This window comes from Carassius gibelio, chromosome A24 (genome assembly GCF_023724105.1).
Source record: "Carassius gibelio isolate Cgi1373 ecotype wild population from Czech Republic chromosome A24, carGib1.2-hapl.c, whole genome shotgun sequence".
Taxonomy (NCBI): Eukaryota; Metazoa; Chordata; class Actinopteri; order Cypriniformes; family Cyprinidae; genus Carassius; species Carassius gibelio.
Window position 1 is genome coordinate 19951364 of NC_068394.1, and position 110071 is coordinate 20061434.

Sequence of the window (110071 nt, forward strand, 5' to 3'; positions counted from 1 at the left end):
TTGCCGCTTGGAGTTATTACTGTGGTTTTGACCCTTTGCCTGGCTTCACATTTCTGATTGTTCGACTGTCCTCATTAAACATCTGCAAAATTAATTCTAATGTGCCTTCAGCCTTCTCATTACATCATGAGAAGTCTTATGTGGAGTTTGTCATGCAGATTCACTGTGGACCTGCTTATTTAGTATAAGACAACTGTTTTGTTTTAGTACTAAAAATGGCCATCTCTGTTATAGCTCAAATAATTTTTTGCAGAATGCAGTATAGAAAGTCTCACAATAAAGAGTAATTGAATAGTAAATAGTTCACAGCAAGGATTCAGTTTTTCCAGTCATTCTTGCCTCTCTTCCTCCCTCTGCATGAACAGGAAGTTGGACACAAATATGGAGGAAATCTGGAGCAACTACAACTGTAGGGCCTGGTGGATTCATTAAGTTCTTTGTCTTATGAGGCATTGCTTTCCCTTCCATGTACAAGAAATAAGAGATTGTTCCATGTTATTTAGCAATGTTTTGAGATTAACAATCAAATGTGTATTTGATGATGATTAATTCTAAGAGCTAATAGAAACACTGAGATGAGTTTATTCTCCCCAGATCTTTAATTGTCTGATTTAGGATGAACAGGGTTTTACAACAACAGAGACACATTTGACTCATTGTATAGTCCTCACTGAAATCTATGTTCATGCACAAACACTCTCTTCTGCATGTAAAATACTTGCACCACAGCAAAACAATAAACAGCAACAAATAAAACAGATAAAGTATTTTTTTTTATAATTTATTTCCATGTTGATATGTTTTACTGTTAAGCAAGACAGCCAAAGACAGTCCACCAAACATTAACACCTTTTATAGCTGCCTCAAGAGACTTATGATATCCACTGTTGTCTACTCAGTAACAGGATGTTAACCTTTATTCTGCAAAATGTTGTTGGTTTTTCTGACTAGCTACTTTTTATCAATGTGGGATCAAGGTTACATATTTTTTCAATTAAGTTTAACAAGATGATCCCTGAAACCATCTACTTCATCTGCCTCTTCAAAACAACACAAAAATAAAGGTTTGTGGAGAGAAACAATAGGTGCAGAATAACATCAGCAGAAAAAGCTGATGTTTACATTTTGATGTTTTTAGATGTAAATACAGGTTTCATGGTTTATCTGGGAATCAGAGAATTTAAAACCAAGACATTTTCATGTAATTTTGCTCTACTCTACAACAGCGGTTCTCAGCCACATTTCTGGACACCCAACACTGCAAATTTTACACGTGTCCTTAATCAATCACACCTGATTCATGCCATTATTTCATTAGTAGCGACTCCATGACCTGAAATGGGTGTGTCAGTAAAGGAGACTTTTGTCTTGAAAATGTACTCCAGGAATATGTTTGGGAACCACTGGTCAACAATATATTATTTGCTCAGGGGGGTCCAACCCTAGTCGTTTCTCAATGTCAAGGATACTTCCTTGGTAGGACTGATCCTTCCAAGTCACTTCCTTCAGAGGCTAGGCAAGACTCCTCTTTAGCATTCGGAGAACACGTAAATGGAACAGGCTAGCAAGTGCACGTAATTGCGTCATTGAATAACGCTGTGAATGGTATCATTAAATTACTTTGGAAAACTTAACTAGTTATTTATAAAAGAAATGCCGATGACGCAACCAAGTTAACAATTGTTGAATGACAGGTCCGGTTCAGTTAACCATTTGTATTTGTATAATTTACAATATCAATATGGTAGTAATTTGTACTGGCATTTAAACGTTAAACTTTACTTATATTTACTACAGTTCTAACAAATGTTTGGTAACGTAAATAAAAACGGTTAACACTCCGACTTGAATTTTTGAACAAGATAGCAAAGCAGTGCGCATAGGATTGTGGGTGATTTGAGAGCGCGAAGGATACACATATGCATCCTTTCCTGTGTATGGCATATTTTTCGAATGAAGGACTCAGTCCTTGGTTGAAATTCCGAGGATCCTCGACATTGGAACAGTCCTTCGACGGATGTCGATGACGTAGCATCCTCGAAATACTGGCTTCCGAGGATCCTTCCTTGACATTGAGAAACACCTCCTGTTTAGCTCCAACCCTAATTAAACACACCTGAACCAGCTAATCAAAGTCTTCAGGGTCACAAGAAAATTCCAACCTGTTGGAGTTGGGTGGAGCTACATTTTGCACAACACTGGCCATCCAGACACAGGAATGGACACTCCTGCATTAGTTGGATATCGCTCTTTAGGGCTTTTCACACTTGAAATAGTTAACCCTGGGTCATTCTAAATGCCAGGTAAATGGAATCCTGGGTTATCTTGTTCCATGTTTTAAACTGCTTATAATTTAGCCAAGGTTAGCAATTAATCAGATTAAGGCTGCTCTTGACTAGAAGAATTTGGCACAGTTCTAGCATGGCTCATCCTCATATTATATATTGTAGGGTACTTCAGTTCATATGTTTTGTATCATCAGTTGATATTATTTTCTCTCAAATGCTGAAATCACTGTTTATACAATGTGCAATGTTTCCATGACTGTCCAAAGTATGTGAATATGAAGCACGATTGGGTATCTGCAGCTAAGCATCTATCCATAATATTCTAATACAGCATTGTTTCACATTGCTCAAGTTTGCAAACGCAGTCTAGTGCTAACCTCGCTTTTAAATTAGTGTAAAACATACCTTTATCTGGGGTCAAAGTTTAGAATGCTGATAACCCAGGGTCAAGAGCAGTGTGGAAAGCCAGTTTTTGAGTGCAGTTTGTGTCATTATTTAAAATAATTAATTAAACTGTTCAATCTAGATTTACACTCCTTTACACATTTTTAACATTGCAACATCTATTACAGTTAACCCACTGTTTTGAAGGACTGTTTACATAAAGTGGGGTTATAAATCTGGCAGAAAGGCTTACAGAACACAGCACATCTCAAAAACACCCAATGTGCATAGGTTAGGGGTCACATCTTACAAACACATCACCAGACAGCACTGCTCCTGAAGGGGACAGGGTGAGACAGGATCCATGCAGGAGTGGGAATTGATGATATTTGAGAAAGCTGTAGTAGCTCATTCATCAAATCGACCCTCCAGAATACTCTCGAAGGAAAACGGGACAAACTTGAAGCCCTGTCCTACGTAGAACTTGTTCTGGAACTCCACCCTTAATGACAGGAAAGACAGGACAAAAGAATGCAATGTCAGAGCGGTGATGAGCGGGACGTTTAATATTAAAAACACATGTTGATTCCTGTTAACAACAATGGATTGGATCTTTGTTTACTTGGAGTATGTTGGGGTTACTTCCTCAAAAGCAAAAGTGTGTTGAGCCAGTGAAGAGTCTGTTATGTGTGGCAGTTATTAGTTGGCCAAATGACTCTCAAGTCCTCTTACAACACAACTACACTGTTGTTCAATTTTAAGATTACTGGCATCAGTCCATAACAGTTCTCACTTGACTGATTGACCGAACTGTTACATTTGCTTTCTATAAACTTCAATCCTATATAAACAATTTACAAATTATAGACCTACTGTATACACACAAAGCCCTAATTTCTCAGAATGATCTGTTCGAAGATCATACCGACTTGAAAATACTCTCTATATAAGAATAGCTGATAGGGAATACTGTAGTTGAACAGCTCAAACTATGCTTGTAAATTAGCCAAATGTCTGTCATTTTTTAATATATTGTTGCCTTTATTTCTGAAACGTTCATACCTTTAAGCTCTGTGGGTAAACTGTTATTTGAGCTATTTCTCCAACTTTGTCTATGAGCACTTTTTTTTCATTTCTCCAGGTTCCGTGCCAGGAGTGAAAAAAAAAGCCATAAGCACACATTCCGTCACTATCATTGGGTCATAGATAAGAGTGTTTAGATTTGCCGCTGAGAGAAAATATTTTTGAACTAAAGGTTGAGATTTTGAGTAAGGTAATGTCCAGACACAGATTTCTGAAATCAAATAGATTGGTAAATATGGTAAATATTTCAGTCAAGAGAGAAAAGACTTATATCTTTCTGCGCATTGAACAAATAAAACCATCAACCTCATTTTCCCTTCAACAAGTCTGCGTGTGCATAGGCCGTGGAAGGCATTTTGAGCAGGTTGAGCCGGGAATGACATCAAAATGCCACAATTAGTGCCTCATAAATTCGTTATCAGAACAAGTTATCCTTAAGAGGCATTGATATGTTTACCTTTCCTCTTCACATTCTTTCCCTCTGTAGAACATTTCAGAAGGATGACATAATCTACACATTATGATCTCAACAGAAAAGAGTGTCAAGGATAGAGTGATTGTAAAGTTTTAAAAGAGCAGCTTTATTCATTAATAGCTTTTTGCTAATATCCTTTCAACGACTCTGAATAGTTTAAGGATGTTAATGGATGTGACATATTTGAAGTATTTGGTCTTAGCAGACTAGATCTGCTACAAATGCTGCTGCAGAGCAAATATGACTTGCTGCTGCCAACAGATACACAGAGACGCTGCTGTGAGCATGTAAGATATGATGTTTCTGCTACATGAATCGGCATACATAAATACTCTAGCAGATGTAGACAGGTGGAGCTGGGGGAGGTGGTGGGTTTCAGAGAAACTCTGATAGCGTTCTGCAAGACCAGTGTAAAGTGAACACTAAACCAGACTATTTAAATATTGAGCAATGTGGTGTCAGCTTGTGCTGTGTAGTAAATGATGTGATTGCTAACAGACCGCATGGAAAAGACCTAGAGTTTCATGACTGAACTATATATAGCTCATCATGTCTATAAAATGTTAAAGATGATTTGTTTAAAATTTTAAAACAATTGAAAATTTACATTTAAATTAATTTTATTTATATGTATTTACACTGGCAAATTACGGCCCTGTGTGTTGATGTGTGGGTTTATCTCACCAATGTAAGCGCAGAGCATGCAGAAATGCAGACAGTCCCTCCATGATGAGTAGGATACACACTGTCAGTGTGGCAAAGGCAGCGAAAATGATCGATAAGCCAAAGAATCCACCGCCACTCCTCGAGGACAGTCCAAAATGCATCACCATTCCCCATAGAACCTCAGACAACTCTGACAGGCAGACACAGAAAGAGTGAGTTTCATTTTAACAAGCGTGTGGATGTGTTGTGGATGTTGTATGTGCGTGTTTGTGCGTATGAACTTACGAGCATGAGCCAAACTAAGGGCCCAGAGCCGCAGGTATGAGGCAGTGTTGGAGACGCAGCCCAGACAGTACTCTATAGTGTGAATGGCCTGATTAACTGCCACATCTCCAAAGTTAAACTACACACAAAAAAGTAAGAAGAAATATATATATATATATATATATACAGAAAAGGGTCAGTAATGATCCTTGAATGTAGGATGCAAAAAAAATTGTTGTCATTCAACAATAGACCAAGAACAAATTCATTGGTTCTCACGATAACGATTGTACTACTGTTTACCTTATTTGCTGTGATTTATGTTTTTAAGTTGATCAGATTTTATATGGAAATAAAAGACAATTAATTAGTATGCAAAATTAATTAATATATGCTATATAAACACTTATGATCGGCCAATATTCTAGTAATATACATGATAATAAGCAGTTCATTAATAGTAAATAACGCCCCCAAAACTGTTACCAATTAATTAAATTAATTATAAATACATAATAACCAGTTTTGTTTTAAAGATAATAACGTTTACCTCTTCTCCCTGCTTTAAAAATGCTATGTAGAAAACAACTGTTTGAACCCTTAAAACCCTTTTTTTCTAATACCTACTTATAATAGTCAGTATGCAGTATTTAAAAAGCAGTAAACTAGTATTATTTTAGGAACATAGCCACATTTCTGTATTTGGAAAATGCTTGTATCCAATGTGACTTACAGTACACTGATGGTATACTTTTTTTAAATGATTTGTTTTTAATCAGATGATCATACACCCACCTTTTTTGGTGAACATTTTACTGTTGTACCTTTACAGGAAGGTTCTTAAATTGATTTTTTTTTTTTTTTTTTTGTGAATGTGGCTAATGAAGTGTTATCTGATTCAGAAATGATAAAGGATCAGTAGAAAACAGTACTCTTCTATTAAGAAGCACTAGTTCTGTAATTCATTTTCACTTTCCATCATAAATATTTTCATATTGTGGAAGATGCACGGTGTCATTAGTGTGGAGAACAACAGAGCTAAGACGACTGTGATGTCATTGACCTTTTTTTTTCAGAGAGATTACAGTGGAACGAGAGCCATATTTCTTTTTTTCATTTTTAATCTAAAGATCATGAGCAATACATGCAGAAAAACACTGAAGTTTGCTTTATAATAAATCTAGAGTGCTGCAACAGACTGGCTAACCAGACCCTACATAGGACAAGTGGTTTGGAGAACCCCCACCTACAATTCCTGACAGCCCAAGACTCAAACTCACAACGTTTGGATTGCGAGTCCAACTCTCTAACCTTTAGGCCATGACTTTCCCTTGAGACCATCGACATGTCCAGAGTGCTTAGGTGGTCACAGGTTATGTTCAATAGAAAGAATTTTTACTCCACAAGAAAAATTATTAAAGAAGCATTGATGTCAGGTGTGTTTATCAAAAGGGAAAAGATAGGACTAATTCTTGTACTACTTGTAAAGTCTTGTAAAGTTTGGCTTGGCAGAGGCTCCCTTTTCCCTTTTCCACTTGACTCTTTTGTTGAGAGTTCTAAATGGCTTAAAAGCCATCATGGAAAACCTGACATAACACTCTCATTGTTCTCCAGCAGAGGTGTGTTACCAGGATATCATAGGAACCAGAAGGCCAAGGCTATCGAGTAAATGGTAAAAAATGGTAAAAAACATATATGAAGAGCATGCTCACAGATGAAAACAGAGAACAAAACAACATTTGATGAAGTGGATTAGAGCCCTGCATGGGCCTCAAATATAGGCCCCATCCAGTCTTTTTCCTCTTCTCCCTAAAAAGCTTTATCCTACTGTTAAAAACTATCTATTAAAATAGTTCAGTTTTGTATATAATGGAAAAACTATTATATATATATATATATATATATTTATATAGAGCATTTTTTGTTTTTTTAAAGTAACGACCAAGCGGCAGACAGTGAATGATTATTGACCCTATATGTTTGATCCATTTAGCCTTAACAAATCATCATGACTTGACTAAAATAAAATGTTTACCTAGATAAATGTGCACTGTTAGACGCATATCAATCGTTTGTGTGGAGAGTGGAAGCTGAAGCACGCTCTGCAGGACATGGAGGCAACAGTGGAAACAACTTAAAATACTTAAGTAATTTTTGCTCATAAAGGTAAGAGTAATACATCATTCTAAAGGGTCTAGTTTTATTTGTGTGCACTCACAATATCAACAAAATGTACTTTTATAAAATAAAGAAAACATACGCTTTCTGCCGTCTTGAGCAGGAGCGCTTCACGATGATGAACTGAAACTCAGCGAATTGCCTTACAGACACGATTAAAGTATATAGAAAGCTTTAAAACAAATAATTCAAATCGAAAATAGAAACTCTTTCATTATGTGATCTGTGCATTTTTCTCTAAAGGAACATCCAATGAGATGTCAAATCATGTTTTTCATCATCATAAATGATGGATGTCTAAAATATAAAAATAAGGAAAAGCATAAAACGGGCCCGATTATAATTTGTGTTCTATTTTATAATTCTGTATAATTAAAAAATTGCAATAGCGCATATGTAAAACTACTGTATAATTGTATAGCTGCTTATATTTTGTGATTTTTATGTTGCTTTGTTCTGAATACCTTAGATTTGCTGCAACGCAATTTTGTCTGATATGTGAATTATTTATTACCCTATTTATTATTATTTTTTCATGCAGCAGATGCTTTAGCAGATTTAAACTCCTTAAAAATTACTTCATTGTATTCCGGACACTTTTCAAGTACTTTGCAGTATACATTTTATGGGTAGAATTTGTTGTATTCCTATTTGTAAAAAAGGGAACAAATTCATTTTTGTATACTGGCCTGATATCTCATGAAAGTGCGTATAGAATGATTTTTTTTTACTTCCATTTGGCGTAATATTTATATTCAGAAATTGACTTTGGCATGCAAAAGGCTGATAAATTCATTATTAATGGCATGGCTGGTTCACTCGACAGAAATATGGGACATGCAGGGTTATTATAACTGCTGAAATGTTTGCGGGGCAAATCCCAGGTCCGTCTGAGAGCTCACAGTACGCACAGTGTGTACAGCCATACACTTGCAGGCGCCTCTGACCCAGAGTACATACAGATTACACTAGTGTGCAATAACTCAACAACAAAATATCAAGGATATTACATAACTCTAACAATCATGTCTAAAAATAACTGACTTACTAAGAAACTGCAGTGTGTCACGAATGAAATATACAATAAAACCATGTGAACTATGAAAAATGGGTTTGATGGATCATGGAAGGTTATTTCTTCCCAAAAATAATATATACAAACTAACATATTCTATACTTCACAGATGGCAGAACATCCTGCTGGTTTTCCCTTTTTGTACAGTGAAAATGTAGAGTAATTTAATTGTACGTTTCACTAAGACCTGATATTTCATATTTCATAACTGTGAAATCAATATAACTTAGCTTGCAAACATTTATTGTATAAAGCATAATATTGTTTGTAAATGAGAAGTGGTTCTCAAACAGTTTACCGGGATAAATAAAGGAATAATAATAATATAATGGTACTTGAAAACCTTTTTTCATGACATCCACACAACATTTTTTTTTTTTTTTTTTGCATAAAGTGTTGCAGTTTGTGTTTGAATAAAATATGAATTATCAATTATTTTCATGAATAATTAATATATAAGAATGATTATGTGATTGCAAAAGTAACAGAACAATACACAAAATTCTCTTACCGGTTCTTCCTCTGAATGCTTGAGAAGTAGAGAACAGAGTTTTAGATAAACACATCAGAAAGAATTGCTTTTTAATTCACTTATTGTAAAATTAGCTTGATGAATAATGCATACCGATGAGAATAATAAGTAAGGCAGGTCAAAGGTCAGACAAAGAAAGCAATCTGCGATTTGTTTTTATGTGTATTATTATTTGTATAGTATTCTCTTTAACTCTGGCACACATGCACCAAGCACTTACACTGCACTAAGCACTCAGCCTATTATTATACAGTATTCTAATATGTGCATGCTGGATAATGTCCTTATTTTTGCACTTACAAAATGTTTCCATCTCAGTAGATGAGGATCTATGCAATCCTCTTTCACCATAAACAATTAATGCCATGTGTGGGTAATACCACAAACCCTCACCTCAGCCGTAACTCAACTTGTTACTCATAATAATAAATTACAGAAAGATTCAATTTGGATGGCCATAAATAATCACTGTTTCAAAATGCATTTCATAACTTCATCGCAAGCCAAAATTATTGAATCATCATATACTGTAGCTAACTTTCTGTTTCCATTGTGCCTTAAACAGACCAGTTTAGAGTTATTAAGTTTATGTCTTGTTTAATAAGTATGATTATATAAGTATTAAGATTAGTTTGCTTTGTGACTATCTTTTAAAAACAATTAAGCAAATTTCTTACTGCAGCTGTAATTAATCTGTTTTTCCCCTTTTAAAAAAAAGTAATTCCATTATTCTCAATGATGATTCTCATTCATTTCTGAACACTGCAGTAAGTGAAAGTGAAAGTGAAGTGAAATTCAGCCAAGTATGGTGACCCATACTCAGAATTTGTGCTCTGCATTTAACCCATCCGAAATGCACACACACAGAGCAGTGAACACACACACACTGTGAACACACACCCGGAGCAGTGGGCAGCCATTTATGCTGCAGCGCCCGGGAAGCAGTTGGGGGTTCGATGCCTTGCTCAAGGGCACCTAAGTCGTGGTATTGAAGGTGGAGAGAGAGCTGATCATGCACTCCCCCCACCCACAATTCCGTCCAGCCCGAGACTAGAACCCACAACCCTTCGATTGGGAGTCCAACCCTCTAACCATTAGGCCACGACTTCCCACAATGTAATACAGTGATTTTTATTTTAATCAGGTACTAAAAAACAAAAAAACAAAAAAAAAAACATCATGAAATATAAACACTTCCCAATTAAAAATTTATTTATTTTGCATTAGAGTAATAAGGACTTAGAGTAAAATACTCTAGCAAAAACTAGAGCAATTTCTCTTAATACAAAATGAAATTGCATGCATTTTTTTGCCCCTTTACTTTCGTGAATATATATTAGCGGGAAATATTCATGACAGGTTTCATGAGATACATTATGCTAGCAAGAAAGCAGACTTTGATTCGTTCAAGCATATTTTCATTATTTGTTGTTTTTATCCGCTCAGCACATGATGGAACAGACCGTTCAGGACAATGTCAAAAGATAAAACACGGAGGAAAATATTTTGCACATTCCACTGTGGGTATGTTTGGAGCGGGTGAGTCAGACTGCCCACAGAGTCTTGCTGAGCATTTACTCTTCTGTTTACATTTCTCAAATAACTGTAAGATGGAAGTCCTTTAATGATACTTAATCATATTTTGACTAAGCAGATACACTTAAAACATTGGTATACTATAGTTTCTTTTCCATTAAACATGATCTCGCTGCAGCCAAACTAAAACATCACACAAGAAAACATCCCTCTAGCAATGTTTCTCTGTGTGCCATCAAAATGTCCCGCAGCTGTTGTGATTACATTGTATTTTTATGTATATGTAATGAGGAATATGCACCAATAAATATCAGAAAATATAAATAATCCCATATGTCATGTAGCACAGGCTGACATCACAGACTCCACCCACCTCGTCTCCTTCCTCTGAGTGCTGCGAGAGCTGGTCGTGGTCAATGATCTCCGCCTCGTCTTCTGTAGGCCCGTTTCCCACCCGGATGCCACCGAACTTCTGCGTGCCCTGTTGGGTGAGTCCGGTGGGTGAGCTGGTGCCTTTCTGCTCTAAAGTTTCTAGATTCTCTGCAGGTCTTGCCTCCCTCATCTGGGACTAAATACAAACAAGGTCTGTGTGGCTATCAGCATGCCATGGGTCGCCTGAGTGTGTTCTGTGTTTGGTATGGTTGCTTGGGGCACCTACCAAAACACAATGGAGCTTTACCTCTTAATCAAAAAGCAGCTGGAACAGTATCCTAAATTATCTATTTTTGTTAATCAAGAGATAATTTGTGCCTCCTGTAATAGATTTTCAAAAAAAAAAAAAAAAAAAAAAAAAAAAATATATATATATATATATATATATATATATATATATATATATATATATATATATATATATATATATATATATATGAACTATGAAGTATTCCTTTAACACATAACTCAAGAAATTTGCATCAGTGGCCCCCATACTTTAAATCTCTGAGGCATAATTGCCACTTTCAAGATCCTGCTGAATTCTACAGAATTGTCCTGATTTGAACAAGACACTAGTTCTGACACTAGTTCAACATTATGATGAATTTAAGGGTTATTAACTATTGTAGTATTTTATCATTTTAAGATCATCAGTATTTTCAACACTAAAACTGTCCTGTGAGTGAAACACAAGTTATATTTTACCTTACTAATCTAAACATTCTTTAACCTGCTGTAAAAGCTTCCAGCATGGTAGGTGCCCCATTGGGCCAAATCAGAGTTGTCTCCTCCTCTCATGTGATGCTACCTACATAGATGAAAAAGTATGCACAATCTAGTCTATAAAACAGACATTTATGCACAGTATGGGTGGAATGGTTCGAGGAAAAAAACTGAACCGTACAGTTCTCCACGCACTAGGACTGCGGTTCCTCTTCAATCTTACAACGCATCTGTAAAATGGTTTGCTATAAATATCATGTTTAAACTAAACTCATGAAGCTATGCCAGTTTAAACATTTAAGAGCATTTAAGACACAAACTCATCCGAAGCGCGCAAACCAGGGTTGGCAGGTTTTCACATTAAAACCCACCCAATTGCTACTCGGTTAGCCCAAAACTAGCCCAATCACGTTTTGAAGGGGATCCCCAGGTAAAAATTGCATTACGGTGGGGTAAAATCAAGCGGCAACCTTCCAGTCTCTCTCATGAAACCAAAAACAAGTGACTTAAACTGTAATTCATCAATTGGTCGCTAGAGGCTGCCTGCTATGGAGTCAATCCTATAGATTTCCATGTTAAAATGGCCAAATTTACTACAGAAAAAAAAAAGAAAGATATATATATATAATTCATCCAGTTAAATTATATTAAGCCTTGAAGTTCAGTATAATTTAGGGGCGTGGTCACTTGAGTGGCAGGTGGATTGCCGCTGCTGTCACCACTGTCGAGCTAGGTGGGTGTGGTTTCAGCAACCAGCTCCTGTCTCTTTGCCCATTTCTGATTATCCAGGGAAGACATGCTGCCAAGGCAACGGGTGGCTCCGCCCACTTTGTGCTTCAAAAATGCTCTTTAGCTCTTTAGGTGACATCACCGACACTACGTCCATGCTTTTTTTTAACAACAATTTTTTTTTTTAAATAACAAATTTTGGTAGGGTTCCCCTGGTAAAATAAGCATTTTAAGGGCTAAATATCATGTTATTGGGGTCGCTTAAACCCGCGGACATGAAAAACAACCCACGGCAACAGTGTTAAGGTAACCCAATTCAACTTGGCAATAGTGGCGCAAACCCGCACCTCAGAACGCACGCAAATATTAAGCTGTCTCCAAAGTATTGTGTTTAAATGGACAAATTCACACAAAAATGACCGTATTTTTCAGACTATAAGTCGCACCTGAGTATAAGTCGCATTTATTTAGAAGCAAGCACCAAGAGAAAACATTACCGTTTATGTCTATGCTGCTCAGTGGTAGGCTACAGGAGCGCTGAGCAGCATAGAGCGCCCTCTCGCGGCTGTAGATGGTAATGTTTTCTCTTGGTTCATTTCTCTCGATTCATGTCAAATTAATTTTGATAAATAAGTCGCACCTGACTATAAGTTGCAGGACCAGCCAAACTATGAAAAAAAGTGTGACTTATAGTCCGGAAAATACGGTATGTCAAAATGTTAAGTATCCTATAGCAGACATTGCCGCCTGAATGTACTGGATCAGTGCATTCTCTTAAAGTGACAGCACTTTGTTATCTAATATGAATCAAACAGCAACAACAAAGAAATCACTCACTGCTCTTGAATGGATAGCTTTTGTAACTTTACTAAAGATTCATCTTTCATTTATACAGTCAAATATGCAATGCTATTTTACATTTAATTACTTTGTTCAGTTTCTGTACCTAAAAACTAATATTAAACCTACCTAAAAAAATCTGAAAATCACTGTTTGTTTTATTTGCATCTTTACTATTTATTTGTTCTTTTGCTTGTATTTGGATAGTTTATTCTTATTTTCTTTATTTTTATTTGACGGTGTAGTTTTTCCCCAAACATACTGAACCATACCGAAACCGTGACTCTGAAACCGTGATACAAAACGAACTGTGAATAAGCGCAACCGTTCCACCCCTAATGCACACAGACATACATCTGTGAAGAAGTTCAGTAAAGGTGTTGTACTTGGTTTTGTCCCATGGCATGCTGTTTAAAACATCTGAGGAAACATAATGGTCATAGTCTGTAACTCCCAGCGTACCAATATCAGAGGTCATTTCTATTAATATTTGTGTAGTTTGCAATTGTCATGGACAATGAAACAAAACAAATGCTTTCAATATTCAATTTCAATATCATGCTCTTTAATTTAATGACATAAAATGAAAAAGAAAGATGAAGTTTGGCTGGTTTTGATTAGAGTAAATAAGCATACCAGGTGCTTCTTCCACAGGTACTGACGGCGCAGGACCATAGTCTTCACCACCAGCATACACGGCACACACGCCAGAGCTATCACCACCAACAGAGACTGAATCCCCAGCTATGCACACAAATAAAGAGATCCTCCAATCATCCAATCAGAATTCTATCTGATCCTAACCAAAATTCTGTGCATCTTTTAAATGTGTGTATTACCTGTCCTCTGTACAATGGTTTGTTGGTAGGATCGTTGTAGTTGAAAAGACACATGTTGATGAAAGCAATCAGTAGACTGGGAGCATCTTTAGATGTCACTGCATCATAAGCCGTCCACTTGTAGAAGATGAGCAGGATCAGATAACCAAACAGACTGCACATGAACACAATCTCAGGAATGAAACCAAAGAAAATGTTCAAAGGCTTCTTGAAGTACCTGCGAGACACATGGAAAGAAATGCAGTTCGAGCACAACATGAAAGGACGATCCCCATGTCAGAACCTTTGTTTTGCAATGTGTTATTTTGGCCACTAGAGGTCCCCAATATGCACTCACGTCAACATTGTGCCTTTTGTAATCAGTGTAATTGTTTTCACATGTTTCTCATTCTGGGCTGTCTATTTAAGCTGATCACTTCCTTTGTATCTTTGCTTGGTTATTATTGTTCCTAAGCAAGTTGCTGCCGTAAGTCTGCTCTAGTTCCAAGATCTATTCTTTGAAAGTATTTTTTGAATTGTTTTCCTGTGAATAGTTTTGCAGTTTTTTCTCTGAGTTTTTGTTTTGGAGACTATTTTACTATTTTTGACCCGTTCTGGTCTGAGGATTTTCCTGTTTTATAACCTAACTCTATACAAAGGATATTTTGTTCCCTTTTGCTGTTTTTGTTAAATAAACTCTTCTGAGTTAAGTTTACAAGGCGTCTGACTATTGGGTTCAACTACCTCCTGTGGCTCAGCGGTAGAAATTAAGACTCTGGCATCAGAGACCCAAGTTCGAGCCCCGGTCCTGACAGAATAACCAAGCCACATTATGAACCCAGGGGCGCCAAATCCTCAAGAACTCCTTGCCACAGCTGCTCAGTATGAGTCCACAGTCCAACGCCATGAGTCAGCACTAGCTCAGCAGGAGGCTTTGATGGCTAGACACTCCCAGTTGTTGTCTGATCTCATGACTTCGGTCCGTCAGATCTTTGACCGGCTGCCCTCTACCTCAGTTACTGCTTCTCCTGCTGCCTCTGTACCCCTTCCAGATTCTCGAGTGCTCTCTCCTCTAAGTGAACCCCGCCTACCTCCACCACAACATTTCTCAGGTGACCCTAGTGCATGTGATGGGTTCCTGACTCAATGCTCTCTCACGTTTGAACTACAACCATCGTCCTTCCCCTCAGATCGAGCCAAGATCGCATACGTCATCACCCTCCTTTCTGGCAAAGCTCTTTCTTGGGCAACCGCGGTCTGGAAGGCACAAGCCCCCTTCTGTACAAGTTATTCCGCATTCGAAAAGGAGTTCAAGCGAGTCTTCGATCACCCCTTCAGTGGCCGACAAGCCTCAAAGAGACTTCTCACCCTCCGTCAAGGTAATGGCAGTGCAGCTGAGTATGCCATTCAGTTTCGGACCGTTGCAGCAGGGAGTGGTTGGAACAATGAGGCCCTCATGGTGTGTTTCCTGAATGGTCTGTCAGAGGCAATCAAGGATGATCTGGCTACCAGAGAACCTGCTGTTGATCTGGAAACTCTCATGGATCAAGCAATCCGACTGGATAATCGCCTGAGAGAGAGAAGCCGGAACCGCCCATCTGTTTCCTCATGGTCTGCCAGTCCAGCTCTTTCTCAAATGCCACCAGTGCCCCAATATTCTTCGGAACCCATGCAATTGGGTAGGGCTAGACTTTCCCCCTCGGAACGAGACCGTCGTATGAGAGAGCGCTGTTGTCTTTATTGTGGATTGTATGGTCATTTTCGCTCCACCTGCCCCGAGCTTTCGGGAAACGCCCAGTCCCGTACAGGCAAGGAAGGACTGTGACGGGAGTTACACGCACCACTTCACCTTCCAACTCTGGGCTGTTCCTTCCAATCACACTCACTTGGAGAGGACAAAAACACCAACTAGAGGCATTGATTGATTCTGGCGCTGCCGGGAATTTCATGGATGTTTCTCTTGCTAAGAGTCTTCAGATCTGTACTTATTCTCTTCCTGCACCCCTAACTGTGACAGCCTTGGATGGAAGACCATTGTCTCCCGGGAAAGTAACCCACCTCACCTCTCTCCTTGGTCTCGCCACTTACCAGCACCAGGAGAGAATGTGCTTTCACCTTATACAGTCTCCAGAGTTCCCTGTTATCCTTGGTCACCCATGGCTTCTCCAGCATAATCCACACGTTGACTGGTCGACTGGCACTGTTCTAGGTTGGGGTCCCACCTGTCAGACTAAATGCTTGGCCCAGAACCCCCCTGACCTTATTCTCGAGTCCCAAGAAACCATAGATCTGTCTCAAGTCCCTGCTCCATACCACCACCTCAAAGCAGTGTTCAGTAAAAGGAAGGCCACCTCCTTACCACCTCATCGGCCTTATGACTGCGCCATTGAGCTACTTCCGGGTACCTGTCCCCCCAGAGGTCGTATATTCTCTTTGTCTCCCCCTGAACGAACTGCTATGGACAGATACATTAATGAAGCTCTTGTGGCAGGCATCATCCAACCATCCACTTCCCCTGCTGGAGCTGGATTCTTTTTTGTTGGGAAAAAGGATGGCGGACTTCGACCATGTATTGATTACAGGGGCCTTAATAAGATAACCATTCGAAACCGTTATCCCTTGCCACTAATGACAACTGCATTTGAAATGCTGCAAGAAGCCTCCATCTTCACTAAGCTTGACTTGCGCAATGCCTACCATCTTGTTCGCATTAGGCAAGGAGATGAGTGGAAAACTGCCTTCAACACGCCCACTGGGCACTATGAATATTTAGTTATGCCCTTTGGCCTCACTAATGCTCCCGCAGTATTTCAAGCTCTCATCAATGATGTTCTCAGAGACATGTTAAACCAATTTGTTTTTGTCTACTTAGACGATATCCTCATCTTCTCGAGTTCCCTCCAAGAGCATGTAAAACACGTCAGTAAGGTTCTGAGGCGCCTTCTTGATAACCATCTTTATGTTAAACCTGAGAAATGTGAGTTTCATGTGACCAAGGTTCAGTTCCTGGGGTTCATCATCAAGCCTGGCCAAATACAAATGGATCCTCAAAAGGTTCAAGCTGTTGTGGATTGGCCCTCCCCCTCATCGGTAAAAGAGGTACAGCGTTTCCTTGGCTTTGCCAATTTTTATCGCAAATTCATCCGGAACTTCAGTACTGTGGCGGCTCCTTTATCTGCTCTCACCAAGGGGAACACAACCAGCTTTTCTTGGGGACCTGAAGCAGAGTTGGCTTTCAACAAACTGAAGAAATATTTCGCCTCTGCACCTATTCTCATTCTCCCAAACCCAGATAGACCATTCATCGTGGAAGTCGATGCTTCAGATGTAGGGGTTGGAGCTGTATTATCCCAGAGAGGAGAGGACAACAAGCTGCATCCATGTGCATTCCTTTCCCACCGCCTTACACCAACTGAAAGCAACTATCATGTAGGGGATCGAGAGTTACTGGCAGTCAAGTTAGCGCTTGAAGAGTGGAGACATTGGCTTGAGGGGGCCAAACACCCATTCCAAGTACTGACGGACCACAAAAATCTGGAATATATTCAGCAGGCAAAGCGACTCAACCCCCGCCAGGCACGTTGGTCCTTATTTTTCAATAGATTCCAGTTCATCTTGTCCTACCGCCCTGGCTCTAAGAACCTAAAGCCTGATGCTTTGTCCCGAGCATATGTTAAAACTCCACAGGAAGATTGTGTTGCACCAATTATCCCAAGTTCCAAGATATTAGCCCCTATCAGGTGGAATCTGGAAGATACAGTAAAACAAGCCCAAGCCAGAGAACCAGACCCAGGAGGGGGGCCTACCCACTGTCTGTTTGTCCCTAAAGCTGTCCGCTCTCAGATCCTCCAGTGGGGACACTCCTCTCGTCTCACTTGTCATCCTGGTACCTCACGCACTCTTGAGTTCCTCCAAAGATGATTTTGGTGACCACATTTGTGAACGCATGTCCCACATGCAACCAAAATAAAATCTCTCACCGCTCTCCTCAAGGGCTATTGCACCCTCTCCCCATACCTCATAGACTTTGGTCCCATCTTTCCATGGATTTTATCACTGGTCTTCCACTATCACAAGGCAACACCACTATCATGGTCATAGTAGATAGATTTTCCAAGGCCGCCAGATTTATTCCTCTGCCTAAACTACCCACCGCAAAACAAACTGCTGAATTGGTCATAAATCATGTGTTCAGAGTCTTTGGAATTCCACAAGACATCGTCTCTGATCGAGGACCCCAGTTTTCCTCCCGATTCTGGCGGGCTTTTTGTCAATCTCTGGGGGCTACAGTGAGCCTGTCTTCTGGGTTTCACCCAGATTCCAATGGACAAACTGAGCGGCTTAACCAAGATCTTGAGACTACACTGAGATGTATGGCAGCTAACAGTCCTTCCTCTTGGTCTTCATTCATCATGTGGGCAGAATACGCACACAATACCCTTCGCTCCTCTGCAACAGGCATGTCCCCTTTCAAGTGCCAGTTTGGTTACACCCCTCCACTATTCCCTGAACAAGAGGTGGAGGTTGCAGTTCCCTCTGCTCATCAATTTGTTAAACGCTGCCGCCAGACATGGAAAAAAGCCAGACTCAAGCTCCTTAGGGCCTCTCAGCAATACCAGCACCAGGCAAATCGCAGACGCAGACCTGCCCCCACTCTGCGCCCTGGCCAAAGAGTCTGGCTCTCCACTAAGAACATTCCCTTGCGGGTGGAGTCCCGCAAACTTTCCCAGAGATTCATTGGCCCCTTCAGGATTGCCAGGAAAGTGAACCCAGTTACCTATCAATTGTACTTGCCTAAGTCTTTGAAAATTAACCCAACTTTTCATGTCTCCCTGTTAAAACCTGTTTTGTCTTCTCCTTTTCTTGCGACAGGAAGACCTCCTCCTCCTCGTATCATCGGGGGCCAGCCAGCTTACACAGTCCACAGAATACTAGATGTCCGTCAAGTACGTGGGTCCCGGCAGTATCTTGTGGACTGGGAAGGCTATGGTCCCGAGGAGCGCTCCTGGGTTCCTGCTAAGGACATCTTAGACCCCAAACTAGTGCAAGAATTTAACGCTCGCAAGACCAGTTGTCCTGGAGTGAACGTCAGGAGCCGTTCCTAGAGGGAGGGGTCCTGTCAGAACCTTTGTTTTGCAATGTGTTATTTTGGCCACTAGAGGTCCCCAATGTGCACTCACGTCAACATTGTGCCTTTTGTAATCAGTGTAATTGTTTTCACATGTTTCTCATTCTGGGCTGTCTATTTAAGCTGATCACTTCCTTTGTATCTTTGCTTGGTTATTATTGTTCCTAAGCAAGTTGCTGCCGTAAGTCTGCTCTAGTTCCAAGATCTATTCTTTGAAAGTATTTTTTGAATTGTTTTCCTGTGAATAATTTTGCAGTTTTTTCTCTGAGTTTTTGTTTTGGAGACTATTTTACTATTTTTGACCCGTTCTGGTCTGAGGATTTTCCTGTTTTATAACCTAACTCTATACAAAGGATATTTTGTTCCCTTTTGCTGTTTTTGTTAAATAAAATCTTCTGAGTTAAGTTTACAAGGCGTCTGACTATTGGGTTCAACTACCTCCTGTGGCTCAGTGGTAGAAATTAAGACTCTGGCATCAGAGACCCAAGTTCGAGCCCTGGTCCTGACACCCCAGTCATTACACTTGGTAATTCGCACACTAGCTGCTCCACATACACACAATTGAACACACACTTACAGGTGATTGAAGAGGGACAGCGAGACTCCAAACACCATGTGAATGACACCCAGGATTACAGACATCTTCATCTTAAAGGAGTTCAGGAACGTCAGCTTATTTGTGGCAACATTCCAGATCTAACAGAGAAATATTAGTAGAACAGTCTTACACCAGAATCTCGGTAGATTTGTTATAATTTAAACTGAAGAACCTTATTTTAGTTGTTTGTAAAAGCATAGAGGAAGAGAAGGTCTCAATTGTGCTTTATGGTAATTATTGGTCTTTCCACATATGCATTACAACATAAAAAAAAAATATTTTTTCTCAACTTTTACAAAAATTCTTCTATGCACAACGACCAGGTTCTACATAAAAGTCCTCTAATCCTCTTTCCTTTCATTCCATTTGTTAAAAAGAAGTACCTTTTAGTATTACTACAGAAATAATGTAATAGACATACTTGAAAATTTTATGTTAATGTTTTTGGACACTTTTTTTTTTTTTTATAGCACATTTCGTACACAATGGTAATTCAAAGTGCTTTACATAAAAGAAAGTAAAATAATCATGAAGAAAAATAATAACAAAAATAAAACAAGCAATTTTAAAACTTTTAAAATGATTAAAACCTTTAAAAACAGTTAGAAAATGATTTTACATAAAAAAATAAAATAAAATGAAACAGTGAAAATATAGTGCAATCAGTTAATTGCATGTTATTGCAATACAATAAAAAATATGAATTTATATTCAATGCAAATATGTATGCAATTTCTTACTTCGGTTTGCCTTTGAGATATGGTTCAAATGTACTGCCAAATGTACTAACAAGAATTTATGCCAAAATACACTACATATAATATGTTATGCCAATTGAAACTTGTATGACGTTTATTTAAATATATTTATAATTAAATATTTGTAATGATGACGTTGCAATTTAGGACATTTATATTGGCTAACACGATACACTTAAAATTATAATTATGTACTTGAAATGCGTTATGTTCATAACTTTAAACCACAACAAAAGATTATGAACATCAGATTCAGTTTTGAGCACATTATTTGTGTACACTTTTCCAATTTTTTAAAAATGGAAAAATGCATGATGTAAAAATGTGTGAGGTGTGAATTAATTTATTTGTCTAAGCTGTCTCTGCATGTCTCTGTGTATACTTTATGAAAGTGTTTTCGTGTGACACATACGGGGTCAATGCCCAGAGGATAAGGGCCACCAAACACGCCAGGAACAGCAGGGTCTAACTGAAGAACTGAGTTACCATCCAGAGTCTCAAACCTACAAACACATACAAAAATTGTACAATGACAAATTCATTAAGAAAATGAATGTTAGTCAGGATATAATGATTGCTTTACCATCAGCACATTTTAGATGAGACACTGTATTTTACATGCTGTTTTAATGTTTTGCTTTTTGTTATTTTCATTATAAATTAATGATTTCTTGTTTTTTTTATTGTTTATATTCAAATTGTTTCTCTGATTTAATGTTGTAAACTTACGTCCAGTTCCCCTTGGGGAAAAACATGTGCCGCACACTCCAGCTTGAGCCGAACATGTTGAGGGACTTGGAGAAGCAGTCATTGTAGATCAGTCCTGTGTAGACTGAGAATATCCCCATCAAAAGAATGATATAACGTCCAGCAAAAATCATGTTAAACATCTACACATACACAGAAAGGGAGAGAAAATAAAAACTAAGGTTAGATTTTTGTGAAGTTATAAATAATCAGCATAATATCTTGTTATAATTGTATATTAAATAATTCTTGAGTTTTATTAATGAGCAGATTATTTTTTCTGCATTACTATTTAAATACGAAGCTGGTTCTGCATATATATAAATTACTTTAATGTTTTTTTTTTTTAACTGCAAATTGCATACTGCTTATTTGTATCATCAATATTTTCATCCAAAAATTTTACATTTTAAATGAAAATGTAAGAATGTGAATTTGAAATCGCCTTAAAGGATCATTGTTAACCTTTAGAAGTTAACAATGTTAATAATTCAATTACAACTCCATATTTGATGTAATCTCCACATTCAACCGAATATTTCTTTAATGTAATAGTTATTGATCAGCTGAGACCTCATTGTCACTCTTCTGGGCGAGCAGACGTGTCTCTCTGATGACCAGGTAAAGTGCCGCACATGTCATCAGCATGCCGTGACCCATGTCCCCAAACATGACGGCAAACAGGAACGGGAACGTAATGATTGTGTATGGTGCTGCAAGAAATTAAATAGAAACAATCAAATTATACAAGTGTTAAAACAGTCACATTTATCACCTGAGAAAAAGGGGACTCTGCACTGTTAAACCAAATAGTATGTACATATTGTTTTGTTAAATCTAACAATTCCTGCATAAATGTACTTTAAGCATGAGGAGCGTCTCCTGTTTTGGTACCTGGGTTGATCTCTCGGTAGGTTCCGATGCCGTAAGCATCCACGATGTTCTGGAATCCCGAGGTGAACTTGTTGGTCTTGTTGAAAGTAGGTGGAGTCTGTTTGGTCTGCATTCGGTTCAAGATGGAAGGAACTGTGGAACCACTCCGTTCCTACAAAAAAAAAAAAAAAAGAAGAAACTTAGTTAAATTGACAATATTAACATGGAAGTATTCGGCGAGCGTGATTTCCACCAAATACAACATGTTCCTGGATCAACATTCTTGTTGACCCAGGAACAACATTCCAATCAACCAATCAGAATTGAGATAAAACTTTTCAGAAAATATCATTTTTAGGCTTAAAAATCAGGGTTAGGTGCTTATTTCCCACTGATTTTAGGAATAAATTATGGGTAGGGTTAGGTTTAGGGTAGAGATTGGGTTAAGTCTATATTTTTGGACAATAATGTTGATCCAGGATCATCAGAAGATGTTGATCCCAGTGACCGAAGCATTACCTGCCCTCCTGTAGACATATCCTGTCGACTGTAAGTAACTTTCGCAACTACATGTCAACTACCAGACATTGGATTTTTAGTAGACTCTCTTCTTAATGTTTGCTTCTTAATAATAGCTTTGATAGTCCACCAACAGACATTCCACTGACCATTAGTAACTTAGCACATACATGTCAACCTACTGTACTTTACTACGGTAATCAGAACCTAACACTCTACTGTTAGAATTAGCTGACATGTTTGCAAAGTTACTTAAGCCCCTTTCACACTGCCATTCCGGCAAATACAGGGGTAAAGTGTTCCGGCAATTGTTCCCGGGTCGCTAGATTTTGCACTTTCACTCTGCCAGTGATGACCCGGGGATATGTGCGTGCTTTAACACACAACCCGTAAAGATCCCGTAACGACACGTGACATCAGGGCGTGACGTGTAATGTATGAGTCGAGCACGTTATACTTTCACTGAAGCAAGCAAACGATCTCTGCGTCAGCGTGGAAAGTGAGGAGCTAACTGATCTCTGCTTCATTACAGTTTGCACGTACTCGTCGTGAACGTTGATCTTCCTTCAAAACAGTTGGTGAAACATAATAATAACGCGCATCATCACTTCGACACGGCATTAGATCTGGCTTTTGTTCACACAGCGCTCATCCCGTGTTGAACCTCGCAATGTTACTAGGTCCCTGACCCGGGTTCAATGCCAGAATCAATCCCGGGACGTGGTTGCTTTCACACAGAAGGCGACCCGGCAATGTTCCGGCAATATGCCGGGTCCGCCGTGCAGTGTGAAAGGAGCTTTATAGTCAACAGAATGCCTAAAGGTGACCATCAAAATAAAGTGTAACCTTCAAAGTCCACTGCCACTCACATCTACTTAATCTAGCAATATTTCCACATATATAGTAAGTTAATAACACGCAATAATAAAGTCATATAAAGTAAAAAATAACACAAACTGAAATACAATCAACTTCATGAGGTGGATCCTGGGATGGTTTTAAAAGTTCACATGTATGTTGGATGCTTTTCCTTCACTATCTGCTCCAATCCATTTATTGTTACATGTAATTACAGTATATTAAACTGTAGTTTAAGAATTAAAAAAAAAAAAAAAAATTATAATATATATATATATATATATATATATATATATATATATATATATATAGGCCCAATTTAAATAGTCTACAAAACTAATTTCAGTAATTTTAGCATGGGTTTTTAATATCATGACAAATGTATATACAAACAATTGTTTAATTGCTTTCATTTGTATATTGAATGGCTAAAGTAACATCTCAGTGGTTGAAATCATTTATAATGAATTTGGATTAATAGTACTCACTGTTCCCCTCCGCAGAGCAAATTGAATGGAATCGAGGTCAGAAACGGGACACCAGACCTCAGCGATCAAACACTTCTGTGTAACATCGATGTTACAGAGGTTCAGGGTGTGATAAATGGCCTTCATCTTCCTCACTTTGATGAACCACACACGTATGGTTTTCGCAGCGGCCTGCAAAACCCTCTGCCGGTGGTCCTCGGTTTGATTTAGAACCTAAATGTTTGAAAACACAGCAAACACTGAACATTTGAAATAAGTTTTTTGCATGCGGCTATAACTGGCTTTCCTACAGTAGGTCATGTTCAAACAGGGTTTGAGAGTTTAAATGTAACCAATAATATTAGGTTGAGATGAAAAGTAACACAGTTGAATACGACTCTACAGACTGTAAGACTTTATTGAGACCACCGTACCATCTGGAGGTCATCAATGCGGGTGTTGACACCTGCTGCCATCTCCTTCCTCTCCTGAGGGGTCTCAGGGCACGGGTACAGAGATGCGCGGAACCTGGAGATGAAGTTTGAAGTCTGTGATTAGCATTAGATGAAATTAAGTGAATAATCGAAAGATCAGAAAAGAGCATGCTGCACCCTTCACAGATCTTCTTCACTCTGTTCTTCAGCTGGTCTCCTTGGAAGAAGATGATAAACACAGATTTGTGCACCTGGTCTCCCTGTTATGAACAAAGACCCATAACTTGATCAATATTTCATCACGCTGGTATATAAAAAGTCAAGTGCAAACATTTGAATTGCCTCGATTAAAAAAATTAATCAAGAAAATCAAGAAAAATAGAAACTGACGGTTGTGGGGTCCTCAAGAGGGTCCTCAATCTCTGTCTGACGTAAAAAGACATTTCCACGGCATACTCTCCACAGCATCCTCTCAAACGTGGGGATTCTCTCCCGGTTTATAACCCCAGCCACAAACCTACAGGGTGAACAAACCAGTGTACATATTGTGATCTCTGTGCATAGAAGGATCACTGTGAGCTGCTGGGACCAAAATAATGGTGTGCACCTATTAAGAAAATGACAATAATCTCCAGGAAAATGATCTTTATTATATTACTGACTGTTTACTAGGAGAATTACGTATCAGCTACTTAGACCTCACCCTAGTCGCAGTGGGGCACCTCGACCAGCCTCACTGGGGTCTAGCAGAGATGATGATTCTTCCAAAAGGTTCGGATCCTCCATCTAAAGAGTTCGGTGGGTAAGGGTCAAAGGTAGTTTGCATGTAACATAACATTGTTAATGTATAAAAGTGCCTTTTAAAGATTTTCCCATCATGCATCGAAGGGTTAACTAACACCTGAAACATGTCTTTATTTATTTATTTATTTATGCATTCTTGTACTCTTAAGTTCGTGAACTTATTGTGAGAGGACAGCCAGACCTCATCAAAGAACTGCTGAGTACGTCTGAGGATATGCTTGAGTTCTGTCAGCTCTAGAAAGTTCTTCTTCAGGGCTTCTTGATTGGTGTTGATCTCTTTGAGCTCATTCTCCAGCTTCTCAAAGGTGGCCTGGTGATCAGTGCAATAAATAGATATGAAGAGATTAAAACACTGATATCAAATTAGACCCAGAGGTTTAGAAAATGGCAAGAAAAGTGTGACACCTTGTCAATTAGTAATGAAAAAAAAAGAGCATTATAAGGTGCTTTTACGTTTGATTGTTAAAATATTGGTGAAAAGTCTGATAAAACTGATGGAAACAGGCCACTGTTTTGGAACTTGACGGACATGTTCACTAGCAACACTTTAAACATTTCATCTTTTGCCTTCCAAAAAAACTAACAACATGGGGTTTGGAACCACATGAGTGTAAGGGGAATGTCAGGATATGTATTTTGACAGAATTATTAAGCCCATATCTGATTAAAGCAGCATGAGAGAGTAAAATTACCTCAAGGTCAATCATGTCTCGTGGGAATGGGACTTCGGGATTCTCACCAGTGTCCATTGCTGGAATGTTGGCTTTCTTAATTTCTTTCTCTACAAACCCTGCAGAACATGACATCAGCAGCAATTTACTAATCATGTTTAATAATGTTCTATATGATTATTTCTCACAGAGAAGGGTGAGGAAGTACATTTTCCTTGATGTGTGCCTTTAGCCCTGATGTACATGTGTGTGTGTGTGTGTGTGTGTGTGTGTGTGCATAGTACATGTACTGAGTTAGGCTGACTGAGACTTGTAATTTGCACTTACAAATTGTTACCGTATTTTCCGGACTATAAGTCACACTTTTTTTCATAGTTTGGCTGGTCCTGCGACTTATAGTCAGGTGCGACTTATTTATCAAAATTAATTGGACATGAACCAAGAGAAATGAACTAAGAGACATGAACCAAGAGAAAACATTACCGTCTACAGCCGCGAGAGGGCGCTCTATGCTGCTCAGTGCTCCTGTAGTCTACACTGAGAACATATAGCGCCCTCTCGCAGCTGTAGACGGTAATGTTTTCTCTTGGTTCTAAATAAATGCGACTTATAGTCCAGTGCGACTTATATATGTTTGTTTCCTCTTCATGACGTATTTTTGGACTGATGCGACTTATACTCAGGTGCGACTTATAGTCCGAAAAATACGGTACACTTTTGTTAGTTTTGAGTGCTTCTATTGTCCTCATTTTTAAGACACTTTGGATAAAAGTGTCTGCTAAATGACTAAATGTAATGTAAATGTACACTATATGTACAATCATAAATAACAATGTTCAGCCTTATTTAATTAATTAAATATTTTTTTTAATTATTATTTTAGAATTTAGCTTAGGTTCTGCAAGTGATGGTTTGGAGTAGATATATTCTAAATGTCCCATTATTTTTCTAGATTTCTATATTTGACATGACTTTGTCCATCATTTGTAGTTAATCAGGGAACTGTCAGTCATCTCTGAGGAGTTAGGACTGACACTGGTCTCTGTGTATGTGTTTGTGCATGTATTGATCCACTCACTGAGCTTCCTGTCCATCTCCTCACAACGTCTCACTTCATTCACAAACTTCCTCTGAAACACGTTCACATCAGGGTTGAGCTGAAAGAAAACAGTTTGAACTCATTAGCAGCATATTAATAGAGGAGAGCAGGAAGAGAAAGACAGATAGCGAGCTGTATCTACTCACATCTCTGAACTGGACCATTCCCAGCTCTCCCAGTTCACTGACGCAGCAGTAGGCCGCTTCAGACTGGAGGAAGAGCTGGGCCAGAGTCATCTCCTCACTGCGGAACAACTCCCCCATGATGCTGCAGGCCACAGGAACTCACCCACGGCTCAGAAATCAGTCCCACAGGATGCTACAGGTCAGTCTAGGGATGGATGGATGGATTAATTTAATTTTATCTGCAAATACCCAATGTGTGTAAATGATATATGATAACATATTTATGGGTATCACTACCCCGCAAACAACAGCCATCATTTCACCGTCTCGGTTACCTAAAGAGGCAATATATTCTGGCTGTGAGTAACCCTAGCAAAAATAATCTTGAATTTGATTACATGTTGTTTTTGCCTAAATAAACTGTGATATATTATATATCACGATTATGACAAAAATCATAATTGTCGATTATTCCTTTGAAACTGTAATTGCGATTATTAATAACAGTTATCACAATTTACACTGAATTATGTTTATACGTTGCTTGAAGCAACCGCATTTTTATATGAAAATAAACAAGCTGAAAACACTCCAACTGAAAAACCTTGTGCTTTTCTTTAGTATTAAGCCTCAAATGTCAACTATACATCGGATTGGTTTCTTCTTTAAATTATAAAAAAGTAAAAATGTGAATGGTATTATAATGTCATCTATTTGTCGTCTATCTGTCATCTATCTATCTATCTATCTATCTATCTATCTATCTATCTATCTATCTATCTATCTATCTATCTATCTATCCACCCACCCATCCATCCATCCATCCATCCCTATATAAATCTTTATTGCTCATATACTGCATATGCTTGATTATATTTTAAATCATTATAACCTTTATTAATATAATCATTTTTCTGCAAATACTCCAAATGTATGATAACAAGTTTATGGGTAAAATAAATTATTAAAACATCAGCAATTATATTAATTTAATTTAAATTAATTTTGCTTCTGTAATAGATTTAAAAGGAGAATGATCTGAACATTTGACATTCATTTGGTACAAACTGTTACTTGCTAATGTAAAATGATGGAAGCGATGACGTCAGCTACACGAGTCCATGCTGACCACTTGAAACTGGCTTCGCCTGCATCCCAAAGAGCCGATTGGCTGAAAGCTCAGCATCCCTTCGGACTGGCTGATGAACTCAACATCCCCGCATCTCTAAGAGATGATTGGCCAAGAAGCTCAACCACCCACGCATCCCTGAAATCTGATTGGCTGATGGCTCAACAACCCACGCATCCCTGAAAGCTGATTGGCTGATGGCTCAACCTCGCTCACATCTCTTGGCGCACTGTCTGTCCTTCAGCCCTGAAGGGCGCCATTACGCGCTCCTCTTTCTATCTAACGTTAACCCGTAACAACAATTATTTAATCACAGTTTTATCGCATCCTTTAATATACTAACAAATCTCGGCGCTTGTGAATAATCTAACACGCATAGTTATTTGTAAGATGTAGATTTTTGTTTAATAAGGCTGCAGTGAATCATTTTGGCATCATCCTAATAATGAATTTTAGCAGACCAGTTAGACACATCGAGCGCATTTAGTTGTATTTTGAACAAAATTATATAATACATTAATTCATGACTGAATAAAAGGACGCATGGATGAAACGGTGAATAACGGTTAATATGCTCAACTGGTTAACGCAGTTTTCCAGTGTATTAATCTCTAAAATGCTGTCAGCTGTTTATTTTTTCTCCCGCAATTATAACATAATATTGAAGTCATAATCAGAGAAAATTATATATGAATATATTTCTCACCGCTAATGGTTGACAGCCTCGATGCATCCACATTCAAGCATCACCACAGATAAAATAATTAATCCTCTCATTTATAACGTCATATATACATACACACACAGTGTACGAGGTAAAAGTGAGGAGAAAGAGAAACACGAATTTGTAAACTATAAATGTTCTTACCGTCCTTGACGTCTTCAGTAAGAGATATGGTCACCTCTGCAATGATGATCAGACCTGCTACGTGACGTCACGCCTGCTGCTGCTGCTGGTCACGTGATTTCTCGTCGAAGCCAAATTCCACAGAATCCCAAAGGACATTTTTATGTGCGGTTATCAGGGGCGTAGCAAGCTTTTCAAAAGTGTGGGGGATGGATGTGGTTTGTTTATAAACAATAAAAAAAAACGCTGAATACAGTGACAGAGGGGTACAAAATGCAGGGCTTAAAGTTTGGCTGGGAAAAAAAAATGATCCTACATTTTAAAAAAAAATGTAGAAAAGGGGAGAAAAAAAACCGCCCACACAGAGTTTTTCTCTGGTGGTATAATGTAACAATTTACTGTTTTTAAACATTAAAACAATATAAATTTTTCTTTCATAATTCTTCAACAGGTAGGCAAACAATGTCATCATTTCTCACTTTTTTCTCCTCAACAGGTAACGTTACAATCAAACACTCAGTAAGTATCCACAAAAGTATTTAGCTAATCAACAAACAATGCTCAAAATATCAAAATCAGTTGCACTGGCAATGAACCCATACACTGCTTAACAATGCCAGTTTGTCCACCCTCCTTGGCAATTCCCTGCCTTCTTCATCACAGTTATGTTATACATTGCATGCCACATAACGTTACATAACCGAATTTAGCTAGCTGCTGAACAATATCCCAATAATATAAATTAGCATTAGTCTAAAAAACTAAATATAATACCGAAAACACTCGACATGTCAACAAAAACGATAACAGAACATCTTCCCAAACTCTTCCCGCCTAGGTGCCCGCCTCCTCAGCACGAGCTGACCAATAACACCCCAAGAGAGGCGGGACTTAAGGCAGAACAGCCAATCATCAGCCGGTCAGGCTCAAAGCAAGTGTCATGAGAGGGAGGGGGGAGGAGGCAGCCGCGGCTAGCGCAGACACAGAGCGGTCAGAGAAACGGAGGAGCGACTGTAGTAAGGCGTTTGTGCAAAACTGCGGAAAAACTGCAGAAAACGTGTGGGTGTTGAACCCTCTCACCGGGAAAAGTGTGGGTGTTAAAACACCCACATCCCCCACGGGTGCGACGCCCCTGGCGGTTATTATTGTATTCATGTAGTGTTCTTTTTCCTTTATTTATTTATTTATTGCTATAAACAATGTTTATGTATATATTGGTTTAAACTGTTTTATTATATTTTTCTGTTGTTGGTTGTTCTTGTTAATGTGTTCATCCATAAAAACCAACAGGCTACTATTATGTTAGGACTAATAGTTAACTGTAGTAAATCCTACTAGTAAAACCAGGAAGAAAAAAAACATGGAAAAGGTGAATTACTAAATTTATTTCACATAATAATAATAATAATAATAATAATAATAATTCAAAAATCAGCTTGAAACCCATCTCTTCCATCTTTTGACCCTCTAACTTTAGCACACACTATTCTAATTCTATTCTTTAAAAAAAATCTAACTACCTTTCTAATCTTTTTTTATTCTAATTTAATTTATTATGCAAATGTGTGTGTGTGTGTGTGTGTGTGTGTACACACACACACACACACACACACTATGTTTACTTTTTAATTAAAACTATAAACATGTTAATAAAATGCATAAAACATGATAGTATGATGGTCTCATAGGTAGATAGATGGTAATAAGTTCATCCATGCTTGAGCCTTTCAAAAAAGAATCCATAGGCCATTTTCAAAAACATATACTGTTATAATGAAATATTTGTGATTTAAGTAAAAATAGATATTAATAACAATGCATAACAAGCTATGTACTATAATAGCATGGTGTACAAGTCAAGTCAAGTCACCTTTATTTATATAGCACTTTTAACAATACAGATTGTAACAAAGCAACCACACAGCTTTAAATGAAAATAGTGTTTCAAAATGCCAAAATAGGCAGTAATATAGAGACAGCCTTTATGAACTCTTATAAGTATTTTATTTTTGATACTATGACCCTGTACTGAACCTACCTGAAGCTGTGTTAGAGACGCATCCTAACTCAGAATACTATTTGTTTAGGAACCATGGTAAATTCACTTTTATCATTTTAGAATTTCTTTAAATCTTAAGTCAAGAATTAAGCTATAGGAATCTTCTGTACAGTCCCAGATTATTGAATTATGCTATAGACTTTTACTCAGTCTGCTCAGAGTTATCTGATATAGATGGAATGAAACAAGTTTGTGTGCCAGTGTAACACTGAGAGGTGAGAGTGCAGACCTCAGAAGAATGTAGCACAGACTCTGTAATTAACCTGGATATATTTAGAGTCGGTAACTACTGAAGAACCAGAGGTGAGAAACCTAGATGTGACTGACCAATTCACACTTGTGTATTATACATTTCAGAACTAACATAAGGTTTTCAAAGTAGCTATATCTATTAGCTGTATCTAAATTGTTGTTCACATGCCAATTTTCACTGTCACACTGTGAAATTTTCAGTGTCCTTGAATGCAAAAGTTACATTCATTAAAATATTTTCTGATGTTTTTGCAGAAAAACTTGTACTGTTATAAAGTGTCCTGAAAATAAGTATAAATGTGATCCTTTGATTTTGAGACAGAAAGAATTTAGTAAGAGAAATGACTGGGAGATAGAAATTCAGTTGGGATAGAAAAGAATCACCCCCTTTTAAAATAATCACATTTGGTTGTTTTTCATCCTTAAATGAAGATAGACACAGTTTTTGTTTTATCCAGCTGTATTTCACTCAGTGCAATCTATAATGTCTAAGTGAAAGATAAAAGACCAACATGTCAGAAAAATAAATAATTAAATCCAAAAACAGAATAACTGATTATATCTCAGCATGAAAAGAGCTTTCCTGGAGCAATTGAGCTATTAGTAGTGCAGCTGAAGCAAACAATCAGCTATGGGTGACAAGGCACTGTCAAAAGATCTCAGGGATAAAGTTGTGGGCAAAAATCAAAGGCATTATCAATGCCTAGAAGCACAGTGAAGTTTAGTATAAGTGGAAGGTATTTGAAAAAACACAGACCCTCCCTGGATGAGGACGTCAGTCCAAACTGGATGAAAGAGCCGGAGGAAACTGATCAGCGAGGCGACCAAGAATCCTACAGCAACTCTGAAGCAGCTGTAGGAATTCATCACAAAGAGAGGTCATTGTGTGCTTGTGACAACATCACAAGTTCTCCACAAATACGGCTTGTATGGGAGGACTGCATTCTGAGGCAGACGAGACTAAAATTTGATTATTTGTCCTCAACACCAAACGATATGTCTGGTGGAAATCCAATACAGCGCATCTTCCAAAGGATGCAAAGCATGGAGGCATGGATGTTTCTCTGCAGCAGCGACTGGAGAACTTGTCAGGATAGAAGGAAAAATGGATGGGGCAATATACAGTTATATTCTAGAGGAAAATCTATTGCTCTCTGCCAGAAAGTTGTCAATGGGAAGAATGTTTACTTTCCGACAAGACAATGACCCAAGCACACAGCAAAACTGACCACACAGAGATTGAAGAAAAAGGTGAATGTCCTTGCATGACCTCGTCAGAGCCCAGACTTAAATTGAAAATTGTGGAATGACTCAAACTGCAGTCCACAAACTGTCACCATCAAATTTTACTGAACTTGAGCAGTTCTGCAAATAAGAGTGGGCAAATATTGCAAAGTCTAGATGTTCAAAGTTAGTAGAGACAAATCCCAACAGACTGTGGCTGTGATTAAAGCAAAAAGTGATTCAATAAAATACTGAAACAGGGAAGTGATACTTTTTTCTAACTCATTGATTCAGGTTTTTTTTTTTTTTTGAGATGTTGGTGTTATATCTGTCACTTGGATGTAATAAGTTGCACTGAGTAAATACAGCTGGATAAAACAAAAATGTTGTCTGTCTTCGTTTCAGGCTGTGAAGCAACAAAATGTGATTATTTTAAGGGGGGGGGGGGGGGGTTAATTTCTGTATAGAGAGAAAATTAACAGGGATCCATGCAGAAGGAATGAGAGTGATGCAGAAAGTAGAATAAATACAATTGAATTGATGCCTAAATAAGCCATGTACTTCATTCATATTTTAATGAACATAGGAGGCTCAAGAAGAGTTTCAGTAACATACTGATTGACGAAGTGACTGAATGACTAAAGCTGGATCCCATAAGACTAAAGTGAAAGTGAAGTGACATTCAGCCAAGTATGGTGACCCATACTCAGAATTTGTGCTCTGCATTTAACCCATCCGAAATGCACACACACAGAACAGTGAACACACACACACACACACACACACACAGCAGTGGGCAGCCATTTATGCTGCGGCGCCCGGGGAGCAGTTGGGGGTTCGATGCCTTGCTCAAGGGCACCTAAGTCATGGTATTGAAGGTGGAGAGAGAACTGTACATGCACTCCCCCCACCCACAATTCCGTCCGGCCCGAGACTAGAACCCACAACCCTTCGATTGGGAGTCCAACCCTCTAACCATTAGGCCACGACTTCCCAAGACTATTAAGACTATTCACTTATGCACTATGTACTCAACAATGTATTAAATAATTATTATTTTGTCCTTCATAATCAGAGATAATACAGAGACCCTCCCCTCTCTGTACGCAATTAAAGCTCTCAAAGTTGAGTTCATGAAGTGTCCAATATCGTACACTTTTTGGTCATTTAAGTGCATTGTCTGGGTAATGAAAGTGTACTTGTTCTTTTTGGAATTTTCAGTGTGAATACACTACTCGCACTATCATACAAAACATCACAGAATAGTGCATAAGTACACGAGTTGAAATGTTTGACATGTTCAAAGTTAAATAGAAATACTTTAATGTAATACCTCTCATCTTCTTTTTAAAGCAATAATTACCATTTCTGTCCTTGAGAGTGACATAATGTTCTATGGTGTGACACACATAAAAGAACCAAACAAAAAAGATTTGTTTGGTCTTGAAATATCTATAAAACAACAACAACAACAACAAAATAATAATCACTCATCTGAAAATGGTATAATTTTCAGCTGTTACAGTTAAGAAAAAAAAATAAAAATCAAAAACAAAAAAGACATGACAAAGTTAGTGACCTCTTATATTTTCTCAAATATCAGAATTTACATAACATAAATATATGTATTTAATCTTCAGAAATGGTCTTTTACAATAAATACATAAATAAAAATAGCTTATGTAATATATTCCAGCTTTAGTTTATTTAGAACTTCATTTAGCACCTGGACACTCAAAGCTCTAAAGATGAACATACAGTACTCTCTGATTTTGAGAGGCTAAATTTTGGAGTCTAAATCCACAAAACCATTTTCCCCCCATTCGACTGTAAAAACAATAATGTTGTAATCAATCAATCAATCAATCTCCATTGAGTATTACATTATTCTTTCTAAATCTGTAAACATCAGCATTCTGTGAGTGAGAGACGAGCTGTAATAATACACAGACTCACACATGTGTACACATGCAGGCATACAAGCTCAAGTTATTTTTGTAAACTCTTCCCTTCGGGTGTCTTTGGGTTGCTGTATGGGAAAAATGGGCCTTTAGGGAACTCAGAAGCCCTGTAGGTCTGGATCACATTCCAGCTCTCGCTGTGTCTGTGCCTGTCTAATACTGTTACACTCTCCAGAACATTGTTATCTTCACACATACACAGCACTATCCCCAACATATATATTACTCAGATCTTGCTCAAAAGATCTAATGGAATTTGGAATTGTGATATATAAGTATCACCTTTCTCTTACAGTTCATCTGGAGGTATAAAAATAGACACAAATGAGACAATTATTCATATATAATTGGAATTTAGAACTATCAAATTAATGTGCTAAGTTCATTGACTCATTACAGTCCTTATTACAGAAATAATATAATACAGTGTGAATTGAATGAAATGTTTTTGAACAACTGCATATTATTAGTAATTATGAAATTATAGTCTTGATAAGTCCTGCTTAGATGGGTCAAACTGCATTTTATATGAATGTAAACTATGATCAATTTTAATTTTTAACATACAATTGAGTATCTGAAAACAATGCATTCAGTTTGCACTTACTTTTATAATTTTTTTGTAATAAATACTCCTTTAAAAGAATGATTGACGTGTTCTTCTTTTTTCACTAGGGTTTCCCCTGTGATTTCAAGAGTGTGGTATTTGTCTGGCAATTTGTTAACAGTGGTCACAATGAGATGGACCACCATTAGGCAGAATAAAGCAGTTTTTTCTAGAACCACTAATAAAACTGGATTCTTCATCATTCTTCATCATTCTTCATTTAAATGTACATTTTTTTAACAGTAGGAAAAGTTAATCTCCACAGTGTTCCATAAAACACTTTTTTTTTCTCACAATAAGGGTCCCGGTGAAAGCCACTGGGTGGAGCACTGCTCTCCAACACACACACACACACACACACACACACACACACACACACAGTGTGCAGGGGGAGTGTCAGTGGGTAAGAGGAAGGCAGCTGGCATGCAGCTGATTTGTCTGGAGGGTTTCACGGGAAAGTGTGGCATTCACGACCCAGCGCTCATGCAGTACGGTCCGTCCACAGCCTGCTTGCCAGCCTCCACTGCTCTGGCCAGATCCCAAACACACTCAGAGAGAGCAAGAGAGAGAGGAGAGCAGATGTGCTGAGTGTGACAGAGGAGGGAACAGTAAGGTGAACTCTAAAGGGGAATCCTGAGAGCAGAAAGAAAGGCGAGTAAGGACACAGAACTTTCCACTGCTTATATCCTTTCACATTCCACATTATTGTACCACATAGTCAAGCTTTTAAACATGGAAGTGATTGAAGACAGCCATCTGCACCTGGAGGTGCCTGACCCACACAGATCCCTTACTGAGATCTCAGAAGATGAAATCAACCTCCCAGCCTCTGATGAAGAAGACGAGGTCGCCGCCGAAAACAAAGCAACAGTTTCTGATGAGAAAGAAGAGGTAGGAGAGGGAGACAAAGGTGAGATGAACGGAGTCATGGTGCTGGCGCTGCTGGACAAAATCATCGGGGCCGTGGACCAGATCCAGCAGACGCAGGCCGGGCTGGAAGTCCGTCAACGGGAGATGGACAGATCCGTAACGGGCATCCAGGGGGAACTCACCAAACTGTCCAAAAGCCACAGCACCACAGCCAACCAGGTCAACAAGATGCTGGAGAAGGTGCGGAAAGTGAGTGTGAATGTGAAGACCGTGCGGGGGAACCTAGAAAAACAGGCCGGGCACATCAAACGCCTGGAGAGCAACGAGAACGAACTCCTGAAGAGAAGAAACTTCAAAGTCATGATCTACCAGGTGAGGAGTGTGCACACAGAGGACAGTTAGGATTGCTTTGAGTTTGAGGTTCCATAGCTTAGTTACATTTCATTGGAATATCAACTTTGTCTCAGACATTTCTTTTGAAATTCTCTATACAAGTAAAAACGGACAAAACTGAGACAGTTGTTGACATGCGGTAAGATCTAAGCGTTCATATTGAAATCCCTTAATTCACAGTGACTTCACTTTTGACTTCAGATTCAAGTTCTTGGTAAATCTGAGCAAAGCTTGAGATCTCTGAAAAAACAGCTAAATTGATTGTTAGTGGTGTCTAGAAACATTCGAAAAATTGAAGGAATTCTGTTGGTGTTTTTTCTTTCTTTTCATAAATTACATGTTAAAGCTGATTTTAGACCATACATGTGTACACTATGAGTGCAATATAAAATATTCAGGGTACATCACGTCACAGTCATAATTGGTAGGGTGTGGTCTTTGGTAAAAATGAGTGGGCTACATCATACCATGAATAAATATAAGCATTTGCAATGGCCCTTAAAAGTGTTTGCTTCCTTAAAATCAAATGTTATTGCATTACATAACAAAATATCAAAGCACACTTTTTAAGTGCAACAATCAGGCATGTCGTTACACTGGAGGGAAAAAAGGTGTCCTGGCTGAAAATAATCATTACCTTTTCTGTTAAGTTTACAGACATTTACATGCATTGGGCCCCTTTCTCAGTAAAATGACGTAATATTAAGATTTTGGATCATGTTTTTAGTGAAATGTCCATATTTAATATAAACAATGGTTACTCTGCTAAGACCTGTGTGAATCTGAGAAGGGTTCTCTTTATATATACATAAATCATACAAAAATTACCATATGATTAAAAGCATTGATGAAAAAATGATGAAGAAATATTTTTGTCTGCACGCACTGTGTGTTATTACAGTTGCTTCAGCTGGGCTACCTGCTGCCTTCACAAGCAGGATTCTGTTTGATGGTCGCAGAATTTACGAACATATGACTACATGGTAGTCATGCTGGATTAATGTAGAGAAAGTTTCTTTCTTTTTCTCAGAAATGGAAAAATACCACAAGCAAAATCCAGACACTATTTTAAAAGGGTGGGAGTGGTTTGTTAGGGAAAGAAGGAATGGAAGAACAGAGGCTAAGGACAGAGTAGAGGGGAGTGGGAAAAAACAAGAAAAATGGTAGCTTCAAGCAAAAATAGTCGGAGAGAGCTACTCAGACAGTCTGTCTGTAGTTAGAGGTTGTTGTTGTTGTTTTTGTTGTTTTGGCTGTATAGTGCAATGCGTAATAGCTTGCAGCTTTGCACAGTGGCGCAAGAACATTCAGAGTTTCCACACAGTGAGTCAGAAGAAGTTGGAGCTTCCTGACCCACGCACACACAATCCACTAATTGCTCTTCCGAACATCTTTCCTTCACTCATCAGAGAGGGAGGGTCCGTCACAATTCCACCCTGTTATTATTTTGCAAGTTTAGGAAGATCAAATTCCACTCTTTTCATTCATTCAGTTCTGCTTATTACCTCAACTTTTTGTTTAGATGACTTAGGTTGATTCAGCATTATATGGCCAGAAACATAGTCACGTATGCAAATACATATGTGAATGGTCAATGCACTGCAAGCAGTGGTGTAGTGCAGGGTATACACAGGTATCAGTGTATACCCACTGCTTTATCAGTCTGCATTGTGGATATCCAAACCCCCTCTGATGGACTTCATTCTGTAGTGTTCTGCATTAGCCCAAATCATGACAGTCCAGCACATGAGTAGGCCAAACGAATTCAATCGCATGTGATTTAATGCAAATATTGACTATAACACCTAGTAAAGACAGTGATGGGGTAAGGACTGAGGCGTAAACACGTCATGCAGTATCATGCAGAAAGTCCAAAACTGACTCGTAGAAGTAATAACTATGACATGCCAGGAAATCCCTAATATGGATAAAGGGACGTGGTTATCGAATTCGAAGCAATCTCTTGCTGTAGCTAAGCTGAATAAAAGGAAATGTTTTGACTGATGAAACATGAAGTCAACAAACACACAATTGCGGCAATATATGGTTTATGTGTGTTTTTCATGTCATCTCCAGGCAATAAAAAAGCATCCGAATAATACAGTGCTAACTGACGTAGCATTTATTACAGTTTGCTATAGAAACTATCTTCTAACATATTATGTGAAAAAAATGGAAAAAGTGTGTGTGTGTGTAACGATGCGAACTTCCTAATCATCCGGAAGAAGGAGTCGGGAACCGGCGCACAATCAAAACACTTTAATAATTCAAAAATAAACAAAACAGCGCGTCAGCCCCTTACGGCGACTGACGCGCACAAATAAAAACCAAAACATAAAATAATGTCCCAGGCCTGGTCCTCTCTCGTCCTTCACGGTCGTCGCTCCAGTTTTATATCCTTCCATCTCCTACGTGGGACTCGATACTGGCGGTGGGGCGCAGGTGCAGCTCATCTTCAATCACTACACCTGGCCTCACTCCTCTTTCCCACGCCTCTCGGCCCCGCCCCACTTGCCACAGTGTGTTTGTGTGTGTGCGTGTGTCATCATAAAATTGTCATTAGGAAATTCTAGAAAAAATATTATAGAATACAAGTTATTGCTTATTGTCCGGCAGTGTATTTGATTTCTCAACCAATTAAAAGTAAGAAATAGGAAACTGACAACAACAACAATACAAGTAATAAAAAATGGGGAAAAAAAAGTTAAGAGTATACCCAATTCTCAAGGCACCACTAAACACCACTGATTGCAAGTGTCCCATACAATGTGCATTCTTGTGTTACTGTAACAATAACAATAACTTGAGACTTTTGACTTCGCTATCGGTTGTGGTATATTACAGAATTTACTTTTTTTTTTTTTATTCCAAAATTCCAAAATGAGTTATTGCACAGACATAAAATATATAATTTTCATAGTGGATATCTCATTTATATTCATCAGAGAAACCAAATTCAAACTAAATTTTGAATATCTTTCAAAAATTTGATGACTCAAGCCTGCAAAACTTTGGTAAATCAATTGACAAGCTCTTCAGTCATTACAGTTATTGATTTAAAGGCTGTGACGGTAGAATAGTATTTGGTTTTTGTGTTGTTGTTTTTTCAGTGTGTTCTGCACCATTGCGCTAGTCTGAGCCCTGTTGGTGGGTTTTTGGCTGATTGAGCATGTTGAATTGGCAGTGAAGTCTATTTTTGAGAGAGATGGACCTGATTTGGTGTTGTGCTTAGCGAACCAATGGATTTGAAGACAAACTAATTTGACAAAGGCAAGAAGGCTTAATTTTAATTTTCAAAGTCCGAGCACTTCCGGGTTTCCTTTTTTAAATAGTGAATACAGACTACTGCCACCTGCTGGTATGGAGCGTTATTTATTCCCTTGCAGGTCGTATGCTAATTGTCCATTGGTTGTAATGTTATATGCAGGCAAAGTGAGGCAACACCATAGTCATCTCTGCTAATTCTTTGAAGTTGGTTTGGAAAATTCAATTTCAAAAATAGTTTTATAATGCCAACAATGGCACCCTTTGTAGCAATGCTAATAATTTGTGAATTGTGTTCCAGTCATGTGAAATCAAGCTTTAGTAGTTGAACTGTATTGTACTGCACTGTAGAAGTGATTACATTCATGCACTTAAATAGCATATTTTTCATATGTTTTTTGAATACATGTCATATGCAGAGTACTGAACTCATCATTCACCCATGGGATGCAAATCCAACAGTTAGATAGTTACATACATGTCTGATTTGTTTGCTTCATGGGTGTGTTGAAATGTTTTGTAGGACAAAGTGTATTCTAATAATTTGTCTCCTTCAGCACAGTAGGCCAACGTTCCATATTTCATAATTTCTGAAATGTGTCTCTGACAGACATTACAGGGTCACGAGTTAATGGGCGTTTTGGGGATTTTTTGTGTCCCTGCCCAAACAAGATGCCTCTCTCATCCCACTGAGCCTTTCTGTTCCGAGTGTAAAGAATAACAGTTTTCATACATCGGGGACTATTGTTGAAGCACCTGTCAATCAGTGCGGAAGTTATATGGCAAGCTACTGGAAGATCATAAGTCATAATGCAATTTAGTTTGACTTCTGCAGAGACAATATAAGGAGGAGACGGCCAGTATTACAGTATTAAATTTGTACTAATGCTCATTTTATGATGATATTATCACACTTTATTGCTGGTTTAAATAATAATAATAATAAAAAAAGACAATTATAAGACAATTGTTATGGAGAATTTGTTATTTTCCCTTTCAAGCAGATAGGAATCATAATTGTAGTCTATTACGATCTAGCTGCCCGGGGATGTTACCGGCTAGTACCACTGACTCTTTACATTTCTGACCCCTCCATATCATCATAAACATTCGTCTTATTATCTGCTGCTGCTACAACTCTCTCTCTCTCTCTCTCTCTCTTATGCTAACATTATTTTGACATAATTTTATCACCTTAATTCTTCCATTTCATTATGTGTTTAATAGCCATTAGAGTGGGTCAAAAGAGTTTTCGGATCAGTTAGCACCAGTTAAACACAATATGTGTACAGTGTGTTTCGATTAACAGTAAAAGTAATTATTATTATTATTTTGCATTAAATTGCCACAATATTTTAGATTTTGCAACTTTTTAGTTTTTAGACTTTACTTAATATGAGATGCATTTTAAAACCCAATTTATTTAACAGGACACATTTAGAGCCGCTTAAAAGTGACGTCTGTAATATTTTGTTTACCCCATTGTAGAAATGTTACTTTTGCTGTCAGATATGGCATTTTTTTCTGTGTGAAAAAACATCCAATAATGTTTGGGAGGTTACTGAGAAAAAGTGTTTTTTCAAACATGTCAGCCCCCATGAGTTGACCTGCGTAACATAGAATAAAGTCGCTTTCTTTAGGCCGATGAATTACTAAATTTCAATAAACCTCCAAAACATTTGAATAGCATTTATTGTTGCTTCTTGGGCCCTCTGGGCATGAATATAGAGGTATATTCCAGTTATTATTCCTCTTCTATTCAGTAAAAGCAGGAAAAGGAAAGAGAGAGGAGGGTTGTGTGGTAGGGTGTGGTGTCGTAACAAAGTGGAGCTCATATTTTCTGTGCTGATTCATGCTTCAGGCATCCTCACTCCCCTGTCTCCCCTTGCTTCTCATCCCATTTTGCAACCACTCCATTTCACCCTCCCAGTACGCATTTATAAGCCTACCAGTACCTTTCACACCCTGATACTCCCTGCCTCCCAAACCCTGATGGCTCATTATCCTGATGACATTTGATGTGACTGTTACTAATAGCTGTTATGTGAGTTATATGTGTGCAATGCGTTTTGGTTAACAGTAAAAGTAAAAATGTCTTGCATTTAGTTTCCGTGATATTTTAGATCTTGCAACTTTCTGCAATTTTTTTTTCCTTTAAAGAAAGGTCTAAATAGAGAAAGGTATTTAAAAAAAAGGTCTAAATAATGAGGTATGCAAGCCAATAAATTTAATATTAAATACGAAATTTCATTAAAAAAGAAAACAAATAGCCTAATATAAGAATATAATAAAATTCATTATTTTCATGCTAAAGGGAATACAAGGAAGAATAATTTTAACACTCATTTTTTACACACTATAATGCATATTGCACCAAACAAGGGAAAGTGATTTTTGTTAGCTCAAGGGGAACTCTTTTCAAGTTCGTAGGCTGCTACAAGTAGGGCCAGATAATGATACTACTGAAAAATCATTAAAACATACTGTTTTGTTTAAGGCAGGTAGTGCATTGAATCTGTACACCTTTCCACTTTGCTTTAAGGGCTGGGTCCAGTTTCAGTCTTGTACATCTACTGAACTGCTAGATGTGTTTCAGTCTCTATCTAAGTGAGCTATTCTTTTTAAGTTGAATAGGTTGAAATATGGACAATTTGTCTTGACGATATTCAAAAGACTGAGTTTGTGAAGCTATCCATGTCATGAGCTCTAATACCTTTAACCTCAGCTCAAACCTATTTTTACTTTATTTAAGTTTTATAACGTCCAGAAATTCTCAACCTGGATGCGCAGCATTGGTTTTAAAGGTCCCGTTTTTCGTGCTTTTTTGAAGCTTTGATTGTGTTTACAGTGTGCAATATAACGTGTCCATGTTTCGCGTGTAAAAAAAACACAGTGTTTTTCACACAATTCACCTATCTGTAAACTGCTGTTTTGACTGTCATAAAAACGGGCTGATGACTTCCTTGTTCTATGAAGTCCCTTCTTCAGAAATACGTAACGAGTTCTGATTGTGCCTGCGGTTCCTGTGTTGTGATTGACACCAGCTTAGAGCAGGCTGCCCTCCTGGTAACGCGATTGGACTCGTTTTTGAGTAGTTTTGAGAAGCAGGAGCATGTGCTGGAGATGTACTTATAATCACAGGAGTGTTTTTACTGACGAGATGTGCATGAAAATCGCATTCGATTTTTTTGCACAGCCCTAACATCTAGTTAACAAAGCTAAACAGCATTGCCCTTTGTGTAATAAGTTACAGAAACTGTTAAATGCACCAACTTAAATAATAAAATACACTTACCGGTTTTGGCCCATAAACAACGCCTTCTCCATACAAAGAGGGAACTGCTCCATCTTTCAGGAATAATTTTTGTGCGAATCCGGCATTAAACTGATTGAGATTGAGGAAGCTGTCCTCAGCAAAATGTGCTGCACATAGTTTTACATGTGGATTATAATTTTCGGGAACCAAGAAAATTATCCCTGGGAAGCCCAAACAAAGATGATTGGACTCCGAGATGAAAATAACAGCGTTTCGACAACATGGCGACAAACACAAACGCAGCTCTTCCTCTTCTCCGTCTGAGTGCAACAAGACCAGTGTTTGGAATAACGGCATTTAATAGAACGGTGTTAGGTAACAACGTTATTTTTTCAGTAACGGGGTAATCTAACTAATTACTTTTCCCGTCGCTACAACGCCGTTAACCTTACTGGACATTAAATGCGGTGCGTTACTATGCATAGATTTAATAAACTATGTAATCCAAACGCACCCCTGGCTCACACAGCGAGTGAGCAGGTGGGTTAATAACGAGATAAGCGATTATGATTGGCTAAGGCAGAGTCATTTGTTTCATGGTAGCCAATCAGAGCCAGTGTTTTTACACACATGCCGGCACACGCGCCAGTGGCTCCAAACACACACACACACGCGTGACGCAACAGCTATACAGAGATTCGCAACAGCAGCAGAGATGGCGAGTCAGGAGCAATCCGATGAAAAGCTGGCATTTTCAAGGTGGAGATATAAGCACTACTTCAAATTCATTGTGGTCAAAGGCAAGAACGTGCATGTAATGTGTACATGCAATGTGTGACACACGCATCTACAAAGCTAGTGGCCAAAAACACTTTTCTTACAAAGATAATATTTGAAGTGCAGGATAAAACTCTTGCTGTCTGTTGACGTGCAATAAATATCGAAAGTTATGTACGAACACCTGTCTGTTCTAATCATTTCAACTGACTTGTGAAAACTGCAAAAAAAAAATAATAATATAATAATTCTTTGACATATAGCAATTTTTTTTTTTTTTTACAGTAACGTAAATAGTTACTTTCCCTGGTAACAAATTACTTTTATTATAGAGTAATTCAGTTACTAACTCAGTTACTTTTTGGAACAAGAAGTGAGTAACTGTAACTCATTACTTTTTTGTAAGTAACGTTCCCAACAGTGAACAAGACCACGCCCCCTTTTTTGTGTATTCCTGTGGGCGGAGGTTATTCAAAAAACTGTTTTAGTGACGTCATTACTGCAGGAACTAGAGGGATGTAGTCCAAACGGGTCGTTAGTTGTAGGCGAATTCTGTTTAATAAAATATCTCGCTTAGCATTGAACTTTGAGCTTTAGAATTTTACAGATATTATTTATACTCTAACAACAACATTACACACTAACCAAAGTTTAAAGCATGGGATCACTAAGAACGGGACCTTTAAGACATTTCAGTATCATGGAGATTGGATATTTCAAGCAAGCAAAGATTTGTGAGAAATACAAGGCCTACAAATACACAAGGAAAAACTTGGATCTTATCCACCTTTCACAGACTGGAATGCTTAACTGTATCATGTAACTTATATAATTAACATCCATCACATAGTGAGGTAAGTCGATAACTTAATTCTATCTGGCCCTAACACTGGTAGACCATATATGGTAAAGTCACAGAAATACTCCTGCTGTGTACGTCATGTAGAAAAGCCCATTAGTCTTATGTCACTTTGGAAGCAATTTCAGTGCTTTCTCCACTGACAAAAGAGAGAGAAGGAGTGCATGAGACCAGGAAAAAAAGAGAATTAGAGGAAAAGTGTGTGAAACAGAAGTGTACAGGGTGAAGTCATGAGAATAGAAAGCCATCTGGGCTCCTAAAACACAGCTAGCACTCACACATGAGAGAAGGGAAGGAAAAGCACTAGCGGTTGCTATTAATAGGATCTACTGCATAGCTGTTTGATTATGAAGGGGAGAGGGCTTGTGGATGAGGCTGGGTTATTCTCTATAATTGATCTGGAGCAGACGCTCAGAAAGCTCCATGTCCGGACGAAGGCAACAGCAGAATGGATGGCTATATCCACTGCTGGCTCGGCCCATTGCTGTGTGTCTTTTTGAGATGTTTCTGTGCAGTTAATCTTCAGCCGGGCATGAGGCGTAACGACATGTCTCTGGCTTTTGGCCCATGCTTCTCAGTTTGGCAGAGACTTTATCTTGTTTGTACTCGATCGCCTAATCTCCATCTGTCCTCTTCTCCTTCTTCTCAAGATTCTCTTTCGTTTAGTGTTGGGTATGAGCTACAAACTACTTTTAATTTAAAGAAGTTCAACTACAGTTGAACTACTATTAGTTTACAGTGTTATATATATATATATATATATATATATATATATATATATATATATATATATATATATACATAAACCGCTACAATACAGGAAACAGAAACACAATTATGCATTCTTATTACAGAAAAAGTACTTTAAAATGTATGCTACAAATACAAACTGAATTTAGTGATTCATGACTCTTGATTGCAATTGTAAATAAAAATGTATCATAGTTTTAGAAAACCGAGCTGCTGTACTGAAAAAAATCAGGTGAAGTAAGTAACTTTAGTAATGTTGCTACTTTCAGGTATACTCTTAACAATAAGTCAATCTACGATTCCATGGAGAACCTTAAACATCTCTTAAAAAAATTATTGGCAGAACTCTTATAACTGAACACTTTTCTCCTATATTAAAATAATTGCATTAGCTCTCAGTTAAATACCGTATTAAAATCCTTCTCCTTGCCTACAGAAAAAGAAAGAAAACAAGTTTGGAAATATAAGAAACTACTAAATTATTATTATTATTATTTTTTTATTTTTTTTACTGTGGGGAGCATTTGGTACATTACTACGGCAGCGGCTGTACAAAAAGGATGTGCTGATGTTCCACACAGTCATAAATCTCTGTGTAAACACACCTCTCTCCTCCATTGTTATTGGAAAGAGTAACAGCACCATGGCAACCATGACTGTGGTGCCAGCAGTACTGTAAATCAGAGGGCAGAATGGGCCGATGACAACTGTACTGCATATGGGAAAACATCAGTCTGAGAAAAGAGTTTCAGCTCGCCACAGCCTGGAAACATGCCTTGCTTATAAATCTCAACATGGCGACGAACGCATAGTTGCTCCATGCGCCATGCCCCAAGCCTTTAGTAAACATTTTTGAACAGTCTGTTGTTGATGAATATTGAAATAAATGATCGCTTTGTGAGTTTCAGATGCTCTGTGATGCCAATGTTCACTTTCTCAGAGCAGTGCGTTCCAATGGAAGCTGGCCAGATCTGCCATTTTATAGCATGAGTGATTACCCAGAGTTTGTACTGAACTCCACATGGATGTGAATCTTCAAGGAAGGCTGCTATTGCTAAGCACACAATTGCCACAGTTGCCTGGACGGTCACCATGATGATACTGTTGTGCGGTTGCCATGGAAACACCCAGTGTTTATGACATCAAACAGTTTAATTTGGGGTTGTAACAGTTGAACAGCTCCCTCTATCTCAACAACAGCCTCTGATTCATCAAACAATACTCCCTGCAGGGAAAACTAGCATACCATCACTTTATATAGTCAAAGCTCTCTCTCTCTCTCTCTCTCTTGCTGTTCTTTAAAACATTAAAGTAGAAAATAACTCTTTCTTTTCCCTAGGGTGTCCACACAAATATTTTCCCATTTCTCTCTCCTTCTGTTTGTCCATTTATATAATAAGGAAGGATTATCGGTATAAAAGAATGGACAATTCAAACTCTGAATTCTGATGGGAGAACATACGCCTGTGATGGCACATTAAAGGCTGTTCATACAAAGAACAATAACTATAAAAATCACTATATCAATAACTATATAGCATCCACACCAATGCACATTAATGCTCTGTTTATTAAAATCTCAAGCTCTTTTGAGATGCATTATCCTACGGTAGTGAAGGCAGTCCTATGATTGCATAATAAAAAAGTTTGTGAATAATGAACGTAACATTAACCTCTTAGCATCCAATTTGAATTTCAAAATAGAATATTGCATCTGTGTGGAATATACCTTGAAAACTATAAAATGCTACCCTGGTTGCACTTTTTTCGAACATCCAATTTGGTAGGTGGTGCTTTTGGCTCCTTCTGGTCAGGTGTTCAGAAAGTGATTCCAGCTATCAGTCTGTCTGTCTATCTATCCATTTTTATTTATCCAAACTTTCCTTGTCCAGTTTTATTATTACCAATACATTTGCATTTAGAGCATTCTTTTTTGATTAACACATTCCAGTACTAAAACAACTTCTTTTGCAGTTTGGATACATTTTTATGAACTATTCACATTTCAGAAGTGGAAGTCTGTTGGAAAAAACTTCTATAGTGGTGAACGGAAACTACAGCAATTATAATTCTTGCTTTACCATTTGCTTCACTGGCAATAATAATAATAATAATTTTATATATATATATATATATATATATATATATATATATATATATATATATATATATATTAAAAATACAAATTTCCAAACCATTTATCAATACATGACAGCATTTCTATGACTTTACAAAAGTGGAAAAAATATTGAGAGATTGCTTGCATCAATCAGAAGAGAGAAAGATGTCAAATTTGCAGTCACTCCCTCTGGCAAATCTATGGAGCCACGCACATGACATGCAGGAAAAAATATTAGGCTACTAATTTGTTCCCTAAATGTACTAAGATGTGCACACGATTACTATTGCGTTCCCTCTATTTACTATTTAATTCACTCTATTTATAAATTGTGCGCACAATCGAGGGAACGCAATAGTAATCGTGTGCATGTTTTAGTACATTTAGGGAACAAAAATTAGTAAATCGCGCACACAATTTATAATTTTTTTTCTTTCATGTCATGTGCGGGGCTCCATACGAAACACTTACACAGCAGCGTTAACTAGTTAACTGTGTTAATTGCATTTACTGTAATTTAATACAGAGGTAAGGTAACACAGCATACATGATTATGTTAAAAAAAATAATATCTGTGGAAACAGTCGTTGAAAAGGGTCCAATAGAATGGAAGGGTAGTTAAAACTCCAAACTCCAACCCAAAGGGAGATGGATCACGAGGAGCAGAATTTAATAGCACAAATGATATTTGCAAGCTCTGGTGTAGGGGAATATTAATTAAATGAGACATAAGGGAAACTGTTAATATGTTTGCTTTATCTTTCTGCTAAATAAATCAAGTGTCACTTTTAGTGTGTGCTTATGCTTATTTTTGACTTGTTTCTAACAGAATACACACTCCACACGTACTCCCTTCACTGGTGCTCTACTTCCATTTCTTGTTATGCAACACGTCCGGAGGATTCCCTTCCACACATTCAGATATTCTTGGGAAAACCCCACACCCACTCTCTTTTCCCTCTGCTCTGACCGCGTGCTGGAGTTTGTGGGTGTGGTGGTTGGCCGTGAATGGAAAGGTGGGGAGGAGGGTGTTTTGGGAGGGAATCCCTCATCGCCATGGAGACGAGGCAGGCAGATGTGAAAGAGCTCTTCACATGTGACTGAAGAGAGACGCTTCTGTGAGGCAGTGGAAATATTCTGCCATCCACACACACAGTTTTCATTTATCAGTCTGCTGACATGTGGAAAACATTTTCAGCTTACTTCTTTGTTCTAACGAGGATTAGTTAGGATCAGAGAACTCTGCCATTAAATGCAACCATTTTGTTTTTTCAAACTTCTGTGGAACAAAGACCTAAATATTTAGAAGAAAACTTCATATAGGTTTTGCCATGTAATGACTATTCATCATTAAAAGAAAACAAGCACCATACACTCTTAAAAATAAAGGCTCTTTATTGGCATCTAAGTCTATGGAACCTTTCCATTGCACTAAAGGTCCTTCTTTAGATTATTAAAATGTTGTTCTTATTACAATTTATCTATTTTTCCTTTTTCTTTTGGGAGCCCAAAATTATAATTTCTTTCAATGATACTGTTCCCAATATATGGGTTTTGAAAGACATTTAGCTAAATAAATAATGACCGAATTTTAATTTTAAACATTTGATGATGATATATATATATATATATATATATATATATATATATATATATATATATATATATATATATATATATATATATATATATATTTTTTTTTTTTTTTTTTATTATTATTATTATTATTATAATATATATATATATATATATTTTTTTTTTTTCATTTGTGGAGACAAGTTTTGGCATGTGAAGAAAAGACTGTTTTCTTCCAAAAAAAAAAAAAAAAAACGATACTGTCTGCAAAAGAGGACGGATGAATGAAAGTATAAAAGACCATGTGACACATACAGAGTCAAAGGAGCTCTTGTTGTATCAGATTATGTTTAAACACAGAGTCAAACACACACACGTGAACATTAAATGGGTCATATGATGAGATTTCAAATTGTCCTTTCTCTTTGGAGTGTTACAAGCTTTTGGCGCATAAAGAAGATCTGTAAAGTTGCAAAGTCTCAAATCCAAAGAGATATTCTTTATAAAAGTAAAGAGTCCACCACGCCTACCTAAAACGGCTCATTCTAACACGCCTCCACATCTCTACGTCACGATGTGGGAAGATTTGCATAACACCACACAAATATTCACGCAAAGAAAGAAGGCGTAACTTTTATTCTTGCTGCTGTTACCGCTTTCACCATATTGTGGAGACGCTGTGTGTTTCATTGTGAAAGGGAAACTACTATGTTTGGTCTTCCAAAAGAGGACACAACCAGAAATCAGATGCGCATTTTATAGAGGACAAGGACTGTTTCCTGAACCAGTAGCCTACAATGCTTCTGTGCACAAAGGCTACTTCTATAAAGTGTGCCAATCGCTTCTGACTCACAGCCTGTAAGTACGTTTTCATATTTAAAGAACACGCTAGTTTTGAGCAGTGTAGAGTAGAGCTTGTTGTTTGTGTTTTCTCAGATCACAAATGCAGACATGGTTTTGTTTACCCGGCGCTCAACGCATAAAAAAACTGTATAAGTCATTATAATTAGTAATTATGTCCCCACTGGATGCAACAAATGCCTCGTTTGTTATGAGTTTTATTGGTTTTGTCTCAGGACTCGGCATCACAGTATGTTAAGGAGCATCACATGCTTGAGGCATTCAGCCAATCAGAACGCACTGGATAGCTGGCCAATCAGCATACACCTTGCTTTTCCGAATGACGAGCTTTGTAAAAATCGATGCGTTTCAGAAAGGCGGGGCAGTGCAACAATAATGTACATTATGTGGAAAATAATGTGTTTTTTGAACATTAAACCACACCAAACACATTGCATTACACCAAATACACAAGATTTTTAGCAATGTCATATGACCCCTTTATCTGTATCAGAGACACACAAACAACTCTTCTGTTCATGTGCTCATATATTATGCCAATCTCTGTAGCCCATGGCCCTTCTGTGCTTCTATGGTTGGCACATGGAAAAGTCAAGCAGTCTGTGATGTGTTCTCAGCTCTCTGTATGTGACTCATACATACTTATGTATGTGTGTGTGCATGCAAAACACCTTGTGTTTGAGAAAAAAAAAGAGGAAAGCCATTACATGACACCATTTTTCTTCCCAGACCAAACTGAGCCAGTGACAGAATAAAAAGGAGGAATCCTTATGAAACGTGTAGCTGCACAGATTCAGATATACTGTATGCTACTTGTTTCCAAGACAACTGTTGTGTATGTGCATGTAATGGGTGAAAGCAGCTGGAATTAGATGGTGGGATTACTTGGTTCTCTTCTCTTCTCTTCTCTTCTCTTCTCTTCTCTTCTCTTCTCTTCTCTTCTCTTCTCTTCTCTTCTCTTAACAGCGCTATCTTGAATGATACAGGATGTACTTTCAGCAATTACATTATTTTATCTGGAAGTAATCACATATCTGTTTTGGGATTATGAAAGGAGAGCTCTGTTTTAGATTAAAATATAATTACATCTTTGAGCATTTTTTTTATTTCACATATACAACAGCCATTTTGAAAAAGTGCACTCTATACAATAAAAAAAAAAACTGTTATACACTTTCAAAAAGTGTGCTTGTAATAATGTTAACACATTGTAATAAAGGATTGAAATATATTTTAAATCACTGGTTTAAATCATATATTTTTGTTTTGCTGTGTTAAAAACACTAATGTGTCAAGTAACATTGTAACGTATTAACTTCAAAGTTAATATATTTTAAATGCATTATAAGTGTGTTATTCCAAATATATTTCAAGACACAAGTTTCAGCATAAATAAATAGAAAAGTATATTTCATTAGAAAAGTATGTTTTAGTTTATCATTAATGCTCATCAGCACATTCAACAGTAGACTTATATGATATTACAAATAAAGATGCACTTAAGTTGAAAGTGGGTCAAAAAGACACTATAAAATGCATTTAATATATATATTTAAACTATAAAACATTTTAATGCAACTGCTATTAATATGCTATTAAGCGCCAAAAAATAATACAAAAGAAAATAACATTATATTCAGTTCACTCTTAAGTATAGGCTTAAGAGTATAATTACAGTACTTTTCCCCCATAATAATTACTAAAAAAAAAAAAAAAAAAGCATACTTCTTTTTCACAAGGGAGCACCTTTAGAACAAGGGGCAAGGAACTCGACCGGAAGTTGAAGTCGGGTGGGGGCTGCCATCTTTTAGCAGAACTTCACTTGCGTTAGCATTCCCATTGACTCCCATTCATTTTGGCGTCACTTTGACAGCGAATAACTTTACATCTGAGGCGTTTAAAGACTCTGTTTGTCCATTATTTATTTCTAAAGATACACGACAATGTATAAAGGGCTCCATTACCTTCTATGTTACATTATGGCCCCGTATAAACAGTTTTTGTAAAAAATAGGCTAACGATTGCGTCATAACCACTCGGCTCTCTGTTGCATTACCGTACAGACAGGTGGAGAAGCTCGCAGGCAATTAACTTAATATGGCGTACTGGCGTTACATTTTAAAATACTATACAAAATAATTAATCAGAATACTTACTCCTGCTCACTCACGCCAAAGAACTCCCCGCTCAAGCTCGCCGTCTCTGCAAGATTAACGATGGCAGTTTGCACGCACAGCCACTTAGAAGATTTACATCTGTAAGACAGGTTGCTGACGTCGTCAAGCTTCATTTGAGTCTGCGCGTCAGAAACGGAAGTGCTAAAAAACGCTAAAACTGGGCTTCATTTGTCTCAATTGAGTTCCAATGGGGTCGCTGTGTCCATTTCTTTTACTGTCTATGCTTTAGAATAGGTTACACTGGTTAACTATTAACTACCACATTTATCTTAATAAATTATTAATTTGCTGCTTATTAATAGTCAGTAAGTTGTTAGGTTTAGGTATTGGGATGTAGAATAAGGTCAAGTAGAATAAGGCATTTATATGTTGCTAATTAGCACTTATACATGGCTAATATTCTAGTAATATGCATGCTAATAAGCAAATAATAAGTGTTACCTATTCTAAAGTGTTACTGTTTATTGTTATTTCTTTCCTATACAGAAAAAGAAGAAACAAGCTTTCCTCAAATCCACAGTGTAATCAGCGAATGAATCATGCGCTTTACACAGATAGACTAATTATTGACTGTTCAGTGCATAATAATAAATATATAAAGGGATTTCTGTCTAATGGTTTGACAGGATCTAACCCTTCAAAAGGAAACAAGTGTAAAGAGTTTTTGTTCTTCTTTTTTTCTTGGGAATGTGAAATGTAACACCCCAGCTCTTATCATTCCCCTCATACACACATTTACTCACATTTTCCAATCATTTGCAATGGAGGAGTGTGTGTTTCCCTTCCTCTCTGCTCAGCAGAACAATGCAACATTAACTTGAGAGAGGCACTTTGGGATGTGGGCTCACCAAGGTGACTTTCTGACTTCCTCTAACATGTTTTCCATCAAACTGTTCCTCCATTACAACTGCTTTTAGAGAATGTTGTTTACTCAAAATCATTGACCTTCTGACCTTTGGGTCTTTAGTTCTATAGATTAGATGACCTTCTAAGACTGTGAACATCATTGTGGTATGACTTCACATTTGAACTATTTGAAATAACACTGCAAAGTACTTTTATTGCATATTATTACACAAGTTCATAACTATGTAAAAGAGTGTGTCTTGAAACCATAGATTTCTCTATACTGTTTATGTTAGCATGTTAGCATTAGCATCAGGTTCATTACCGTAACATTCAATAGGGTAATACATTGTTTGTCATATTGTAAGAAGCTATTGTGCTTGCGGGGACCTGCAACATGACCTCTCTCCCATCAGATCTACACTGTTTTATTTTGATACATGCAAAAAGCTGATGAATAAACAAAAAAGTCTTTACTTAGACCCAAAGAAATTGACTGTGCCTCGTAAAATTTTGTTGGTAAAATACAGTCATTTCTATAGAAATCTGTGCAATCAGGGGTTTTGTGTGCGGGCATAAGAGCTGTACGAAAGATTTCACTCATATCAAGTTGCTTGGTTTGATAACTTCTGTGTGAGCTGTGCTTCATACTGTACACCGCCATTTTTGACAATAGAACATGGAGGTTTGCCTGTGAAACTTGAAAAGGGAGCAGTCACAAAAGTCCATTTGGGGACAAAAACTCAAACTTTGACATTGACGAAAAACATTTTTTTATATTTGTTAGTTTGGTCTGGGAATGTTGGCAGAGACATTAACAGAGCAGATCGGGATGACTCAGTGTATCACACTAACGGAAAGTATGTCTCCTTTACAAACAAGTCAGAGCATTGTGCTGTAGAACAAGAGTGCTTGGGAACGAGGGGCTTTGCAGGAAGGAATGCTGGGAATTAGGGTCGGGCAGGAGAGTGGGTGGGAGTCAGGTCGGAAGGGAAGGGTGATGAAAAGAATGGAAGACAACAAAAGAAAGAAAACAAGAATTCTGTTGAGGAACTTATCTACTTACACTAAGAGGAATGGCTCTGGCTGACTATTGCATGTTCATTCTCCATGTATCAACCTCTGTTAGAATTTATTTAACATAGCTCTTTTATAAGCATATGCTTGTTTGACATTACAATTAGTAAAGGTTTGCACAAGGATTTCCCTGCTAAAGTTAATACAGAAGGTAACTTTTAGAATGCAATTTTAACTGATCTAAACCACACAAGTGCATAATATAATGTTTGCAGTCACTCTACAAACGTCATAAAATTATATCAGTGACCAAGTGAAATCAAATATTCTGTCTAATAATGGCCTTGTTGTGAATTTAGCATGTGGGTGGGTGTGAATGTGTGCAAGGTCACCATCAATGTTAGTACGGATACTGAACAATAGGGCCATTTAATGGGATAAATAAAGAGAGGAAACTGATTGTTTTGGCACTGTTTAGCTTGGAGATCTGTTACAGACTTTTGGCAAAGGAGGCTTATTAATTTATCATTTCCCCAAGGAGAGAGATACTGTGGACAAAACCGATGACATTTTCAGCAGAAAGTATTAGGCTACATTCACACTGCAGGCTGAAACAACCCAATTCCGATTCTTTTGCCCCATATGCGACCTGTATCTGGTCTTTTCATGAGAGTCTGAATGTCACAGATTCGATCTTTTCAATGTGACCCAGGCCACTTGGGTATGTGGTCCTGAATCCGATACGTATCCGATCTTTTGAAATGCGACCTCCATCTGAACGGCCAGGCCACATGTATCCGACCCGTACGTCATTGATACGCTACAAACATCATAATTCTGCGTTGAAGTAACGTTAGGCGGAAACGAGAAGAGCCACTCACATCAGTATCCCACCACTCCTGGCTGCGACTCCGCACCCACACGTTTCTCTGTACCGACCTTGCTAACACTGCTCCACAAAACGCCATGGCCAAAAACCTTGCTCTCTTCATTCTTTTTAATTTTCTTCTTAAAACGAGAAGATTGTAATTGTGCTGGCTCCGTTGGGAAAATAACTTTAATATTGCAAAAAGAGCTCCACTGTTGACTACACTGTTGTTGACATCCATGTTTAACGTTAGCTACTTCCGCAAACAACGAGTGACGTCGTTCACCATTGAGTATTCTTCTGCGCATGCGGGTCACTTCTGGGTCATTTCACGTTCACACAGGAGATCACAAAAGGTCGCATTTAATTGGAAATGTGAACGGCCTTGCAAAAAACGAATAAAAAAATAAAAAATCGGAATTGACCATTAAGCCCTGTAGTGTGAACGTAGCCTTAGTGGTTCTTGCATAATGGTGGCATGTTGGTACACAATGCGGTAGTTGGGCGATAGTTATGGCATGAGTAAAAAGGACCCACCACTGATTATCTTAGTTGTTGTATCTAGATAAAGAAAGAAAGACAACTTACAAATGTTTTAAAGAATGCAAATTATACATTGTTATTCTGTTGTCTCTCTACAGGACGAAGTGAAAATACCTTCAAAAGTCAGTGTGGCCAAGTCCATGAAGTTTCCAGAGCCTGTGGAAGGAGAAGCTGAAGGTGAACACAAAGCGGCAGCAGAGGAAGAAGGAGAGGACAAAGAGAAAGTCCATCTGGACCTGTCCTCAGATGAAGAGGAGGTGGAGATTGATGAGACCATTGAGGAGTCTCGAGCAGAGCGCATCAAACGGAGCAGCCTACAACGAGTCCAGAACATCAAAACCGTTTTCTCCAATTACAAAATGGAGAAAACCAAGCAAAAGACCAAGGAGAATTTGGAGAAGACCAAACAGAAGACCAAAGAGAATTTGGAGAAAACCCGCATGAAGACCAAAGAGAACTTGGAAAAAACCAGGCTGAAGACCAAGGAGAATCTTGAGAAGACCAAACAGAAAACCAAAGAGAACCTGGAGAAAACACGTCACAATATAGAGAAAAAGATGGGCAAACTCGGCAATCGGATGTCTGTGAACCCCGAGCGCAAGGAGAAGATCAAGTCCTCGCAGAAGAAGATGGTGAAGTCTTTCACTCCTGACCACACCATCTATGCTCGCTCCCAAACGGCTGTCTACAAGGTTCCCCCATTCACCTTCCATGTGAAGAAGATTCGTGAAGGAGAAGTGGAGATCCAGGGAACCGAGATGGTGGAAGTCATTGGGGAAGCAGAGGAGGTGGAAAATGCAGTGATGGAGGGAAGAGAAGATGAGGAGATGGAGATGGATGATGGCGATATGGTGGAGGAAGATGACGAGACAGAAGATAGTCCTGAGATGAGAGCGCTACTGGAGAGGGGAGAAGAGCTGGTGTTAGTGGAAGACCATGATAGAGATAGCGATTAGTGTGTATATGGGCGCCTACACATTAGAGAAACTTGTTACTTGTTATTTTACTGGTAGGACTAAGATTGCTGTCGAGTGCCAAATTTGATTTCTAAAAGCACATCTCTCTGAGATTCCGATCAATTAATTGATGCCTAAAGAAGTTTTGATTACTTAACAGAGCATCAGTTTCACCAAACCCTGATTGTTTTCTGCTACATCTTTGTGGAGCACCATCAACATTAAAGTGCTTGCGGCGTTCTCTGACATAGCATAACTTCTAGTGTGTAGGTGCCCTAAGCATGTGTGCTGTACTGCTAGTCCAGATATTGGATTCTGCAGGAAAATGTGAATGTGTCTGTTTGCATGTGTTTATTTGCTTCTTCTATAGCAGCAGAATGTTTCAATCAAGGTGACTTCATTCACCCAATGTTTGTGCGAGTGAGTGATTTACTGTACTAGTCCAAATGACCTTAGTTCCTTGAGTTCATCTTGTTTGGTAAGGGGTGGGGACTAGGCGTTGCCAACCAATAAGATGGCAACATGGTATCTGGGAACATTATTGAGCTAGATGGACAGCATGAACATAAAATTGCAACTATATGAAACAGATAACGGGTGGCTTGATCAAAAGAACAACAGACTTTTTATACAGGTATTTTTTTTACAATTATTTTTCTAGTATCACATATAGAGCCACAGACTGTTTTTCACTTTTCATAGAAGGTGGAGGAACAAAACAAGATAAGGAAACATGAAGTATTGCTTCTAAGTGCTCATATATATCATTTATATTTCTCAGAGTTTAACGAATCATGTTACATTTCCGCTGTCTTAGTCAAACTGTCACACTGATTATTTTAGGTCTCAGTGTGACAAATTACACAAATAGGAAATAGTATAAAAAAGGAAGACTATGAAAAAGCATTTAAACATCAAAAAATGATTATGTGAATAAATGTTTTTGTCCTTTTGCATGAGGTTTACTGGAAACTCCCAAATCATACCGATGATAAAAGAAGTAAAACTATCTATAAGGTGATCTTGGTTTCAGAATGGCACTGCAGGCTTGCTCAACAACAAAGGCACCAGTGCGCTCTACCCATTTCAAATGACTGTTACATGTACGTCCCCTGGTGGACATGTGTGGTAATGTTATAATGGGCAAATAAGAGATAAAACCTTAGCCTCATTTATTGCAAAAAGCAACAGATAATGTCATTAGTACCTCCAATTTTAAATTAAACACATATCACTGCTATTACTTAGAGCACAATACTGTTTAACTCCATTTTCCTCAATGCTCAGATTGTATCATTTCAGCAATTGCGTAATCTCACAAAAGTTTTACTCTGCTTGTAGCATCTTAATTTTTGTTTTGTTTTATTTTTGCTTGTGTAGCTGATGATGCATATGAATACTCTCTTGTAATGTCACACGTCTTAACCACTAATGTGATAATAAAAGCAATCATGCTTCACATTCCATGAGTGCAATTTATTTGATCAAAATGAATGTGAATTTATGAATTTATATAGCACATTTCGTACACAATGGTAATTCTTAGTGCTTTACATAAAAAGAAAGTAAAATAATCATGAAGAAAAATAATAACAAAAATAAAAACAAGCAATTTTAAATCTTTGGAAATTATTAAAAAAACTACTTATTTGAAATGAATTTAAAACAGTTAATAGCAAATTATTTTACATAAAAAAGTGAATACGTAAAATATTGTACAATCAGTTCGGTCATCGCACAGTAAGTCTAGATTTAAATGTGACTTGTGTTTTAGCACATATGATCTCTTCTGGAAGCTGATTCCAACTGCAGGCGGCATGGTAACTCCCCTTGACTCGATCCTAATGATCTGAGTGGTCTGTTAGGTTTATATTCAGTGAACATACCTGCAATATATTTCGGTCCTAGGACATTGAGTGATTCATAAACGAGTAAAAGTACTTTAAAATCAATCCTAAATTTAAATGGAAGCCAGTGTAAGGACCTGAGGACTGGTGTGATATGCTCAGATTTTCTGGTTCTAGTCAGAATCCTGGCAGCAGCGTTCTGGATGAGCTGCAGCTGTCTGATTGTCTAAAGGTACATATTAGAACCTTATGAAAAGGTACGGTCTACCTAAGAACTAAGATACAAGATAGAGTGCTCTTAGTATTTAAGACATAAAAAGGCAATGAAAAAGTCACTGCATAACTGTGCCAAAGTCCATTGCTTGAAAGTGATGGAGAGAATGGGGACTTCATTGTAATCAGCACCCACAATGAGGTCGATTTGCAAGAATTATATATATATATATATATATATATATATATATATATATATACTGTGCTATGACAAAACAATTGTATTTCAAATCCCTCTTTCTTCTTTCACCTGGTTAAACAGAACTATGAAATTTATATAAAAAAAGGTATTTAAAATTAACAAATGAACTTTTTTTAAAGTTAGATCTATGTGTATGTTAATCATAGAAATAAATTGTTTTGCAAGGCATTCAGTGCAGTTCAGGGGTTTTGAAAACATAAACCACACAGAAAACATTCAAACACAAGAACAACACTGGATATGTTTTCTTATCCAAACAACACACATAATGAGTCAGCAGTTTCAATGTCCTTATCTCTGTGGCTGACACATTACAGCCGCCTAATTCATAACTGACTTTAGCATCAGTTAAAACAATTGGTGTGCTCAGCCGTGTCCATGTATAAGGAGGATGTGTACAGTCAAATGCCAAGAAGAGCATTTTTCACTTGCAATCAGCACTTTAAAGCAATTTGCTATCTGGTCAGATAATTGAGTGGAATGTAATCTAAATTATTACTGTAAATCATGTTTTCATAAAACCAATACCAGCTTAACTAAATTCATACTTCAGAGAAATTGTTCACAACCAAGAAAATATAAATAACTTGCTTCTGACTTTAATTTACAAATAAATGACAAATTCTCTTTACAAACACTCCCCATTTTGACAAGAGACAGCATTTCAACTTTACGAGCAGGAAAGCAAGTTCCATGGGTCATTATACTCTGATCTGTCAATGATTTGATCAGTTTGATTATGAAACTTGAGAAGTGAATGGCCTGCTTTCTAAAAAAAATAATACTGTACAGAGGTTGCATTAAAGGTACAAGACTTGTTTTTGGAACGCTTGATTTATTGATATTGCTATATTGGAATTAAGCACCATGTTCGAGGTCTAACAATCCACAGTAACAGAAGTTTCGGAGTACAATACATTCACAAACACCAATTTTCACAAGTGCACTGTACTAAAACTCTCCTGAAGAACTTACAGGAGCCTATAGGCTGGCCTTCCATAAGATATAGCTTTATCTTAGCACTTATTCAATTTTGTAAACAGACATGGGGTAGTTAAGGTTTTAACACAAGGGTGCCATGTTTGGATTTGCACATTTCACAGTATAGTCCCACTTATATATGGATTAAAACACTTTAAATTGTGGTGTCAAAACAATGGGCAGTTCTTACCAAAATGTCTCTTTTGAAAGGTGAAAAAGAAATGAAATGGTTGAGAAAAAAAAATTAAACTCCTTTAAAAAATGCACTAGGGGTGGAACGATACATACCGAACCATCACGGTACAGACATCACAGTTCGATGCATGAGGCCTTACAAAGAATACAGGTAATTCTCCCCAATCAAAAAGAGGGTGATGCAGCAATGCAACACGTTTTGATAACCAGCCGCCAGCAAAAGAACAGCAAGTAGCGTGAGTTGTGCATTTGAAAACAAAGCCCGCTAGACAGTGACCATGTGCTGACTCTGAATGTGTCTCTCACAACTAAGGAGTAGATTTAAAGGCTTGTGCACTCAACTGTTTGCGAAATGGAGCTTTGTGCTCATGTATCCTACCTCTCTCATTCGGCACAAATCCAAATACCGTAATTCCTCAAATAAAAGCCGGGGCCTTTATTTACCTGAACTGCAGAAGCTAACAGGCTTTTATTTGAAGCAGGCTTTTGTTAGAGGCAGGCCTTTATTTCTAATTCCTAGTTTGATAAGTAATTGTTTTAAATAACCCATTTTAAATTAAAAGTTATAGTGTTCCAGTGGACAGAGATCATAACATTAGCACAGAATCTGTTCACAATCAATCACCAAAAGAATCAGTTCGGTTCAGACGCTCTGTGTGTCAGTCTGCTTCAAACTGAATCACACACACGCAGTATCATCAGCTCCTCAGTTCTCGAATTGGACGCGTCAAACAGAAACAGTTCTCAGTTCAGTGTACTGGTGATCCAAAAACCGATGCAACCGGTTCTTGACTCGAGAACGAGAAATGCTCCGGCAGTGGGCGTGTACGTTCGTTTTCTGGCTCTGCTGCACAAATTTTCCCCCGGCCTTTATTTGTCCGTGTTGACCAGGCCCCCAGCCACTATAAGAGGCCCTTCGTTTATTTGACTACCGGTTATTATTTGAGGAATTACGGTATTCCATAATTTTTCAATATTTGCGAAGTAACGTATCCGAATTCTAAACTATTATCTATTTTGTAAATTCTAGGCTTTGTACTTCATTAACATTCAAACGGTGACATAGAGGCAGGCATGCTGATGTTTGGTTCACTGTATTTTATTTTGATAAAATACCAACCGTGCTGTTAAGTTAGCAATGCTAGAACTGATGTGTTGTGTTTGTGCGCATGCACAGTCACTTTACTGCTTCCTTACACCAGCAGAATCAACTTGAAACACTCGTCTTATTAATAATGCATCACTGTAAAAAGGTCTGCTTTCATGTGTGTACACTCAAAATGAAAACAAAACATGCTTTTTTTTTAAAGAAAGAAAACAAACAGGATGTTGCTAAAATAAGTGTGACACAAAAATGTATTGAAACTCTGCGTATATAGGTTACGTTACCTGTCGCACTGTTTTCCCCTTGTTTATCTGTAAACTAAATCAAATTTATTTCAAGAATTTATTCCTTGTATGTATACCGTATTTTCCGGACTATAAGTCGCACTTTTTTTTTCATAGTTTGGCTGGTCCTGCGACTTATAGTCAGGTGCGACTTATTTATCAAAATTAATTTGACATGAACCGAGAGAAATTAACTAACAGAAATGAACAAATAGAAAACATTACCGTCTCCAGCCGTGAGAGGGCGCTCTATGCTGTTCAGTGCTCCTGCAGTCTACACCACTGAACATATAGCGCCCTCTCGCGGCTGGAGACGGTAATGTTTTCTCTTGGTTCTTGGTTCTAGATAAATGCGACTTATAGTCCAGTGCGACTTATATATGTTTTTTCCTCATCCTGACATATTTTTGGACTGATGCGACTTATACCCAGGTGCGATTATAGTCCGAAAAATACGGTATATGTATTGCCGAAATCGTATCGAACTGTGACCCCCGAACCGAGGTACGTACCAAACCGTGACATCAGTGTACCGTTCCACCCCTACAATGCACATATTGTTTAACGGAATGTTGGCAACAAAACTCAGATCCGAGCGGATCAGAGAGTGTGCTTGTCAAACAGGTACTCTCCCATTTTTCCATGCGGGTCAGAAGAGATGAGGCGACTCAGGCTGCCAGCGTAGTCACCCAGCATCTTAATGGTGTCATGACTGTCGGTAAAGAAGTTGCTCTCTAGGAAATCACACAGCTGAAACAGAGTGATACGAAAAGTCATTTACACTGTTATTGAATATTAATATGCAATTATATTGGAAAACGCATGAAACAAATGAGAAAGAAGATACAAGGGTTGTCAGATGTTGTTTCCCTTATGCTACTCACATGAGGGTCAGAGTTTTCTCCAGCTGCTTTATGGACCTCCAGCAGGGATTGGTTAAGAGACTTTTGATGGTCCAGAGAAAAAGTGAGAGCCTCCATACCTCCTTTCCAATCATCACGACTGGGCTTCTGATAAGTGATAGAAAGAGATTGACACCATCCTTGTGAAAGCAACGACACCATCCTTGTGAAAAATAAGTGTGCTTAAAGCCCGGGATACACCAAGCCGACGATCAGCCGTTTGCCATCGTCTGGGTCAATGGCGAGCGATTGTCGGGCTAGTCTGTTTGGTGTGTTCCACTCGTCGGGCTCACATCAGCGGCAGTTTGCCCGATTCCACACGTTCACAGCGAGAGTAAGAGCTCTGATTGGATGTTCAGTTAAGCTAACGAGTCAGTGCAGAGAATTAAAGCATAAGTGATGAAAACAAGCATGTGAATGAAGGCAGTACAGACAGAAGGCTGTTTAAATGTTATGTGATCTTTTCCTGTCATTCTAATACGCAAATGTATTCACAATGCGCTGCTTTGTTTACATTTCATATATCGGCATTTATTTCATTTATCTTTGTTTCGGTTTCTCCTTTTGAATGACAAATAGATACTATTAACAGCTGCTGATATTAACAGCTAATTCCTCTCAGATATACGCAGAACGCATGTGTTTATTTGCCATCAGCTGTAGTCAGTGTGGTGTGTTCCAGTGCAGCTTTTTGGGCTGACGGTGCTGACGCAAGGCGACAACATCATCAGCTTTCATCGCTGCTAGTTCTTTGAAGTCGGCTTGGTGTGTCCCGGCCTTAACTGTATTATGCACTTGTAATGCACTTTTTTTTTTTTTACTGTAGTTGCATAAATACCACAAAAGTAAACTTGGAGTACACTTAATTATTTCTTCACACATTTAAAATACATTTGAATCTTCATATTCAACAATCTTGTCAACAAGTACAACAATTTGTATATGTTTACTATACTATAGCAATGAAGTAAATTCTTTAAGAAGTGCATTATTTCTGTAATGAGAAAAGCATGCTAAAGTGTGGTAATAAAGGGTTTCAGTAAGCAGTGCACTTTTGCATTAGAAACATCTCAAAGATTCATATACCTTTAGCAGACTTCAATGCACCAGTCATTTGTATTATTTTACAATACTTCAGGGTGCTTTTTTCTTCTTTTTTTTAAGCATCACAGTCCCTAGTTAATGTATGAAAAAGAGCAATGTGACTTTTCTATTGAACATTTTCGTTTGCATTCCACAAAAAGACTTGGCGGTATGGAATGACAAGAGGGTGAGTAAAGGATGACAATTTCCATTATTAAGTGAACTATTCCTTTAAAACTCACTCACCGCAATGGTCTGCAGAACGATTCGTCCTCCTCTTGTGTTTTGATACTCCAGCAGGTGCTCCGCCTGATCCCGCTCCTTCAGTGAACGCTCCAGGAAAAACTTTGAGAAGTTTGGCAGAGCCACATCATCTCTGTCAAAATACATTCCCTATGAGACACAGAGAGACTGTGTTAGTCTTACTGTCTAAACAGACATGCAGGAGTCAAATATTAATATATAGCCTAATTTTTTATTTTTTTGTCACTGCATATAGAATATTAAATTCTAAACACATAACTATTCTATTCTTAAACACTTTTATTTAGATTTTGAAAAAAGTAAAACTTTTATTTTAGAACCTGTGCAAAATGCACACTTAACATGAATAGCTGAAAAATATTTTTTTTATGTTAAAATGTATTTCTGTGCATTGCACCAAAAAAAAAAAAAATCCAAACTTTAAATCCATAAACCTAAAACCAATGTTTCATAAAAGTAGTGCCAGTGTTTGTGAACAGACCAGTGAGAGATACACATATGAGGCTGTCAGTTTGAGGTTGACCAGTTTGTTGATGTTTGCCTCATTATTCGGGTGAAGGTTCTGCTTGACTAGAGACATTTCTGAGGAGGAAAACACACAAAACAGATGAACTATAATACAAAACGAAAAACTTAAAAATGTTAGTAGAGTACAGGTGGATTCAAGACAAACATTACATGTACTAACAAAAGGAAAAGAAAATGATAGTATACTGCCCTACTCTCTGTCTTACCGTGTAAAGTGTGTGTCCACTGTTCAGTGCTGATACTGAGGGAGTGTATGACCCTAAATTCTGTCCAACGCGTTATAGATTTATCAGATGTGACGCAAACCTGGGGTAAGTACTAAAGACATGTAACTCTCCTAAGAGTATGATTCAAAACAGGGATATACTGATTCAAAAATAGTACAAAAAATAAATAAATAAATACATATATATATATATATATATATAACCCCTTTCAATGTATTCAATGTATTTTGTTTCTTTACAGCAATAATTACAATTAAATATTTAGGCACTGCAAACCAATTATGTTTTTGAGTTTATTAATTTATCTAATATCATAATTTCAATTATAGATCTAAAATTTGATCAAACGCAAAGTACAAACAAAGACGCATGGATGGCATTGTTTACAAAGGCTTTGTGCTGTTGCAGTAACGTTATACGTTCGCGTGTTGACTTTAACAGGATCATAGACTCACCGTTTCAGCAACGATACGATGTATAAAAACAGGTTACGGGGAAAACAGAATACAACTTTAACGGGTTGATTTATAAACACGTTTATATTCCCGTGTTTGTTGTTTCCTCGGCAGTAAATCTCCCCATTGCCTTTACACACAGCGACATCTACAGTCGAGGAGTCAAACACATCCAGTCACGTGAGTCGGCTGTAAAAATATTGATTTAAATCACATTTTATGTTCCATTTTAAGCCCATTCTGTGTGCTGTGTTAGGTTTATTGTTTGACATTTTGAATTTATGTTTCAAAAAATGTAACATAAAAACACAATTTGATCATTTAATAAATTAATTGAATTAAAATAATATGTATTAATGAACGCTAGGTTAAAGATTCTCTTAAAAGTACTTTGGTAAAAGCATTGAATGATTAAATGTTTTGAGGATACTTTGGGTAAAAATAGAGAATATGGCATAATATGCATGTTGGAAATAGTTCAGCTAAATATAGTGTGTGGTAAATTAAATAGTCTGCTATGAACTTTAATGTATTTATTGAGGTCTGTGTGATACTATTGCATGTTTAAAAACTAGAAATTTGTGTTAGATAATACTTTTTAAAAAAGTTTTATAATTTTGAATATTTCTAAAATTACAATGAATTTGTCTTCACCTTTATTGCTTGTAAATGAAACAGTTTGTATGCGTGGAAAGTATACCATTTGATGAAAAAACGGACTTGTATTTTTATTTTATTTTTATAATTTTTTTTTGATAAGTAGACATCCTGTAAATATTGCATAAACACAAATTTTATTTGTTTGTTTATAATGTAAATATGAATAAAAACTTATTTTCAGCAATGTGATTCAGCTATGTATCACACTTTCACATACAATGTTGGCAATAAAAAAATAGAATAATAATTTAAAGAGGATCTAAAAGCAATTCTTAAACACAACAAAGAGAAAGTCATGATGGTGAACAATCGCTTCACTGCTGATTGTGCTCCTTTGAGGGCTGAAAATTAAAATGAAACCAAACCCTCCACAGTTTATTCCCTCCACATATCATTAGACCTACTAAATGTTTTCAACAGAGAGAAAATGTTTGTTAATGCATGCATTATCAGTCTGATGAAAAATAAATGTTATTTAATGTTTTTATATATATATATATATATATATATATATATATATATATATATATATATATATATATATATATATATATATATATATATATATATATATATTAATGCATGCATTATCAGTCTGATGAAAAATAAATGTTATTTAATGTTTTATATATATATAGTATATAACATTGGCCTAATGGTATATATAGCCATTCAGGTTACAAGTTCAACTCTCTAACCATTAGGCCACACCTCTTATATATATATATATATATATATATATATATATATATATATATATATATATATATATATATATATATATAGATATATATATATATATATATATATATATATATATATATATATATATATATACACAAGTCCTACTCCCTAACGATTAGGCCACAGCTGCCCCCATGAGCTGTTAAACGTGATTATAAACGTGATATTGGGTAGCTTGTTAGTGTTAGTGTTTTCATTAATGCCATTTATGTTTTTCGTTAATGCATCACATAGCACTAGTCAACTAAATGAGCAAACTCTTCATATATGTATATATATATATATATATATATATATATATATATATATATATATATATATATATATATATATATATATATATTAATGCATGCATTATCAGTCTGATGAAAAATAAATGTTATTTAATGTTTTATATATATATAGTATATAACATTGGCCTAATGGTATATATAGCCATTCAGGTTACAAGTTCAACTCTCTAACCATTAGGCCACACCTCTTATATATATATATATATATATATATATATATATATATATATATACACAAGTCCTACTCCCTAACGATTAGGCCACAGCTGCCCCCATGAGCTGTTAAACGTGATTATAAACGTGATATTGGGTAGCTTGTTAGTGTTAGTGTTTTCATTAATGCCATTTATGTTTTTCGTTAATGCATCACATAGCACTAGTCAACTAAATGAGCAAACTCTTCATATATATATATATATATATATATATATATATATATATATATATATATATATATATATATATATATATATATATATATGAAGAGTTTGGTTCCAAAGCCAATGTGTGTGAGATAGAAATGCTCTCTGTGTCATTATTTATGATGTGAACTGTATCAGATATTAAAGATATTCAAGACACACCCAACTACACTATGGAACTTAAGCCATAACAGCATTTGATCTGTAAGAATTATTTTGTTAACTAATTCAAACCCACAGGCAGAAACCATTCAAAGGAAAACTAAAAAAACAATAAATTACCACAATTCAGTTCTATTCATTTATGTTATTCCTTTTGGGTTCATTGAAAGCATATCCAAAAACAAAAATAATTGTAATAAAAAAAAAGTTAACAGGTATTTCATTGATGGAATACCAACCTTAATGAAGCATAGGGGAATGTGAGTGGAAATAAAAAATAGAGGAGAAGTGAGGTAGAACCAGTTTGGAAAGAATAAAAATGCAGGAGTTTCAAAATAAGGAAGAGCTGGTTTAAAGGCAGGACAAAGGTTGATGGGCATTGTTTTCCCGTAATGAAAAAAAGGAGAAGTGGCAATAAAACAGAAAAACATCATACTAAAGCTGTCTTGTGTGCGCTCTGTAACACAAGTAGCTTTTATTAATTATTTCAATTATATATGGTTTTGAATGCAGTGAGTAGGAAATTCCAGTTTGATAAAAGTGGTGTTTACATTGACCACATACCGGGTTGATCATGAAAGGAGCTTTGACTTTAATATTGCTGTGTGTGCTTTCTGCATGGGTAAGTCACTCTTATTCTATATACAACTGCTATTTGTGATTAACTGAGACTCCTGATTTGGGGCTCAGACTGTAAAGCCATAGCTGTACATGACAAAGAGGTTTCATTTTTAGGACAAAAACACCTGTGACTGATGCAAGAGAAATAAATCATGGCGAAGTCAAAGAATAGCTCTTTTGATAAAAATGGAAAGGGAAACTATAAGTAATTAATGTAAATGTAATGTTAGTAGAATGGGTTGCACTTTATTTTACAGTACGTGTACTTCCATGTACTTATAGTGTACTTACAGTGTATCTATCTAAGAAAGTTCTGGAAATACAAGGTAACTACATGGGGTAGGGTTAGGTTTAGGGGTAGGTTCAGGGTTAGTACCTAGTTATTACATAGTTATTGTAATTACTATAATAAGTACATAGTATGTACATGAGGAACAGGACTGTAAAATAAAGTGCAACCGTTTAAATTAATCATTCAATACAATGCACTTATCGTATACATACTGTACATGTTTTTACACTGGACTTATATTTGGAAATATCATCCTCTAATTACATCTGTAATTAATTTCTGACCTAACTCTGTAATATTTAGCACTTAAAGTAGTCCCCCTATGATTTATGAAGAAATTAACCACTTTTTAGTGCTATTTAGTACCATTTTATTTTAATGTACACTGTAAACCCCACCTGTACCCCTTAATACCCCTTACCAAAAAGTAATATACTTCAAGTTTATTTTACTAAGTATACTTAAATAAAGTTCAAGTATATTTTTAAGTATTCTTTATGTAGCAAGTATACAAATATCAGCGTTTTAGTATATTTACAAGTATAAGTACTGTTTCAATACTCCTTGGGACTAAATTGGCCCACTTTCTAGTATATAAAAGTCTACTTTTAAGTATACTTTAAGTATAACAGTAGCAAACTTTGAGTACACAACTACTTTACCTCTGTGTATGTAGCTTGATACAATTATACTAAAAGTGAACTTATAGGTATACTGATAGTTTACTAAGTAAATACTTTGTACACTTTGAAGTATAGTCTCATTAAACTACTAGTTTAATACTGCAAGTATACTTTTTTTTGTATAGATTTCTTTAAGTGAACTTTAAATCATACTTTGTACACTATTAAGTCCCTATTTAGGTTTAATTTGTATATATTTTGTTGTATGAATATCTGAACATACAAAACATCTAAAGAAAGAACAGGGTATCTGCTTGTAAACAAATTCTAGCTTCATGCATTCTTTTTTTTAAAACACTTTAATGTGGGTAAGTTTCATAAAAAATAAAGAAATAACATTTTGAACAAAAAGCTGGAAAAAAAACTATAAATTGGATTCAGAATGATAATCAAAACATAGATGAAATTGATTAGCACCCCAAATCTTGACTGTAATTATTACCTCTTCTTTAGTCGACATTTTATTCCTTAATGTTACAGTTTTGATTCCGTTTCATGTCAGATGATTGTGTTAGAATCTGTTTTGGAAATTCTGTGCAGAAGATTTGTACTAGCGCCCTCTACCGTATAATAATGAAAACACGGATTCTAGGAGTATAGCTGAAATTAAGTCAAGTATACTTTAATGTAATTTTAAGTATTTTTCTGAGGAGTATATAAAGCCTATTTCTAAAATAAAAGCATACTTTCCTATTTTTAGTTCAAAAGAAGTATACTAATAGCACACTTAAATAAACATATTTTTCGTAAGGGCCACCAAACGTGTACCAACTTTTTTTTAAATTCTGCCTAAACAGCAGCAAATGCCATCAAACACAATTGCCACACTTTACCTAACAATTCATTATTTTATAACAAGTACTTAGTATTTATAGACAGCTAATAAAGTGGGACCATAAAGTGCAACCAAATTATCTTTCCAACTCCAGGAGAACTGCGAAAGACACAACTGTTCATTTAACATATTGCACCCTAACTCTATAACAAAACAGTCTATTTTATTGAGAGTTTTGTTAAGTTACTTAGTACAATGTCTAAAGTGGACTATTGAAATATAGATAGATAGATAGATAGATAGATAGATAGATAGATAGATAGATAGATAGTAATTTAAATAGCCACTATATGAAATAACCACTATATGAAATTCATATTATCTTCTTTTAAATGGTGTGGAGATGGCAGGTCTGTGGATTAATATTTTATGTTTATGGATCTAATGTTTTACTGAAATACCATCCCAAAGTCCAAAGTCCTTCAGATAAGTTATCACGAGTTGTAATAAAATCTTACTGTAATGGGTATGACATTCTAATCTTTTAAGTAAGAAATACCTAACTAGCAAAAAATAACTTGTAATATATATATATATATATATATATATATATATATATATATATATATATATATATATATATATATATATATTCAAACTATTTCAATTTTTTTTTTTCTTTGTATGCTGGACGGTTGATTAAGATAACGAGTTTGGAAAGCTAAGAAGCTAAATCATTTTGAGGACACTTACAAAACTGTTTTATAAAATTCTAAAATTGCCAGCAGTTTTTTGTAAGTGTTAGGTTTAGGTGTAGTGTTGGTGTAGGGCAGTAGAAAATATAGTTTGTACAGTAGGCTATAAAAACCTTGATGCCTATGAAGAGTCCTCATAAACTACAAATGCAAGTGTGCGTGTGTGCGTGTGTGTGTGTGTGTGTGTGTGTGTGTGAGTGTGTGTGTGTGTGTGTGTGTGTGTGTGTGTGTTTACCTGTATTCCCTATGGTGACCAAATGTATCCACAACGATAGTAATACCAATATAAAAACCATTATATCTATGGAATGTCCCCATAAAACACGGAAATCAGTGTGTGTGCATTTGTGTGTGTACCTGTTATTTCCTATCTTGATTATGTGGACCAAATATCCCCACAAGGATAGTAATACCAGTCATTTTTTACTCAAAAAAATTCGGTCACCATGAGAAAAACAGCTTAAACTAGTCAAGTAAAGTTTGTGGACAAACTTTGAGGGTGACTTGAGAAAGCCTATTTGAAGTGGTTTTAAAGGGGTCATATGATGCGATTTCACGTTTTCCTTTCTCTTTGGAGTATTGCAAGCTGTTGCAAAGACTAAAGTCTCAAACCCAAAGAGATATTCTTTATAAAATGTAGCCTTGTCTATGCCAAATGCCGCCCAAATGTTCACGCAAAGAAAGAAGGCATATCTGTTGACACCATATCGTGGTGACGCTTGTTTCGTTGTGAAAGAAAAAATACTTTGTTTGGCCTTCCAAAAGAGGACAAAAAACTAGACTGTTCCAGAACAGTTCAACCCATATATTTAGATGTGTGTAATGCATTTTATGGAGGACTGTTTCCTGATCCTGAGAGAGAAGACTACAATTCCGTCGCTTCTGACACACAGTCATTGAAGTGTGTGAGATGTGAATTTAAATTGTATTTATTTAAAGAGGTAATGTCACACTTGCCCGTGTGTGAAGACGTTGCACAGTGCAAATCTGTGAATGAATGTTCCACAGTTAGGTAAACTTTTAGATTTGTTTATCTAAACAAGGGAGTTTATATCTGCTCAGGGAGTAGGGAGCAATGAACACTGTGTAGGGACCATGTCAATATTAACACAGTTCATGAACGGAGCTCACATCTAACAAGCTGATTATCTGATTCAGGTGTGTTAACAAAGAGAGACATGCACAATATGAAAAGCTGGGGGGCGCAAGGACTGGAATTGGGGGACATAGTTGCATGTACTATTGTCGATAATCATTTGATTGCATTGGGCGAAAGTTATTAGTACCTAGGTACTATTATTGATAATAAATTACATTTTGTAGAGAATACCAATAGACTTCGTAAGATGAGCCAACTTTATTGTCTGTGGAAATTAGCTAAATTTAAAATTTATAAGACACCGATGACTCTGGTCATACAGTATAATTAGAATATCATCAAAAAGCTGATTTATTTCACTAATTCCATTCAAAAAGTGAAAATTGTATATTAGATTTATTCATCACACACAGACTGATATATTTCAAATGTTTATTTCTTTTAATTTTGATGATTATAACTGACAACTAAAGAAAATCCCAAATTCAATATTTCAGAAAATTAGAATATTGTGAAAAGGTTCAATATTGTCACTTGGTGCCACACTTTAATCAGCAAATTAACTCAAAACACCTGCAAAGGCCTTTAAATGGTCTCTCAGTCTAGTTCTGTAGGCTACACAATCATGGGGAAGACTGCTGATTTGACAGTTGTCCAAAAGACGACCAATGACACCTTGCACAAGGAGGGCAAGACACAAAAGAAAAAAAGTGTACAAGCAATAGGGATAACCACCCCTGGGGAGGATTGTGGAACAAAACCCATCCAAAAATGTGTGAGAGATTAACAAATAGTGGACTTCAGCTGGAGTCAGTGCTTCAAGAACCACTACGCACAGATGTATGCAAGACATGGGTTTCAGCTGTCGCATTCCTTGTGTCAAGCCACTCTTGAACTACAGACAGCGTCAGAAGCATCTCAATTAAAAAAGGACTGGACTGCTGCTGAGTGGTCCAAAGTTATGTTCTCTGTAAATTTTGCATTTACTTTCATTTTTGGAAATCAGAGTTTGGAGGAGTCACACAATCCGGATTGCTTGAGGTCCAGTGTAAAGTTTCCACAGTCAGTGATGGTTTGGGGTGCCATGTCATCTGCTGGTGTTGGTCCACTGTGTTTTCTAAAATGTCCAAGGTCAACCCAGCCGTATACCAGGAAGTTTTAGAGCACTTCATGCTTCCTGCTGCTGACCAACTTTATGGAGATGCAGATTTCATTTTCCAACAGGACTTGGCACCTGCACACAGTGCCAAAGCTACCAGTACCTGGTTTAAGGACCATGGTATCCCTGTTCTTAATTTGCCAGCAAACTCACCTGACCTTAACCCCATAGAAAATATATGGTGTATTGTGAAGAGGAAGATGCGATATGCCAGACACAACAATGCAGAAGAGCTGAAGGCCACTAACAGAGTAACCTGGGCTCTCATAACACCTGAGCAGTGCCACATCTGATCGACTCCATGCCACACCACATTGCTGCAGTAATTCAGACAAAAGGAGCCCCAACTAAGTATTGAGTGCTGTACATGCTCATACTTTCCATGTTCATACTTTTCAGTTGGCCAAAATTTCTAAAAATCCTTTCTTTGTATTGGTCTTTAGTAGTAATCTAATTTTCTGAGATACTGAATTTGTGATTTTCCTTAGTTTACAGTTATAATAATCAAAATTAAAAGAAATAAACATTTGAAATATATCAGTCTGTGTAAATGAATGAATATGAATATACTATACAAGTTTAAGTGGAGTTAGTGAAATAAATCAACTTTTTGATGATATAGTATCAATTTTATGACCAGCACTTGTATGTTGAATCGATTATAACTTGTTCATTGATTTGTTGGTTTGCCTCTTTAAAGGTCAAACAAAATAATTCTCTATCAAAGGTTGTAAATAACTGCAGTGTGAAACTGCCTGGGTTGTCAGATTTGTTTGACATTCAGGTGATAAAGAAAGTGCATCACATTATATCTGACACATCTCACCCTTTTTATACGATTCATTTCAGACCCTCCCCTCAGGATCCTTGTAATTCAAACAGAGATACGTAGTTTTTAGTCATTTTTAATATGCCATTAATGTTGTGTATTTGTCGGTCTTGTATGTGGTGAAATCTATCCTGCTGCAGATCAAATTGCCCCTAAGGGGGACAGTAATGTTTTTTCTAATTACAAAAATTACAAATGGCTTGTTTGTAATGGGTTTTATTGTTTTTGTCTTGTCGCACCGGTGTTCTCACCTGGACACGCATCACAGTATGACAAAGGGCGTAACATTTCTGTTACATGCTTGAGGCATTCGGCCAATCACAAAGCACTGGATAGCTGGCCAATTATTTTCACACACGTTTTGTAAAAAAAATTACCCATAGAGGAGAAACAATAATGTGGAAAATAATGTGTTTTTGAACCTTAAACTGCATAAACACATTTCATTACACCAAATAGACAAAATAATGTTATTTTTAGCAACATCATATGACCCCTTTAAAATCTTTTAGTTTGAAGGTGTTCATTTTTAGTTTGAATAAACAATAGCTGTGGGAGTTATAGGTGGTTGCTAGGCATTTGCTAGGCAGTTGCTAGAGTGTTACTAGGGTGTTGTTGCTACATTATTTGTGGTGGTTGGTAGTGTTCTCAGGGTGGTTGCTATGTTGTTGCTAGTTGGTTGCTAGGGTATTATAAGTGGTTGTTAAGTTGTTGCTAGGTGGTTGCTAGGGTACTTTGGCTCATTACTAGGGTGTTGCTATACAGTTGCTATGGTACATGGGGCTGTGGCTAGGATGTAGCTATTTGGTTGATACGGAACCCAGAGTTGATGTTAAGACGTTGTTATGTGGTTGTTAGGGTGTTGCTATGTAGTTGCCTTGGTATCCTGGGTGGTTGCTAGGGCATTACTCTGCAGTTGCTAGAGTGCTTGCAATGGTTGCTATGGTGATTGCTATGCAGTTGCTAGGGTACTCTGAGTGGTTGCTAAGTTAGTTTGGATGGTTGCTAGCGTATTGCTATGAAGTTGCTGGTAGGTATCATCACATTACTAGTGTGTTTCAGATAGATAGACAGATGGTAATGGTTCAAAAAGGAAGTATGTTGGATGTTAGGGGTCCAGAGGGATTCTTCCAGCCCTTTTGCTCACTCTGGATGAGTACAGTTCTTGGAGAGAGGGGAATGTTGTACCAGTGATTCACTCAGCACTCATGACTATCCTCTGTTGTCTTTTGAGATCAGACTTGGTATCTGAGCTGAACCAGACACTTATTGAAGTGCAGAGGATGGATTCAATGATAGCAGAGTAGAACTGTTTCGGCAGCTCTTGTGGCAGGTTGAACTTCCTCATCTGGCGAAGGAAGTAAAAACCTTTCTGGTCCTTCTTCACAATGGACTCAATGTGATTGTCCCAGTTCAGGTCCTGAGAAATAGTGATACCTAGAGATAGCAGTGAACCATGGTTTGTTATTGTTGTAGGTTAAATGAGTCCTGGTAGAAATGCACGTCTTCACAGAAATTGATATAAGGTATTTCTCTGTAAGCTCATCCAGATCGATTAATAACTAAAGAAATTAATAAGATTCAAACAAAAGCATGCAAAATGCACCATAAACAACTTTATATTCCCAATATTCTCAGGCAACACCAAAGGCTAAAGAGAATAAATGAGTCTTCAATCTAGATTTAAAATTATCCACTGTGGGCGAGGATCTCACATCAAGTGGAAAAGCTTGGTGTCACGTCACACTGTTCAGGGAACACACTGGAGTTATGAGGAAAGGACATTTTCCAAAAAAAAACATTTCTATAAAAAAAAGTTAATCATTCTTCCACTTACGCTCTGCTTTCATGCATTGCTGCCTAACAGAACGGTTTTGACATTTGGTAGGATATCTGTTTTTTTTTTTTTTTTTCAAAGATCTCAGTGATTTGAGCGGAGCTAACTGTCCAGAACATCAGCAAAAGTTGTATTAAATACTTCCGTTAGCTGTGAATAATCCGTAGTACTAGTTAACACATCTGTATTTTGAGAGTGATATGTGGAAGCTTAAACATTGCATAACCATAGAAGAAGTACTAGCACAAGTAAAATGCAACTCTCTGGGGGTGGTAGAGATAGGATGTGGCAGTAGAGATTCAAATAAAACAAAACTATGATCAGAACATCCAGATTCTAACACCTCAAGATTGCTCACGTGAAAAACAGAAGTTAACACCAGATCAAGCATATGACCCTTTTATATGAGTAACTAGCTGTGTCAAATTAAAGGAATCCACCATACACAAAAATTCCTTCACCTAAAATGTTCGTGTTGTACAGCAAATATGAATATTGGAATCTCCAAGGATTAACAATCTGTCACAACAAGGTACCAGTGTTGACAAAAACAAAATATTTAAGTGGTCTATAGATGAGTGCACAAAGTAAGTTTAAAAAATCTTCATTAGCTGCACTTCAAAGGTTGTAAAGGCATCAATAGGTAATGCAAATAATTGCTTACTATACAGTGCATAATAAAACAAACTGGACATAATATAATTTCCTTCACTTGATAACAATTAATTAATAAGTGAACAATCAAACTTCATTCTATTGTAATAACTGAAATATTTGGACATTTTCATGTTTGTATATTCATTTATACTGTATATTATTGAGAATACATTTAGGGTAAGTGGAACTATTTTATGTATATGTTAAGCTATAATGCTAATTATGCTATTCTAATATATCAACTAACTAAAACAGACATTTACTGTATAAAGCAATAAGCCCCAAGATGTTGTGGTTTGCTAGAGTCCTCCTCAGCAATGAATCCTAGAATAAGACTCTTAAGTGAATGTCAAATGTCTGTGGATACAGACAGTTTAGCATTATATGAAAAATTTACAGGAAAAAATAAACAAAACCAAACCAAACAAATAAATGTATATAATGCTTTAATCTACATTTTTTGTCTTGCATTACATAATGAAATTAGACAAGATCAGTGCTGATTCTATTTCTGAGCATTATTTTGCATTAAATCGAGAGCTTGCAAAGGATTGTGGTTTTTTTTACAGACTCAAAGGATACACTTGATGAATTTTAACAATACAGATTGTGAGAAAGCAACTGAACAGCATTAAATAGGAAAATAGTGTGTCAATAATGCAAAAGGTAGTGCATCATTGAATTTATTGATGTCATCTTCCAGCTCAGTTCTGTTTAAATAGTATCTGTGCAATCAAGTCGACGAAATCACTGGAAATTAAATGTCCCCAACTAAGCAAGCCAGAGGGCTAAAAATCCTTTAACGGAATTGAATATTCGAAATGTATTAGTGTACTATGTGTTAGCCAGGTTAAAGAGGTTGGTCTTTAATCTAGATTTAAACCGACAGAGTGTGTCTGCCTCCCAAACAATGTTAGGTAGGTTATTGCAGAGTTTGGGTGTTTTTTTGGGTGAGTTTTTTTAACGTAGCGGACGTGCAATAAGAGCTTGTTTAAATACTGAGGTGCTAAACCATTCAGGGCTTTATAAGTAACAAGCAAGATTTTTAAATCTATACAATGTTTGATAGAAAGCCAATGCAGGTGTTGACAGAACTGGTCTAATATGGTCATACTTCCTGGTTCTAGTAAGAACTCTTGCTGCTGCATTTTGGACTAACTGTAGTTTGTTTAATAAGTGTGTAGAACAACCACCCAATAAAGCATTACAATTATCCAACCTTGAGGTCATGAATGCATTAATTAACATTTCTACATCTGATATTGAAAGCAAGCAGTAAGTCGTGATTTAGATATATTTTTGAGATGGAAAAATGCAGTTTTACAAATGCTAGAAATGTGTCTTTCAAAGGAAAGATTGCTATCAGATAGCACACCTAGGTTCCTAACTGATGACGAGGAATTGACAGAGCAGCCATCAGGTCTTAGGCAGCGTTCTAGATTAATAGTCATAATAATAAGCAAATCCATATTAATAATCCTATGTATTGTTTATTTATAAAATAAGATATACAGCGAATATGCAGTCTTTGATAAAACTTGGCAGGTAGTGCAGAGATTCACAAAAATGTGTAATATGGGTTCTTTGAAGACTTACAGATGTTTGATTGCACATGATGAAGGATGGCTTAAGAGCTTTACAATAGGGAAAAGAATAGTGGGAAAAGAATTGTGCAGCATGCTAAGATACGATGGGATTTTCCTGATGTTTTAGAGCAAATCTCAAGAGCAAATTTGCAATAACTGTAAAATTCATCTGGCTGTAAAACATATCTATTGTGATTGTTATAGATCCATTTGTTTGATAGAACATTTCATTAATTAAATTAAATTAATGTCATTTCTTTCCTCAGGCACAAATCCCTGATGTTACTAATGTTTCAGTAATTTGTCGAACAGAAAATGAATTAACATTACAATGGGAAGTTGAAAACAGCAGTTACAGTTATAGACTGGACACAGATGGCAAAGATGAGTTACATATCAACTCACCAGAAACTGATGATCCAGTAGATGTACAAGTCACATCTCTGTCACCTGGGACTGAATATTTTTTCACACTCTACACTGTGTTTGAGAATGATACGAGCAAAGGACATAAGTTCTCTGAAGTAACTGGTAAGTAAGCAATTGAGGTTTAACCGTATATATAAACTTGTAGAGCAACTTAATAATTTGGGTAAAATAAATGTCAAATTCCACTTACATTAAAATTGCATAACACTATACAGGTGCTGGTCATATAATTAGAATATCATGAAAAAGTTGATTTATTTCACAGTATCTCAGAAAATTAGATTACTACTAAAGATCAATAAAAAGAAATGATTTTTAGAAATCTTGGCCATCTAAAGAGTATGAAAATGAAAAGTATGAGCATGTACAGTATTCAATGCTTAGTTGGGACTCCTTTTGCCTGAATTACTTCAGCAATGCGGCGTGGCATGGAGTCGATCAGTCTGAGGCACTCCTCAGGTGTTATGAGAGCCCAGGTTGCTCTGATAGTGTCCTTCAGCTCCTCTGCATTGTTGGGTCTGGTATATCACATCTTCGTATCTTCCTAGATTTTCTATGGGGTTAAGTTCAGGCAAGTTTGCTGGTCAGTTAAGAACAGGGATACCATGGTCCTTAAACCAGGTACAGGTAGCTTTGGCACTGTGTGCAGGTGCCAAGTCCTGTTGGAAAATGAAATCTGCATCTCCATAAAGTTGGTCAGCAGCAGGAGGCATGAAGTGCTCTAAAACTTCCTGGTATGCGGCTGTGTTTACCTTGGACCTCAGAAAACACAGTGGACCAACACCAGCAGATGACATGGCACCCCAAACCATCACTGACTTTGGAAACTTTACACTGGACCTCAAGCAACGTGGATTGTGTGCCTCTCCTCTCTTCCTCCAGACTCTGGGAACCTGATTTCCAAAGGAAATGCAAAATTTACTTTCATCAGAGAACATAACTTTGGACCACTCAGCAGCAGTCCAGTCCTTTTTGTCTTGAGACGCTTCTGTGGTTTGACACAAGGAATGCGACAGCTGAAACCCATGTCTTGCATACGTCTGTGTGTAGTGGTTCTTGAAACAACTGTAACAACTGTGACAACTGTAAAGTCAGCAGTCTTCCCTATGATTGTGTAGCCTACAGAACTAGACTAAGAGACCATTTAAAGGCTTTGCAGATGTTTTGAGTTAATTAGCTGATTAGAGAGTGGCACCAGGTGTCTTCAATATTGAACTTTTTCACAATATTCAAATTTTCTGAGATACTGAATTTGGGATTTTCCTTAGTTGTCAGTTATAATCATCAAAATAAAAAGAAATAAACATTTGAAATATATCAGTCTGTGTGTTATGATTAAATACAATGTACAAGTTTCACTTTTTGAACGAAATTAGTGAAATGAATAAACTTTTTGATTATATTTTATTTAATTTTCATTCCTGACATTTATGGTAAAATTTAATGTTTGCTAATTGTTGGCTCAGTGAAATTAATTAACAATCTTTCTCAAAATCTACAAACTGTACAAATTGTGAGTAAAAAAGGAATGGAATAATTTACAAACCTCATAAACTTACATTTTATTCACATTAGAATATAATTAACATATCAAATGTTGAAAGTGAGACATTTTGAAATGTCATGCCAAATATTGGCTCATTTTGGATTTCATGAGAGCTACACATTCTAAAAATGCTGTGACAGTTAGCAATAAGAGGTCGGAAAAGTTAAATGTACATATAAGGAACAGCTGGAGGACCAATTTGCAACTTATTAGAATCAATTGGCAACATGATTGGGTATAAGAGAGCCTCTCAGAGTGGCAGTGTCTCTCAGAAGTCAAAATGGGCAGAGGATCACCAATTTCCACAATGCTGAGGCGAAAAAAGGTGAAGCAATATTAGAAAGGAGTTTCTCAGAGAAAATTGCAGAGAGTTTGAAGTTATCATCATCTACAGTGCATTATATCATCCAAAGATTCAGAGAATCTGGAACAATATCTGTGTGTAAGGGTCAAGGTCGGAAAACTATACTGGATGCCCATGATGTTCGGGCCCTTAGACAGCACTGCTTCACATACAGGAATGCTACTGTAATGGAAATCACAACATAGGCTCAGGAATACTTCCAGAAAACATTGTCGTTGAACACAATCCACCATGCCAAAAAAGAAGCCATATCTAAACATGCAGGCTTTTCTCTGGGCCAAAGCTCATTTAAAATGGACTGTGGGAAAGTGGAAAACTGTTAATGTTGTGTGTCACACTTAAAAAAAGTGTGAGACACAACATTAAAATCATCCAATTAAACTATAACACTTTAACACAAGATGTAAAATATAACTCTGATGTGCATAACGGTTAACAACCATAAGAAGAAATGTAATTATTCAAATGAAATATAAAGAGCCATGCAGGGAAATCTGGAAATGGCAATTTACAGGTTTCCATCATTATTATTTTGTTATTATTATTATTATTATTATTATTATTATGTAGATTAATGTTATTGTCATTTATATATCTATAATTTTTTTGTTTGTTTGTTTCTTTAGTTCCATCTGCTGTTGACAGTGTTTCAGTCATCACACGGAGTGAGACTGAGATAAAATTACAGTGGAATAAAGTCAACAACAGCAATGATTACAGTTATAATCTGAAATACAGGAACAAAGAACATACTTCAATATCTGGATTACCTACTGATTCTACAGTGGAACATACTGTCGAGAGTCTGTCTGCTGGGACTGAATACTTCTTTACGCTCTACACTGTGTTTGAAAATGTAACGAGCCGTGGATACAACTTCTCCAATGTAACCAGTAAGTATATCATTTTAGTCAAACTACAGGGACAAATGCTGTTGAGGGTGTTACGTCTGCTGTTATACTGAAATCTTGTCATATTCTGTCAGAGATCTGTCACACCTACCAGTTCATAAAGAAAGCGGTATAAAAGACAAAACAATTGCCTCTGACATTCCGCTCCAATTTCTGTTTATATGCAGGAATAAGAACAGAACCACAGCTGAAATTCTAATTAAATTAGGATGCAATCACAAAAACTGATAAACTTCTATTGTTTTAGTAACTGTTGGATTAAGTTTTCAGAATCAGATGAATTTGCTAAAACGGTGTAAATACAGTACGAAGTTTGTACATTTTTTCCATGGCAGTGCAGCGTTGGCCTAAAAACTGTCACAAACCTAGCAGTTGGTTTCATAGAGTTAACAGGTCTATGACTGCAATTACTCCCTCTGATATGTAATAACTGCTATGTAATCTGCAAGCTCATTTTATAACACATATCTCACTATATCTGCATTTGTTTCAGTGCCATCTAATGTTGAAAATGTGATGCCGAAGTTCAATGACACAGACATGATCTTACAATGGAATGTTGTACCAAACATAGACAATAACACTTACAACTATACTCTTGAATACAAAGATGAACCAATGGATTGCATTAATTGCATTGCAGAAAGAAATGAGGTAACATGTCATATATCAAATTTGATTCCTGGAACAAATTACAGCTTCACTCTGTACACGGAGTTTGCTGATCTGAGAAGTACTGGATTCAACTTCTACCAAATAACCAGTAAGTGGCTCTCACATTTTTATTGATATTTCATTAGATTAAATTAATAATTGATCACATAGCAGGACTGGGCAAAAGTCAGAATATAAGATTCAGAGTGCTTTCAATTCACGTGTTGACATTCGATTTGATTACAACACACAGGATGTTGAACTGAAATAACTGAAATAAATACAGTATACTGAATTACAGTAAAAAATTAAATAAAGAAAATAAACACAGAGGGATTTCATTAGTCGAACAATTCTCTAAGTTCAAAACAGATTTTAATTTAGCATACACAGCACCACAAAATGTCTATCATATAAATTAATATAAGGCAAATTCTTGTAAGGTAATGGGTCAAGGTTAGGCGAGGGTTAGTATAGTTATTAAACATTATTTTAGTACATATCGTACATATAGAATAGGACTTTAAAATAAAGTACTATGAACTAGTTGGCTAAAGCAAATTTCTATTGAGGCATTTTAAAAATGTATTGCAATCAATCAATCAATAAATCAATCTGATATTCCAACCCAATTCATAAAAAAATGTTTATGAATGACATTATTGCAAACTCTTACAGCATTCTTTCAGCTGAATTGAATTGGTTTGAATGGAATTGTAAAATACAATTTAAACTGGTATTACAGTTTGTCGTCTTATTTTGTCAAAGTTCAAATTGAGGTTAAATTATCAACTCAGTTCTGATTGGTGTACAAACCTGCTACATACCATATCTCAATGATAAATTTATGGAGAATCTGCTGCAGTATTTGTATTAATTACTAACAGTTCTTGTTGAAAATGAATCTCTCTCTACAGCTCTATCCGACATAACTGGAGTTACAGTCAAACGGTCACAGACGAGTTTGACGATATCATGGTCTAAATTAAACAACAATACAATCTACAACTACACCTTGCAAAGGCTGGGAGAGGAGAGTGAGAAACATTTCACTGGATCTGATACGTTAACATATACTTACTCATCTCTCACACCAGGGACTGAACACAGTTTTAGTCTCTTCACTGAGGTGAACAATACCAGAAGTAAAGGATACAGCTTTAAAAATGTCACTAGTAAGTTTTGATAGCATTACTTTGATTCAGCTACTTATTTAAAAAGCAAATGTAAGAGTTTTGACAGCTTGCTAATCATGGAAATAAAAAACTTATGTGGTTTTGAATGCTTGAACATTATAAACAATATTTTGATAAGGTTCCATTTGTTAACTACATAAGTTAAAATTAACTAACAGTGAAAAATACTTTTAAGTTATGTATTAGTCTTAGTTTAATTAGTTTAATACTAATGCATAATTCAAATCAAAAGTTGTCTCTGTTAATATTATTTAACTGACTTTTATTGAAGTTGTATTTTAACATTTAAGATTAACAAAGATTTTAAAATACTGGAACAAATGTAAAAACTAAAGTGTTATATTTTTAGCACATTTGGTAACACATATTGTGAAAAGTAAGGGATCCACAGCATAATCAACTAACATATGTTTTAAATCCAAGTTGGGGCCAAGACCAGATCCAGACCAGGAAGTTAAAGTCTGTTTATACTTTATTGTTGTGTAATTATACATTTAAACACTAAGTGATATTAATTGACAGTGTGTATTTACTATAATGTTAGGGTAAGAATTAGGGTTATTTGCATTTAATTATGCATCATTTACTATTTTTACCATGGTTAATACAATGTGTACAATGACGCTGGAAAATATAGTGTTATACCTAAAGTCCTGTATCACTTATGTCAAGATTAAGGCCCCAAGGGTAAGACTCCCACTCAGTCTGAAACTGACATTCATATGTTCTTATATTTTCTGCAGGTCTTGACTGTGCGTCCTTTAACTGGAAAGTTACCAACTCATCAATAGAGGCTGCAGTGAATGGTTGCACTTATGTGACAGCTCAAAACAGCACCGGAAGTGGTAAAAATGACACTGTAGATGGTAACATGGTGAATCTGCAAGACCTATATCCTGGAGAAAACTACACTGTTTCACTGTTTTATGACTTAGAGTCAGAGAAGCTGCTACAGTGCTCACACCGCTTGACATTGGGTGAGTTTACATGCTCTGTCTTGATTGTGACCACTGAGAAGCTGATTCCCCATACAAATTTTTTTTTTTTTTTTTGTCCTTCTGCTTCTCTCTCAAACTAGTTCCAAATAGTGTATCTCACCTCCGCTGTAAACATCATTCTGGAGGGTATGGTCTGGCTGTAACGTGGGATTATCCAAATGGAGTTGTGAATATGGTGCAGGTAGTTGTTGGCAAACAAAGTTTCAACCAATCATATAATTCAGAAAAACAACAACAGGTAGAGGTAAAAGGCCTGCAAGCTGCCCAGTGGTACACCGTGACAGCAACGTCATTCTCTGGAGACACGAGGAGTCAAACAGTATCAATCAACTGCCAAACAGATCCAGCAGGTAAAATGATGTCTAGATATCTGTAATAAAAGATTTAGGAATATTCCAAGTTAAATTACAACTTAATGACACAACTCCTTTTAGTTCTGTCATTATTACTCAACTTCATGTTGTTCCAAACCTCTATGAACCCTGCTTCATTCATGAGCTGTCATAGAAAAACCAAGGAGAGCTTTAATGGATAAGATGCCTGTTCCATACAATTGCTATTATATGACTTTAGAAGATTTGAAATATAGCAAGTCATTTGGACAATACAGTCAATACAGTTTTGTTTTTTTTCACTGAAAAATAGTTTTTCCTCCCATCTCATTTTATTTCCATCACAAAAGTTTTGTGACTGAGCGGAAACATTACTCATTAGCAGCCATTTCTCATTACTGTCACATGTAATCTTTCATAAATCATTCTAATAAATTGATACTGTTGATACTGATACTCAATTATCAAAAATGTTTATCATTATCATCAATGTTATTCATTTATTATTATTTTTTTTTTTGTGGAAACCCTGGTACATTTATTTTTTATTTTTACAGAAAAGTTAAACAACAGCATTTATATATATATATATATATATATATATATATATATATATATATATATATATATATATATATATATATATATATATATACACATAATTAAACACACATTAAAATTAAAATTTTGTTTACTTTGTACTTTTGTAATATATCACGGTTTCCACAATATATTAATTAGGAAAAAAAAAATCACTCATAATAATATAATCATTACAAAAATGAAGAATGTTTCTTGTGCAGCAAATTGGCATATTATAATAGATTTCTGAGGGATCATGTGACTGAAGACAGGAGTAGTAATACTGAAAATTAAGCTTAGCATCACAGGAATATATGACATTTTAAAATACTTGAAAATGGGAAACAGTTATTTTTAATGTAAATTCTATTTCACAATATTATTGTTTTTATTGTATTTTAGACTAAATAAATAGCCTTGGTCAGCACAAGAGATCTTTTTTAAAAATATTGAAATATCATAATCATTCCAAACATTTGACCAGTCGTGTGTAAAGTGTTTTACAATGGCATCAAGTGTGGTTCAACAAAATATATTTCTGTGGTGGCTACCAGAAAATACTGGACATTTTTCTTGGACTTCTGCATTTGCTCATTCTGATGATGTGCCCTAATATGAAAAATTCAGTCTTTAAACCACCATAGGCTTCAGCTGTATAAAGCTTAACCTTGTTTTTATTTATTGTAGTTGAACATTGCATTTACATAATCAGTATTTCTTTTTTTTTTCTTTTTTTTACAGGTGTTATAGCAGGTGTTCTTGTGTTTTTCATCCTGATCATCATTATTTGTATTGGTGTCTTTGTATGGCACCGCTATGGTTCTGCAAAGCATAATAAGTATGATTTTTATTTATTTATTTATTGTCTAAGATTATGGGTTTCTTTTATAATGTAATGCAATATAAGCTTTATTGTTTTTTTTATATATATATATCTAAGGTCTTTTCTCACCTTTAGAATGCCCAAACCACCTGTGGAGTCAAAAGTGCCTAATAAAAACAACAAGTATGTGTAAGTCCATTATATGAGAAAATTAGAAAATAAAGTGGGTCGAATCATTTAGACGTTCACCTCAAAATGTCTCCCCCATGTCATTTCCAAACCTGTGTGGCACATAAGAAATATAAGATATAGGAAGTTATTTTGAGAAAGGCTATTTTTTTTTCTTTTTCTGTACAACTGAGTTCAGTGATCACCAAAACTGTTTGGCTAATCAACATTCTTCATAATATATTCTGTTGTATTCTTCAGAAGAAAGAAAAGTGTACAGGTTTGAAATAATGTGAGTAAACAATGACACAATTTTCAGTTTCAGGTGAACTTTAGGTGAAACTGCATGTGATTAGATATAAAAATCTGAAAGTGTCATGTGAACTTGCTTTTATATAGAAATGCACTTGTTTTATCAATTATATATTAATAATACTATGTCATTCAGACATATATATTTTTTTGGTTTGCCAAAAGTGTCTACATATTTTGGGGGCTGGTGTATATGATGTAATTTTAGTGACTTATTTATAACCGTAAACAAATGCAATATGTTTTTCAGACAGATTCCCTTGGATAAATTTCCTGAATATTTTCAAAACATGAGTCGTGATGAGAATAAAGGTTTCAGTGAGGAATATGAGGTACAGTTAATCAAATATGAAATTATATTTTTACTATTTTTATCTCTGCCTGATTTTTAAGTGGCATTAAAACAGAACAATGCCTATTTGGGACTGAAAATGTAAGCCAGCTTTTATGTTAGAATCATCAAGTTAAAGTCCCAATATTCAGAGCATTTGTTAAGTATGTTTTTACTGAATATGTTTTAACAGGACTTGAGTTCAGTGGGTAAAGAACAGCCCAGTACTGCAGCTCTTCTGCCTGAAAACAAGGATAAAAACAGATTTACCAATGTTTTAGCCTGTGAGTGTTTACACACAGACACACACACACACACACAATATTAGTGCACAGTGTCTGTCTAAAAATGTCTCTCTGTCTTTAAGATGACTCCTCAAGAGTGCATCTCAGCACAAATGATGAGGGTGATTCTGATTATATCAATGCTAACTACATGCCTGTAAGTACATTAAATAGTTATTAACATCAGCTGTAGTTCATTACACAAGCCACAAGGCACAAGGCAGAAAATGCTCCTGGTGGACTGACATTTTTTCATTGTTTATGTGCACATCAGGGCTATGGCAATGCAAACAGACAGTATATCGCTGCTCAAGGTCCGCTGCCATCCACTGTCAATGATTTTTGGAGAATGGTTTGGGAGAAAAGGTCACAGGTCATCGTCATGGTAACCAACTGCACTGAGAGTGGAAGGGTAAGGCAATGTTCAGAACAGAAGACTGCTTACTCTTGTATGAACTGTTTACCGACTTACCATATAAGTGTTTACCATTTGTTTAAACTCTACATCAAACTATACATTATGTAGTGATGTATGAAACAGTATTGTGATACATTATTGCTGCATGATGTTACTTTCAATCATCAGGGCTGAAAAATAGTTTGTTTTGCCATTTTTATTCCAATTTTGTTTGTTTGGTTTTTTGTTGTTTTGGTGAGTGGTCTAGTTGCATCATTTCTGTAATAAAATTTTTAACACTACATCATATTTGTCCTCTGCACTTAGTGCAGTTATTTGAACACACACACACACACACACACACACACACACATGTAGACATAATATATATATATATATATATATATATATATATATATATATATATATTTATATATATATACGTGTGTGTGTGTGTTTACTTCTCCAGGTCAAGTGTGAGCAATACTGGCCACTGGACTTCATGCCACGTCTCTATGGACACCTGCTTGTCACAAAAAAATCGGAGGATACATTTCCAAGTTGGACTCTGCGAGAGTTTAATGTCAAAAATGTGAGCTGAGATATTTCTATCCCTGTGCTTCCAAAATAGTTGTACATTTTTAGTTTTTGTTGTTGCTTTTCTTGACTGTGTGTAGGTGTTACACAAAGTCAGATATAGCACAAGCTTTGACAGACTTTATCACATATTACACTTATTTTTCAGCTTAAAATGGTGATTAAAACGTTAACCTCATCCCTCCTGATGAATCATTTAACTTGAATATGAATATACAGTATTAACACATTACTGGTCAGATTAGCATTAGACATAATCTAGTTCTGTCTATTTTTGCATATAACAGAAAACCACCTCTGAGACACGAACAGTGAGGCACTTCCACTTCACAGCATGGCCGGATCATGGCGTGCCCACTGGCACAGAGGAGCTGATCCAATTCAGAGGACTCATCCGTCAGCACATAGAGAGCTCTTTCTCTGCAGGGCCAACAATTGTACACTGCAGGTGACCACTGCTCACTTTGAAAACCACCTCAGACATTAACTTAACATGAATAATGACAGTCAGTCAACTGTTCGAAACTGACAGCAAAGCAATATGAAGAGTGAGCGTTAATAAATAATTACACTGGTTTAATAAATAAAGCAACGTTTTAATCCTGTATTTGTCTCCTTCTCTTTACTCTAGTGCCGGAGTGGGTCGGACAGGTACCCTGATTGCGCTGGATGTTCTGCTGCAGCAACTGGATAAAGAGAAGGAAGTGGGAATTTCAGCATTTGTCCAGCAAATGAGACTCAGCAGGCCACTAATGGTGCAAACTGAGGTAAAACTGTTTCAATCCAGTATTTAAAAAAAAAAAAAAAAAAAAATATTGTGATTATTGGCAATTTAGCACAGAATTGGGTTCTCAGTGTTGTTATTATTATTTTGGTGGTTATATTGATGATGAATATAGCCTATTTAGGCTATATTTATATGTATGTATATGTGGTCAATGGAATTTTACTGTAAAAATTCCATCCCAGGGTGGCATTCTGTATATTTTCCAGTTGGTAACCATATATCAAAGAATAATGTAAAAATATCAAACTACTTAAAGCTTTATGTACTAACAACCAGTGTGTCCCATTATTCCATATATGTACAGTGATATTACTGCTAATTCTGCAATTAAATCTTAAGACTTAACAGCTGCTTCCTGAGTTAATAGAAAAGTACAATAACATAGTAAATATTAATAACAGCACTGCTATCAGCAAGTTCTTAAGGTATGCTTATTTTGAGTTCAAAGGACATTTAAAAAACTCTTTGGTCAAACAGGATGGCATCTGTATTTTTATGATTACTACATATTATTTAATTACAGGTTATCATTTCATCACTCGGAAATAAGGAATTGCATATTCCTGGCAGACCCTCTTTACTTTCATCTGTTTTGTTCTTATCTCTTTGTCTCTTACAGTCTCAGTATGTGTTCCTGCACCAGTGCATCATGGATACTCTACAACCCAAAGTTGTGCCTAAGTCAGAGCCTCTCTATGAAAACACAGACATGATTTATGTCAACGCAATAGCATTAAGAGAATATGAAAAACAAAGTTAAATATGAACAGAAATATAGGCCATATCATATTGTCCAATAACCCATTTTAATTAAACAGTCTTCTATAAATAAACACAGAAAGCCTGGATTACACGGGTATTATATATGTATTTAACTAGATAGCTGTATATAGGCATGTTTTTCATGTTAATTGTTTTCTTGATAAGCTGTGCTTTCTGAAAGAAAACTTTCCTTTGAGCTGTACTTAGTGCTGCTTAATTTGCACATTGCTTTTTAATGATAATATTTTTTTTTTTTTGTTTAAATTGAAATAAGACACAGCCTGTGTAATATCAGGTGAATACAATTTGTTTTAGATTAATACAGAATAAAACTATTTTTCTATCTTTTTTTTTCTAGTTTGCCAGTGTCATGTATTCTCAGTTGTCGTACAGCATGCTTTAAAGGAATAGATCACCTAAAGACGATAATTGTGCAATTATTTACATCAGGACTGGGTACCCTGATTTAAATAATTTCAAATCTGTATGCAACATAGAGAATGATTTTATATCATACCATCAGATATATGGTTTCTGTAATCTGTTGTTATAAAGAGCTGTGTAAACATACTTCAAAAGTTGTGTATTTCCAGTCAAATATATAACCAGTCAAATTTAAGTAACTTTCACATTCACCTTTACATATTTGGGTAAACAATGTTGTGTGTTACCTGTTTTGGTATTCGCTGGTCATGTAATTTTTTTGCACTGAAAATTTTTAATACATTACATAAAGTCCTAACAAGGCAAAACATGATATGTTTCCAGCCACAAGCAATATGTAAATAATTAATAAAAAAAAAAAAAAGTACTAGCTAGTAACATATTTTATTAATATCTGGACTTGGTACCATGGTAATATATGTTTTCAGACACAACCTTTGCCATTATTTTGGTGTTTGTATAAATATGATAATCGTACACTATTTTACTGTATTTGAAAGCACCATGGTATTAAAAGCTGATAGCATCAATGAGACACTCAATACCATTTCTTGTAACAGACTTGTATTATTAAGCGAGTGCCATTTAAAGTTTTTAATAGACATTTTGTTTTTATCCACATCACTTGTTGACAGATATTATTGTTTTAGCATTTTGGTCTGTTATTGATTAATCGAACAAAACGGTATGAAGAATCAACTCGCATTGACATGCATTTGTCTGTGTTCATTTCATTAAAAGTATTTAATACATGATTAAAACTGTAATGGTTTCTTGTCTTTTTGCTATCACAATTGTTCTTTTACACATCTGGTCACATCTCATTTACCTTCATCTTCTGCAATATTGAAAATGCATCTGAAGACACTGCATGGGGTAATGTTTCCCAGAACCCAATGCTCTCCATGTAATGTTTCATCTTCAAATGTGAGAGTGAACTGGAGGTGTGGAATGGTACTTATAAAACACTTTTATACATACATGTTACTGTAAACTACAAACTGTCGCTGTGGATCTGAAAACAATATTGTAAGTAGGACATAAATTGTACTTTAATCTCTACAGCACATTTCTGATCAAGTCAAATCCCCTCACCTTTATCTCTATAGAGCTTTATACAGTACAGATCATTTCAAAGATACTGAGCAATAAAAATATTGAAGTAATATAATATATTAATAATTTGTTGGCAAAGACTATTTACAGTAACTCAACCCACCAATGCCAGGCTGTGATAAACAGCATTGCAAAAGATGGCTATTTATCCGATATATCAGTAGTGATCGGGCAAAAGAGAGTGTTTAATGATTTTGACATGAGCTACCTGAGTTCGAGGCTGCCCTTTACTAAACTTGTTCTAGGCTACTCCTTTTCCCATCACATATCAGATCAGATTTTCAATAATTTTTGAAAATTTGAAATAAAACGTCTCATAAATAATACAGTGTCATTAGGTGGTTAGCAGTATAGGTTTAGGAAGGTATTCGTCCAAATAAAGTTGTATTCTTTTAATAATATTTTTAAGTATGATCATTAAAACACACTATGTTATTGCATTCTGATTTATAATGTACTACAGTACTGAAATATAAACATCTACCAACAAACTAGTTATTGTTAGTGGTGTTCAGTGTGGAAAGTCCATTAATTATGAAATGAGCTCAATTGGGCAATATAGCATTGTTTACTATAATATACATCCTTAATTAACAAGCCATTGTAAAAAGAATGGTTAGTACATTTATTTGTGAGGTAACAACCTCAGCAGCTGTGCTGAATTAATGTGTTGTCATGTGCAACACTTAAAAACTGTAAAAAATTAATCATACTTGTTCTGATATGTACTAATAAAAAAAGAAAAAAGTGATCACATTAAATTTTATTATATATAAAATGATTTATAACTTTTTGTTGACTTCATTCCTCAGAAAAATAATCAGGACACATAATTCTAATGCACGTGGAAGTTTTATTATGCTTCATTGGTTCTTACCCATAACCCAAGTATGACAATGTTGAAATATGCTGAACTGTCAAAAGACATTTTGAGCAGATGAAGAAAAAGAATAACCTGTAACGTTAAATGTTCCTCTCGGTTATATTTGTTTAAAAGTGCATTAGATGTATTAATTTGACCGTCTGGCGTACAGTTGTTGGACAGCAAACTTCTAGTGAACTGGACGATAAACCAGACTTACAAAAAAATTCAAATAGTCCACGAAAAAAAGTGTAATAACGACCAGGCATTCCTTAACCCAGCTCTTCTGCATAATGTCAGTACATCTGACCGCCAGCCAATCTAATGGAAAAACCTACATTTTAAATACAAATTTCAAGAAATTGCTTCGAAACATGCCTGAGTTGATCGTGTTTATTTATGATTGAGACCGAAAGCAATCCATTGAAGCTATATTAAACAGGATTTACTGTGACAAGCTATTAGTTACATAATTGCATATACAGTAAACAGCTTAATTTTATTATTATTATTATTATTAAAATATATTTTAAATAATGTGTTAACATTTTGTTTATTCATGTGTTTATATAAAATACAAGAAACTATATTTTGTGTAATACAACCAGTGTTTTTATGGCAGATTTTTATACTTGGTTAAAATATTTGGTTCACCCAGGCAGTGTTTTTTACAGTATAGTGTCTCTGTCACCACACTGGGGCATAAGGACCCACAGAGACTGCAGGGTGAGCACCCCCTGCTGGCCTCAATAACACCTTTTCCAGCAGCAACATAGTTTTCCCAGGAGGTCTTTTTAAATAATGTATAATTTACATTTAACAAATTACCTAAAAAATACATGTTGATAGTGAGAATTCAGAAAGTTCCTACATGCACCTCAATCCAGTCCATTAGGTGGCAGTCATGTAATTTCAAACTGGCTGCCATCTGCTAATCAAATCAAAGCGTGCCTTTATTTCACTAGTTCACGCTTACATATAATTTGCTGAGGTATGGTATGCGTATTTGGCGTGCTGTCCGGGGAAGGGCTCCGAGCTCGGGAATGGCCCGAACCTAGAGTACCCCCCCTTCCCTGTATATTATAAAGTGAACTTGAAGTGAGGAGATGGGGTGGAGGAGGGATGCTGATAAACCGTCAATGGATAGAGGTAAGTCAGCGATATTTATACTATGGGATTGATTACTTGATTGTGGTCCACCTGTGTTGATTAGGCTAAGTATCTGACACGCTCCTCCCGAATCTTATTGATAATTACATTTCACTAGTTCATGCTTACATATAATTAGCTGAGGTATGGTATGCGTATTTGGCGTGCTGTCCGGGGAAGGGCTCCGAGCTCGGGAATGGCCCGAACCTAGAGTACCCCCTAAAAAGGCAAATGTACAAGAGGACAGCCGCCAGTTTAAAGAATGCCCCCCAAAAAAAGCAGATTACTGGTTGGGGCTGATTTGGTTTCTGAGAAGTCATCTCGTTGGCAGGCTGGAAGGGCATTGGGAGAGTTGGCCCTACCGGCTTCAGCTAGTGAACTATGTGGTTGTTGGCGCCCGGTCGGTAGGGCTCGAGCCGATGCTCAACTGGAGCTTTTTGGCGTTGGAACGGTGAGCCCTACCGGCCGATGAGGAGGAGCAGCGTGGTTGTGATGCCCGACCGGGAGGACCCGAGTTGCCTCGACCGGAATGGGTTACGGTGTCGGTGTACGGGCCCTACTGGCTGATAGCCCCTGCTATTCAGTGGGTGAAGGGCCTAACACTGACCGAGAGGGCCCATGAAGTCTCCGACAGGAGATTGAGACTCAGGATGACGGACGTCTGGGTCTTCTCGGTTTGGCAGATAAAAAGCTTTGGGCTGGCCGACAAGGAGGACTCTGGCGAAATCCGAAGGGAGATCCTGACTCACGGCATCGGATGGATGAGACTCGCTTGCGGCCGGCAAGCATAGGCCCGTCCGGGAGACTCTCGCCAGACGTCTGAAGGGAGCACACGCGACAGACGGGTAAGCCTCGGCGGAGGGGGAGGGTTGGAAAGGAAAACCCGACTGGGAGGACTCTCGCAGCATCCGATGGGGCTTCTAACTCAGAACATCGAAAGGGTGAGCCTCGCCAGACGGGGTTAAAAGATGTGAGTAGCTGAGAGTTTTTTTTTTTGCAGGATTTGGCGAGAGGACGAGACTCGTAGCGTCGGACGGTTAAGCCTCGCCTACCGTCAAATGGAAAGGTAAGTTACGTGGCCGAGAGACGATTATCGACGTCCGAAGGGAGCACACACATCGAACGGGTAAGCCTCGCCGACCGTAGAGTGGAAACGTAAAGCAAGTCTGTCCAGGAGGCTCTCGCCAGCGTCCGAAGGGAGCACACACATCGAACGGGTAAGCCTCGCTGACCATAGAAAAGGAAAAGGTAAGGTTGTCTAAACGGGAGGCTCTCGCCGGCGTCCGAAGGGAGCATGCGCATCGAACGGGCAAGCCTCTCCGGATGGCGGACAGAAAAGGTAACGATAGGTGCCCAGGAGGCTCTTGCCAGCGTCCAGCGGGGACAAAACTGGGTTAGCCTCGCAGGCCGTAGGATGGAAAAAGTAAGTTTGTTTGGTCGTTAGGCTGTCGTCAGCGTTTTATGGGAGTTTGCTATTCCCGGCAAGAGACGGGTAAGCCTTGGTGACCGTAGGAAGGAAGGAGGGTTTGGGGGAAGGAGGGTTTCATTTGTGTGTTTGGTACTTGCAGCATGTAGGTTTGTAACCTAAACCACGTGGTAAGGTCGTGGTTGGCTGGCCAGGAGGCTCTCGCCAGCATCCGATGGGAGCACTCGCATCGAATGGGTGAGCCTCGCTGGCCAAGGGTGGAAAAGGTCAGGTTGTCTAGCCGGGAGGCTCGGACCGATGTCCGATAGGAGCTTAGCTCCAGGAATCGAACGGGTAAACCTCTCTGGCTGAAGGACGGAAAAGGTTGTCCGGCCGGGAGGCTCTTACCTTCGTCCGACAGGAGCTTAGCTCCCGGATAGAACGGTTAAGCCTCGCTGGCCAAAAGACAGAAAAGGTAAGGTTGTCTAGCCGGGAAGCTCTCACCTACATTCAATGGGAGCCCTGACTCCGTGCATGGGTAAACCTCTCCGTACGTAAGACAGAATGGCAAAGCAGGTAGCCGGGGGCTTACACCTACGTCTGAAGGGAGTGTGAGCTCCTGGCAACGAACGGGTAAGCCTTGCTGACCGCAGAATGGAAAAGGTGAGGTTGTCTGGCGGGAGGCTCTCGTCAGCATCCAATGGGAGCTCAAGCTCTTGGCATCGAAGAGAGAAGCCTTGCCGGCCATAGGATTGAAAAAGTTAAGGTTATCTGGCCGGGAGGCTATGGCCAGCATCCGGTGTCTTTTTATTTATTATTTATTTATTTTTATTTTTTATATTTATTTTTATATTTATTTATTATTATTATTATTATTTATTAAAATTTGCGACACCAGATGGGTAGTCTCTCCAGCCATCGGAGGGAAAATTGAGATTGTTTTATCTGTGAAGCCCCGTTAGTGTTCGGCAAAAGCGTAACTTGCGGTATTGGATGGGTACATCTTGCCATCGGAGGGAAAATTTGTTTTGGCTGTGATGTACTCATTGGTGTTCGATAGGTAAATGTCGCTTTTTTTGGGGGGGGGGGGGGTTAACCGGCCTTTTTTAATCGGGTTAGCTTCGCTGGTGGTCGGATGGAAAGTCCAAGATTGATTAAGTGGGAAAGCATCTGGCAGGATTTTAATACTTGCGATGTCATACGAGTAAGCTTTGCTGATAGTTGAACGGAGAAGGCAAAGGTTGGTTCAACCGGGAGCCCTCTTGCAGCGCCTGGCAGGGAGTTCGATACTAAGGATGATTTGTTTGTCTACGAGGGTAGACACTGTGATGCTTACTTGAATAATTGTTTAGCAAATCCAATGAGCTGCTTCCGATAATGAGTCAGAAAAATCTTGGTGCAGTCATAGTATCCGAAATTAAGCGTGCAAAAATAAATTGGATTTCCTGTGCCAGTGTACCCCAAATAGGTGCCATGTATCAGCGATGTGGTCATTGTCAGCACGTGAGATCGATGGTACATATCGACGATGTAATCGTGCATGGGTGGAGTAAGAGAAAGATTCTTTTAACTGTCTGAGCTTACTATTTGCCATTTTGACCATGCAGGTGCACGAAAATAGCCTATGGAATCACCAATAATCGAAAAATATACTTTCGGACGTACTGATACACTGGCATTAAGTATAAAATACTATATTTAAATACTGCTAGTTCATGTAGTCGGCACTACTGTCATCTCGCTTGTCCTGTGAAATTATTATAATTTTTTTTTTCACCTAGAGCAGGAAATGCAGTGGTGAGATGGGATAACGGAGCGGTTTGATAGCCCAATTATGGTAGGCCGCCTAACAATTATTATAAAAAACGTTGGTTGGAGAATGGGCCTAATATCATCTTGGCTATAGTCGATACATGATGCTATCACCGCAACCTTGGATGCATGGCATGCCTTTAGGCGGAGGTGACGTGTGTGTTTTTTTAAAATAATATATTTAGGTATAGGAAAGGCTCCTGCGGGAGCAGACGCTGCTACGGCAGTGTGGAGGTACAGGAAAGGCTCCTGCGGGAGCAGACACTGCACAGCAGTGAGGAGGTATAGGAAAGGCTCCTGCGGGAGCAGACACTGCTGCGGCAGTGGGGAGAATGGGAAAGGCTCCTGCGGGAGCAGACACTGCTGCGGCAGTGGAGAGATACGGGAAAGGCTCCTGCGGGAGTAGACACTGCTGCGGCAGTGGGGAGATACGGGAAAGGCTCCTGCGGGAGCAAACACTGCTGCGGCAGTGGGGAGAACGGGAAAGGCTCCTGCGGGAGCAGACACTGCAGCGGCAGTGGGGAGATACAGGAAAGGCTCCTGCGGGAGCAGACACTGCTGCGGCGGTGAGGAGGTACAGGAAGGCTCCTGCGGTAGCAGACACTGCGCGGCAGTGAGGAGATACAGGAAAGGCTCCTGCGGGAGCAGACTCTGCTACGGCAGTGAGGAGGTACATGAAAGGCTACTTGCTTCGGCTGCTGTAGATGTTGGCTGTGGGAAGAGTAAAAAGGGTTAGTAACATTTGATGGGGCAAGCTAAAAATGAATGGGTAGCCTACTGTGTTACCAGCTTAGCAATTTGTTGCCTGATTTGACAATTCCTCAAGCCTTGTCCACCTTATTATGTTCCTGTTGGAAAAGCATCTTTCCTCTCATTTGGCCTCCGGGCTCTTTAGACGGTCTCCCGAGCGGATACGTTTGGAACGCTGTTTTCACGTTGTATTATGGACTGTGGAAACAGAGGCTTTTGGAAACGATTGAGCATGTTTAGTCTTGTAAGATGTTGTACCAAAAGACATGATTATAGCAGTAACGTTAACCCCTTACCAGAGACCCCCCATTTTTGGCATGGAGACAGAAATTACATACCCAAAATAAAGATGTTTCTGTTCATGATTCTTTCTGACTAGATCCATGATCAACATTTGTCCACGAGCTAACACTTTGACGTTTACCGTTCAGGAATAGGAATAGTTTTCCTGACATGATGGAAAATTATCACTGGAATGATGTTTTATCGAAATATTGATCAAATATATAAGCCAAAGTCTTTAGACTTCAATTGATGCGCGGTTTATCCAGATCAAGTAAGAGAGTGATGTTTAACGTGCTGTGAAAGTGAAATGATAGTAGACTGGGGCCGTTGGCGATGCTTGCAGCAAATGGGTTAACAGCAGTTATGTGCTATTCGCTTCCAAGTGGTTTCTAAAGATATTTACTTGCCAGTTTTTCCGTGTTACGGTCCTTAAAAGGCGACAGTAATTTTACTCACACTTGCTATCCTGCATCAAAACACGAGGGCAGATGCGTTTTAAATTAATTTTGAGTTTTGATTTGGTCCTACCAGAAGACTTGCATGGAAATTAAAATTTAAAATTAAATTAAGCATTTAGCATTTTTTTTTTTACTTCTCAGAGGTACTGCAAGTTTTTGTGGTCTGTGATCATTTCAATGGATGTTGGGCACCCTCTAACCAATTCCGCCACTCTTCCATGGTGAGCTTGGTGGCCAGCAACTCCTGATTTCCCCCGTCGTAGTTCTGCTCTGCCGGGGAAAGTTTCCATGAGAAGTACATACATGGATGGAGTACTTGAAGTTCACAATTCCATTCGGACAGAACGGTGCCCACTCCCATGGTCGACGAATCCACCTCGACCACGAAGCGGAGATTGGGGTATGGGTGTGCAAGAACTGGGGCCATACAGAAGGCAGATTTGAGTTGGAGGAAGGCCTGGTGTGCCTCTGGGGTCCAGGTGAGGGTTTTGGCTTTCCGTCGGAGGAGAGAGGAGAATGGTGTCACCTTCTGGCTGCAGTGGTTTATAAAGCAGTGATAGAAATTTACGAACCCCAGGAACCTCTCCATCTCTTTGAACATAGTGGGTTGTGGCCAGTTCTGAATGGCATCCACCTTCATCTGGTCCATTTGTATTCCTTCAGGGGTGATGATGTAGCCCAGGAAGTGGATGGTGGATATATGGAACTCTCATTTCTCAGCTGAGAGCAGAGCAGCCTCGTTCCAGCCGCTAACTGGCGGCAAGGGTGCAGAAGCAAATAGTGTACTCGTAGATTGATAAATCTGCTCGCCGCACTTGGAAAAGCTCATTATGCATTGTGATCTCTGTGGTCGTCGGGCTGAATACCTCCCAGAAGTGTTGAACAAAGCTAATCACCGAGTGAACCTGAGGGTTCTGTGAATTCCAGACGATTTACACCCACTGCAAGGCTCTTCCTGACAGCAGCGTGATGATGAACGCGACTTGCGCCCATTCAGTTTCAAACAGGTGGGGTTGCAACTCAAAGTAGAGGGAACACTGCAACAAAAACCTTCTGCAGGAGGCTGCCTCACCAGAGAAGATTGCTGGCCGGGCCATGGGACAGGCTTGAGGTGTGTTGGTGACAGTTGGTGGGAGGGTGAGCTGCAACCGGTTTCTGGAAATCCATGTGAGTGTTGGTTGAGTATACTGTTAATGGATGGTCTACTGTTACAACTGGTCAAGGAGCCAAACAGGCAGATTCAAACAAGCTGGTGAGTTTATTAAGGTAACTGATGAGAAGCTTCCAATATAGGAGAACCAAAACTGAAGTGAACAATGGAAGCAGAGAAAACTGTCTTATCTAAGCTAAAAATTCTAGTCATTCAATTGAAGTTTCATTCTGCCTGTGCTAGTTTCTCTATGCTACAGATATGACCACAGTGTATATAAATATGCCAGCAGTGCTATAATTTACTGTCAGGAACTAATTTTTCCAGCTGCTCATTTAAAACATAGAGGCATCATCATGACCCTCTCTCTTTCATTAAACCAAGCATCCTGGCATTCCCCACATTTTGCCTGTGGACCTTTTCCTCATACTGTCTGCCACTACTGTACTCTCACCAGCCAGGAAGATGTGATTTCTGCTGCCTTTTAATTCTTCACCAGCATTCTACAGAAAAGAGTAGTAAAATTGTTTGTGTACTGAAAAAAAATAATTGTAGTGCTTGCTAAGTCAATTATCTGCATTATTATTGTTCTTATTTAGGAATTTAATCAAACCTATAACCCTTAAAAAATTCATGTACTGTAACTTTACATGCACTACTTTTGAGGCATGAATGATACCTCAAATCATATATTTTTTGCGTGACATGCTAGTACTTTTCTTATTAGGTTTATAATTCTAAAAAAAAAATGGGTGAACATCACATATATTAACTTATAAGGAACACAAGCCATATAGAGAAAATAACATATTTTATTTAAAGGTACAGTAGACTCTTTTGAATTTGACATTTAAGTTAACAACTACAACAACTTAGAAACTGTGTAGTAACATTCTAAAAAAAACTAAAAACAGCCACATAAGTAACCACATAGCAAGTCCCTGCTAACTACTCACAACACCATAGCAATGACATGTAATTCATTAATCCCCACCTGTTTCCATTCCCCTCATTGCTTTACTTGTGTTTAAAACCCTGTCTGTTTAGTTCCTTTTGTCCGCTATTGATGTTAAGTTCTAATGTTTAACATTTGTCTTGGATGTGCCCTTATTCTGATCATTAAAATAACTTAATAATATTCTTCCTAGTGCATTTGATATATATATATATATATATTAGTGCTGTCAATCGATTAAAAAAAATTAACTAATTAATCGCACAATTTTTTAAAATTAATCGCGATTAATCGCGATTAATCGCAATTAAAAGACTGAAACTTTTTGGATATGTAAATGTAAAATGTAAATAATTAATGTAAACTCAAGACAAAGAAACTATTTAAATTCAAAATATGATTGTTTATTGGAATTTTTGTTTAACTTGTAACACAGATTTTCTCATGTAAACAACATACCTGCAATAAACCATCAATATCCTCCAAATTAACTGTTGGCTTGAAAGCCATATTTATTACAGAAATAAAAACACAGGCATGTAAGTACCATTTGAATTTCAAAACAATCAATGCCAATAAAAAACAAAAATGATTTCCATGTTGAATTCTAAGTGGACTGCAAAAAAATTCCAAAGTATAGTCATTGCCAGTGCTTTAAGTGGGCCAGTAGGCACCGGTACTCAGTACCGCCACTTCCAAATACAGCTCTTGAGCGTACCGCCACCTCTCCGTGCGCCCAGAACGTGCTTGTAAGCGTACCGGTACGCTCATTTGGACATCTGTTTTAATAGAGGTTTTAATCTTTTACCTGCACTGCAGATTTTCAGAGCGCCCTTCACAATGCAAACTTCCTTATTCATCCCACCCAGAGCAGAAACTACATTACCCATTCACCCTTAAGTTATACAAGTGAATAGCTCATGTGTCGCTTTTCCCACTGTTAAGTGTCAACAACTCAACGTGGCCGGAGAAGGTGTGTGAAACTCGTTGTGAGTTATACTAAAGCAAAATCTTGAGTATTTATTGTCTGATAAACATTAAAAACTGTCTGCGGAGGTTGAGTCGTCCTGCAGCCCCCGCTGGCTGCTCATTGGCTGCAGCATCTTTTTTCTAAGTTCTAAAAAAATACCATAGACGGCAAGGCACAAATTTTGATATTCATTTATCTAATTAATCTATAGCCTATGCACAAAGACAATATGATCTTTTTGTCCCCTTTTTGTTTTAAAGCTTGATGAAGAGAGAGAGCGCAAGTTGCTTCAGCTGCGAGGAGGACAGTGATGCACGCGTACAGGAGTGATTGACAGTTCGCGGCACTGTGTACAAAAAAATACTCCGCTACACAATTATTTCATTATTTTCGTTTAAGCTTATTAACGTTAGCGTTACAGAAAGGTCTGATTTACGCACTGTTACAGTCATTGTTTTTTTTTTTTTTTAAACAATGACATTTGAGTTCATGATTTTAATGTTGCTGTTTCTTGTGGCAGACTCAAGAGTAATCCGGCAGAGTTTTATACTGAAACTTTCCGTCTAAAAGTCCTTCCTTGGTCTTAACCATATTTCTTTGCACGTTGAACACACATAGGCCACAACTGGAAATAAAAAAACTGCAACCGCGTTAATTGCGTTATTTTTTTTTTAACGCGTTAAATATTTCAAATTAATCGAATGCGTTAACGCGCTAATTTTGACAGCACTAATATATATATATATATATATATATATATATATATATATATATATATATATATATATATATATATATATATATATATATATATATATCAAACACCCACAACATACTTACAAAGCCAGAACAATATGCTATACATCACTCAGTTAATCTTGGTTAAATATCTAGCATAGATACAGTAAGTAGTAAATCCCTTGCATCCACGTCCACACTTTATTATTCACATAACTTGCTCATACATACTCAGTACAGCTTAGCAACCACTAGCAACATCCTGTCATTGTGGCAGTGACTGGCACAAACAGATGCCACACATTATCTGCAGAAAATTGTATTTATTTCTGAAATCTAAACTAATCCAATTGTTTACATGATATGATATATCTATACTCACATTACACTTCTGATTAAAGCATCTAACATGTAACCATTCCCTCAACCTGCCAAAATGTTTGGTCAACAAATTTGATGTGTCTTTTTTTTCTGCCACACATCAGTTCCTGTGGTCATTCCGCTATGATCGAGTTTAAATGAGAACTATCATTTAGAGACTTTTTTCCCCCCAGAACAAGGCTAAGTGTTCTGACACTAACCACTTATTTCCTCTAAATTTTCCTCACTCTCTCCTTTACTTACCCACAGTGCACAGCAGGACCTTTAACACCATTCATCTCACATAATAGATGTCTTGGGCACCATCAGTGGAAATGGTTTATTTTAACATCCTGCTTGTAGGTTTTATTTTACCTAATCTTGTTTTGGCAAGTGAATTTAAGGGCTGTATTTGGGAGACCAAGATTGGAACAGCCTAGGGGAATCCCTCGTGGTGAGAGACAAAGAGAAAGAAATGAGAAAGAGATGCGGATGGGGGAGGTTACCCTGGGAAAGGAAAATATGCTACCAAAACTGACTGAAATCTCTCTGATGTGGCCAATACTTCCTGTTGTGTCTTCAGATACTACATTGAGCCACCAAACTGAAAGAAACAGTCCTGAAAAGAATGTGGACAAGCCATTTAAGTGATTCAGCTAGTGCAGTTACAGATTAAAGCTCAAGGGAAATACTGTTTAACCAAGTGAAAAGTTACGTAGTCTTTAGCACATTGGCCCTGTAATGTACCTTCCTGGTCTTATTGTGCACAGTTCATCAATGCATATCATACCAAAGATCATTTGTCATGTGGTATCATTAATCATTTCATTTAAAATTAATAAATTTGGATACATTTACTTTCTTTTTTGACTGAAATCATCTATAGCTATTTAGGCTTTGCAGGTAATTTGAAAAAAAAAAAAAAAAATGGTTACCAGTGCCATATTTCAAAATGTCCTAATTTGACTTAGGTTCCAAAAGTTTCTGAACAGTAACTTTACTGGAATGTCACATTCAAGTCTGATACCGTTCCGCTATGGAATGCTCAATTTTCATGATCCAGTCACTGTTTTCTCATTGAATATCCTTTCACTTGGACAGTAAGTTCCCAGTTCAAATGAAATGCATAACATTTAGCAGAGACCAGAAGACCTGTGAAATCTGAATTCATCCATTTTTAAGAGGCCCTAACTGCACAAATTGTATCTAATCCAACAGCCCAGGTGGTCAAAACCAGTTGCTCTGAATGCAGTTTCAATTCGCCCACCTCAGCCACTGTAGCGGCTGCCAATTACTGAAATGACTTGACCTTTCTCCAATTTTACAGACATTCTTCTTCAACCTTTAGAACCTTCCTTGGCCTGTAATGCTTCGACTCAGAGATTCAGATTTCATCAAATATGTTGACGGTTTTAACTTGTCTTGAGAACCGAAGCCTTTTTTAATGTGTTCATTTATTTGAATTTAATAGTTTAAACTGAAATTATAAAAAAATCAGGTTTATCCATGAGTGATTCATAAATATAATTAATAAGGGGCAGGTTTTGTATCATTGTCATTTGGGTTCTGATTTGACAGACACGTAAGCCATATCTTAAAGCTTCTCATTTAGCATTTGTTGCAATTGTGTTATTGTATAGGCATGTGTGCATGTTAAGGTTTTTTTCCTGAGCTCTAGTGTGGTCTAACACGGCATTAACCCAACACCATTGTGTGTGCAAGCTTGCGTCGTAGGCTCTATTAGGGCTTTGATGTTCCATGGATACCAGTATCACCAGCATGAACACACACAGGAAGACATAAAAGTTCAACCGCAGGCTCAGGCTTACACAGACAGATCCATTCATTCAGTCAAACACCTGAGATGAACTGAAATCACCCAGGTGCCAATGCAGGACTAGTGACAGGGAGTCAGTCAGTGATTTCTGTAAAGCCATTGTGCAGCTTCAGTTTCTCTTGTACATGAGAGCAAGAGGATTTTGCACAATAGTGAAGATCTGGGCATAAAGGTTGTGGATTGATTAGCCACATAATTTTGACCAATACAGGTGTCTGGGACACCTCTAGTCTTTTAATGCCTGTACACAGTGGTGTTCGCACTTGCTATGTTTACATAGTGTTAACAACACTAACCACTGAGTCACCATGATGCCAACGATCCAGCTCAGTATGAATTTAATTTTGAACTGATTGAAAGGGGTTATGGTTAAATAATTTGTTTAATAAGAAAATGAACCCTTTAATCAGAATACTTTCTTAATCAGATAAAAAAGCAAAATCAGAGCAATGATAGCTTAGATGCATAGCTTTAGGGTACATATAATAGAATTTACCAGTGGTGGACGAAGTACACAAATCAAGTACTTGAGTAAAAGTACAGATACATATGGTAAAATATTACTCCAGTAAAAGTAAAAGTACTCCTTTTTCAATTTTACTCAAGTGAAAGTACAAAAGTACTCAATTTTTTATGTACTTAAGTAAAAAAGTACTGCAAGATAGATGTTTGCAATTTTATATAGGCTACTTAATTTAATTTTATATTAGCACATTTTTTTATAATCCTACTGCTCAAAATACCTTGGATTTTTTCAAAATAACCACTATATGGAGTCAAGATATATTTTTGTTGTTGATATGGACTACGCTGATGAGAGTAATGTTCACTGTGAAGCTTACACTGTGATTTACCTGAGAGAAAACAGAGCTGACCATCTGATCTTTACCAGTAAGAACAAAGTATTTTAAAGTTAGTTGTTTTACAGAACATCAAAGTTACAGTACAGACCAAAAGTTTGGACACACCTTCTCATTCAAAGAGTTTTCTTTATTTTCATGACTATGTAAATTGTAGAGTCACACTGAAGGCATCAAGGTCTATTTGACCAAGAAGGAGAGTGATGGGGTGCTGCGCCAGATGACCTGGCCTCCACAGTCACCAGACATGAACCCAATCCAGATGGTTTTGGGGTGAGCTGGACCGCAGACAGAAGGCAAAAGGGCCAACAAGTGCTAAGCATCTCTCGGGGAACTCCTTCAAGACTGTTGGAAGACCATTTCAGGTGACTACCTCTTGAAGCTCATCAAGAGAATGCCAAGAGTGTGCAAAGCAGTAATCAAAGCAAAAGGTGGCTACTTTGAAGAACCTACAATATGACATATTTTCAGTTGTTTCACACTTTTTTGTTATGTATATAATTCCACATGTGTTAATTCATAGTTTTGATGCCTTCAGTGTGACTCTACCATTTTCATAGTCATGAAAAAAAAGAAAACTCTTTGAATGAGAAGGTGTGTCCAAACTTTTGGTCTGTACTGTAAATATGACATGATAATAAGGCCTGAAGTTAGAAAGAAAATTTTAAGGAAAAAAATAATAAAATAATTTTCATAATGATTTTTTCCTTCTCAAATCTTGTCTGTGGTTTAAAAACACCTATGGCCAAATGGGGTGCATCTCTTCCCACTGATAATTACTGTAGTTACCATGTTCTGAACATCACATCCTTTCTTTTCTAACCATATATATATATATATATATATATATATATATATATATATATATATATATATATATGTGGCTGAATAAAAATATTTGGACATTATTTATAAAAATTACATCAACTTAGCACCAACAAGCTTGTTAGCTAGACAGTTAGCATCAGCTAACAATATTTACTTATTTTCAGTACGATTAACATTCATGTCTGTCTACTCGTCTAGTTAATCCAAACAATATACATATGTATAACGTTACTGTCGATAAACAATATAAAAACAGACGCCACAAAGGACATTTTAATTAAACTGTTAACATTACGGCAGCGGTGAATTTGAACGTGCACAAATTATTGTATTTAATCTGTGTTATTTTATGGTTTTTTTTGTTGTTGTTGTTTTTTACCTAGAATTGATGTGTCTGCATCGTCTGCACTCGAGCATTTCAGTGGGCTTAAAAAGATCACTCTTTACAATGGATTTAGTTCCCAAACAACTGACAGTTTTGACCCAAATACGATTTTCAGTTGCAATAATTAATCCAAAATTTCGATATTAATAACTTACTTTTAGCAACATCAGATGGACGCGCGCTCACAAGATCTCCCGGTTCTTACTTCTGGGGACTCGCACTAAACGGTTCATTTGAATCAGTGAGTGGTAGACTCCAGAACAGCTGCAATCGGATCATTCTAATTCCTAAACGAATCGTTTGGTGTGATTCGCGATCCGATTTAAAAGTTTATTTTGAAAAGATTCAGTTCGTTCATGATGAATCAGACACCGCTTCTGCGTGTCGGAGCACGTGATATATTATAGGGAGTAACGATATGTTTTATGAAATGTAGTGAAGTAAAAAGTACGATTTTATGCTTTGGAATGTAGTGAAGTAAAAGTAAAAGTTGCTCAAAATAAAACTACTCCAGTAAAGTACAGATACTTGAAAAATGTACTTAAGTACAGTAACGAAGTAAAGCTACTCCGTTACTGTCCACCACTGGAATTTACAGACATCTAAAATTGGTTTGGATTCATTTGGATTGACAAAAAGAGTGCATGTAAACATCATCTCTAGGGGGATATAAACTCAATGCACTAATACTTTGTGTACTCTTATTATTAATTAGTATCAATATGCCCACTGTGAGGTTTAAAAAAAGGTCAAAATGTACCTTTGAGGGTTTGGCCATACTGATTCCTAAATGCAATTTTTTCTTGTTTGTTAAAAAATCCCTTGGAAACCTTTAGGATGTCAGCTGGTCAAACATAGATTTGGCGACTCTGGTGATTTAATTCATATTAATGTTTAATGTACCTTCATTTTTCAGTTGGATTCTTTGAATTTATGGATTCTACACTGCCTCTGCTTTAAAGACTTTATATGTTTATCTTCTGAAACAGATGCACCTCATAACGCTTGGGGTGTGTCAGCTGCATGCTTGCAGATGTGTAATATAGATGGAGGACTGACTTTCTGAATGACAGACTTGAGTAATAGGTTAAAAGAGCAGATGAAATATGGAAGGATGTGCTTACTGAAAGAAATCCCCCCCCCCCACCTCAGCTCAGGCGGCCAGATATGTAGTGTGTTGACTGAGAGGACAGATGATTGGTAGCAGATGTATCTATTCATTAGCTCTCACCCTCTCAAACCACTATGCATAGAGCTGCATTTTAGAGGATTTTAGGATAAACTATATAGAATATGGCAGTAATGATGCTAGTTCTCATGTTCATCATAAACATCTTTACTGCTAATTTGATTAGTTTAATGCATCCTTTCCAAATAAAGCATTAAATATCTTTCAGATAAAAATCTTACCTTAAACCTAGAGTGGTAGTATGTACAGTATCTGCATGTGTTCATAATTCACCACTTATCAGTTAATCCTCAGCTCTGGTCTCTTGCGAACACTAGATATCATCCTCACAGGCTGACTGGTGAAGGCCCAAGAGGTTTTACCTTTTGGACTTGCAAACAGATTGGTGCCTGATGGCCAAGGTACACATAAAGTACGCTCTGAAACTTACTTTAGCATGATTAAGCAGTTGCTTATAAACCATTTGAAATACATTTTATCTATGTCGAAATAATATCATAGATAGTTACTTAGAAAAATGTGTTTGTGGGTGTTCTTGTCACATGACTACACTGTAAAACCTGACAAGTAAACTTAACTCAAACCGTTTGAGTAAACAGATTGCCTTGATTTAAACCCTGTAAGTTTTAAAACTTTGCATTCAAATAATTAAGTGATTAACTAAGTGCTGATTGTGAATTAGTGATGAACAGCTGCTGTTAACAAACAGAATCACTGAAGAAAAGAGAAACACAAGAACTACTTCAACTGACTTCAGACACAGACTTAGATGAAATCAACTGAAATAAAATACATGAAATCTCTCAAGATCTGATTAAACAACCTCACAAACAGCATCACAGCTCCACTTATTAATAACCAGACTGACTTTATTTCTGTCAGACGTCTACAGAATATCTTATTGAGAATGAACTAAGGTTTAGATGTTGATTTATTGTTTCATTTGAAGTAACCATGTTAGAGATCAGTGTTTGCTTTAGTTGGGCTCTTGACCCTTGACTTCTGTCTTAGTCTTTTCTCTGGCTGTTATAACCGTGTGTTTCTAAAACACATTTGTTATAACTCAAAAGCCCAGAAGAAATGCCATAAGGTGTTAAACTGTACCTAGATGTAGGTTGTTATACTTTATATCGGTGATGATAATCATCAATTATTGAACTGCTAGGAGTCTAATCTCTGATGAAATAGGTGTTGTGTAATTTGATTGGTTATAGTAAAAGTGATTCTAAGAGCCAGTGGTTCTGTAATGAGCAGTTAATACAAAGACTTTCCAAACAGTGTGGTCCTCTACGGTGTCAAACAGTCACACAAAGACATCAATAATCAGAATATGACCCTCAACAATGGTGACCATAAAAAAAAAAAAAATGCTGCAGAGCATGCTGGGCGCCATGGATGAGTTTTGTACTACAATAGTACCCAGAATGCATTGCAGCATGTTTTTTTGTCACCATTGTTGAGGTTCATATTCTGATTATTGATGTCTGTGTCTGACCAACTACTGGGATGGAATACAAATGTATGTGTACAAAATGTTTATGAAGCCATTTTTATATTAACTGATTATCACAGACTCTTACTGTCACTTGTTTTAAATCCACTTCTACTAATTACACATTTGTTTTCTCAGAGATTAGACTCTGTACAGATCAATATTTGTGAATAATAATGAATAATTATCATCACCTATATAAAGTATAACATCCTACACCTAGGTACAGGTAAACACCTGATGGCATTTCTTCTGGACTTTTGAGTTACAACAAATGTGTTTTAGAAACACAGTTATAACAGCCAGAGAAAAGACTAAGACAGAAATCAAGGGTCAAGAGCCCAACTAAAGCAAACACTGATCTCTAACATGGTTACTTCAAATGAAACAATAAATCAACATCTAAACCTTAGTTCATTCTCAATAAGATCTTCTGTAGACGTCTGACAGAAATAAAGTCAGTCTGGTTATTAATAAGTGGAGCTGGTGATGCTGTTTGTGGGGTTGTTTAATCAGATCTTGAGAGATTTCATGTATTTTATTTCAGTTGATTTCATCTAAGTCTGTGTCTGAAGTCAGTTGTAGTAGTTCTTGTGTTTCTCTTTTCTTCAGTGATTCTGTTTGTTAACAGCAGCTGTTCATCACTAATTCTCAATCAGCACTTAGTTAATCGCTTAATTACTTAATTGCAATATATATCTTCTTTCAGTGAACTCAACTGAATTAAGTTCAGAGTACTCGTAACTGTTAGTTTTTTCAAATTAAATGGTTTAAGGCAATCAGTTTCCTCAAACGGTTTGAGGTAACATAACTTGTCAGGTTTGAGTGAGGCTGTGTCTGAAGTCAGCTGTTGTTCCTTTCTCTCTTTTCTTCAGTAATTATGTTTGTTAACAGCAGGTGTTCATCACTAAAGCTCAATTAATCACTTAATCACTTAATTGCAATGTATATCTTCTTTCAGTGAACTCAACTGAATTAAGTTCAGAGTACTCATAACTGTTAGTTTTTTCAACTTAAATGGTTTAAGGCAATCGGTTTCCTCAAACGGTTTGAGTTAACATAACTTAAGGATATCTGTTTACTCAAACCGTTTGAGTTAAGTTTACTTGTCGGGTATTACAGTCAAGGCAATCGGTTTACTCAAACGATTTGAGTTAAGTTAACTTGTCGGGTTTTACAGTGTACCGGTAATCATAATGTGGAAAGTTTTAATATGCAAAAGCACAAATTAAATTTAAGAACCTCATTTAAATTCAGGTCTGTTACTCAAATAAACCATCGTTTGTAATGATGTTATTCCCTCTAATTCTATCTAAGTTGTCTACAACATGCTATGCTAGAATATCTTATAGACTGTTTTTGGGCAGTCTATGAGCGTTTACATCTTTCAGAGCTCCCTTGAGGATGTTAGATGATTAAAATAATGTAATGTTGTTGCAGTTCACACAGTCAAATTGAGGTTAGATGAGATGAGCTCAAAGCTGTTTAGGGATACTGTTAAACAAGCACATCGGTTTCAAAATCACTCGAGAGGACTTTCCATAGGAGATCTAAACAGAGGCCAGAGCTTTCATGTGCTACACAGAAGGACAAAATAAGTTCATATCAGAAGGAAATGAGTGATTATATGGAGGTCACTTGAGGTCACATAATTATGGTCAGCTGAAAAAATATATAAATAAGATGGACCCATTTTGGCATCTTCAAGTGGCTCTTGAACTTGCTGAACAGGTCAGTGCATTTCCACAGCTCTGTCTCGGTGCTGACCGTAACTCCGCCTACCAAGCTGTCTTTGACTCCTCCTCCTTCACTCAGGCCATTCAGTATGAGTTTGACCATGCCAGTCATTGTAGAGTTAAGATAAAACTTGCACATAAAAATACTCACAATAATAATAATTTGTTGTCAGTATTCTGTAATTGTTATTAAACAGTGACAATTGAATAAAATTCTGTTACAAAACTGTGACAATTGAAATATTACAACTTGTCCATTTTAAAACTTGTGTATTATGAAGAGATGTGCAGTTGCCTCAGATCAGTTTCCAAGTCCCATTATCATTGTTTTTTTTTGTTTTTTTTTTAATCAAATATATAAAAAATCATACTGACATTTTTTTCAGGGGATTTGTCATGAAAGTTTGTATATTCTTTACATGAGTGGTTTATTTTGCAGATGCTGTTATGCACACTTTCACTGATCAGCCACAACATCAAAACCATCCGCTCTATATTGTATAGGTACCCCTCATGCTGCCGAAACAGTGAGATGGTCCTCACTGCAGAACACAAGATCCAGGGGGATTTGTTGGTCCAGTAC

General features: G+C 37.0%; 4 protein-coding genes across 10 annotated transcripts; 2 read left to right on the forward strand and 2 right to left on the reverse strand.

Moving 5' to 3' along the window:
• Window positions 1-580: 580 nt before the first annotated feature.
• Window positions 581-29202, reverse strand: atp6v0a1b (ATPase H+ transporting V0 subunit a1b). 4 transcript variants are annotated; one of them, XM_052542438.1, is made up of 22 exons: window positions 29105-29202; window positions 27129-27312; window positions 26962-27040; window positions 25905-26002; window positions 25394-25522; window positions 25112-25194; window positions 24799-24925; window positions 24586-24668; window positions 24409-24502; window positions 23996-24208; window positions 22152-22302; window positions 21831-21970; window positions 21240-21400; window positions 20923-21013; window positions 19732-19850; window positions 14048-14264; window positions 13845-13952; window positions 10855-10962; window positions 8925-8942; window positions 5182-5299; window positions 4915-5086; window positions 581-3174 (listed from the first exon to the last, which is right to left on the reverse strand). In XM_052542438.1, the coding sequence occupies exons 2-22, from the start codon at window positions 27243-27245 to the stop codon at window positions 3081-3083; spliced, it is 2520 nt and encodes an 839-aa protein (XP_052398398.1). In that variant the 5' UTR covers window positions 27246-27312; window positions 29105-29202; the 3' UTR covers window positions 581-3080. The 4 variants fall into 4 exon arrangements, with proteins under 4 accessions (XP_052398398.1, XP_052398396.1, XP_052398399.1 ...); XM_052542436.1 differs by having other exon boundaries at window positions 10855-11049; XM_052542439.1 differs by lacking the exon at window positions 8925-8942.
• On the reverse strand, window positions 26229-64798 carry LOC127946133 (ferritin, lower subunit). 3 transcript variants are annotated; one of them, XR_008151016.1, is made up of 7 exons: window positions 64661-64789; window positions 64185-64296; window positions 63932-64032; window positions 63433-63579; window positions 62086-62211; window positions 61305-61951; window positions 26229-26245 (listed from the first exon to the last, which is right to left on the reverse strand). XR_008151016.1 is itself a non-coding variant. In XM_052542446.1 (6 exons), exons 3-6 carry the CDS (start codon window positions 64028-64030, stop codon window positions 61802-61804), a joined length of 522 nt encoding a protein of 173 aa, XP_052398406.1. In that variant the 5' UTR covers window positions 64031-64032; window positions 64185-64296; window positions 64661-64789; the 3' UTR covers window positions 59220-61801. The 3 variants fall into 3 exon arrangements, 2 of the variants coding, with proteins under 2 accessions (XP_052398406.1, XP_052398409.1); XM_052542446.1 differs by lacking the exon at window positions 26229-26245 and having other exon boundaries at window positions 59220-61951; XM_052542449.1 differs by lacking the exons at window positions 26229-26245; window positions 64185-64296 and having other exon boundaries at window positions 59220-61951; window positions 64661-64798.
• Window positions 35617-57778, forward strand: LOC127946131 (caveolae-associated protein 1-like). The gene is made up of 2 exons (XM_052542444.1): window positions 35617-36428; window positions 55457-57778. The coding sequence occupies exons 1-2, from the start codon at window positions 35919-35921 to the stop codon at window positions 56312-56314; spliced, it is 1368 nt and encodes a 455-aa protein (XP_052398404.1). The 5' UTR covers window positions 35617-35918; the 3' UTR covers window positions 56315-57778.
• A 2542-nt stretch (window positions 64799-67340) lies between the features above and the next one.
• Window positions 67341-89912, forward strand: LOC127946542 (receptor-type tyrosine-protein phosphatase H). Of its 2 annotated transcripts, none has more exons than XM_052543191.1 (17): window positions 67341-67563; window positions 77501-77765; window positions 80200-80466; window positions 80978-81247; window positions 82056-82313; window positions 83078-83311; window positions 83413-83682; window positions 84988-85084; window positions 85205-85258; window positions 85800-85881; window positions 86074-86164; window positions 86248-86321; window positions 86439-86576; window positions 87031-87153; window positions 87446-87606; window positions 87790-87925; window positions 88565-89912. In XM_052543191.1, exons 1-17 carry the CDS (start codon window positions 67516-67518, stop codon window positions 88703-88705), a joined length of 2709 nt encoding a protein of 902 aa, XP_052399151.1. In that variant the 5' UTR covers window positions 67341-67515; the 3' UTR covers window positions 88706-89912. The 2 variants fall into 2 exon arrangements, with proteins under 2 accessions (XP_052399151.1, XP_052399152.1); XM_052543192.1 differs by having other exon boundaries at window positions 85205-85252.
• Window positions 89913-110071: the final 20159 nt, after the last annotated feature.

Excerpts from the sequence above, each read along its gene's own strand:
- atp6v0a1b (XM_052542436.1), bottom strand. The coding sequence starts at position 27,245 with ATGGGGGAGTTGTTCCGCAGTGAGGAGATGACTCTGGCCCAGCTCTTC. Across the intron at positions 26,003-26,961 it reads GGAGATGGACAGGAAGCTCA|GGTTTGTAGAGAAAGAAATT; the intron begins GTGAGTGGATCA and ends CATGTTCTGCAG. Across the intron at positions 24,209-24,408 it reads GCATTGATGACCTCCAGATG|GTTCTAAATCAAACCGAGGA; the intron begins GTACGGTGGTCT and ends TCAAACATTTAG.
- LOC127946131 (XM_052542444.1), top strand. The coding sequence starts at position 35,919 with ATGGAAGTGATTGAAGACAGCCATCTGCACCTGGAGGTGCCTGACCCA. Across the intron at positions 36,429-55,456 it reads TCAAAGTCATGATCTACCAG|GACGAAGTGAAAATACCTTC; the intron begins GTGAGGAGTGTG and ends GTCTCTCTACAG.
- LOC127946133 (XM_052542449.1), bottom strand. The coding sequence starts at position 64,030 with ATGTCTCTAGTCAAGCAGAACCTTCACCCGAATAATGAGGCAAACATC. Across the intron at positions 63,580-63,931 it reads CATATGTGTATCTCTCACTG|GGAATGTATTTTGACAGAGA; the intron begins GTCTGTTCACAA and ends TGTGTCTCATAG. Across the intron at positions 61,952-62,085 it reads GAGAAAACTCTGACCCTCAT|CTGTGTGATTTCCTAGAGAG; the intron begins GTGAGTAGCATA and ends ACTCTGTTTCAG.
- LOC127946542 (XM_052543191.1), top strand. The coding sequence starts at position 67,516 with ATGAAAGGAGCTTTGACTTTAATATTGCTGTGTGTGCTTTCTGCATGG. Across the intron at positions 85,085-85,204 it reads GGTTCTGCAAAGCATAATAA|AATGCCCAAACCACCTGTGG; the intron begins GTATGATTTTTA and ends TCTCACCTTTAG. Across the intron at positions 87,154-87,445 it reads GAGAGTTTAATGTCAAAAAT|AAAACCACCTCTGAGACACG; the intron begins GTGAGCTGAGAT and ends TGCATATAACAG.